A 144179-nucleotide genomic window follows, 5' to 3' on the forward strand; every position below is an offset into this window, starting at 1 on the left:
GAAGAAAAGGGAAGAGTAACCTCCGGCACAGAGATAGTGACATGCAGCAGTTGTCAGTCACCTAGCAACAAGTTTCCTATCCCTGCTGTGCTCTTTAATTCAGCAAATCTGCTCAGGATGTTGGGCTGTTCTCCTGACAAAACGCATTATGTAGTAGACTAAAGGATACAAAAATCCACTGTACACAACACTCTGCTCCCTATTGACCACTGATCCTTTCTCTCAACCCACAAAAGAGCCTTGCATAATGCTCTGAAAAGAGAAAAGTCTCAACAGAGAAAACATTTGCTTGTAATTGAGATTGACTACATAACGAAAATGATGTTCTTTTTTAAATTCAGCTTGTTGAGGCCATGCTTTTTGTCTCCTGGCTCTCAAAACCCATCCCTGCTGGGAAAAGGGGCAAACATTGTACAAACTCAAACCTGTGGGTTTTTTCCCTTCTTTTCACTGGAAGCACACACGCGCACGCATGCACGCACACGCATTTTGTGGCTAAATGGGCAAGACAGGCTCCTGAAGACTTAAACAAGTTTGAAAAAAAAAAAAGAGGAGACAAATAAGAAAACTGTGGAGTGTTTCTGTGTTGAAGGGAAGCTGCCATACTTCTGAAAGGAAGCTGAGGTGTGGAGGGCAGAATGTATTTTATAATTTTTCTGGCTAACTAAGGAGCAGCACTGTCAGAGAAAATGAGGTGTTTTATTTCCAAATCCACACAGTAGTTTATCAGCAAACTCAAGTATCACAGAATCACAGAATGGTCTGCATTTGAAGGGATCTTAAGGATAGTTTCTTTCCAAGCCCCCTGCCAAAGGTGGGGATATAACCCACTAGTTCAGATTGCTCCAAGCCCCATCCAAGCTGGTCTGGAACTATCCCAGGGATGTGGCACCCACAGCTTCTCTGGGCAACCTGTGCCAGTGTCTCATCACCCTCACAGTCAAGAACTTCTTCCTCATATCCAAGCTAAACCTGCTGTGGCTCCCTGACTGCATTCCCAGACACACACATCCCTACCTCTGCATCCAAGTCAGGACCGTGCTCTGAGATAATAATTATCTAAAAAGGAAGAATAAAAATGGGAATGACTTTAGCAGATCTGAATTTTGACACACTGAACTCTACTGTGGCCCATGGCAGGAGTTTGGGTGAGTGCTCCTCACAGAGTGGCTGCTCCAGCAGGAGAGCTGAGGGAGCTGGACCAGCAGTGCCTTCCTAAGACTAATTGTTAGGTCTCAAATGGAGTCCAGAAGGAAGCAGAGTGAGAGAAGGTAATGGCAGAGAAACTAAAGCTGCATGCAGCTCACACAGAAGCCCACAGCAAACTCAGCAGAAAAAAACAAGTCCCTGAAGAGGGGCCCGAGTCCCATCAGCACACTCAGATCTTTGGGGTGAAAATGAGTGCTACAGTTTGTAAAGCACCTTAACACAGCCAAGGATCAGCATCCTGGGAGCTCCACAAGTGCAGAAAATTGCAATAACTCATGTCGAGCTTTTCTGCTGACATCAACCAGCTGAGACTGCAACTGTGCAACTCCAGGTGAGCCAGTGGTAATGCCCAAAATCATCTGGAGTTCTTCCACCTTTCACCAGGCCAGGTTGCTCTGAGCCACATCCAACCTGGCCTTGAACACTTCCAGGGAGGGGTCAGCCACAGCTTCTCTGAGCAGCCTGTGCCAGTGTTTTGCCATCTTCATTGTAAAAACCTCTTCCTTACAGTCCATCTCACTTAACCCTCTTTTAGTTTAAAACCACCACCGCTAAAAATTTTGTCCCCATCCTATGGTTCATAGTATCAAAGAAAGGGAGGTGGTTGTGCACCAGGAAATGCAGCAGTGCAATTTCTCCTCTGAAAAGCTACACAAGACTGATAAAACACCTTGGTGCCCCAACTGAGAGAAAATGGAAAGGTGATTGTATGAGTTACGACACGAAGCTCACAGAGCAGCATCATTTGGAGGTTGTAGCAGGCCAGGGTAAGGCTGGTGGGAACGAACTTCGTCCCAGGAAAATAAACCCACTTGGATTTTGCTCAAGCTCAGCAGTTTCCACCCTCAGCTCTCTAGAAAGGGAAGGGACGAAGGGCAAAGATCATTTACCCAGTATGTATTTCCAGGGATGGTAAAACATATTTTCCACTTGTACCTACAAGCCCCCAAATATGACACAGAATATAACAAAGCCTGCTCAAATTAAAGGATTAGGAAGGGCTGACATGAATGTGTTATTCAGCCATAACCAAGAGAAAAATAGACTTTTATTTTTAAAGTTCTCTCTCTTAAAAGGTTTTGTTCCTTTGGAAACAATCAAATTGTTTTCAATTTTTCTCCTCTCTTTTTTAAACTACACAAAAAAATTACTTTCAATCAGAAAATATAAAATACATAAGAATTGATTTCAACTGATAAATATGAATTTAAGGGAGATTCTCAGGAGCTGGGAATGTTCAGAGGGTAAAATGCAGCAGTAGGAAAGGAAGTTTTGTGAATCCCCTCAAGAGATACTAAAAATAAAAACCTGAAATAGTAGAAGGTTTAGAGGAATGCAATTGGGGGGAAAAAAAAAGAAGTGAATAATTGTGGTGCAGAGAAAATACATCTTGTTTTCTCCGTAAACAATATAATGTTGGTTACTATGGAATTTAAGACACTCTGTCGTTCAGAGAGTGCTTCAGACAGATTTCATAGCCATGACAAAGAAAATTCCCTGTGAGGGAGCTGGATCAATCATAGAATATGCAAGAGTCTAAACTACTGAAAAAAGAAAAAAAAAAAAACAAAAAAAAACAAAAAGCCCCCATGAATAAACCCTAAGCAGAAACTCCTAGTAATAAATAATGAAAAGAACATGCAAAAAAGTATTTCCATCCAGTTTCTGTAGCTTTTTTAATATGTTCTGCATGGGTATTTGTTGAAATCCACCTCCAATAACCAGTGTAAATTTTGCTCTGGCTTAGCCCTGGGTAGCCTGAGTGTACAAGTTGCAAAGGGGATCTTGTCTCCTAAAAGCAGAATTTTGGCTAAGCAGGATATTAATTTTCAGGTATAGCTTTTAGAGAAGTTTTCTCTCAGAAAAGCTAAAATTAAAGTGGACACCGGGGTCAACCCGGAATAGTTGGATCACGTCCTACCAAAAATAGGAATCGCGAGGGATTCTCCTGTTGATATTTTAAACTTTTGTTCATGCAAGTTTTAATCAATTAAAATGCATTATCTACCCTCTTAACTTTCTCAGAGAGGATTATCTGACATTTACTATTCACCAGTTTTGCTGAAAAGGTTAATAGTTCACAGGCTGGAGTTAGGGGTAAACAGAATTGATCATTCCTAATGCCTTGGCTGGAACGGAGGGGCTTTGTGTTGACAGGCTGGGAGATGTAATGAGCCTCTAGTACATTCTTAAGGCTTGTTTCATTTGCTCTGTGAATGGGGAAAGTAAAATTATAGTCTATAGGTGTTTTCCATGGTTCTTTCATAAGCAGGCCTCCTGACACCAATTAAAGAGATTATGTCATCAACTGAAAAGAAAGCTATAACCTTGTATGTTAATGCCGTGATTACTTAAGACAGGGTCACTGGACCCAATAGAACAGGGAATGACCTTGGTGAAATTAACTTCGGAGCTCAATTCCTAATTAACTGTTTTCAATGAAAGAATGTGTGATTTCAGGCTATTGGTTAAAATAGTCACTTTTTTCTGTACAAGGACTTTGCCACCAGAAGTTAGTCTCCAGCAGCATTAAAAGAAACCCCAAAAACCTAAAAAATACAGGAATAAGATTAGGAGATGGCAAACAGCATGTTCAGAGCTTTATGAAAGCAGATATTGTCCCCTGGATATTTTGCCTGAAAAACCTTTTTCTTTTGAGGCTGCTTTGCCCACACTGCAAAATTTACAATCCCAGGGAGGAAATGACACATTTGAACACACATCCAGGGCAGGAGATATTGAAAAAAAAAAGTATTGAAAACCCAACACTACTAAAAAGTAGCTATGTATAAAACATAAGCCTGTATTTGTAAGTATTTTAAATTTAGTAATTTTTAAATGGAATTGCAGCATATATAAAAATTTGGCCAGGGGAGCTGTATTTTGTAGCATTGGAGGAACAAGAAAAGAAGGCAGGGAAGGATTTTATGCAGCTGTCTCTCAGGTAAGGGTGGCAGTGAGGTTCCAGAAGGATGGCACCAGGGCACCCCTGGACTTTGAGCTCTATTGGAGATGCTCACTCAGAGATGCACTCTCAGTCCTGGTGAAGGCACAGGCAGGGGCTGTGCAGTCCCCTTGAAACCTTTTTTTGGCACTGAACCTACCTTGGATCTCTGAGCAGCTATGCTAAAGTCATACCTGCATCTGCTTTACTTTCCCAGCAAGAAATACACACCTGAAAACATTTTCAACACTAATATCCAGCTGGTCTGGTGGTAAAAAAAATAAGTTTAACCTGTTAGCCTTTTCCTGCTTTCTTAAATAACATTTTTAGGTGTGGTCCAAGTCATACTCAGACTGGGAGTACAAATCCTGCACTGCAGCAAACAGCAAATTCCCTTTCAAAATAGTCAATAATTAATTGCTTCATTTGTTCAAATACTTCAGACCTGAGCTACCCCTCTGAACAGGTTCCACTCCCGTAAGGTTTGGTTTCACAGAATCTTTGAATAGTTTGGGTTGGAAGGGACCTTTAATGGTCCAATCCCTGTCCTCAGCTGTGGTTTACAGGGTTCAGTGTTATGTCTGAACAAGGCAGAGGTTCCTCCCTCTGCAGGCTGTGAGCAAGGCAGGCAGAGTGGATCTCCAGTGTCACACTGTCCCCAAGACAGGACAAGCCCTGGGACTCTGGATCTGCTTCTGCTGCAGAACTGGGAGATGGAGCTCACTCCCCTCTGGTGTCTGTGATGGGATGAACATGTGAGGAGATCATGAAGGGGACACAGGAACCTCTCCCATCTTATTCTAAAGAAGTGATTACACAGAATATCCCAAAGAGGGCCAGAGTACCTGACACTCAGAGACAGCAGAGGTACCTCTGTGCCATGGGCAAGACCACAAAGAGAGCCTGCAGCAAAGCCAAAGATGAACCAGCTTCCTGAAATTCCATCTCTGTTCACAATCCACATCTGTGCCAGTCACAGAGCATCACTGGTTGACCCCTGGACCAGACACTTCTCTCCTCATGCAGAGAGAAAATCCTCCTGGGCTTGGGCACAGACACTGAAATATCAGAGTGCAAAAAAGACTTTTCCCATGGTCCCCAGGTCATCCAGCAGCATGTTCCAGTGGGGATCCAGCTCTAGGGGACAGCTAAAGGGACTGGCACTGGGAATAACAGTGGGGTGATCACTGATACCTGCCTGGAGATACGGCCTGCAGATGGGAAAGCATCAATTAAACATAAAGGTCTGTGGTCCTGTGACCTTGTATTGTAGGCACAAAACACCCAATTCCCTTCAAACCCAACCAAAGGCAGGCAGCTGCTTTCTCTAAGAACCAAGAAAACAAAAACTCATGTGGCTTCCTGGCTTTATTTTCATTCCAGGGTTGAAACATCCCTCTTAGGGGATGGATGCAATCAAACAAACCACAGGGCTGGGTATCACCACCCTCCCAGAGCACACTTTGGATAACCACCTTTCACACCCCAGCCCCTGGCAAATAAATGGCAAAGGAGCAGTTGGTAAATTTGCTGAAAGGTGCAATTAAAAGCAAATAGGGACATTTTGCCTGCTGCAGGCAGTGTATTCTTTACTGCTTATTTGTGGAGGAGGGAAAAGAAAAAGAAAGGAAAAGATTCCTTCCTTCCCTGTGGACCACCCATGGAACTTTTTTGTCCCCTAATTCTGACACCAGAAGAAAAAGAGGTACCTTTTGCTCCCAGCTCCCATGCACACTCCTCCCTATACAGTAAAGCTTTGGGAAGTTAATTGCATTAATGTGTTCCCTGAGTAAAAACAGGTGTTGCAACACCTGCATTTTCTAAAGCTGGATTTTGCTAAGAATGTGATTTTTCAGAGGGTTGGAGCGTGTGGTTTATACAGAGGTGATATTTAAGGGACTTAGGACTGCACAGAACCTCTAAATTGGGAAGGTTCATAGCGTGTGCTATGAAATTCTGCAAATTATTGGTGACTAGAGCTAAGCCTGGACAATGTCGAGCTGTCTGCAGGAATTCAGCATGGATGTGATTTTCAGGGAGTGGCACTGGAGTTCCTGTTTGTGAGTCCCCTTTTGGCCTGTGCTTTAGCCCCTGCTTGGACCTGACAAAGATGTTCAGCACTTTCCAGGATGCAGCTCCTTTGACAAAGCCCCTGAGCCCACGGGACTGCAGCCTGCAGGCTCCGTGCCACCATCTCCATTGAAGAGCCAGGCCAGAGTGGATGGGATGAGGCAGCTTTTAGGGAATAAATATTATAGTTGTAAAGAACATGACAGCAACAACGCTACGGCTGGAAAGCCTCCTGGCACTGAGGATTTTCTAGGAACAGGGAGCAGCTTACAGGCTACAAGGGCTGAAGTGGAAGATCTGCTTACTCACATGAGTAAGGGCTACTAGCAGTAGGAAGGATTGCAAGATTAAGCTCTTAAGGAATGAGGTGCTAATGGGTCTGACGGTGAAGTGGCTCTGCAGTTGCTTACACAGCTGAGGAGATGGCCTGTGACATAACACGCTCAGCCATGCAAGCTTCGTGTGTACATGTCCATGTCAATACCAGCAACCTGCTAAGTGCACATCACCCCTCCCACCAGAGACACGGGGGCTGACTCCTTGTAAAAAGCATGTTAAAGTCCCTAGAATATCCACTGCCTTGTGCCAACACTCATCTCTACATTGAATCGTGTCAGGGGGATGCATCTGGGGTGAGAGGCCCTTCCCTCAGCCCTCCCCCCATTTCTCTGGGTTTTTCTGTGCACTAAAGGGTCAGAGCCACAGGAAGGGGTTTGAGAAGCTTTGTTAAGGGCAGGAAGATGATTCCTGCAGGGGAGACAGCAGGAAGAGGCAGAGCTTTCACCTTCCAGGGACAAGTTTTGGTGCTGAGGGTGTGCAGAATACAGACCATAAGGAGGCAAACCACTGAACAATGCTGAGTAATAATTAAGGCAACTTAGAGAGCTCATTCAAATACAAGTGGAATTGGGGCTTTCCTCATAGTTGAAAATACTCAGAAAGTATTTAAAATCTTTGTTGCATCAAATGCAACAGTGACCATGAACCCAACTCTGTGTCCTTCTAAGTACCATGGCCATGTTTCATGCAGTGCTTCAAATTAATAATTAATATCTAATTCTATTATTATTTTTATTATCATCCCTGCTCACATCCAACCTTATCATATTCTCAAGATCTGTAAATCAAGTGCTATATGATTTCATTCCAACTCGCTACAGTTTTTAGCCCAATCAAACTTTTGCAGGTAAGTCACTTATCAGCAAACACAGAGGGAAAGGCTGCTTTTTTTCCCCCACTGGGTGCACTGAGTTTCCTGGCTGGAATGCAGCACTTCCATGGGATGTTTGTTGACCTGGACACACAGGCTGGAAATACACCCAAAGGAAAATAGTTTAAATGCTGGTATCAGTCAAAACATTTAGTTCAAATGCTTTAGAGCACAGAAGAGCAGTGGAAGGCTCTAAATATCTTCTCCAAAAAGCAGATTTACCTTGTAATGAATGTGGAATAAAATTTTCCAAGGGGAAATGAGAGATGAGCAGCAGAAATGACTGACATCCGTTTCCTTCCTTCTGTTGTGGGCTATTTTCAGACATGGATGACAAGGTCTTTCCTTGCTTCCCCTGAAGTCCACTTTAGTAAATTCAGAATCACAGAACTGCAGAATTGTTTTGGTTGGTAAAGACCTCTGAGCCCACTGAGCCCAGCCATTAACCTGGCATTGCCAAGGCCACCACCAACCTGTGTCCCCAAGTGCCCTGCAGGGATGGTGACTCCACAACTGCCCTGGGCTTTACAAACCCTTCAGTGAAAAAATTACTCCCAATATCCAAAGTAAAACTATCCTGGCGCAACTTGAGGCTGTTTTCTCTCGTCCTGGTGTTTGTTCCCTGGGAGTACAGCCTGACCCCAGCCTGGCTGTCCGCTCCTGTCAGGGAACTGTGGAGAGTGAGAACCCCCTGAGCCTCCTTTACTCCAAGCCAAGCCCCCCTCACATCCCTCAGCTCCTTCTGGTGTTCCGTTCCCTTCTCTGGACACTCTCCAGCCCCTCAATGTCCTCCTGGCCCTGAGGAGCCCAGCAGTGGCCGCAGGATTTGAGGTGTGGCCTCCCCAGTGCGAGCACAGGGCCCTGCTCCCGCTGCCACCCCGCTCCTGCGGCCTCCTGGCCCAGCCGGGCCCAGCCGGGCCCACGTTCAGCCGCTGCTGAGCGGCACCCCCAGCTCGGCAGAGGGATTCTGTGTCTCCCTGAGCTGCAGCCTGGTCCCAGAGGGCTGTCCCGCCCGGGGACAGGGCTGCTGGCAGCACAGCCACGGCTGGGGCTGCTGTGAGGGGAGGACACGGAGCCGAGTCCGGCTGGAGCAGCCGGGGCCAGCTTCGCTTGACCCCTGCGCTGCTGCGGCACAAAACCCGGGGCTCCCACACGCTCGCATCCAGCCTGACAGATGCTTTTCACGCTGCTGTTGTTCCAGGTGTTCCTGCTCCCATCCCCTGTGAGCGGGGAGCCAGGCACACACACACACGGCATCCCCCGCCGGCTCCTCCTCACGGCGCCCCAGCGCTGCCCCGCCAGGGACTGCTCCTCTCGGCCTCGCCGCGCTCCTTTCAGCAGCCGGGATCGTGTTTTTCCTGACAAAAGGAGCTGGAGCCCTCTTGTGTTGAGTTCTGCGGCTTGCAACCATGCCTTCGGAAATCCCCGCGGATGGAGCCACCCCAGCTTCGCCGGGATGCTGCGGGCGAGCTGCTATTAATAGGAACCCATCTGCACTGCTTGTCTTTGCTTCTGCAGCAGCACTGCACGTAAGAGAGGGAGGAAATGGATTTCGGCCTCGAAAGCCACGTGTTTAATTATAAAAAGATACATAAAAATCTTATGATTTAAAGCCTTCCTATTCTAATCTCAGTTTCTGAAAATTGCGGCTTTTTCATAGACCCAGAGAATTACAGAATGGGTTGGAAGAAACATTAAAAATTATCCAGTTCCACCCCCTGCCATGGGCAGGGACACCTTCCACTATCCCAGGCTGCTCCAAGTCTCATCTAACCTGGCCTTGGACACTGCCAGGGATGGGACAGCCAAAGCTCCACTGGGCACCCTGTGCCAGGGCCTCAGCACCCTCACAGTGAAGAATTTCCTCCTAAAATCTAAACTAACGCTGCCCTCTTCCAGTTTGAAGCCATTCCCCCTTGTCCTGCCACTCCAAGCCCTTGTCCAAAATCCCTCCAGTTCTCCTGGAGCCCCTTTAGGCACTGGAAAGGGCTTTAAGGTCTCCCCAGAGCCTTCTCTTCCCCAGGCTGAACACCCCCAGTTCTCCCAGCCTGTCTGCAGGGCAGAGGAGCTCCAGCTCTCTGGGTATCTTCGTGGCGTCCTATGGATTTGCTCCAACAGGTCCACTTTTTTAATCATTGCTTTTTAATTAATAGGATACAGTATGTAGCAAACTAAGTAGGAAGCGCATGTTAGGAAGATGACTGTAGGATTTGCAATTTCACTCGGATTTCATAGATGCATGAGATAAATCAGTCTGCTCACACCTGCTACAGATCTGTGCAATACAACTGATTTCCACTGATTCCCACTCAGTTTGTCTAAACCTGATCTTCCAGTCTGTGGCTACAGTAGAACAGCACACACACCTGGGAAGGGGCAGCACCTTAATGGCTGAGAATTTCCAAGATTATTGGAAACTGATGAAAATTTGGTGTCACTTTTTATTATTTTATGCATAAATAATTCTTTTCTGCCTCATTTAGTAATATCAGCTTGACAGTGAAAGCTGATATTGAAACCACTTCAAATAAAGGATCAGGATTTTGTTTTGAGAAGCTATTACTTAAGCAACCACAATCATGTCATTTGTTCAAAGTTGGGGAAACCCTAGGATGATTTTTGTTTTAGGTTTGTATGTTAGGAGATACTTATATTTGTTGTAATACCCTTCTGATAAAAGATTACTCTGCAGCAATTGGAGCTTTCTGAGCTTATAGGACCACACAGGGATAACCACCTCTCCCAAAATTCAGGTCTTTTAAGATGCTTCCCATTGTTTATCCGTGAAAAAAAAAATAAATAAATAAAAAATTAAAAAATGCCCCCCAACATTAATCAATAAAACAAAATCTGTCTGCATTTGGTTGGAAACAGATAAATTCAGTACAGGTGAAGGTCATACTTGATCTTTCTCCATTTTTGCCTCCTGGTTCTCACCCCATGTCAAAGCCCTTGATTATAATCTGCCACAAAAGCGTCTTTGGCAGGTGATGCATTTCCTCTGCTTGTGGTTAAACACAGCACCTACAGGCAAAATGATCTTTTACAGTTGAGGACTGGGGTGGCAACAGCTGGAAGAGGTGACTGGTAGGTATTTCAGCTTTTATGGTCTGGGTTTCAGAGCCACCAGGGCCTGAACAGCAGTGAGCAGTGGCTGAGTCCCACCCCAACACAGCTGAAATGGAAATAATTGATGCTGATGGTACCTTTAACTGAGAGAGAGTCCTTAATACCTCCTGCCAACAGCAGCTGAGTGTCTGAGCCAAAGCAAGGAGGGAAGGCTCTGACAGAAGATATTATGGTAATGTACTATAATGGGACTTGCTGATTTGAATAAAGCAGCATGTTAAACACTCCACAGTCTCCTTGCTGTGTGCCATGACCCTATTTACAACTCTACATTTAAGATATTTGCACTCCATACAATTTGATACAAGCCAACACGCCCCCATTACAGTATTTTTCCATTTATTTTATCCTTAAAAATTTAAAAAGGGTGCATAGAAACTTTGTCCCTTGGTGAAAAGCTGAGAGCTCAGAACAAGCTTTGCAGCAGCATTCCCATCGTTTACCTCTTGGATGCATCTTTTGCAGTGAAATGCTTGTCCCAAGCCCAAGGTCAGCACAAAGTCACCTGTCACTTGGAGGCAGCACTACTGATCTCAGGCAAGAGCTAACACTTGGGTTTGTAGTTGTTAGAGCAATAAACACGCTTTATTACCCATTCATAATGGAAAAAAAAAAAAAAAAAGAGCTGATATTAATAACTGCACATACTAATGGCTGCAGAGCACCATAACCCGTGCTGCACACAGGCCCTGGAGAGCACTCAAGTTCCAGCTGAGTCAGAGCAGCAGCCTGAGATGGATGAGATGATAATGCACACATGAAATGAGCACATTCTGCTGCTCCCCTGACCTCGGCAGTGCTTCGCTCTTCAAACCTTTGTAATCCATCCTTCTTTCTGCTGCTGGACAACCCCTGTTCCAAATACCTCCCTCCACCACCTTCACTTTCCTAAATTGTGGTTGACTTCATCCCCAGTGGGCTGGAGGTGTCTGTCCTGTGGGAAGCTGATGGAGCTACTCCTGCTCAGCCCCTGCACTGCTGGTCTTGGACCAGAGAATTAGGGCCTGCTCCTCTTCCCATCCCTCCCAGCCACTTGGATTGCAGCCTGCATTTCTAGAAAGTCAGGGTTTCTTTAAGCTGCAAATGTCATTTGTAGTTTTAATTTAATCTTGTGTTTAACTTCAAATGGAAAGCCTTTGTTTTCTTCCAAGTTCCTTGATGCGAGTTTCCTTAAAATTAAGGATCTATGAAAAATTCTCATAGAAATCAAAATGTTCAAGATTACTAATGGCAAAATGGCTTTTATGAAAAGCTCAGTTGCATCAATATGCATCAAAAATATTCTGAAATATTTGAACCAGTGATTATTTGTGTACTCATTTTGATATTCATCTTGGCCAAGACATTTTGAAGCTAAATCTTTCTACCTCTTTTACTTGGGGATGGTGCTGAGCTCTCGTGCTCAGAGCTGTGTGTCACACAAAGACAGAATGGTTTGGGCTGGAAGGAACCTTAAAGATCTCCTCATTCCAATTCCTGTCAAGGGCAGGAACACCTTCCACCAGGCTGTCCACAGAAGTTGTGGCTGTTTCATTGCTGGGGGTATTCAAGGCCAAGTTGGATGGGTCTTGGAGCAACCTGGGATAGTGGAAGGTGTTCCTGCCCATGGGGACATCTGGAACAAGATGATCTTTGAAGTCCTTTCCAACCCAAACCCTTTGAGTCTGTGATTCTAATTTAATGGCTGAGGGTTCCCTGGTGACTGCAAATGGGTAACTCTTGTCTGGGGAAGATCAGTTTTGATGAACAGGCTGCTGAAACCTGTTGACCATGGCAAACTAAGAGGAGCTTTGTGTGCAGTTTTTCTGCCCCTTTTGAGAGGTGCAGATGGTTGTGAGCTGACACCAGCCATCACAGGATGCCCAGGGATGTGAAGCTGAACAGGACAACCACCCCCAGAGCCTGTGGTGGGGCAGTGCCCAGCTTCTCCCAGCCTTCTGCTGCTCCAGGAGCCTTCTGCACTGGGAATGGTGGGATGGGAAGGCAGGCAGGGGCTGGCATGGGGGCAAGGGTAGCTGTGACACTGTGCTGCAATGTCACAGGCTGCTGCTGCTGCTGCTGCTGCTGCTCATGGGGCCCTGGAGAATTCATGAGAATTGACAGTGAGGTCAGGGAGATAATCTGAAGGAGCTAAAGCAGCTGGAAACCTGGAGAGAAAAATGACAAGTTCTTTTGCACTTTTTGAAGCTGAACCTTATTTACTTCTGGGCACAGATCATCAGGACTGATACACACCAGTGGCTAAGGTAGAAATTCCAGGGGAGTAAGAGAACATCCCTTCAGAAACATGTGGGTAATGAATAGCAGAGGAAAAAGAGGCAAGGATAATTTTGGATCTGAGAGCAATGCTGCTGGAATTTTTCTTTTAAGAAAATTTGCAAAAGATTTTTTGAAAATTGTTTGAAAACCCCAGCAATACACCAGATGCATTCAAGCATGACTAGATCTGAAGTGTAATTCTCTCAGTGACAAGATGGTCACCCTCTGTTTTTTTAGCAATTATGGGGCAGGAAGGAGTCAGCAGTCAGGAAGAAGCTTCCCTGAAAAGGCAAATCTTTCATTTTGCATAAACCTAAGGTAATTCCTTTTTTGCCACTGAATTCCTGGTTCATAGCCCTCTGTGAGCAGGTGTTCTAGGGCACAGGTTAGTTCAGCACAGAGGAGACTTGCTGAGTGACCCTGGTTTAAGTGCATCACGTTTTAGGTTCTGTAAGTGCAGGAATACAAACTGGCTGACAAACTTTTGTGAATTGGACCATGAGTCATGATTAATTTATCAAGCTGTTCTAAATGCATCAACTAAAATAACAGAAATATAAACAGAAGTTATGTAATTCCTCCTTGCCTGTGCTTGAGCCTTGCTTGTGATGGTGGAAATACAAACTGAACTAGAGCGTATAAAAAGATTTCCAAGAAAAAGCCTTTGTTTAATGTTTCCTATGCATCAGATATTCCACTTGCCTCCCAGATGCATATATTCCAAATCATGCTTTTGCTGTCCACAGAAAATTCCTCCATCTATTTATACTTTCAAATCTATGATCTTATACACTAATAAATAGTAATGAAGTCCCAAAGTAAATACCAATGTGACGGTTTCACTGGAGATCTCGCTGACATTTATAAATATCTGCAGCTTTCATGGTTCAGGACACTGGCAGAGCTCACAGATTCTGTTAAACTTTATCATATAATTGTACATATGGTCCCTCTTTTGAAACTGTAGTGCACAGGGTTGATGGAATATTTCTGTTAGGCAGCACTGTTGTGTTTTCCTGCTTTATGAAAAGCCATGTTCCTGTGCAGATGTATTTTAGCTAAACCCACCGTTTTTCATCTCAGCTGACACCAAACAGCACACACAGTCTGGACTTCCCCAAAGCTATGGAAATATTGCTATGTTGTGCTTACTCACCACTCTGAGTCATCCATTTATGTGTCTGTGCATTTATACTCCAGGAGATAATCCGACGAGGCTAAAAGCCATTGCACTCCTTGTGTGTGCCTTTGTCTGTCGAAGGGATTGCAGGACTTGGGTCCCCATGGTGGAGAGTTTAGCTCAGTGACCCAAGAAATACTTTCCAATTGAATTCTGTCATTGCCCTGCTCCAAAAGGTAAGACAGGAATTTCATAGGACAGCCCAGAACTGAACCTTGCATGGGACAGTCCTGAGACAGGGATTTTGTTGCTGGGATAAGGCCAAGGTGAAGAACTGTAAAGCATCAGTAGCAATGAGTTTGAGTCCAGCTTTTCCAGGATATGTTTAAGTGACCAAGGACTTGACATGGAAATTCATTTCAGCCTCAGATTCAGGGGTGGCACAGGGATTTCTGAGCCAGTTTCTTGCTGGAAACATTCAATTAACTGTGCAAAAAGAGAAATTTCTCAATAGACCGAGCCCTACATACTCAGTATCTCCCAATTATTCCATAAGATGGGAAAGTGGGAGGGAATTCTCCACTCCAGAGAACTCTGTCAGAGTAGGACTTTGCTCCTCATACAACAGGGAAGGTCCTCCCTGGCTTTAGTCTCCCAAAGGTCCTGTCATCAGAGCAGGAATTAAATAGTTGCCATCCCTGATGTCTGCTACAACTGGCAGGAAATTGATAACTTCCAGATAAAACAATAGCTAAAAGCCCCTTTTTGCACAGTTAAACTTTCACACTCTGAGGGAGTTCTGTGCTCAGTCATCTCCTGTCTGACATTCGATGGAGGCCTTGGGACAGCAGAACAGGGGAACTGTTCAGGAAAACCTCTCAGTTTGTGTGCAGATGACACACAGATAGAGCTGCTCCCAGTAACCCTGCACTGGGATGGTGAAAGGAGCTTCCATCACCTCCTACATGGATTCTGCCAGCACTTCTGAAGCCCCAGCACTGCTCACATCTACAGTCAGTTAAAAGTGCTTTGTGCTATCTCTCTGGGAAACTTCTTAAAAATGAACTTCTGGGAACAGTTGCTTTAATCCTCTGGGACACGAGACCTGTGTTTGCCACTGCTGCTGCTGAGGATGGGGCTGGAAGAGAGCAGCCAAGGCAGATAGGGTGGGCTGCTGTTGAAGTAAACACTAAATCCCAGATCAGGTGGGACTTCTGCTGGCAGGCTGCAGGATGGCAGCTCTCAGCACACTACACAAACCCAGCTTTTTCCCAGATGCACAAAACCCCTTTAGACTCTCTCCAGATTTCCAGAGATGCATTTATACTGGCCTAAAATAAATGTTCCACGGAGGAAGGGAGAAGGGCTTGCTGCATATGCCACAATACAGATCAAGTCAAGCGAAAAAGCCAGTGTTGGTGGCACATGAAAAATTAGCTCCCTGGAGCAAAGTAGGCAACGACTTATTTATGCTGGCTGGAAAAATTGCTTCTTCTACACACTTGCTTTCCTCTTACAGCTCTCCTCCTTTCCTACAGCTCTCCCCAGGTAAGGATAACCAGCTTGGTAATTTTGCATATCAGCTCCTTTTGCTGGTAATGTTTGTAGGTGCTGGATGTGTGAGCTAACTAATGATTCACTGACAAGTGATTTAAGACGTGTGACCCATCCCCAGTTATCATTCTGAAAAAGGGAGGAAAAGCAGTGATGAAAGCGTGTGCCTAAAGAAAGGTTGTGAAGTCATGTTCTGATCCACATCTCACAGAACCAGAGTGTCCTGAACTGGAAGGGACCCACAAGGATCATCAAAGTCCAACTCCTGGCCTTGCCTCTGCTGTGGATCCTCTGTGGCTGAAGACTTTGTCCAGCTTGCAGACGTGTGTGTGACCCCAACAAATGCTTCTTGTCACCACTTGAGACCCAGGGGCTGTGCAGGGCAGGCACAAACCCTGCTGTGGAGACCAGCTGGTTGATTTAAAACCTGCAGAACTGAAGGGGTGAGGGCAGCTGGATGTGCCACCTCTGTGTCCTACTAAGGAAAAAGGTCAGGAGGAAAGGAAGAGGCCACAGCTTGCACCAGGGGAGGTTTGAAATACACATTAGGAAAATATTCATGATTGAAAAGGAAGCTGGGCATTGGAACAGGCTTCTCAGGAGGGTGGTAGAATCACCATCCCTGGAAGGGCTCAAAAAAAAGTGTGGATGTGGCACTTGGGGACATGGTTTTGTGGTGAACACAGTGGTGCTGTGCTAACAGTTCTCAACGATTTTAAAGGTCTTTTCCAACCTTTATTACTTCATGATTCTATGGATGTTGCTAAAAATGACCACTGGAAAAATGAAATTTAGACATGCTGAGGTGAACTCACCAAATTAATGCCCTGGGTGCCTCATTGGATGGATCATGCAATTTCTCAAGCTGTTCTCTTGCTAACATGGATAATTACTCCCAGCCCAGATAAGCCCAAAGGTACCAAAATAACATCCTTCCCGCAATTTATTTTTTTTTAAATTTTGATTCTCCGAAGACGAGGTCTTTTAAAGGTCATATCTTGACAGAATTCCCCTTCTTACCCCCCTGTTGTGCTAAAATAGATCAGTATTATTGACCTTGACAACAATGCCTGAAAGGTTTAGTGACAATCCATTCTGTATCAACGAGCACATAAAGCTGCTGTTTATGGGCTGGGGCGTTCTCGGTGCAGAGAGATCGGCTTCTCCTGACAAGGCACAGAGTAAAAAGATTTAATGTACCCATCTGAATGTGAATTGGATCGTACCCTCCTGACATGAGATCCCCAGCCGCAGGGAGAGCCCTGCCCGGCGCTGTGGTGCCGCATTAGCCGCTCGTAATGGCCACGAGAAGAAACAGAGCATGACAAGAGCTAAATAACATCAGAGCAGGGAAATGGTCAGGTTTCCCCCAGCCCTTCTGCTCTCCCAGACTTTTTAAAAATGTGGAAAGCAATGAAATGTTTTTAAAGGCGGCTTATTTTGCCTTTGAAACAGCTCTCTTTTTTCTTTTTTTTTTTTAAATAAGCATTTTTTAGAGGTGGATGTGTCACGATGGAAAAAAGCATCCACTCATGTTTAGCTGCTCTCCCACGTTTAACTCCAGTCCTCAGCCTGTGTATGCTCTTACACCTGCTCTGGGGCAAGAGGTCCCTGTTAATTGAATTCTTCTTTTCCTCTTTTCTTCCCTGAAGAAGAAAAGCCCTCTCCAAAATGATCAACAAAAATAAGAGTGGAAACTGTGGCCTCAACAAGGGCAAATTGAATGTGCCCGTGGTGTCAGTGGGGGCAGGATTTCACTCGTTCAGTCAGAAACAGGTTTTGCCAGAATCCTGACTCTTTCCCCTCGAGTTATGCTGATTACTGGGGGAGAGGGGAAGGGGGAAGGGAGGTGGAAGAACTGTAGAACAATAGATAAAGAGGTGGATTAAAAAAAAAAAATCACACACAGTGATTTGTGTGTGAAAATGTACGCTGACTATTGTTTTTCTGGTTGTTTATAATAAAATTTGGAAAACAAGGTATGTGAAGAAAAGAAGACAAGATAAAAATTAAGAGGTTTGTTTCAGAGTTTACCTTTCTCTGGTTTAAGGAGTTATAAATAATCCCCCCTAAAGAGCTGAGTTACCTCCCATCATTAGTCTTATCTCCACGATGCCTTTTCTGTCATGTTCATTTCAGGGTCAAAAAATTCACCTTGAAAAGCCAGCAGCACACAGCAGATTTCCCTGAGATCCAAGCAGGGAGACTTGTTTACCAGCCCCTGCACTATTCCAGCACTGGGAAGCCAACTGAGGCTTTGTGTATTTGGCCTCAGGGTGTCTTTCCCTGGATCATTGTGTCTGGAAGTAGCATGGAACAAACTAACAGCTCCTCATGGTCTCTTCTGGAGACACAGGATTGCTGTCCAAGGATCAGCTGCTTCTGTTTCAGCACAAGTATTATTGAATTGGTATCATTGAGAACAACACTTGGGAAGAAGAGGGGTCACTCACTGCAGCACAAGTCCCAGGACTGGAGAACAGCAAGCAGAGGGACATCATGGTCCAGGGAGGCCACAAGAGTGATCCAAGGGCTGGAGCCCCTCTGCTAAGGAGACAGGCTGAGAGAGCTGAGCCTGGAGAAGAAAAGGTTCCAGGGGGACCTTAAAGCCCCTTCCAGGGCCTAAAGGTGTTCCAAGTGAGCAGGAGAGGGACTGTTCACAAAGGCTTGGAGTGGCAGGACAAGGGGCAATGGCTTCAAACTGCCTGAGGGCAGGGCTAGATGGGATGTAGGAAAACATTCTTCCCTGTGAGGGTGGTGAGGCACAGGGTGCCCAGAGAAGATGTGGGTGATCCCATCATCTTGTTCCAACTCCTCTGTCATGGACAGGGACACCTTTCACTAGACCAGGCCCCACCCAACCTGGCTGGGAACACTCCCAGGGATGAGGCGGCCACAGCTTCCCTGGCAGCCCGTGGCAGTGCATGTTTAAGGTTCTTTCCAACCCAAACCATTCCCTGATTCCATGATTCTTCCCGCCTGTGTGGGGACAAGAGCCTAAACTTGGATGAACATTTGTCTGCACACGCATTTCCAAGCCCCAGTATTTATGCAGAGACCCCTAGAAATCCCAGCCTCCTTTCCTTCTCAAAAGCAAGAGCACGGCGTTACTCTCCTAGATAAAGATGTTTCTCTAGTTCATATTTCTCTCACATGAGCTCATGTGATTCCTGCAGTGGCAGGAATTGCCAAAAGAGAGCTTTGACCATGGTAAGTTCAGCAGCACTGCACATCTCTGGTAAGCAGAGAATCACCACCATCACTTACAGCATCACTTTAGTGCCACACAGCTGCTGCAGGTCCAAGAAACCCAGCTTGGGTGGCTGGTAAAGCAAATTCCTGCTTCAGTCATTCAGTCACTTTGCAGATCAAAGGGGTCTCAGTGAAAATTAAGGCACAGGTTACTTGAAATACAATCTCTGCTGGAATAACCCACCGCAGGGTTCCCTACCTGGGAATGCAAACAAAAGGGGGAGGTAGCAGGGGATGGCTAAAACCCCCCAAAAGTCAAGGAAAGAACGAGGAGGGAAAGAGAAAGGATTACTCATTCCATCGCCAGCAGAATCCTGAGCGGTCCATTTGTTCTTCCCGCAGGAAAAGTCCTTCCTTTGTTTGCCATCCACAACAATCACCTGGCCTCTCGCTTGCCTTCAGAGAGCCCTTTTCCCCCGTTTCGAGCCCGTAATTACCGGCAGCAGGTGCATGGCTCCAGCCCATCCCGGGCCCGTCATTCATAAGTGAAGGTTTGCAATTTGCCAGCCTCCCCTGAAGGGCTTTGTCGCAGCCTCCTGTCCTGGTGCGCTGCCAGCGGCCCGGACAAAGGGAGGGCAATGGCATTTCCCGAGGGAACAAAGGGCAGCCGAGCTCCCCGCCTGCAGCCCCGCTGACTGCAGAGCCCCCTGAGCAGTGACAGCAGGCTCGGAGCAGCCCCGAGCATGGCAGCAGGGCTGGCAGCTACAGCAACCACAGCCCCTGGTGCCACCGCTGTGGGCAAACACCGCCAGTCCCGCTCCGAGTTTTAATTACTGAATTATTTTAGCTGGTCGGATACTCGGTGCTGATGGAGGGCGCTCGGCTCGGGCAGCGTTCACCCCCTCCCTTCCCTCCCTCTCTAGCCCCTGGCAGCAGGGTTTCCCATCTCTGGACGCCTCCAAGGCTCTGCTGATGGCTCCATTTGGGGTCAGGTGCAGGAACTGAGATGCTGTGAAAACACGGGGCCCGTGGATTTAACTCCAGGAATTTGCCTGTTGCACCCGCACAGGGCAGGACCTTTCCCTTCATCTATGGCAGGAACTGTCCTCAGCCAGGGCTGATCCATGAGTGCTGCCCCTGCTGTAAAACAAAGTAACAGTGACAATGATAATGACAGGAAAGTGAGAACTGAGATGATTTAGGCTTGCAGCTCTGTCCTGTGCTTTGGTTTGACACAGCAAGTTCAGCCATGGATGTACCAGGGATGAAGGGGTGAATTGCTCCCCTCTTATCCCTGGCTTTGTGGCACAGAATCATAAGTGGTTTATGTTGGAAAGGACCTTAAAGATCATCTCCAACCCCCTGCCATGGGCAGGGACATCTCCCACTCAACCAGGTTTCCCAGGGCCCCATCCAGCCTGGCCATTCCACTGCATGTGAGATTTCTTGCAAGATTCTTACAATCTCTTTGCAGCTACCTGAATGAAAGGTGTGTCCTGTCTTTCACTCCCAGAAAAATCCCAACAAAAATCCCAATGCCCTTAAACTGAAAGAGAGTACGTTTAGATGTGACATTAGGAGGAAATTCTTTCCTGTGAGGGTGGGGAGGCCCTGGCACAAGGTGTCCAGAGAAGCTGTGGCTGCCCCATCCCTGGCAATGTTCCAGACCAGGTTGGATGGGGCTTTGAGCCACCTGGGATAGTGGAAGGTGTCCCTGCCCATGGCAGCAGGGTTAGAACGAGGTGATCTTTAAGGTCCCTCCCAAGCCAAACCACCTGATAATTCCATGGTTCTGTGTTCCAGGGGAGGGCAGTAGTACTGAAGTTGTTTTCTCTGAACATCCCTAAGGCAGCAGCTCACAGCAGATGAGGAGAGCAGCACGGCAGCAGCTCAGCTGAGCTCAGCACAGCCTCCTCCTAAAGCCCCTGCCTGGGTTGCCCCTGCCAGAGCTCTGCTCCCCCTGCCAGGAGCGTGCCCGCTGCTGGCTCTGGAACACTCAGCTCAGGCACCTTCTTGCTCTTCCTGCAGATGCTTCTGACTCATGCTGATCTCCCAAAGATTAGGGAATCCAGCTTTTGAAGTGCTCTGAAACATGTGTTAGAAAAGAAAATAAATTAATTGAAGCAACATTGGTCTGAGCCCTATCAAGGCTGAAATCAGACAGAGGCAGGAGGAATGTCCTTTTTTCCATGGCTCCCTCTGACCCATGGGCTGGAGGAGGAAGTGGGCAGATATTTTTAACAGAGACATTACATCACCATTTTTTTATATTCTCCATCTGTATGAACTGTAAGACAAAGTGGAGCCAAGTGTAATTATTCCTAAAGAAATTAAGGCAAGAGCACATGCACAGCATCAAGGTGGAGATCCCAATATGGGAATCTTCCCAATTTGGCTTCTCTCTGGGCCAAATGAAGATCTGTCCTTCTTTCCCACTACCTCCTCTCCTCCCTATAAACCTGCAGCTACCTGTAAAGCTCCCAGGACACCTGGCCATGCCAGGACCATCTGTGCACTCACTGAGACTGGTGTGACTTAAAATCAGGAGCACTGGGAATAAAGCTCTTGAGGGACACTCCTTTTCTTGGGTATTTGAAACAGCAGTCTCAGCCTTACCATTTGATGCAGAAAAGATTTCTCCCATGGACAAGTCATTCTAAATTGGGAAGGAACAGCATAAAAAAGTAGTAAAACCCACCGATCTCCAAACTGGACTTGATCCCAAGCACTGTAGGAAATGGGCTCACCAGTGGGATGAGAATCCTATTCCATATGAAGCCCTCACCAGATTTTTGCCTGATTTTCCATGGTTTGCCCAGGTCACCCCACAATTACCCTTAGAGGTTTTCCTCAGCTGCTGAAAAGAGGAGCACAGAAATGGGTAAGAGGCTGCACTGCAGCATTCTTGGAGTTTTCAGGTGGATCCCTGACATGACAACAGCCTGTCTGCTTGTCCCACCCCACTGCCTCACACTGCCTGGCTCTCCCAGAAGATTTTTCCAGCCTAGGAGCAGAATTGGAGACATCATTCCCAAGGAAAGGTTTTGACATCTCTACGTGAAGGAATTTGCTCAGTAAGAAGCATTGCAGTCCACAGGTGTGGGTTTACAATATTGCAACACCCCAATTTTTGGAGCACACTGAAAATGCAAAGGTGTTTTTTTATCAGACTACAGGTTTCACCTGTATAAAAATAGGAGGCCACCAGCTTTGGACTGTCTATTACTTTTATATTTTTTACATTAAATTTTCTATTAACTTTTTATTATTTCTATTTGTTTTTCTAAATCTTTCTGTTAGTTTTTCTATTTTGATTTTCTCTTTCATTTCCTCTGCTACTTTTTCATCATTCTGCTTTATAATCAGCTGAGATGAACAGACAGTTCTGGCCTCTTCCCATTGATTACACAGGACTGTTTTGGTTCTCATTACCTTGTTTCTCTCTTTTTGTTCTGGAAATCATACCCTGTCTGCAAAGAGAAGGCAAGTACAGCATTCTGACCCTCAGATTTCTCTCCAGTTTTCTATTGCTGAGATGCCTGGACCTTGTCTTCCCACTGACTGCTTTTTCAGCTCTGCAGCAGCCAGACTTTGTGGCAACACCCCAGATCCAGCATTCCCCACAAACCAGGAGAACGAGGCCATCCTATTCTAGGCCATCCCTCCAAGAACAGGCAGACAATTATTTGAAGCACAGGAGGGAAAGGGGTGAGGAAACTTCGGTAGTGAGGGAGAGGCTGCTCCACAAGCATTTACAAGTCTCGTTTATAAACAGGAGATTACTGCAGGAAAGTTCAGCATTCACAGCTGGCTGGAAAACCCCCTCAAATACAGTTTCCTTTGACTCTCCCTTCTGCAACAGTTGGGACTCAGTTTGAAATTCAAATTAAGTTTCATACCCGGCCTACAATTCCATTTTGTGCCCCAAAGCAAAATCTCCTGCATAATTGTGTGTATTTAGGTCACTTCTTCATTGTTCGCTTCTGCAAAGAAAATTGCTGATTTGCCAGTGGAGAAAATTCCTAATACAGTTTTCAAAAAGCACTTTTGCAATTAGAGATTGTGCTCCTAAACGAGACTGGAATGTAGGCATGGATTTGCTTGGGTAATGTCTTGAGACTTTTTATGTCTGTTTTTGACAGCAGTGACTTCATTTAAACACAGACTGTATTTGACATTTATACAGGGCTGAGCTTGTTTGCCAAACTTTATTAAAAGAAGTATTTATCCTACTTTCATACTTTAATCAAATATTATCCATAAATATGCAATATGTGCAAATATTAATCTAAATAATTAACATTTAATCTAGAGAAATAACATCTTTTGCTGTTCTAAGGTTCTTTTCACTGCAATTTTTCCCTACACTTAACGCTGAGTGAAGTTCTTTTGTTTCTAAATTTCTGCTGTGAGAAGTACTGGGTTGGTATCTCCTGTTTATGTCTGACTGTACAGCACCAACCACATGTATGGGCAGATCCATATAAACATTTTAACTCCTCCAGGTATCAAATTAAAATATTTTGAGCTGGCTGCAATGACGAAGAAAGCTCTCCTGGAGGCTCAGTTAATTGGCTGAGACCAAGGATCTATGCAAAGCAAAGCTGTATCTCTGAGTCTTGCAATGAACTAAGGAGCATGACTCAAAAGCTATATTTTTTTACATCTTAGAAACCCATGGCTTGTGGCTTCATAAATATTTTTTCTGAATGTGCTCCAGAACAGGTTCAAACACTGAGCAAAAAGCCCCACCAGGGCTGCACTTCAGGGCAATGACACCAAAGGTTGGGCGGTGGAAAGTCAAAAGCTGATGCTGCATGTTCATTTCCAGGCATTAATTAAAAAATCAAATCAAATCACTGCCACCCCATCCCCTCCAGACACGTGCTAGGGACAACAAAGCATGGCAGATCTACCTCAGGATGCTGGGAGAGAGGGGAAAAAGAATCAGGTCAAAGCACACAATATACAAATCCTTGCGATGCCGTAGGGCACAGTATGCAACGACCTCAGACTGTTCTGAAAATCGATTACAGAAGGCCTTCAGCTGAATGGAGTCAATGACCCTCTCCCTGCACGGCAACAGAAAACAGCCACATCTTCTCTGAGCTCATACAGACGAGGAGTCCCAGCCCAAGATCCTCATGGTGGCAAGGAAAAGGGGACAATGATGGCAACAGCCCCTCCCAGCTACTCTTCCTCAGACCAGGAGATGAAAATACAGGCTTTCTTTTCAAAAATATTTGGTTTCCATGAGATGAAAATGGATGAACCCCAGTTTTCCTCTTCCTCTTTGGAAAAACATCACCAGCTGTGCTGGGGGTCAGGATGCAATAGACAAAGAACGTGTGTAATTCAGGAACTACAACTGCCTAGTGAAATATATGTCAAAAGAGACAGCTGGCCTGAAGGCTTGGGCTGCCCTGTGTCTTTGTCTTAAGGATTTCTCTGGCTACAAGTACAGGAGAATTGGGAGTGGTGAAATGGGGTGAGTTTTAGCTGGTAAGTCCAATTGCCAGTGTCTCCTTTCTTGCACTTAGAGGATTTGTAATTCATGCCCAGTTACAGCTGCTCTGCTCAGACAGTGAAAGCTGTGACCAACACACAGAGTGATGAGGTTTGGTGCCAGGGAGCAGAACAGTCAGACACAGGGGAGAACCACAGAACCATTCTCTGGGGAGAACAGAATGGTGATTTGGGTAGCAAAGAAGTGGCAACTCTTAGGCTTTGGATGCTCCCAACAGACATAGAAAAATTAGTTTGGCTGTGTTACTGGTGGGCAGATACTCTGCTTCTGATAATTGTTTCCATGATCATCATTAGAGCAGAACTGGTGCAGTTTTTGGTTCTGTGACATGCACTGAGCCTGCTCTCTCGAGTGCTGCACTTCAAATTCTGGGGGTCCCTTTGGGTCCTTTTGGGCCCCTCAGGACAAGAAGGACATTGAGGGGCTGGACTTTGTCCAGGGAAGAGAACAGAGCTGGGGAAGTCTGATGAGGAGCAGCTGAGGGAGCTGGCAGGGCTCAGCCTGGAGAAAAGGAGCTCAAGGGGGAACCTCCTGGCTCTGCACAACTCCCAGACATGAGGGTGGGGCTCGTGCAGGTCAGGCTCTGCTCCCAGGAAACGAGGGACAGGAGGAAATGGCCTCAAGCTGTGGCAGGGGAGATGTAGATTGGCTTTTAGGGAACAATTTAATCAGAAGCATTGTCATGAACCGGCACAGGCTGCCCAGGCAAAGGGTAGAGTCACCAATACCAGGGAAGTTTTAAAGAATGTGGATGTGGCACTTGGGGACATGGGTGAGTGGTGGCCTTGGCAGTGCTGGGTTAACAGCTGCACTTGATGATCTTAGACATCTTTTCCAATGTAAATGATTCTATGATCCAGTGAATTGGGAATTAGGTCGGAGAGCATTACTTCCACAGAACTCGTAAATTGGAGCACAGGGATTACATCACTTAAAAACACACACTCTTCAAGCACTGAGAACATGATACAGCAGCATCAGTTCACCAGACTAAGTACATTTTCCAGGAAATGGTGCAAAAAACTTTTGAAGTCAAGCAGTACAGAAATAAAAAATTAAAAAAAAAAAACAAATCAAGAAAGGGTGAGAAGCAGCTCCATTAATTTTTACTTTTTTTTTTTTGTGTCAGCTAACAGACTGTGCAACTGTGTCTTCTGGTGTTTCTGTTTCTTCTCTCAGAAAATCCTGCATAGCCGCAGAAGCAGCAGAGGAAATGAATTGTGAGCTCTGTGCCACACAAACATCTGAAGGAGCTTACTCCTGAGCACGCAAGGAGCTGCTGGCCAGCTGGGAATGGATGTTCAGCACACGCTGCAGGGCTCTGCCAGCACGGGATCCACCCCCTGGGAATGGACACAGCCTGGCCACATGGGCTGGGGTGAGGTGTTCACACCATGGCATCAGTTATCTGCTTGCAGGAGTTTGGCTTCTTAGCAGTGCCTCAAACCCTGTGAGAGGGTCCAGCCTGCAGAAAAGCAGGAGAGAAGCTTATCACTCTCCACAGCTACCTGAGGGAGGGTGCAGCTTGGTGGGGACATGTAATGATACTATTCCTTGTAAGAGAAAACCTAGAAAACGCAGAGAAGATGCAAGAGGGAACACAGCTCCCAACACTGAGGGGATTTTCAGACTTTCACAGAATGGTCTGGCAGCTTTGGGCAAAAAAGACATGGACAAGGGAGAAAAACCCAAGGGATCAGGTGCACGGGAGAGGTGGCAGAAGGAATGTGCTTCACTGCACGCAGAGCAAGAGGCAGCCACAGGACAAGACCCAGCTGATCCCTGGGTAAAGGGAATATAAAAATCAGGCCAAAGGCTACAGTCTATCAAGAAAGCAGGTGATAAGGTGAGTACAGCCCCTTATCAAATGCTAGTATGAAAGCTCTGTGTTAGCTATTAGACAATAAAAGCTGGGCTGTGGCCTGGGGCAGGTTTATTCTGGCACTGAACTCATGCTCGTGCTGAGGTTTTTGGGTGCAGGCAAACTGAGACCCTCAACCTAATAACTGAAACAGGGCAAGCTTCAGCCCATCAGGCTGGCACCTATCAATATTTCCTTACAGAACAATAAAGTTTTCATTCTGAAATTCCCATGAGCTTTAAGAGTGTAAAAGCATCAAGTTAATATACTTCTGCAATTAAATATTTACATTATTTTAATTCATGCTGCACATTTAATTGATATTACTATCACTAAAGCCTTCTAAATTAGCCTTCTGCTTTGTTTTTTTTTCTCCCTGAAACTGATTCTTGACATCTGACCAGTCTCCAGCTCTTTACTGGGAGTTAACAAGAACCAGCTTGCGGGTGAGTTCACTTGCTCTCCTATTCCAGTTGTACATAGTCTGCTAAGACAGCTGTAGGTGAGCATTAAAATCCCCCAAATAAAAAAAAACAAAACACCTTTGTAACAACTGCAATTATGAAGATCCAGAAACCACTCTGAAGTGCACACTTCCAGATATTTACAACATGAACTAAAACATTCTCAGGAGTAAGACTGATTTAAGTTGACGGTGTCACTTCATGTTCTTCAGGTAACAGACTCCTACTGTACCCCTGACAGGGTTGATCACCAGAAAAATAAATACTTTTTCTAAAGTAATACTTCAAAAGGCTTCTGAAATTTTGGAAAAGGTAATTTGGATAAGGAGGAAATGTAGGAAAAAACCAAAAAAACACAGCTCAAAAGACTTGGAGGACAGGCTTGTCCAAATAATCCTGTTCCTCTTGGCCCAGAGACTCACACATTATTTTAAAAACAGACCAGAAAATGTTTTGTTTCCTTAAAAGCCTCTTTAAAAAATGTTTTACTGCATGCTTGTATATACCCTGAATTGTTTTATTACCTTCTTAGAGTATGGGACAGGACTCAAATTCCAGAGGAAGGTGAGTGTTCTCCCTGAGTTCCACTTGGTGTTCACGAGCCAGAACAAACTCTGATGTTCTGTTCAGAGTAAGAGGGAAGAGCCTTGATGCAGCTTCAGCAAGATGATGCTACTGAAGAGAATCAGCAGGACACTGGACACTGTCACTAACACTTCTATTGCTAAGGAGCAGAGGTAAAGACAAGAAAACACAGAGCTAATTGTATTTTCTTCATATCTGCTCTACTGTACCAATAAACTTCCTATTTCAAATGTCTGTTCAGCAAACCCTCAGTTCCAGACAAGTCTAAGTTGTAGGTCACCAAATTTTCAGTCCTATTTAATAGGATTAAAAACCTGTAGCAAGCATTTTCTTCAAGTAGAGCATGTACCCCAGAAAAAGCTGCTAATTGGGAAAAGAATAAATCTCTCCCACAGCTGTGGCAAAGTAGGACCTTCAAAAGGCTACAGATAATTTTAAGCTCTCCCACTTCCAGTAAAAACACTGGAAAGTTTGCATTAAAATTGGTATGCACAAATTAACTTCATCAATTAGGAATTCTCATTATATTGGTGAACTCCCAGCCCTGCAAGCTCACAAATGAGAGCCACACTCCTGGTTCACCCAAGTCCCAGAGCCTCTCCTGTGTATGTATTTGCAGGGATAATTCTTAGTTATTTCTATCACAAATATGAAGGTTGGAAAAGACCTCTGAGATCCAGTCAAACCTTCAGTAAATGTAAGATCTTCCTTCTATTTTTCAACAAATTCACCTCTCTCCCTTCAGAACTTGTTAGAATAATCTCTTATGTTCTTAAAAATTGCTGAAAACTAAAACTGAAATGAGTTAAATGACTTTATCAGGCTTCAGGGTTCTGCCTCTTTTAAATCAGCTCACATAAATGCATCTTCATGAAATTCAGCCACAATGAACTTCTGCAGTTGGTTTAATATTTCTATCTAAACAGCTTGGCTAGCATTCAAATTTATTATTACATGTCAGGATTGAAAAAAAACCATTTACACAAATCAACAATGCTATTCAGAGGTATAGTATTCTTTGGCTTTGAGGAAAAATACTTTAAAATGCATATTTTCAGTTAGATAGGATAAAACAATCTTTTTATACACTCTGAGCTGAAAAACAAAGGATGTATTTTGTCTCCAATGTCTGCTCCATTAATGTGAACCAAGGCTAACAGTCAATCTTATCATAGCAATTCCATTTCTTTAATCCACAAAAAATATTCTTTTATTTTGCTAGACAATTCAGTGTTTCTGAGTTTTAATTCTTAAAGGGATAGGGCTGAAAGTTATTTTAATAGACAAATTTGCTCCAGGTCACAGGTGACAGCAGAATCTCCTCCTGCCCCATTCCCAGGTTTAATTTATTTATTTCATGTCAAAATCCTTCCAGCTCTCCCTGTAAAGACTTCCATGGATGACAAATGTGAGCTGGTTACATACAGGCTCATTTTTGCTTCAAATCATAAAGGCTAAACCCATATTTATTTTAGCCTTTAGCATCCCTTAATTCTTAGAAATTACATTACAAAGGTCTAGCTTTTATTTTACAGTACTGAATCTGAATCAGGGCAAAAGATAAAATGTTATTTTGCCCCTGTGTGATGTAGTATTCCAGAAGCTGGGAATCCTAATCCATCCCTAGTTGTCTTGAAAGCCCCAGACCAGGCGGCCCCTGGGGAATGCTGGGGCTGGAGCCAAGCACATGCAGCTTTATCTTGGAATTTCAACATGAAAGGGAAAAAAAACAGCAAAAGGGAGGGAGTTTTATAATTGTAACTAAAAGTGATCACGATAAGCCCTTTCATTTTTTAAATTTAAATCTAACTCCCTTGAGCCAGGAAAGAGGAGGAGGCCTGGAAAATTTGTAAATCAGGGACAGTAAAAGAGATGTGAGGACGGTTTGTGTAGCATCACACTCAAATACACACACACGATGTAATTGCCTGTTTTATTTAGTGGCATCACTTTTTGTAGATTAGAAATATTTCCAATTCCCGTTTACTCCAATGCAAGCCTCCACCATCAACAGGCGTAACGCGGTTTGTTCAACTGATTCTAAACCAAAAAAAAAATAAAAATAAAAAAAAATAAGGAAAAAGAAAAGAAAAATAAGTACAATCTCAAAAGTTAAGTTAGAAACTAAGTTCACACATTTTCTTTGGGACCAGGAATCTGTACATAGTACAAAATATACATTTATTGAACTTTCTGTAAACACACAGTTTGAATTGTGTAAAACTGTAAATAGTGGGTGAACTAGGTGGAGAATAATTTATTATATATTGTTATACATTCTACTTAAGGAAAATAGTTATGCTCTTGTATATTACTCTGTTAAATTTATAAATTCCATAATGAAGCTGTGTAATCTGCAAACATGCTTTTCAAGCTTAAATCTCTCCATTCGTAACACACATTTATACAGGTCATCAATGAAAAAAGTTACACTTTCCACAAAATAGATATAAAGAGGTCATGAATTTTCTAAAAAGACAGGCACAGCATGTCACTACAAACAAGACTCTTATGGTACAGTGTGGAGTCAATTCTGTGAGAAGACAGGTGAAAACTCTCTAATTCAGCATGTTTGTACGTGGTCTTAGGAACAAGACAGATGCTAGAACCCAAAAATCTTCACTTATAAAGATTTATATAATAGCTGGTCCTGGAAGTCACTTTTCAGATATCCAGCACTCCCTGGCTGGGAGAAGCTCAGCTTTTGTCTCCTATCAACTCTTGGTCACGAGTAATTGAGTTTTCTGAGCAGTGAAATACCTGGTACCATTTGCCAAGAATATTTGCATAATCCAGCACTTACTCCAAAAACTGGATTCCTGGCACCAATGAGTTAGATCAGGTTAATAAATACAACTTTTGGTGCCCAAGGTCATCAGCAAGAACAGGCTGGGAAACCCCAGCTCCCAATTCCCACGGGCTGCAGGGCGTTAACCCGCGGAATGTGGGGTAACAGCAATCCCAGCGCTGAGGACTCCGGGGTGCAACACCCAGCTTCCAATTTCAGAGGCTGGAAACTCCAAACTGCAGCAGACTTCTCAGTCTGGCATCACTCAGCAAGAATAAAGAGTTCTCCTATAAACACTGTCAAAGATCCCTTCAGAGAATGGTCCATAGAACGGTCTGGGTTGGAAGAGCCTTAAAGATTATCTAGTTCTAACCTTTCAGGAGTCCATCACTGGACATGGATATAATCCTATGTAAATTCAGGACATTTATTCCTACATTTTCAGTGTTTCATTGTCTTTCCATCCTGGATATGTCGTTTTGGATTTCATATATTTGCAGATAAAAGCACTGCATCAAGGATCAAACCTTTTGAACTGTGCTCTTCTGAGGTTTTCAAAGCAAAAGAATTCTTAGACATTTAAAGAATTCAGAAATTATCTCAGATTAATCAAACATTTTGCTCTAACATTACCACTGTCTTCCCTTTGGCTTTGAAAAGCTTTTTCAAAACCTAAACTGAGTAAAGATTACATTTGTTTTTCATTCCAAGAGAAGTGGGACAGTTAAGGCTCCAACAACACATGCAAAATTTGTATGTTGTGAGCAAAAGCTCCATCAGTGTCAGCAGGATGTAAAGTTAAGTTTGTGCCTGATTTTCCCAAGCCTGACCCTAATTTTCCCCAACAGTGAAATGGAACTGGCTACCCAGTATTTGCACTACTCAGAGTGGCTGGAATTCAGTAACAGTGGAAATTAAACTCTGGACCTTAGTCTACAGGCACCAACAGAATAAAAGTATTGAATGTTTTAGGACCTGCCAGTCTGTTTTCTCATTTTTCTTAATACATTTCTTTTTCAAAATAAGTAACAGTGGCAGCTCCTTCAACTCCAGAGGCCTCCTCACAGGTGGGGAGTCCTGTCCACCTGTAAAAACCCCACACTCCCACCAAGCTCTTCAGAGCAAACACTTCAAGGAGGCAAAAAGGAATTTCAGCTTTGCCTCAACGTTACTGAGCAAGCTGAGCAGTGCAGATCTTGTGCTCCTAAAGGAAAATGGTGCAGCCTGAAACAGCACCCACCCTTCAGATAAATGGCTGGTTACATAGTAGTAAGGACCATTGGTTTTATTCTTCCCATTTTGGGGAAAAAAAAAAAGAAGAAAAAAAAGAAAAAAGTAAAAAGAAGAAAGCAGGTGCCTAGTGATATTTTAAAAAGCATTTGGGCAGGAATCAGTTCAAGTTATGAGTAAAAATCAGGCTATGCATAAACCATTCTAGAAATATGACCTGTCATTCCACTTCTACCCAAGTTTTGACACTTTCAGATTTTCTTGGTTCTATAAAAGGCATTTTTGAAGTTATAAGCCCATTTTCCTAACTTCTGTGGTGCAAAAGTTAGGGGGTTTTGTGGTCATTGCGTTTAAAGCAAGCCTCTCCCAAAACACTTTCCTAAGACATCATTATCACTCCTGTTCCCTTAGCCTGGAAGCAAAGACTTTAGAAGAATGTGTACAAGAGATGGTGAAATAAAGATCTGTTTTACTGCTACCCAAAAGGAACAACAAACAAAAACACAGAAAAAATGAGGAATATGCACAAAGCCTAACTACAGGTCAAGTCTGACACAATCAGGAGATTAAAGCTCCAGACATTTTTTTCACATATTAAGTAAATGGTAGAAATATTTGCCATTTTTCTAGAAACAAATTGTCAATGGGAGACAATGTAAACTCAACTTTTAACATGTCTATTTTTTTTTCTGCTTGAATGCATTTAGCAGTCCATGGTACTAAAGAGAAGCTTCAAGTTTTCCTAGAGCTTCCTGACCTCCTGTGAACACGTGCCACAGCCCAGGTGGCTGCTACCTCATTTACAAAGCAATGTGATCAGGCAAAATAAGGCCACAGTGCTTCATATGTGCACACCTGGGTCTGCAGAAAGCTGCAGACTGTGCAAGCACTCCACAGAAAAAGCTCACTAAAGACTGGATTCTCTGATCAGTATTTCAGACAGGTCAGTTAAAATTATTTAGCCACAGAGTGATACTTTTAAATTCTGCTCCTTTTTTACAGCTTATAGCAGGAATCACATTCATTTTTATTTATTTTTTTTGTGCTACAGCATCCTGGAAATTCACATCTGGAGCCTCTTTTCACCACTTAAAGAGCCAAAAAACCTCTCCAGCCAGATGGAGAGTTTACACCCTGACCTGGTCTATAAAGGCTCAGGTATGATCACCTCGGACACAGGTGGGTGTAGGAACAAGGAGCCACACTCATTGTCTAGGAGACATTATTTTCATATCTGGTGAAGCTTGGCACCAAGTAACAATTCATTTTCTACACAAGAATTCAGGTACAGCCCCTGTAGCTCTACAGTTTTGCTGTTCCTGAACCTATGCAAGGTACATCAGGTTTGTATCAAATACTGTATTTGCCAAAGGATGAGGAAAAGGGCACTGCTTTCCTAAAGGTTAGCCCCTTTCAGACATGGCCAAGTTTAAATACCAAGGAATTGAAATACACCTAGTCAATTTGTGCACAAAAGCAGCTCAAGAAGGTGCAGGTAGAGATGGAAGTGAACATCTTGGCATGATGAAATCCTGATGTACATTGAACTAAGGTAAGCTGTAACATATCATTAACCTAATTGTGGCTGTCTCTCCCACAGGACAGAACTCCAAACCTCTAGAGAACACGAACACAGAGGAGGGTTGTCAGCACAGAACTCAAACACAAGACATTGAGACTGAAGTTTGAGGATTCCAGTTTAAAGAAAAGAAACATTTATCAAAGCAAAATGTTTAAGTGGGGAAAGATCTGCAAAGGCTTCGATGCTCCCTGCACAGGCCATCATTTATCTGGGTGTGGTTTCCCAAACTGTGGCAGGAGGGGTGGGGCAGTCATTCCTTTGCTCTCAATCCTGTCTCCCCACTCTCCATTTTCCCCTAGCACCAGCACCCCACAGCTGGATTATCCATCTACCCAGCTCAAGAGGACAGTTTGTTTTCTTTCTCCTAACTGCACACCCATGTAAGCACAAGCACTGGCACAAAAAAAGGCAGTAAGGGAAAAGTAGGAGCAATGGTTCAGTCTTAGTGTAAGATCATGAAACCATATCCTTAGACCATAAACTATGAAAATGGAATATAAATAGGAAATGTCTCCTATCCCAGTATATAAAATTAAGGTAAGATTCTTATCAGAGAATCAACTGAAGTGAAAACTGATCCCTAATTCTGTTATATCATCTTAAGCTTACAGCTCTTGAACTGAGCAAAATGGCTCAAACATGAGCCTATATAGTGACAGCACCAGCTCTGCAATAAATAATGTAATGGAAACTGAAATCAGTTTGCTACAAGTAAATGTTGAAAAGATCAGCTTTGGCACCTGCAGGAACTCTCAAGGTAAGAGCTACCATGACTCATCTGCTGCTCGGTATTCACCAGGCACCTCGCTGACACAACCTACGAGTGCAGTTCAGAGCAGTTTAATGACAGGCTGATGAAATTCCTCTCTCCAATTCTGACTCCAGCTCCAAGTTTAACTGAATGATGGATGTGCCTCAAGGTCATGGTGGTGCAGCTCCTGGGCCAGCTGAGAGGCTCAGCCTGTTTCTGCCCCAGCGTGAGTACTGGGGACTCTACGGATACAAAGGATTTACAAAGCCTTGCAAACCTAGGATCCTACCTAATGCCACTGCATTTAGTTCATCCAACATTGGTTTACAGCACATTTTGGAAGCCTCTGTCTTGAACATATTTTCAATGCTGAATTAGTGAGAATTATTTGGAACAGTTGTCTATAAAGCAGTTACAGGTATTCTCCCAGAACGATCAGCGAAACATTTAATCTGACTATAACAAAACTCACAGAAACTGTAGCCAGTGAAGCTGTCAAATGTAGAAGGAAAACAAAGTTGCATGACATACGAAGCAAAGTAGCTTTACAAATGTCATTTCCTTTTAAAAACAAGCAAATCGGGACCATCCTATTTGAACATGTATTTAAAAATACATCTGTTAACATCACACAATTTTCATTTTTGTCACACAGGAATCTTTTTCCAAGAGGGAAATAAATAGCACACAATATTTCAAAGTAAAAATTGCTGCCTTGCCCCTGAGGTGCTAATGTTTTTAGCATTTGAAGGAAAAAAAAAAAAAAAAAGTTTCTGGTGCAAGAAGGAGATGCACAAAGGTGCAAAAGTGCCTTTTTCTTTTCAGAGCAGTGAAAAAAGTACAGCTTGCCTCTTTTCTAGGATGCTTTATATACTTAAGTCGTTTATTCTGTAATCAAAGTCTGTATCTAAAATGGCAGTGTTTATGCATACATCAGAATTCAGTGCTCTGAGCTCATCAAAACGCTGAATGTAGGCGGGAGAGAGAAAGGCCTGAAACGGGCTTTCTGCCACTACCCTCAAACCTACTCACATCACCTGTAGCAACAGCAGAATTATTTTCTTTCTAACCTTAAGGAGACCTCGTCAGAAGAGGCTTCAAAAATCTCCTTTGTCACTGAGACAGTTTAAGTGATTATGGTTTGAAGTATGGCTTTTCACACCACAGTTTTGCTTCCGATTTTTAAAGTTTAAAACTCAAAGGTTCCACAGTCCAGTTCAAGGTTTTGCGGTTTCCAAAACTAAACTTTAGTCTCTATGAAAAAAAGGACAGAACTTAATCTGCCTAGTCCTAAATTAAGTTTAGCTTTTTGCACTAATACGCCATGTATTATTAAATATGCTCGTTAATTAGGTGCCTGTGAAGCTATAACTTAACATCATTATAGTTTTGCACTCTACAACAAAATTAGACATTTTAAGCATTTATTCATAGGTAGGTAAGGAACTGGTTCTTTAAGCAAAAATTGCTATAAATTTATAAATACAAATAGTGCTTATGTTTTCTTCATTCATGCTTGAACAGATTACAAACTGAATACAATGAAGTTACGTTTAAGCACCCCACATAGACAAGAGGGATAAAAGAAAAGTTTGCTGGTATATACTATACTTAGTTCCAAGACACTATAAGTTACTTTTTCACTGTTCAGTGTTCCCTAACTCTGCATTAGTTTTAAGGCTATATATACAAATATGTATATGTCAAAGTTAGGGAAAGACAAATATAGCAAAATGCATTGTACTACATTTTCCTATCAAAAAGTAATTATACACCAAGTTCTGATTCTGTTTAACTGCAGTAAATGTTACAATCTACTTGTTTTACTGATTTTCCTTTTGAGGAATCTGCCTACTAAATGAGTAAACTACATATTAAATACAATATTCTCAACCAAAAAGACAATACAAGGTGCACAAAACAGCAGTTTTGCAAACACGACTGACTTGAAAACTTAATTTTCGTATGCTCAATGGGAGAAAGCTAAGCTTAAATCAAATTAGTTTATTATCTTATAAAATTTTAAATTAGAATTTTAAACAACAAACAGTTAAATATTGTCAACATGCTATACCTCAAATCACAAGTACTGTTTAACCACTAGTCTCTCATTCTAAGTGGGTCAATTAAAAACACACACCATAAAATGTTAAAGATTGTCAGGCTTTGACAAATGTATTTTTATCAAACAGTAGGCAAATTCAAACCAATGCACATCTTCAGTAGGGAGGGGAAAAAAAAACCAAAAAACCAACACCAAAAAGCCTGAAAAAACCCACATTTGTAAAAAATAGGGTAACGGATTAATCCCACATCATCCTCTAGCATATGGCTATGTCTTGGGCAATAATCAAAATCCTTCCCATTTTAAAAATGGGCTACCAATTAAGAAAAATATTTTTCCACAAGTAAAATATCATTTACAATGGCACTGACATTTTAAAAGGCAGGAAAAGAAGGAATTACACATTTATGGGTAAATGTCTTGTTTGTTAAATCAAGCTTTATTGATAAAATGGAATTCAGAGTATTTTTCTTGGAACAGCAGCAGACCCAGCCAATCAGGATTGTAAAAATGCTGCAGACTCCTACTTTATGTAGAAAGTTGTCTTCGTGCTCAGTGATTAGAAGTTTCAGGTAAGGGCTAATGAAAAAAGAGGTGCAAAGAACCAAGGTGTTCAAATCCCAGGATTGGTACATCTATGAACAGAATACTGTTAACAGGGCATGATTTAACTCCCACTGAACTCAAAATCACAAATCCCTTCGACTCAATGTCAGAGCAGGAGTGCATCCAAGAAAATGATAAATGTTTTGTTGAAGAATGTGCACTATTCCTATGTTATTTTTCCATTGCCAAGAGAATTCACACACTGTAATTTCTGGTAGGTTGCCCATGAGTTCAGCTTTCATATGAACCAAAAAGTTATCTTTAACAGTTTTGTGCACCTCTTGAGCACCTAGCTGGCTAGGCTGCTGCTCCTTGCAATCCAAAACCACAACATGATTTTTAAAAGGGATATATATTGTTGCATCACACAAGCCAAAACATTTCTTCTAACCTTTATAGTGATTTAAAGCGGTTCATAATTAAATATGAGCATTTTGTACAAAGACAATTGCACTTTACAAAAACAAAATCATACAACATAAATTGCTGGAGTCTGATTTACAACATGAATTTATGGTTTGAAATCACGTTTACAGAAGTCTGTTTTACAAAAAAAGATCAGTTCCTGGGCTAGATGTCGTACTGCTGTAGTCACTCCCACCAACACATCATATTCCCTTCTTTAATTAAGGTTGAGGATGGATGTTAAGAAGGGTCACTGAGGTTGGGCTGCACTTTCATTTGCAGGATGAAACGTGTATTCCACAGCTAGATGAGTAGTTTTACCACATATCATCAGTTGAGGCAGAATCCTTAAAGAAAAAAGAAGGAACCCTTTAAAGTCTGGAGTGCCCATCCTTGTGGCAATTTCTGGATAATCCAGACTGAAAAGGGTAAAGACTTAAATCATTTCAGGAGTCTCTTCTCTCCCATTTCAGAAACAGCTTTTAAAAAGTAACCAAACCCCACATATTCTTAATTAATGAAATATTAGAACCAAGAAATTCCAAAATATGACCAAGTGTTTCATCAATCCTGAAAATAAGATCCTAGGAATGTTACTCAAAAGCATTTCCAGAGCCTTTCTAGCTATTTCCTGAGTAGTCAGAAGTAACACAAAATGGATACACTCAGCTCACAGGTGTGAGAAAAGAGCAGGATGTGCTCATGCCATGTGTTATCACCATTATCATCTTTTGTGTTCTCAACCCTCCCTCGCTGCATGGGAAGATACAGACATCAACTGACACCCTGTTATAACTCAGAGCTATTTCAACACTTTTAATTTAAGGCTACAGAAGAGTAGTTTAGGCAACTGAAGGAAATTTTAATTTTGGATGGTAATAAAACTGCAAGGGGAAAAAAAATAAATGTATATAACAAAAAAAAAATAAATACTGAAAGCAGAGACATGCTGTGCTCCAAATCATAATGTATGGCCACATTACTTGGAATTTCAAACTATCCAATACCTGAATATCCCAAAAATTCATCCCATGTAGGCCCACAGCAGATTTTGTATAACTACCACAAGCCTAACAAATGTTTAATCAGTATTTAATTTTACCAAGTGTTTTTCAATCCACTGGCCTGTTTCCTTTTCCCTTGCTCTATATCCAGCTTTCTCTACCAGCATCATCAGGTGGGCTCACAGGTTAACCATGAGCAAGTGAGGCCACAGCTCTGCAGCTGAAATAACAGCTGGATCAGCAGCACAGGAATCAGGGCAAACTGCCCCTGTGCACCACCTTTGGTGGTTTCAGCATCACCTGCTCCTTTTCCCTAAGCAATTATGGGGCAGATGGGCTTTTACAACAGCACATCCTGGTGCTTCCACAGCTACACCTCCCCATCATTACTGAGGCTGCAGGAGGTAGAAATATTACTCCTCTTCAAAAGCACTGCCTTAGTGACTCCTTGGAGAGGAAAGAGGCTAATTAAGTCTCTAGCAATGCCACACATGATAATTTCTTAGCACTTAAGTTCTGCACCCTTCATTCAAGCTTGCACACAGAATCCATTACAAACCAGAAAGGAACAGTTGGCACGGAGGTGTAGTTAAAAAAACACAAACTGAAATTGCCCTTTGCAAAAGTACCACCTCCAGCTTTTCCTTCAAGACCAGAAGCAGCAAAGGAGAGCAATAATATGAAAGAACAAAATGGTTGTTTCAAGAATGAAGAATAAAAGCAGCATGAGTAAAAATGCAGGAGCTGCTTGCCAACTCTTCCATATGCAAATTTCTGTATCCCAGTTGCCAACACGATCACAAAGTTTGTGTACTGTATATTTGTAGAGCAGCAACATACTACAGAATATATTTTGAAGGTAAAGCATCCTCTTTCAGCCCCTATTTAGGAATTTTTATGCTAAAAATAGAACAAAGGCTGCCAAATAAAACTATTGCACAGTTGTAAAGCCAACACAAAATCTTTATGTCTGGCAGCATTTTGCTTGTGTCACATCCAAGCATGTAAGTAATTTCTGCTGGTAGTTAAAGGATCAGTTCAACAGCTCCGTGAGATATTGAACTTTCAGTGACAGAATGTTTTTTCTGGTGATCAAACTGCCACTGCAATCATGGTCATGTTCCCTGTCTGGTTTTTCTCTCCCCACATCTTGACAGTGGATTTATGTCCCTCTCAGCACTGACATGTAAGAACCCAAAATCTGGGTTTTGTTTGCTTGCTGTAAGATGCTCTATGCTTAACAATTTTAAGTGTTCACACAGTCCATTTGGTAAACTAATCTATTCTCAACACATCTGTTTAATCTTTAGATATAGCATTTTTCTTCTTGATATTTAGAGAAAAATGTCTTCTATAAAGAAAAGGTGGAAAAAGCCTCCCATGACCCTTTCCACCATTTGGCAGCACTTAGAAACCCAAGCAGGATTGAAATAATGAAATTCCAGAGGACAAATGAATCAACCCTACTGGAGTTTTGAGATGATGATGATGCACAGAAGGCAGCAGAAAACAATTACAAAACACAGTCCAAAGAGCACAGCAGTGTTATTCGTTTCTTGGGGGAAGGGGTCTTTAACAGGAATTTGCAATATCCTTCTTTACAAAACAGCTAAAATAATTGGGGTGGGGAAAAAGAGAATGTAAGAGAAAAGATACTCACAGCATCATCGTTCCTGTAGGGGTTCAGTCTGTTATACACAGCTTCAATTACACTCCGTCTAGAGCACAAAAAAAAAAAACAAAACAAACCCACAAGATTTTAAGGCTGTGTTCTTTTTTTTTTCCCCCAAGTCAAATTCCCAATTTTAATTTAAATGCAAACTATAGAAGATGCCAAATTCACAGAACCATGTTTATTGCAAGTTAGCACTAAGTGTCTTTAAACACTGCATATCTTTTTAAAACCTTTAGGCTCAAGACAAACAAGGCTGAATATCCCTCAGAGTTCAGCAGGAGAAGGGCACAACCTGTCAGGTTCCTCACTTTGAAAAAGGGTAGCAGAAACCTCAGTGGACATAGAATGTCCTGGTCATTTGTGTGCCCAAAACCCACTGCCTCATGTATTATGGCATATATAAAGTATTACTTCCATAGGGAACGGTTCCTGGACACACAAAAATTACATTCGGAAGTACATTTTTTGTTTGTGTTACGTCCTAAAATGTACTTTCCATGTGCAACCATGAAAAACGTAGTTCTAGAAGAGTACTCTTCTACAATGATATGCCCAATACTCTCCTGCAATATTTTCTCAAGAAATTAAAATGCAAATTGCAGTTTTGTGTATTGTATCTTCAGAATGAGATAAATTTTGTCTGGTAAAAAAATATCAAAAAAGTTATTCAAGCATTTTGACAGCTACCTCCTTTTAAAAAGGCCCATGTTTAGCATATTTAAGATGGCTTGAAATTAACCTTAATTTCTGAGATTCTTGACTTTTCTAACACTGATGAGAAATAAACTGATAAAATATGAATACAACATTTGCAATCAACATGCAAATGAGCACCATGATTTCTATTTATTTCTTTTAACACAGGGTGAAAAACTGAAAGTCAAAAAAACCACTTGGAAACTGGTAATAAAACCCCAAAACAACCAAAACAAAACACAGCCAAACGTGAGGCTGAAGGAAGAAGCTGCCTTTGATTTTCCCAGTATATAAGGAAAAAACTTTGGAGGGAGAACAGAAACAAAAGAGGGGAGAAAAAACCAGAAATGACAGATTGGACTTTAAATGCAACTTTCTTTTGGATCCCATTCTGCAGAACCAAATAAGATGAAGTAGCAGACTGCGATACAAAACAAACTTCAAACAACCTTTAAAGTGCTGATGAATGCATGCAGAGCAATCAGAAAGGTGCAAGAGAAGAAAAAAAGCAGATGACAAGCTTTGTAACCATCCTGCATCACAGAAGAGTCAGGAACTACCACATATAAAAATCACAGTGAATGATTATTGGGCAAGAAAGATGAAGCTGGATTTAAAGCAATAAAATCAAGCAATTACACACAAAATACATTGAATATATGGATTGGAAAGTTTCCCACATCTTTCAAGAAATAGGTATCTTTGATTCTAAGTACAGGCAGGTTTCTTGGAAAGCTTTTTTTTTCCTTCCAAATTAGCAATAGTGCTTTAAGTTACATCAACATCCAATTAAATCAGTATTTCTCCAAGCCCCTACTCAAACTAGCATCACTGAGCCACAAAATCCCACTGAAGTCACATCACTTCAGCATTTCTGCACAACCTTGATGCTGCTTCTAGCCAAAGGAGATTAAGAAAAATCAATTTGTATGCTGCATTTCATGAGTAACTGACTCACTCATACTTCAACACTACAGCAGCCCATCCTACATAAATGCTATTATACTTTAAATTGCCATCTCTTCTCCTAGTCAAACAGTTCCTACAGGAACAATATTGTTTTCTAGAAGCCATCTTTACAGTTTTCACTTTTATCATTTATTCAGTTTATTAATTTATAGTTTTTTCAATTATGTGCCTAAAGTCCTGATGTTTTGGTGTAACAATATAAAAATCATACTCTGAAGGGTCAAAAATACTCTCTATTATATATGCCAAATCCATTTTAACACAGCACAGGCTCATGAAGAACCTTTCAAACCAAAAAGCACTTGGTTTGGGATGCAAACAAACTGAGCACATTGCTTCCTTCAAGAATGAATATTTGAGAAACCACTGAGCATCACTACTGAGCCCTTCAAGGACAAAGTCAGCTATATAAAGCTACAAATTTAACTTCCCACTTTTCTTTTTTGATAGATTTCTATCTCGCTTTCAGATTTGTCACAAACAGAGAGGAACATAAGCAAATTTTCAAGCAATTACATCATGGCTACAGACAAGAAAAGAAAGCTGCCAAGCAAAACATTTTATGCATACCACTTCTTGTTGAAAGTATATTATACTTCAACCCAAGTAATTAAAGTCAGAGCATGATTTTCACATCTTCAAACGTAACAACCCCCCCAGAAATCCCAGTTAATTGCAAAAAACACACTCAGGCCACCCTTAAAAACCCCCTCATTCCTTCCCAAAACTACAGTTTGACATTTTTGCAATGATTCACAGTCAACTCCATTCTTAGGCTTGTCCTTTTCATCCAGAACAACCGAGTAATAAAAACTGGAGAACAGATCATCACCTTTTGTCCTGTGCCCTTCCTCCCTCCCTGCCCCCCAACTTTTAAGAGTGGCCTTGCAGTTAAAATGTGATTTAAATCAAACCCCACATGTACACTGATGTGAACTCACTTGCTTGCCAACTCCCCCCCCGGTGGGAGGTTTGGGATGCTCTCAGTTGCTAACGTACGCATCACGTGGACTAAGTCTGGCACTCCTTCACCCTGCTTCTTTATGATCTCTGGGAATCAGAAGTACTTTTTTTGTAAGTGCAGTCCAAATTTAACTTAAAAAGATTGAAACACTCAGTTTTATAAAAAGGCAGCTTAACATTAAAAAAAAAAATAAAATTAAAGCAACAGACCATACTCAACATGGTAATTGTTAACTTTGATTCCATAAAGAAAAACCTGTAACAGATTTGACAGATTTACTGCTGTTAACATGCTGAATTGGCTTCAGAAATACATAACTACCTAGTAATAGTGGGGAAAAAATCTTTAATGGCTTTCCTGCTATACATTAAATAGAAGATGTAATATCTTCCCTCAGTATGCCCAAGGCATAGGGCAGATATTAACATCAGCTTTATCGCTGCAACACAGGTAAAATATTATTGCCATCACAGAAAACACAGTATTTTCAAGAAATAAAAGGTTAGACATGTCAGAAGTAATTCCCATGGCTGTGTGTGTATTAACCACTACTTGTACCTCACTGCATTACAGCAACATGCAAATTTTAAGAAAATTATACATTAATTAAAAGCCAGGACATCATATCTAATTGACAGTTTCATCCTCAACTCAGGAGGTATTTAAATACAGGGAAGAAGCTTAAAGCTGATCCACTTCAGTTTCTGGGTAAAGAGAATCTGATCTGTATTTTAGCCACAGCCATGTTTGCCAAGACATTCATTCTTTATTCTTAGGCCTGGTTGGTTTTGGTTTTTTGCTTGTTTGTTGTTTTGTTTTTGGGGTTCTTTTTTTGTGTTTGCTTTTTTCACTTTTCTCCTCAAGTCAAAAGCACACAATTTTATTTGAATTCAAGACATTTTAGACCATACCACCCCTGAAGAGTACCTCTTTAAACAGTGATTTTATGAAGTTTAAAGAAGAAAAACATTTTAAAAAAATGCATCTCATTCATTTCTTTATAACCATGAGCTCTCAGAAATTGCAAACCACATGAATTATTAAGATCTGGTGCTGTACAACATCAAGTGAATACTGCAACATGCATACAATAATGTACATATGTGCACATCTATACATGCATGTATGTACATGCACACTACTCTTCATGTAAGAAAGCATTTACACAGTTTGAAAGTAGTTGGAATTCATCAGTACCACTTTTGAAAAATACTCAAGCATTCAAGATTTTGCCCTAAATTCCAGAAGAACATACCAAGTTTCCATTTTATAATTTGTGAGATAAAGCACATTGAAAGCTTTTAAAACCAACATGTATCCAGTCCTTTTTAGTTAAAACAAAACAAAACCTAATAAACCACAATTGTGAATTACTTTTTGTGAACATAATGTTTTTTCAGGGCTGTGTGTGTTTACAAAAACCATCAGCTCTGTTTTGAAGTCAGGCTGTGTAAATTATTTGCAAGGTATAGTGGAAACACTGCCTAGTCCTCAACCAGCATCAAACTCTGTAGCACAATGCTTTAAGCTGTTTACTTGAAAACCTAAATTTTAAATACAGGACACCACACACCAGAGACCTCAAGAACTTGCCATTTCCTCAAAATCTACAGCCAAAGTTCATTTTACCATCTAACATTTAGCAAAGGAATAATAATAATCTATGAATCTTAAATCTGAATAAGAAGCCAAGATCTCAGATTTGGTTTGCCAAGTTCCTTTATTGTGCAATTTTGAACATCTAGAATATGCTACATTGTGCTAGTGGCTAAAGTTCTGCTGTACAAAAATAAGGAATTTATCGTTGACCTATACTACACAGTTTCACAACCTGTAACTGTAGTACATTTAACATACAGTCTCCACTAAATGAATACATTTATATTTTGATAAAACTATAGATACAGACTGAATGAACACTGAAGACACAACAAATGGAGTCGGTCTGCTAGCTGTGTTTAATTTATTGGAATTATTCTTGTTTCAATACACCTTTAACCCTCCCCCCAGTCTTCAATTTACTTGTAAACCTTCTACACATTTTCATGGCATCAAGTACTGGAAAAAATGTACTTACAACCCTAAAATAAAGGATTCAAAAATGGGAATTCCATACAAAGTTTAAGAAAAAGCCAGAACTTTGTTTATGTGAAAATTAGGGAAGGAACATATAAAAGCTAACTTAAAATTATTTATCTCTACATAGGTATAAATATTGCAGGGATTATCTATTGGGGAATGGTTTTATGTAAAAAAAAATGAGAACAAAAAAAAAAAAAAGCTTAGACAAGTTTCTTTTTAGAGTCAACACATCAATAACACATATTAGTGCAAATAATAGCAACACATTTTGGAATGACTGATTACTTCTACCATGAAGTTCACATGATACTTTAGGAGTAACATTGATTTATTGCAAGTAATGGCACAAGAATTCTTCTCCACACTTGCTGCTTCTTCCATTATTTGTTGCAGCTACAAATCTGGACCACAAACACATCAGGAGAGTCTTGAGTGACATGGTAAGTAGAAAAGTTTCTACATTTTTTAAAATCTGAATCATCTCTCCTTATTCAAGATGACCATCATTATTAAATCCTATTCAGTCTTAAAATTTGCACTGTTTTTTAACAGTATAAAGGTATATTCTGGACTGAGGGGATAAAAATACAACCAGAAAAAAATGCACGTTAGAAAGGATCGACTCTCATTACTTGTTGGACTTCACTGAGTACTGAAGTGCATAAAAATACATAATATGCATTTTGACCAAGTTTCCATTGTAATGAATTATAAATTTAATTGGTATTAAATTGGTATTACAGATTAGTAAGGTCATTCTAAAAGTACTCTTTTTATTTTTTAGTTCCTTCAGCCAAAAATCAGACTTTTAAAATTAAGCACTGCCACTCTTATAGTATCCTAAGAGCAAGATTATTCACTGTAGTGTATAAAGTTTCAGATGCTGCAGCAGTCCTACCTTACTAGTCAATAAGGCATTTACTTCAGAATCAATGCAGTGGCACAGGAATTAGGTTAAATATAATAAAGTTATCAACTCCTGTTCTTGAAATTCTGCTTCAGTTCAGGCCTTTCACCTTCCTCATGCATAAGTCTTAAAAGGCCAAATTCTGCAAACAGCTGATACAAATCACTGCTGGGTTGAGTAGTGTTCACTAAACATTCATTAATTTAAATAATATTTTTGTGCAACAATAGACAAAAGATTGAGGATAACTAAAAATTAAGCAAAGACCCTTGAGGGGAAGTACAATATATTTCCTCAAGTTGTTCAGACATCATCCCATTAAATTAGTAATAAAGTGCTTTATAACTACATACAGAATCCTTTTGCCTCTATGCAATTATCACACTTTGCTCACTCCTGCAAATTTCCTATTTGTATAAATGCAAAGTACCAGCAGCCAAATTCCTTGTATGTACCATAATCACATGCAGGTCCAGTGTTTAGAATCTTCCTTTATAAAATGAAGCAGCTGTACAAAAATGCCAGCTTTCCTCACTGTAATGTTCCTGGGGTATGATGAGGCCAGCTGAAGAAGCAGCCTTGGCTTCACCATATTTTTATATTCTAGGTCACGGGTTTGTCTGAACTCAGACACAATATCTAAGATAAGAAAGCAGTACTTGCCCAGATAAGGAGAGTTACCACGCTGTGAATCAATGTGTGAATGTACAGCACACTTGTTCTTCACCCAATCTGTGGGTGGGCACACACAGCGAGCTCCTCACACGCCTGGTGCAAACCTGCTCTGCACGGGGGGAGCCATCTGACACTTCCCTCCGCGCTGTGACTGCACTGGGATACTCCTGCCACGCTGTCAGGGAGATTCACACCAGCACTGACTGTGCACCAACCTCTCCTCTCAGGCAAGTGTAGAGATTAAAACACAGAAATGTCTGCCTGGCCATTTGTTCAGGGGCAGAACAGATGCAGTTTGCAGAGAGCTGGCGAGCGAGGCCTCTGAAAAACGTGGTACTTTCTGCAGGAGCACCTACACAGGTTGTAAGTGCTTTAAAAACTGCACATGGATTTGTCTGAGCCCACAATTCCCATGCAGGCAAGTTCTCTGTGAAATATCTGGAGCTGCGCTGTGTTACCTTCATGCAAGTTAAGGAGGGAAAAAGTGCATCATGTACTCCTCTAACTTACTAATCTCTGCTACCATAGATGTGGAGAGCTCTGCCTATCGTGCCCTGTGTGCTGTTAAGGATTCTTGGGAGTACACACACACACATAACTAGACTTGTAACATATAGAGGAGTCCACTTCAAAAATAGACTTAACCTATGCAAATAATGCATACAGCATGTCTTAGATTTCAGAAACAAACTCCAAGCTGTAGTTGGTTTTAAATATCAAAAGGCACTATAAATGCAGTTTTAATCAGAAAATATTCGAATTGATTTCGAATATCCTTTTTATGTGTTGCAAAAAGCCCCAGAATCACAGTTTCAATTTAAAGTTTAAGAACTCCTAAAATACAAATTTAAAGAAAAATTTTTAAGTTACTATGAGAGTAAGATGAGTTCCCAGCTTTTGTTTGTCATGAATGCTTAAAGATTAGCTTTGACAAATTTCTGACGTACTTTCAAATAAGTAAGTATGTAAGCAGGTGCTTAAAGATTACAGTAATCAAGTTGTAAACCTACTATTACTGGATAATAAAATATTACAGCTAACTGATTTGTACTTAACTATATGGAAAAATGGCACTCAAATTACCATCTTCACAGACACTTAGTATGATATTCTGATTATTTCATTTAACTCCATGTAACAGGAACCAGGATTCACTGGTCTGAAGTTAGTATTGTCAACAGACTCAGGAAGAACACTGAGCATAAATGAATTCTCTGCCATCCTGAATAATTTTCAGGGCTACAGGCTGCTGCATTTTAATAGCACAACTTTTCCAGGAGATATAGGAGTGCTTTTTTCAGAGGTACACAGGATGGCCAATGGCACTTGAAGGTCTATTAAAAAGCCTGTATGTGTTAAGGGTTTAGTTGTTGGAAGGGGAAGGGGGCCAGGGGTCTGTTTAGAAACAAAGTTACTTATTTTTTTTTAAATGATCCACCTTCTACTCTGCTTTCCAGGTACTTGTCCAACTCTGCCTCTCTTTTCACCGCCTCTGGTGATACCTTTGGTGCATTCGGAAAACAGATCAATATCACACTCATGTTGTCTCGACTTCCCTGGTGGAAAAGAAAAAATTATTTGAGAAATGTATACACACCAGGCTAAACACACATCAAAGCATTTTAAACACAGAAATTCACACATCATATGGTATCAGAATCCAACTTTCACTATTGTAGATTAATGTCATCATCAGAATAAATCTCCCTGTACCTTTTACAGAATTCCAGGCCTATTCATTCAGTACAACTCTTAACTCATTGTTTTTTCCTCTTTTATGGTCTGAAGACTACATGGAGCTGGTTACAGACACCCCATTGTCAACTAAAAACTGACACTAGTAATGAGTGTATAATTACAAAGTTGTGTTCCATCTTGTTTTAAGTACCATCCAATCATTTTGGGAAAACAGGTGAATGAGTGAACAAAACCATTATTGCTCAAAAGCACTAATCAGAAAGGTGCTGAATTCAGACAGTGCTTCCACCAAAAATTACAGCTATTAGGTTTTTCTTCTTCTTTTCATTTAAAACAAGAAAAGTTGCAAGTCAGAGAATTTGTTTGAAAACCTGCTGTAAGGTACCGGTATTTGCAAAAGATGTTTACATTTAAAACTCCAAGTAAAGGAACCCCAATACTTGAACATTTAAAAATACAAACATGTTCTGCTAACACAAAGTAACTGTTTGGTTTACTTTCAATACTCCTATGCTTTGGCCTACAAACATGCATCCATAAGTTTAACTCTTAACACTAATTAACTCCACTGATGTCAGCAAAATCAAGAACAAGACAGTGTGCAGAAACAACAGTATATGGGTATGAGGAGGTTCCTACAGTTGGCTCCTGAAAAGCTTACAGCTTCCACAAGCCACTGTTCCTTTCCTGGTATTTGATTTTAGGATTAACAAACAAAAATATAACCATCATCAATCTGTCAAGGTGTTGGAAAGCAATTACAATTTTCCAGATGGGAAACAATGATCCTGTTAGCCATGTGGGATGTTGTCTTGCTTCTTAAAAAAAAGCTGGCTTTTTTAGTCTAGGACTTCCAATTTGCCTTTGCAAAATAAGTATCAAGCTATGAAACTCAGTAACTGCATCAGAGTGCAACTTATTAATACAAAGTAGATGTTAATGCAGACAAAGTTACATAGTTCAGTTAAACCAAATAGTCTCATCTTCTGCTTGAGCTGATTTCAGAGCTGTGTCACCCAACAGTGAATAAGAAATACAGTAATTAAACCAAAATAAAAACTAACTTAAGAAGCCAGGTCTTCAAAATATGAAGTCAAGGTTCATTGATTCTGCATTTATCTTGATGTAAATATGACAGTAATGTTATCACTACATGCCCAAGGAAGCAGGAGAAGATTATGAAGGGGAAAAAATACTCTCTAGCCTGAGTAAGTCTTAAGACTTAAGGTTTTGTAAAGTATGTAATGAAATAGAAAAGGGCAGTTATTGTCTTTAGCTGCTTGCCCATAAATTCCCATCAGCTTCTAGTTTTCCACTGATCACAGTGTATCTGTACGTGATTATAACCTCCTAATTAACCAAAATCACCCAGAAAAACATTGCTTGTGTTGTGTGTGCGTTCCCGCTCTATCACCGTTTTTGTAGGAAACAAGGTCATCACTGTCAAAGTCATGTTACCATAAACAATTGAATATTTATAGACTGGAAGCAAAGTTATTATTAACTTGTTCATAAACTTCTAATAGTGAAAACACAGTAAACTCCTTCTCTCAAGTCTGGCTACCTTGTACAAGCAGGTGTCAACTATCTCATTGCAAACTTTCTCAAGGTCATCAGTGACTTCAAGTCTGGATCTTACAAAGTCACACAGCTCTTCATTTCCCATAACATCCCAGATACCGTCGCAAGCCAGGATGATGAACTGATCATCTTCTTCTGATCTCTCAATCTCATAAACTTCAGGCTCGGGTGAGACCAGCTGTTCTGTAGGACCTTTCCCATGGACACATTTGTAATCAAAGTCCCCAAGTGCCCTTGAAACAGCAAGGGAGCCATTCACACGTTGAATCATTACGGAGCCGCCTGCATTCTGTATGCGCTCCTTCTCCAGCGGGTTACTTGGTTTGTGATCCTGTGTGAAGAAGTGAACCTTCCTGTTTCGACAGAGCAAACCTCTCGAGTCTCCACAGTTGATGAAGTATGTGTGTTGGGGAGAAATCATGACACCCACAGCTGTTGACCCACTTCTGTCTGCGCCGTGCTTCTTCTCGGAGATGACTCTCATGTGTTCATCAATTTGCAGAAAACCTGTTCTGATGCCGCTCTTTACACTTTCCACAGATGGTGGCCCATCTGGCCCTTTAAAATCCTGGTTGCTCGTGATGTGATCTAATAAATGCTCACAGCAGTACTTGGCAACCTGTGATCCAGCGTGCCCATCATAGACAGCAAAAAACGACCATCCATCAAGTCCATTTGGCAAACCAATCACAGCCGTGTGTGCATCCTCCATTTCCACGCGCCAGCCTTGCATACTGCTCAGACCGTAACGCAGCCCATTCCCCTGCCCCTGGGCATTATGCTTCTCCATCTTTGGCTTGTCTAAAAATGCTCCCATGGTGACCTTCCTTCAGTTCTACAAAAGAAGAAAAAAAAAAAAAGTATTATTAAGATATTTCCTAAATGTCTCATTTACAAATCCTGTTGGAAGATAAAAAATAATGGTACAAGTAACGTTAAGATGACCAAAATACACAGCTATAAAGCAGATTTTTCTCTGTCTCCAGTCAAATTTGCATTGCTTTCATCTCATTTAAACAGGGACACTACTAGAAACTGAACTGCACTTTTCATATTTTTGTATTTTCAGCTGTTTTACTTGAAAAATTTATATTCACTGTCATTCATGGTTCTGAAAAAAGCCTCTAATAGAACTATGTATGAAATCAGTTTCAAAGAGGACTTGTTAACTGGCACACATCTGAATGGCTGTTCCCTGCAACTACTGAGCCATGAAAGAGTTCAATGTTTCCAGGACACTGGAATTCCCTAGACCCCTACCTGCTGGCCACAAATTCCTGCTAACACTGCTTTTCTGGTTGTGATAGGGAAATGAAAGCAAACTGATTAGGGTTTTTTGCGTTTGGTTGTTATTTGTTTGGGTTTTTTAACAGATAAATCGTAAGAATGACCAAGAGGATGCCAGAGTCTGCATAAAGGAAAAAGCAACACTGGATAAACTAGCAGCAGGACTGGGAAGGAACAGAGCAGCTGTCCCTTTAGGCAGCAGCAAGCCATTAGTTTGGCTCAGCCATCTTGTGAAAGCTCATCCTTAGATTTTCAGTTAAATTACGCAGTAGCTTCTCAGATGTCTGTGCTGCAGATTTACTTAAAACCCTCATGTATTCATGCTTCACTGAAAGACAACTGCCCCTGACAAATCTGTTTGGAAATAAAATCACGTGTATTGTATACTCTTGTGTGAATCAAGATTCAAGCCAGACCCATATACTGCACGCCCTCTCCTCCTTCACTTCCTCCTTGGGATGTGATGCAGCAAATATTCATGATTAAGAGAATAAGAGTTATATTTGCAGGCAGTGTCAACTGACTGGTTTATCTTCATGGTTTTCACACCCTAACCATCCAACCCACCCTTCTAATCCACATTGCTTTATTTGTGCATTCATTATTAAAAAATTGTACAAAATAGGTCACATATTTTACATACTTGCAAATTATGCCTTGGGAAGCATCAAAGAGTCTGAAAATCACTATTATACAGTACAAGGTAATGGAACAAAACTATGAGCTTTTCTGTTTGAAGACTGTGGACAAAAATCAGCTGTGAGAAGAACCTCAGAAAGATTTTACCTGAGGCCCCAACTAACCACTTCACTAGCAGAAAAATCAGTGTACCAGAGGCTTTAGAAATGTTCACCTTAACCATGGAATGTATTTGACCAGTTTTCTAAGTGACAACATCACATTTTTCTAACATGCTTTTATAACAATACAGCATCTGCCATTAGTGACACCATATATCCAACAAAGCTCTTCACACTGTCTCTTCCAGCTCCTGTCAACCTTTCTGAAACATCTGCGTTACAATAAACAGTCAAGAAACGTTTATATTTTATCTCACCACAACAGTGATTCAAATGGGAGGCATGGGGACTGGTTATGCACTCTCTGGCTCATATGCTGTGTTAACAAAAACAAAACACATACTTCAGCTGTATGGGGATGGCAGCAGTGATTCACCTCTGCTTCCCCTCACCACAAACCCTGCTCTGGTGTTCTGTCTCTTCTCAAGGGAACACAAAATATTGATGCCCAAGCAAGCTGTAACTAACCAACAAAACAGTGTGCACGGTGTGTGTCTTGTGTCCCAAGTACATGCAGGAGGTTCACATTACTGCAGTTGCTAGGAAAAAAATATGACTTAAGATGTTTTTATCTTCACATACAACTCTAGTGAAGTCAGAGTGATCAAAATAATAACAGAATGCTGCTATAAATCACATGGGGAATTATTTTGCTGAATAATACTTTTTATTCATTCTATGATAGGAGTACAGTTTAACACTGAATGTTCTCTTTGTTGAGGAGATCATTAAACAGAATGCAGATATTCAACTTTTTCACCTTAATTTAGAGCTCAAAAAAGCAGAAACTGCCCTGGAAAATATAATTTGGTATGGTATTTGACATTATTGCTGTATTTATAATAAAACAGAAAAACATTAAGGACAGGGTACAGTGACATGGACCACAAACACTGTCAAAATCTGGACTAATAAGGGCCATTTTTCTTCTAATCTCTCACCTTAGTATGTATACAACATTCAGAGCTGTGCTTTGTAAACTGTTTGGCCTGCTCAGTAGTTTATCACATAAATTAGAAATATGTACAGACAGTCTGTGTGAAATTCTAACAACTACAGAACTGCTAGCACACCTTCTAAGTTAATAAATCACTCCCCATTTAAATACCAAATTGCCTTATCCCTTCCCAGGAGGCAACCTGAAAGCTGGTGATCTTTTAAGCCACGCTTTGTAGGTGAGATGTTGATCCAGGATTTCTCAGGGGTGAGAGTTGACCACCACAGATGAGAATACAGCCAGGCAAAAGAAAAACCACAATGTGGCCACTGAACAACTCCTTCAGAAATTGCCCACAGCATGAAGTGATCCCCCTCTGAAAACTGCAATAAAACACTGCAGCTGTCTTCCCTGCCACACTGCAGCTAACCAGACTTTCACCAGAACAGCAGTCTAAGCCTGCAGGAGAATAGGCCAGGTTCCCAAAATCCTCACTGTATCTGTAGAAAAAGCATTGTTTACTTAGGATAGGATGAATGTGCTAGACCTTTAGGTTTTTTCCAGAATTTCAATTCTCATTCACAAAAATTTCAGTTAAAACTGACGAATCTGAATTCTGATTAATTGGAGGATACCTGCTACTTCTCTCCCCATACCCTTAGTGTGTAGTTAAAACCTGAAGAACTTCCAGAGTCTTAGCTATGAACAAAAAGACACACAGAGAAATGCTGACATCAGAAAGCCATGCCTCCTTCCTACTAAAAAAACCTTTTAGACCTGTCTTTGACTCCATATCTATGGAAACATCTTTCACACACGGTGTCTACCTAAATGATGAGCACATCTGTCATTCTTTGGTAAGGTGCTTTGTGCACTACAGTGACTGAGTTGGAATGACATCTTTGGTTAAGCACATAACTCTGTATGCAAATCTGATTAACCTATAGCAGTTTGAGTGCCCAAGTTACAGCATGACTTTGTTATGTAAAAACACAGACCCAAAACAGACTGCATGCAATTCGTGCAATACATAAAACAGATCCTGAACATGGCTTAACTCAGCCTCTCTTTACGTCTTTAGTCATCTTTCTTAAGAGGAAATCTCATTTTATGACCTTCATTCTCCAAATAATTTTACTCTCTTAATCCAGTCACACATTTCTACAGTCATGTCAGAAAACTGCAGTCCCATGGCAGGAGACAAAACCAGTCCTCTACTCTGGAAGCCTCAACTTTGGGATGCTTGAAAGATGCACATATGTTCTGAAGGAGACATTCTTCCTCTTGCTATTAAAGGCAAAGTAAGAGAAAAGGCACTTTAATAATGAAGTTAAGTGGCAAATATACACCACCTTTTTTTTTTCCTTAAAGAAGGACAACTCTGAACAGTACTGTAAGGGTGGTGCCTTGTAAAAAGGTCAGAGGTGCAACATTTTCTTCATAAATAGTGACTTTCACAATTCATCTGGTGCTAGAACTGCATAGCCATCAGCCAAGCAAGTTTCAATTTTAATCTGATTCTTAGATCACCATTTCCATATCAGTGACTTCCATTTGTTTTAGGTACTAAAAGAAAGAGCTTTCTGCCGTCAAAGTTTCTGGATTTTGGCTCTGAAGAACAGAGAGACATCTGAACAAAACTAGATGTGAAAATGGACCCCTGTGAATAGAAATTAATGTGCAGGGGGTACATCTCTGCATCTACAAGTGCATTTGAACCATGATTTCGGAAGCACTGATTTTGTGGAGGTCAAACTGAAGGACAGCCTCTCCAGCAAATCCACAGAAAACTCAAGTTGTGGTTTGCAGACAGAAAAGTAAGAATACTGTACACAGCCTAGAAAAATCAACACAAATAACAAGATCTTGGATAAAACCTAAGAGTGCCAAAATTCAAAGGCCTGCAGCATTAGAAACAAAACTGAAATAATGAATGGAGCATGCCAAAGAGTCAGTAGCTAAACTCCTTGAAAGTAGATGCAACTGAGAGGAGAACAGAGTGGCAAAGAAAAGGGAGGGTAATTAGTATACCAGGCCATGGACAACCATGGACAACCACAGATACATCACTGGAATGCATGAAATCTCCTTGCCCCTTCATTTGTTCCTCAAATTGTGCTATCCAGGCAGCACAACTGTAATGCTTTTTGCTACACAGGAAAATAAATTTTACTGCTTTGCTATTTGCTTGTTCATTTGCCTGTAGGCTCAAATGAAGATAAGCCCTAAATTATTCACAAAGGACAGTAAATGCAAGTCCATATATCCCTACAGAAATATAAATTTTTCCGTATTTTTTCCAGAGATTTTGACAGAGATTTGATAGTTTTGTCCAAGAAAACTAACCACCCCCATTTGAAAGTTTCACTTGAACAGTATGTAAATTAATAATCCTTTTTAAACAATGTTCAAGTTGTATTCATTCCACCAGGATAAGCTGCTTACACGAACCACACTGAAGTCACAGGCACTTGCTCTAACTAAGCTGAGAAATACCCCCACACTCCAATTTCCTGGAACAATTCTCCCAGTGACATTACACCCTGTGTGTTGTAATGAGGACCACAGAGAAAGATTACAACCTTTACTTGAACTACAGGACACAGAGCAAGTCACCAAATTATACAGACTGCTACTGACTAGAAAAAGGGCATTTGTTCACTTCAGCTCCAGCCTGATCCACAGTACTTTTCCCTCTGCTTTAAGTAGGCTGAATGCAGTAGCAGACAGCATGTAATTCTGCAAACGTGGAAACATTTTCAGAAGTTACAGCCTCTTGAATGAAAAACTGACAGTACATACTGGATGCCCCAAATCAATTAATTTTAACAAACAACATGTCAGAGAACATCCCAGGGATCGGAAGAATGACTAAAATAAAACAGAACACGCAGATGAGGAGACATAATTACACCACAGTCATGGGCTGAATGAAGTCATGAAAAAGCCTCTTGCCAATGAAACTATTTAAAAACTATTGGAGGCTATATGACTGAGTTCTGGCACTCATGGTTTGAAACATCAATAAAACACCAAAAAATTACAGCTGATGTTTCTGAATGTGTACTTTCAGACACAGGGATACATGGCCAGCTAAGAGACGTGAACTGTTTATAAAAAAGAAGTAGATGAAAATACAAAAGTGGGGCTATTTCAATAAACACAGACTAACACACCATTTCCAGAACATTTGTTTCTTGGGGATGCAACTGTAGTCTGTGTTATATTTAAGTAAGACAGCTGCAAAAGGAAGAACATAAATTACCCATATGGGTAAGAAAATTTCTAATAACATTAAGAACCTTTTGGTTTAGGACAGATGTAGGAGGTATGGCTTGTGGCAGACAGAAAAAGAAAATAACAGAGGAAGCAAGTTAATAACTGTGTGTATGAAGGAAAGTATGAACTACTCCAAATTTCCTCGACTTACCTGCCCTCTCTCCCACTAATTAATATGCAACAGTGATGGCTATTAAAACTACACAGCACAGCAGAAAATACTAAATTACTGCACTTCTGATACCTATGAGCTCTGATTTCTTAATAGCTGGTCCACAGGCACTGCCATTTCACTAAGTTTTTCAGAGAGATGTTTTCTTTTTTAAGTATAATTCTTAAAATCCCTTCTCCTTGCTAGGAGCTGACAGCCTTTCCAAATGCCTCCTTGTACTAAGCAGCAAAATATTTTATCCCACGTGGTGTGTATGGCAGGGCAGGTAGGATTTAGGAGAGGATTATTAAAGCCTTCTGGAACACAGAAGGTAACCATTTCTAAGTTAACACCCTCCCTCCAACAACATGTTTCAGCTTCTTCTTAAAACATTATTTTCTGCTCCTGCCTACCTTTCCTGCAGACAACTAAACCTGTTCCAAGGTTAAATGAGAAGCTTCTTAATATGAGTGTATTTTGGCTGAGGTTCAAACTCTCTCCAGCAGAGACATGTGTAATCTGATTTTTGCAAAAGGAAGCCCTGGACATTGAAATAGATAATTCACCTCTAACAAATTGTTCCTTCAGAAGTTTGAAAGATAGTGATGTAGTTTCAAGAATTCTTTATGGAGTTAATTTTGCAATCTGGTCGGTTATGGAAGAAACTAAATTCTTTCCAGAATCACCAAGACCACTGCTGGGAATGAAAAATCCCCACATTGATTCTGAGATACAACTTGCAAGTTAGAGTACCAGTCACTCATCAGGATCCTGACATGACTGGCACCCTCAGAACACGATTCAATGAGTATTTCTTGGCCCAGACAGAGTTCTTGCTTCTTTCTAAATATCTGTACTACAAATTAGAAGTGGGAAGGCATACAAAAAAACACCCCAAAAACGAAACAACACAGCAGCATCAAAGTATGAGAAACCCAATCACCATGAAAAACTATGTAGACAACCAAAATGGCACTAACAAGAACTATGAAAATCAAAGAGGTAACTGCATAAATTCATGTGCTGCTGTCTGAGCAGCATGAGAATGAAAATGCCAAGCTCCTTGCTTGAAAGCATTAATAAGCAGAAAACATGTCCATGCTGGTGCTGAGTTCAGCACCTTTCTGATTATATTTAATTTTCCAAAGATTTCTTACTTAGAAGTGTTGGAAGATAAACAAAAGACACCAATTTGAGACAAAAAAGCTTAAACAACTGCTTTGTTAACAGTGTAGAAATTCCTGCAGGCTCCAGCCAAAATTCAGAACCCCATTGAAGCAACAGAAAAAAAAGAACCAGAAGATCCAAGGAAGCTGCAGTCTGTGTAGACAGAATTTGGGAAAAAGAAAGGCTTTGCTTCAGTTTATATATCAATGAGATGCAATAAGATTCAAATTTTTTGAAAGAGAAAGGCAAACAAGTGAATTTAAGGATTCCAACCAAGCTGCTCATGACAGAAGGAGTACACAGTGCTACACAGCCATTCCAACAGAACTGCACACAGCAACGGTTTCACCACAAAGAAAACATGGGTGAAAAGGAAACAGAAAGAGACAACTCAGAAGAATGGAGCTATAGTCAGTCATAAAAGTTGAGTTACAATTTTTTCCAGTATTTGCAATACCACGAGTGCTCTGCCACTGTCATTTCTCATCAGAGCAGATCATTTCCCCACCCCTAAATATTGGGGGCCTAACTGAAAATTCCTACTTGAGTACAAGCCACTTAGAGTGCAGGAATTTAACAAATCTGAACATATCAAATAATTCAAATAATAGTTAAAAGCCTCCTTTTCTCTAAGTTTCTTTTTTTTTTTACTCTTATTTACAGCTTGAAGCTTCAGTATCTTCATTCACTGTCAGTTTTACCAATCCAACAATACCTGCCACATAAAAAAGTTAAAGATTCACAGAGCAATGTTTTCTTTAGCAGAAGGCTCACATAATTCCACTGCCATTTCTGTGTCAAAGGAAAAAAAGAAAAACCTAACCAAACAAAAAGCATTTACTTTTTTTGTTGAGTTCAGCTAAACGTATTCAGAAAAACCAAGACAACTGGGGAGTCCTAGCCCATCCTGTCCCTACCCAAAAAAGTGAAGATATTGGGTAGAGCCTCTAGACCTCAGAATGGTTTTTGTCCACGACTGTTCTGGTTATTCAAATGCAACTGGAGTGAAGTCAAGCTACTGCCAATTTGTCTTTGTCAGTGTTTTAGCTAAGTGTTAAAATAAACCAGGAAAAAGATGTTCCATGAAAAAAGGACCCAATGGAATTATTCGCTGAGACTCCAAAAACAAAGTGAGGCTCAAATAACAATAATTTAAAAATCAACAAAACAGCAACTGCATTAAATGAACTATTCCTGAAATATGGGAAAAAATTTACACTCACACAGTCACTCTCAGTTGAGGAAATTGTCATCTTTTTTATAGTTGATATTGTTTGCTGCCTGTGGTAATGTGTACAAATTCTTACAGAACCCCACCATCCCTCTGTTGTATAGTTTCACTGATAACCTCACCACAAACATCTTAAAAATTTAGTTATACAGTCCTATATATTTCAAGAAAACAGAACACATGGAATCATCACCCTATCTGCTCTTTAATTTCTCCTCTGTGTTTCTAGTTGCTCACCAATGTCACTGCTCCTTTAAAAAAAATACTTCAAGCTTTCAGATCTTTCTAACTTCAACAAGAAGCACTGGCCAACTGTTTATGGTTTGTCTTAAGAGCAATTCATTTTAACAATATGGCAGAATGAAACCCAAGTGAAAATCAAGTTTATACAGATAAAGCTTGGGAGTAAAATAAAAATAAACTATTTTCAGAAAACACAACCAGTATGCGTGTGCCCAATAATTAGAAGATGATGTTTGCATGAAGGCCCCAAAACTTCCTGTTTAGTCAAGCACTCAATATTATGAAATAATACACAAGTGATTTCCCTTCACTTTACATAAAAACATTTGTGGAGTTCTAATCTCAGCAACGTTAACACTGTTCTGGTGAGGATATAGGAAAAGCAGCATACAGGAGAGACTTGAAACCTGATGACTACACATGGGAATAAAATGGCAATAAAATAGGAAATGTTCTGAAGTTACAGCTGTAACCTGGCTTTGCTTGCAAGGAAATGACATCAAAACTATGCCAGAAGCACATTAAGACCTGGAAGTCAAATCCTCAAAGCTTAGGAAAAGCTGGAGTTTGCTCATTTGTACACACACAGAGCTTTTATTTACAAAGCTATTATGCCCTCACGTCCCCAGCATTCCTATCTCATTAAAAGAACAAGGACAGAGGATGACTGCTGCAATAAAATAGATTTTTTCCCCCAAGACTACATAAAAATATAAAAAAGAAACCAATGAAAAAAACCCAACCCTATTGTTCTTAGTCTTTTATACAGACAGAAGCTTTCAGGACAGAAGGCTTTTCTCCAATGGGCACACTGATCACCAAGTTCACTTCTATCACTACTAGCAAAGGGGGGATTTCCCCATGATAAACAAGGCAGTAAAGGTGTTCCTCTCACTCCAAATTAGAGTTCATGACAGCTCTAAACATTCTGGTCACTTAATGAGGACTTTGTCGGATTCACCTGTTCTTCAAACACCAAAGCAATGCTAATGCCAGCATTTCCTAAGCTTACAGGCCCTTGCTTTGCAGACTCAGAATGTTTTTTTATAGAGAGCAGCAGCTGATTTTTAACAAGGGTCTGTCCAAATACTTACTGTAATTGACTGAGGGAAGTAGAAAATTATTTACTGACAGCAACTGATTCTTTCTTCATTAAATTTTCCTACAATTTAATGCTAGCTGTTTAACCGCCCACATTTTTCCACATTCTGCACTCCTTTCCAAAGACTGGGTTTTACTTAACAGCTGGAGAATTTCTTAAACTCATCTCCAAGCACAAAGAACTCAGGCACAGTTTACACACTTCTCGTGGCTACTGCATTTTGGGGCATTTCTAAGGAAAAAATACCACAGAACTTAATGGACAAATAGCTATGATATATGGTCAAGAAGAATCATTCGAATTTCAGATGACAAGGACATTTGGCAGTAAAAATGAATTGCACACATAGAGACACAAAATCCTTCAAGTTACAGCTGAGACCCAAACATGAGAACACATTTCATTCTCTAGGTTGCAATTCAGCAAGGCATTTAAGATGAGAGCAACATCACAAATCTGAGTAGTCCTACATAATTCAGCTGCACATGGTGTATCGCCATAAGCACACTGAAGTGCTTTGCTTTATTTAAACTGCAGCTATCAAAATACAAGTCATGTTACACTTGAGTTTGATGGGTTTGTAAATTCTTATCTTGGAAGACTTTAAAGACCTTTTTATCTACTACAATATTCTTACTTTTGAAAACTAAACTGTTAGCAATGAAGAGGCTAATGTACTTTTTTCTCTCTCTGTAAACTGCATTTCTCTACATTTCAATATTGAAACATGGTTAGCCAGTTTTGCTTTTTCCTTTGTAGCACTCTTAGATGCTCTTTTGATACATATACCTATATACTGCTATAAAGTTTACACTCTGAACATAGAAGTGTACTTCATTGGAACTATTTGTCAGTGAAAGAAGTTTTTATTCTGTTGTTTTAGTCACATATAAACACCTTTTGAGAAGAGCTGTTAAAAAAATCTGAGCAACTGTTTCATGTATTTATAAACACACTCTGTTCTGTAGACTCCAACAGGCAGCTGAAATATCCATTAGTGAATTGTACTGGTATTTGTGTTTAAACACAAACAAAATAAATAAGAAAAAAGATAGCAACTTGACAGAAATCTGCAACTCAGTATGTGGTTTAACACAGAGCAGAGTTCAGCAGACAAGTACAGAAAAGCAGACCTTGCAGCAGTGGTTTAACACCAGTAACACCCAGTGCTTACTGCCTCTACCCAGGAAAAAAAAAATCAGCCTATTCACTCCCATGGTATCACACTTACTTTCTCCTCCTGCCCTGATTACAATTCCCTTGGTCTAAACATTCTTCCCAGTCTTAAGAGTCAAGTGATTTACTCTAGAAATATTAAATCTTAATAAATGCTAAATTGTTCCTTCACAGACAGAGAGCAACATAAAGAAGCTGCAAGTACAAAACATTATCTCCACTGTGATCTGCACCACATCATGGCTCAAATATATGAATCCTCCTTTAAAAATATTTCTTAGCTCTGGTTAATGGAATGTACATAAAATACCATAAAATGTTCATTTATGCACATTCCCATGATCTTATAAATATCCTAAGAACACTGTAATTTTTTCAGGGATTACATACTGTATACACTGACTTGATACTTTGCATTTGCCATTCATTCAATGAAGAGGATTGTAGTTAAGCATGTGTAAATGTTACAGAAATTTATTTTTTATCCTAGTATACTAAACTGAAATTTGGATCATGTGATTAAAACTACAGAGGATCAGTAAGAGATCAGCAACCAAGTATTATCCAAAAAGTGATTAATTTCCAAAAGAACAAATGAGACAACAAGTTGCGTCATTTAGAAAGAAACAGATGATACATCAATTTTATTTAATAAAAAACTAAAAGTCAAGTATGATTTATGAGAAAAGAGGAGCAAAATTTACAAAGGTCCACATGCTATAATAAGAATAAATGCAGTTTGGCTAAGGTTAACTATGATAAACCACTGTTATCTTGACTTCAACCATTACTACTATTCAAGTCTTTAAAATGTCTCTGGTTTGCAGAGGCAAAATGAAAACGGTTATTTTTACAGTACTTCTCATTCTAAAACTTCTTTATTTATCAGCACAACCTGCATCATTCCCTTACTTAATTGCAATGTTGTTCTGCTTAGCCAATTACGTAAGTATTTTGTACATCAGAATAGACCTGAATACGTAAAAATTAAGCCAATAGAAATGTCAACATTTTAGTAAGAAATATGCTATTCTTAAATAATTTATATTTAGGTCATCTTGCAAAAGCAGCTGCTTTACATTCCCTAGTTCCAGTAAAAACAAAAAGTGCAATAAGATCTCTTATTGACAGCTGCATTCAAAAACATACCAGTTACATAAGTTTGCAAATTATACTGTGCCAGAGTTAAATATCTAAGCATTTTAACGACAGTTCTCAAAATGCTATCTCAGCAAGAATGACTCAACTCCACTGTATAAACTGCACTCCAGATAAGAAACAACCAGCTTGATTTTATAAGAAAAAAACCCCAAACTTTTTAGTATTCTGCTTTAATTCAAATTGCTCTGAGTTCTGCTTGTTTGGACGTGCAAGCTTCGCCAGTCATTTGGCATTTCCATCTCTCCTCACTTTCAACAAAAGTATCCAAAGCATACCTACAGACAGTTAAGGAAATACTTGGAAAACAGGTATAGTTTTCTACTGTACCTCCAGGGGAGAGATTTACCTGACAAGCACCAAGCAGAGGACTAAACTTGTAAATCAGAGCTAGGCCTTGTATATGAGATGAACATGGCTATGCCAGAAGAGAGTGAGAGGACAGACAAACTCTCTCCATGTTTATCCAAGTATTTTAACAGAGATCTCTGTGAGGAAAACATTAGTAAGTGGCACAATGCATCAGCAAGTCTTTTAGCCCAGTCTCATACACAAAAGGGAGACCCAGAAAGGCCTGGGAATGAAAATTTTCGGATCAACTAATGCTGGTGCACCAATACAAGCTACTGTCCTCTAACACCCTTCCCTTGAACACTACTGTGATTGGGTAGGTACAGTGCAAAACTTCCTTAGCCCACGTTTTCTCTGATGTTATTCATAGAAGAAACTATGAATAGCAACAGATGGGAAGCTATCAGAGAAGAAATGTGGCTAGAAATTGCACAATTCTTGATCATTTGGCAACTCACTCAGGATCCTGAGTAACAGTAGCCATCCAGCCTTAATTCCATTAGTACTTCACAAAACCTGCTTCAGCCACCTAAGCACTGAAACAGTTCAGGAAAATGCTACAAGGGCTCATATTTGAAAATTCATTCCCTGAAATCGTAAGAGCTAGAACTTCTATTTTATATACTGATTCTGCTTACTCTGATACTAAATGCCTCAAACTAAGGAAACGACCTTCTTTCCAGCTACTGCTATCATGATCTGTCTTCTGCTCACAAAAAAATTTAAAAAAAATAAATATTTCCTTTGGATTAAATACATTATGGACCTTAAACATTAACGTTATCACAGAGGCCACCCCAATGCACAGCACTTTCCCATCTGACAAAAGGTACAGCTCAAAAACATTAAGTTCTTCACAAGTGCTACTGTAAACTTAAACATTAGTTCTCTAGCCACAAAATTTTGCCATCCACATAGCAACACTAAGAAATATTTTAATCGCACCAAATAAATACAAACACATATCGAACAGATGTCAGCAAAATCAATTCTACTGAAACTGTCAACCTCCAGCCTGTCTTAACGTTGTACCACAGCTACCAGAACAAAACGATTAGACGTATGCTCAAAACCTCTGGCATTTCACACGCAAGCCCAATTACCCAGCACATCAGCGCACAACTTTCTCACCGAGGACAGCATTTTCTTCCACGGACTTTTACCACGCACGCTGTGACAGATCGCAGATCGTCAGCTCAACCTTTGCTCATGACATTGTTTTCAAAGGCACCGAAATCTCTCACAAACTTTAAACGCCCGAAAGGCGTTGGCGAGGGAAAGCCGCCCGCTGCATCAAAATGTCACTATTTGGGGAGCGCTTGATGCTCCGACCCTCGCCAGGGTGGGGTGCTTTATAAATAGATGCGTGTTTTGGTTTTTGTTTTTATTTTTTCCCTGTCCGTGCCTTGCCCCGAGCGTTTGGGCGGCGATGGGAGAAGAGGCTGTTTATAGCCTTTATTAAATGAACTCCGGGCGAGGAAAGGAGGGGGCAGGGAGAAAAGGAAAGCTGCTGCTCCTACCTGAGCCAGGCCCAGACCCCGCTGCTCACCCTCCTCCCGCCGTGCCCGGGGGGCTGCAGGGACACCCCCACCCTCAGCAGGCGCCTGCAATGCAGGGGCTGCGCAGGGGGCTCCCGGCAGCGGCATCCCAGCGGGATTGCTCCCCCCCTTCCCCTTCCCCATCCATCTCCCTCCCTCCGGCCGCCCGGCCCGCTCCCAGCTGTGCCGCCGGGGATGGCGCCGAGCTCCCGCGCTCTCCGCGCTCCGCCACCCCCGGTTGTTTACAGGCCCCGGGGCCCCGCAGCGCCCCGGCCCCGCCGCCCCCTCACCCCGCCCCGGCCCCGCACTGCGCAGCACCACTTACCCCCCCGGCCGCGGCGTTGGCGCCGGCTGTGCGGGCAGGGCCGCGCTCCCGGCGGTGCGCGGGGGAGAAGGGGAAGGAGGGGGGGACAAGGAGGAGGAGGAGAAGGAGGGGGGCACCCGGCTGGCGGCCTCGCCTCAGCTCATTCACAGGGCGGCTCTGTGCCCAGGGGGAGCCCAGCGCTCATCTCGCCCCGCCGCCGCCGCCGCCGCTGGCCCCCCCCCCGTCCCCGTTCCCCGCCCGAGCTGCTCCGCGCCCACCCGCGCAGCGCCGCGCGGAGCGCCGGCCGCGGACGGACGGACGGACGGGCGGACACACGGACACACTCGCACTGCGCTGCCGCCGCCGCCCCTCTGCGCAGGCGCGCACACCGCAGGGGAGGGGAGGCGGGAGCGCGCGCGCGCGTCCCCGCGCCCTTTCCCTCCCCAACGTCTCCCTCCCCCGTTAAAAAAAAAAAAAAAAAAAAAAAAGTCAAATAATTTAAACAGCCAAAAAAAAGAGACAAATTGAGCCTTTCAGGTGAAAAAAAAGAAAGAGGGAAAAAAAAAATAAAAGCGGAAAAAAAAAAAAAGCAGCACCCCGGCAGGGTACCCGGATGTCGGACGGAGCGGGGCCGTTACGGGTATTACATCACCCTCCGCCCCGGGTCCCGCGCCGCGCCGCGCGGGGCGGTGACGTCATCGGCCCCGCCCCTGCCCCTGAGGGGGAGAGGCTGGCGCGAGAGCTGGGGGCGGGTGCTCCCCATCCCGATCCAAATCCAAATCCCGATCCAAATCCCCATCCAAATCCCCATCCAAATCCCCATCCAAATCCTCATCTCGGTCCTGTTCCGATTCCGATCCGGATCCCGGTCCCGGTGCGGTGGCGGGAGCAGCTCAGCCCACCTGAGGACGATGGAGCGCACAGTGGGTCTCGAGGCGCTGGCGGGATCAGCCTCGTCTCCCTGGATCATTTAGGCTGGGATCATCCAGTCCAACCTACGACCCAGCACCACCGTGTCAGCCAGACCATGGCGCTGAGTGCCACATCCAGGCATTTCCTAAACACCTCAAGGGACGGTGATTCCATCACCCCCCTAGGCAGCCCGTTCCAATGTCTAATCACCTTTTATGTGAAGAAATTCCTCCTGATGTCCAACCCGAACGTCCCCTGGCACAGCTTGTGACTATGTCCTCTACTCCTAAGGGATTCCTACTTGTCTGAATCGGAGCCCTGCAGGATTTCCCGTTGGAAGCACAACCGCTGGCAAAATCAGCAGCGGATTACGAGTAATGAACGCATAATGGGTTTAATAATCCCACGGGTTTCAGCCCCCTTTGATGAAGGCTGGCCTGTGGACAATAGACATGGGACTGTGTTCATGAAGCGACTCCCCCACCAGTCTGCGGGGAACAAATTGAGAGGAGAAGCTTTTAGACAAACCTCTTTTATCTCAAGGAGGGGAGGATGATGCTCAAGGTGGCTGTGAAGGGAGAGGGGTGATTCTGGAAGGAATGGCTTCTTCCAGCAAGTTAAACCTCGTGGCTGGGGATTTCTGAGGTGGAGTAGGTGCCAGGAGGAGTGCTTCAGAGGAAGGATTAGGAACACACGGTTACTCTGAGGATGTGAAGAAGGAATTGAATACAGAGGGAGATGCCGAGGACTGCGAAAGATGAAGTGGGTGCTTGGCAGGGTTGTCTAGATAGTTTCCATCTTTAACAGTATTCACAGCAAACAGCCATATGTTAATGGCTTTAAACTGAGAGTAGTTTTAGATTGGAAATTATGAAGAAATTCTTTACTGCGAGGGTGGGGAGGCCCTGGCACAGGCTGCCCAGAGAAGCTGTGGATGCTTCTATCCCTGGAAGTGTCCCAGACCAAGTTGGATGGGGCTTGAAGCAACCTGGTGTAGTGGAAGGTGTCCCTGCTCATGGCAGGAGACTGGAACTGGATGGTCTTTAAGGTCCCTTCCAAACCAAAGCATTTCCTGAACTGAGTATTGGGAGAGGCCTCCAACTGCAGGTTATGTTCCCACTGTCGACAACCATTAGTTCATCAGTGACTGAGGGCAGTTTACAGCAAATCCCTACTCAGAGAGAGCTCAGAGAGCAGTGAAAAATACAAGAAAACCTCATCTCTGTACGGTTTTCCTGTGATAGATGAACTGACCATGTTTAGGTAGGATTGCAGAATCTCCATTTCCCTGTTGCTGCCTGTGGCTGGATGGAATGTTCAGAGATCTCCCCGTATTCACCCTAATCGTGATCCTTATCATGATACTGAGCACTGCTCAGTCATGCTCAATGTTCTGGTAACTATTAAGGGCCTTTTATTTAGAAATTTCGGGCTTTTGTAGTTAAATGCAGTAAAATTTGTTGGTGGAAACAGAACTTTAGAGAGATTTAAGTGCAAGCCCTAGCCCTTCCCTTCCCAAGATTACACAGAATTTTCCTACAGGCATGTGCCATGTTTCTTTACCCTCTCCATTTAAAAATAAATTTAATTTTTTATGCCCCTTTTCAACTTCAAGAAAGCTTTCCTAGGACTTTGACTTATATTCAATCATGGATTTTATTTAGATTCCACATTACCTACACCTGTGTTTTTGAGTAGGTTTATTAAAATAGAACTGAATGAAAACATGGCCCTGTATCTTTTTGGTGATGCCCTCATTTTAAGCTGCAAGGATGTAATGACAGCAGAGAGTTTGCTGCTCTCATTTGCTATTTATACACTTTTCAGGGGAAATTTGACTAATTCAAATTACTACAATATTTTCTTTAAGCATAACTTTATTTAGTTCCCTAGATTTGCTTGGCCTGTTGCACTGACAATGGTAATAAATATTTACAAGACATTCAAGCATCACTTTTAATTAGGATAAAACAGCTGTGTGTATTATATCACTCTACTAAATATATTTGTAGTTGATGAGACTACATCTCCCAGCATACAACTCTTTATTTTCTCTTTAGCTGTACATGAAGTTGTGATACAAATGATTGGGACCTGTAGTCACCACACTCATTAGCACCACAGTAACAAGAACCATTGTGAAACTCAACTCTGTATCATAAATCATTTATGAGTTATTGAGAAGGATCATATTTCACTGTTGGGAACAAGAAAATTCTTTTAGAATTATAGTCATATTTAAAATTATGTGCTGCTCCCCAGCCTATTTTTAGAAAATATTATTTTTGACAACTCTAATCTGTTTCCTGTTACAGCTTTTTAAAAGTCTTTAGATGGATGGTAATTGCCAAGATTATTTCTAAAAAAGAAAATATAAAAACCTGTGTATCTAAATAAACAGCTTTTTGTCACCAATGCACACTCAGTTACTGCAGGCAGGAGGATGACTTTGTCCAGTCTATTCATTAAAACTCAATTTAGAAAATTCCACACATAGCCTGATGAAGCTGTTCCAAATGACATCATTTCCCATAAAAAGAGAAAATGGGACCGCAGTTGCTACTGGGATCACATGGCAATTTAACTGCACTTCAGAGTCAGCTTCCATCGTTATGGCCATATTCTGTACAAACCTGCTGTAATTTCTGCATGCTGTATTGCCCAACACCCCTTTTAACTCTTTCTGGTTTCATACAAGTGATTAAACTTATTTTATCATATGGTATTTCACGAAGTATCAGAGTTTTGTCTGTGTTTTCCTCAAACAAGGGACATTTAGTACCAATATCACAGAATCACAGGATCACAGAATCGTGGAACAGCCAGGTTGGAAAGAACCTCTGAAGATTACCCAGTCCAACGTCCTGCCAAGGCAGGGTCACCTGGAGCAGTGACACAGGAATGCATCCCAAGGGGTTGGGAATGTCTCCAGAGAGAAGACTCCACAACCTTCCTGGGCCGCCTGTTCCAGTGCTCTGCCACTGTAAATGTAAGAAGTTCTTGCTCGTGTGGTGGTAAACCTTGTTGTGTTTTAGCTCATGCTCTTTTCTCCTCATCCTGTCTCCAGGCATCACCAAAAAGAATTGGGTACCATCCTCATGGCATCACCTTTGAGATATTTGTATGGATTGATGAGATCCCCTCTCAGCCTCCACTGGACTAAACAGGCCCAGCTCCCTCATCTGTCCTCATAGGAGGGATGCTCCATACTCCTGGTCAGCTTTGTGGCCTCTGCTGGACCCTCTCCAGTAGCTCTTTGTCTTGAGCTGAGGAGATCAGAATTGAACACAGGGCTCCACATGTGGCCTCACATGTGGAGTAGGCAGAGGAGGCAGAGTAGAGGTGGAGGATTACTCTTTTAACTGTGAACTGCTGTATTGCACCATTTAGATTTCTTGACTTCTCAGAGAAAAAAAACAACCCTGAACTTCTCTTATCTGAAGCCTTAGTTTCAGCTTCCCTTACTTACTGTCCCTGTTCCTCCTCTCTTTTATGGTCTGCCATGAATACCTGATGTAGGTGGGAAACAGTACATTTCAAGTCGTTCTGCAGCCTAAAAAATTGGTAAACTGCGGGTTTGGTTTGTTTGGAAAAGCATTTGTATCAGCTGGAATACTCATCTAAATATTAGATGTATAATCAAGCTGTTGTCCAGGCTGCCTTGGTTTGGTAGAAGGAGCCAGGTGATCATTACTGTCATGTTTTCACCAGTGTCTGGAGCAGGTTGGGTTGAAGGTGACTTTTTTCTCTTCTGTAGTTTCCGTGAGTTCACAAGAAGCTGAGATGACTACTTAGACTCGATCCTTAATTTTTTGATAGCTAAAATTAATTCATTACCTTAGACCTTAGAGATGCTTAGAGATTATCTACAGAAATCTCATATTAATGATATGTGTGACAGGTAATAGTGGGATGTTGCCATAACTTCATGTTTAGCTTGGGAAGTATTGATGCCCTTCCCCATCCCTTCTCCAGGGATTTTTTCCACCTATTTTTGGAATCCCAAAGCCAGATGGATGATTACCTGCAGGCTTTCCACCTTCCTGGTGCTATTCCTGCAGCATCCTGGTGTGATGACACCTGTAGGGATCTGCTTAGGCAGCTGTGCCATTGGGAACTCCATAAAATGATTAATAATCACATGATGTTTAAATCATCAAAAACACACACCTAGGGTATATCCTGCATCCAAACTGAATTTATCTGAAGGATGTCACAAACATTTTGGTCCTCACATGCAAATATGTTGCATTCTTGAAATTTGATTTAATTCCCTTTCTGCTGGACTCTTGAAAAGTACTTCCCAACCTGCCATAATTTGTTGCCTTTGAGATCAGATCCATTCTCTGCTGGTCACTTTAAAAAATAACAGTTATGACCTCATTTAAAAACCAAATGCTGGTAATTTTCAAACTACAAAATTAGGTACAAAATCATTAGGGCGTCACAATGTGGTTTTCTTATTTTAGCTGTAAGAGAAAGCGAGTCATGAGTTTTATTTTTCCAGAGAGAATTTGCTGATGGAAGTAACCTATAATTCAAGAAAATCAGCAAAAGCAAAGTACAGTAAAGACTAAAATATCAACAGAAGAAAAATCCTTTTATGGTGAAAATTAATATAAAACATATTCAGTATAGAAACATAATGAAAGTATAAAGCTTGTAAAAATGAGCACAATAAAAATACAAAGCATAATAAATATAAGCAAAATACAAAATAAAGCATATAAAATGCAAGCATATGAAATATATATTATGAATTAATAAAATATAAAAAGGAGAATAAAGGTAATATATTTACCATTAATGTAAATTACTATATAAAATATTATTAATATTCTAAAATATTGGAGAGGGGTTATGCCTCCATTTTTCTCCTTTTTGTATATGAAATATGGGAAAAGCATGGCATCTCCCATTTTCTTCCAAAGCCCAAAGATGTCAAAAATCCAGGCAGCTCAGGAAGGGAAATGCAGTTTATTGAGGTTTCAGAGCTCATCTGCAAAGCACCCGCATTTCACATGGTTCCTTCTGTCTGAAGCAAAATGTCACCAAAGACCCAGTGGCTGGGAAAATTTGCTTTTCCTATGACATGTGGAACTTAAAAAATGAATGTCAACTTAGTCAACAAAAATTTTAAAGAAAATAAAATTGAGGGGAAAGATGAAAAACATTTAAACGGTGATTTTTTTCCCCCCCTCCCTTTGGAATCTCTGCTGCCTTGGGAGTTGAAATGGAAAAGTCTTGCTAGAAAGCCTGAACTTGTTATGGAAAAAGGGACAAAATAACCACGTTTGATGTCTGAAGAAGAGCTGGCATGGCTTGCCTGGCTATGCCAGTTCATTTTGGCCCCTGTCCCTGAGCTCTCCACCAGTTTCTCGGCAGTACAATGCATATGGTCTCTTTGGGACCATCTGTGCTTCTCCGCAGCACACAAACCATCAATCAGCTTAAAGCCACATTCCGAGACAACATAAGTTGATTTGAAGTATTTAAAAGGCTGGGGTGGATTAATACACACCAGGACTCCAACAGGAATACCTTCTACACTTCTTTCCAGCACGGAGGAGCACACTTCATTTAATTGGCGTCACTGGACACCAAGAAATGCCTATACCTTGCTATTCAATTTCTCAAAGCCCGATTCTCTTGACTAGATCTTTTGCTACAAGACAATCTGTGAAGCAGAGAACACCCAGAATATTTTATCAGCCAGGCTCTCTCCTGTTCCGTTCATTAGACGCTCTTTATAAAATGTGAGGGCACATGGATGTGGGCACGTGGATGTTGCTGGTTTTGTTTGCTCTTGGTCCTCGCTGAGGACAAAGCTGCCACTGAGCTCAGCGTTGCAGGATCAATCCCCCAGTCATTAACGCGTTGTAAAAACCGCTCTCACCCAGCCAATTGTCATGGGCCTGCCCACAATTGCCGGTTGTTTAACCTAAGAATTAGCTTAGCAATCACAACTGAAATTACATGAAAGACTGACGATGCGTAAGAATACTTCATCCTGAGTCATCAAGAGTCTTATGATGCTCTTAAGGGGTTTATAATTATTAACATCCAGGCAAGAGACTCTGAAATTTGATAAAGACTGGAATTTCCAGATGTGAAGGGGATTAGTTTTGATGAGAGGATAAGATTTATATTTTGTAAACTCCCTCTTTTTCCCCTTTTGTTTTACCAGTCCTTTTCTTCTTTCAACAGTCGCACGTAATCACCTTCGTACAACCACACACAAATTATGCTTTGCTACATTCATTCACATAAGTGAGTTTAATCAGTTGTCTCTTTTAATGAACTGTTAGCTGGAACACAGCTGAGCAGATGAATTATTTTTGTGTCAATTAAACAGTTAAATTAAGCTAAAAGCAACACGTCAGAATCAAATAACAAAGGCATGGAGATATTTAAAATCTAAACACTACTCAGTATTTTGCAAAATAAGTTTTCCACACTACCAAGGATTCTGGAGAGTCCTGGATTTACAGGATAATCCTGGTCTGGAGCTGGACTTTTGCCACATGTGCCTTTTTTTATTTGACAGTATAACCAAAGTTTAAATTTAGTTTCATTACATAGGTGCTGATGTGGTGTGACTAAGAAGTAAAGACTTTGTTTCATGTTTGCTGGCATAAGGGACATGGTAAAAAAGGATATGAGATCACAAGTTCCATGTGTTGACTTTCTTAGGAAAGCGAAACAAGAAGCAATTTTGATTTTTAGCATTTTATAACAACCCTCACCCGTCAATGAGGGTGTTCTGTTTAGTTTGGGATGGTGCAGAACAAAATATTAGCATAACAACAGGGGCCATTATGAAAAGAAAGTGCTTGTTGTGCAGTTCAAGCCCAGAGTATGGTGAGAAGGAACATATCAGGAAAGGAAAATCTCATATTGCAGGTCACATATGCACTTTTGGAGAACATTTAAGTGTTGCAGCTTCATATCAGAGGATTACTCAAAATATGGATGCTCCTTGGAGATAATCCAAATCTCCACCCTAACCAGATAGGTATGCTTCCTTCTCAGGAAATTTCAGTTAATCCAAGGGATTAGGACAGCTACTTCTTGAGGGATTGTGAATGTGATTTCTTTTAAGGATTTGAAACATGTTTGTTTCCTTACATGTTTTCTTTCTTTGTATTATATGACTCCCATATTTATTAAGATAAATCTGTGTTTCCATTCTCTTTGTTTGTGTAAAGGCATTCACCGTTTTTACAAAAAGTCATGGGTTTTTTTTTCAGTTTTTAACCTTCACAGGAAAAATCAAAATAATTAACTAGTACTTGACATTTATTGTGTTGTAATTACTCCCTTGTGTTGTTTTACTCTGTTTCATGTTGAAGATAAATAACAGGATCTCTTCTAAGAGACAAGATAAGGAAGAGGAAAAAGCTTGTTTTACAGAGAAAAATGATGAGGTGAAAAAGGGAAGGCAGTGGCCGTGTTAATTCACAGCAGTCTGCTGAAAACAGGATTGGAACCGTTATCTCACTCTACAGAGGTCACAGGTTTACCATTCTGTGACATAAATTTCAATTATTATAGACAGTGTCTCAACGTGAAAGCAGCAGTTGACCTGAGCTGAACCCACGTTAGACAAGAGGCTCATTACCAATAACACTTGGCAAATGGGAATTTTCCTGGAAGTGCAAACTGAAAAGTGGAGTTACACCCCCTCAGAGCAAACTCCTGCTCTGCTGGTGACTCTCTGCACAGGATTTGTGACTACTCAGAAGAGAGCAGCTCTCATCTCACTGCAGAGACAACTTATTGAGAAACTCACAGTTTTAAAAAAAAGCAATTCCTAGTACCACCTACAAAACTAAAGTTTAGTATCTTTTCTGATCATGAATCCTAAAAGCATTGAAGTTGATCCAGTGCCTTTCAAGTTAAGCTCAAGATTTCTACTGACTTCAGCGAGTCTGGATTGGGTTTAAATTTCTTATTCGCTCAGGGAAGTATTAGAACTGTCCAAGTAACTTCCATCAGGTTAAGCTGGATTAATGATCCAGTAGTCACTTACCATAAAATCATGGAAGAATTTTGGTTGGAAGGGACTTCTGGAGGTCACCTAGTTCAATTCCTGGCTCAAAGCAGGTCCAATGAGAAGTTGCTTAGCTTTTTGTCCAGCTGAATTATAGAATCATGGAGTATCCTGAGTTGGAAGGATCATGGAATCCAGATCCTGGCCCCATAGAGGACAACTCAAGGAATCCCACCCTGTGCCTGAGAGTGTTGCCCAAACACTCCTTGAACTCTGTCAGGCTGGTGCTGTGACCACTGCCCTGGGGAGCCTGTTCCAGTGCCAACCACAACCTGGGTAAAGAACCTTTTCCTAACATCCAACCCAACTATCTTTGAGAATGGAAATCTCCCCTGACTGGTCACCTGTTTTTGTGTTTCCCATCAGAATTTCCTGTGTTATAATTGGTGTTTGTCTCTTATCATTATGTATCTCTGAAAAGAATCTGTGATTGAAGGCAGCAATAAAACCTCCCCTCATCCTTCTCCTCTTATAGCTGAGCAAAGACAGTTCTCTAAGTCTCTCTCCACCTTGGTTGGCCTCCACTGCACTTTCTCCAGTACCTTCAAGAATTTACTTACCCAGGGCAGGTAACAGAAGGCTGCTTACAGAGTTTTAATTTAAATACCTGTGGCCAGGATCTCACCTGTTGCTGTGACATGTGAAACACTTTTTAACATCATTAAACATCCCACCCACGCAAAATAAACCATTATTGTCTTTTGTGACTCTCCTAAACATCTTTGGGTTGACACCTCTGCTACCACCCTTTTCTGCCTGATCCTGGGCAATGCAGGAAACATTTTTAGGTGCTAGTATTAGTTAGAGCAGTCTTGGAGCTTCTTTTTCTTAGTTTTGGATAGCAGAAAGGAACTCCTGGAGTCCAGATGCACAAACTTCCCTTCTCCCAATGTCAGCATGTCCTGTCCTTCACCTGGTTAAGAAACCACTCTGCTTTAATTCACTTCTCTGACATCCAGGAATTTTCCCAGATAATTAGATCTCTGTTTTACAGTGTTGCTGGAATGGGTGCTAATATTTAGTCACTTCACCTCCTTACCTGTTTATCTCCTTCAAATATGTGCTCTCTGAGCAGGACTATTGCCTCTGGATTTCGTTAGCTGAGATACACAGAAAAACCCCATCCCCAGCAGCCTATGCTTCTCGAGCTCCTTACATAATATCTTCATTAAAATGCCAATCACAGGGTGCTGCTAGGAGCCAGATCAGGCTGGGATCAGCTTTTTAGGCCATGTTCACTTTTGGACTTTTTGTCTGAGAAATTCCACAGGTTCACATGCTTGATTATGCAATTATTTTCTTGAATTCATTTAAAAAACTGTCCCTATGCTGAGTTCACAGACCCAAAGCTGATCTTCCATGTGATTTATATTCTGGCAGAAAAAGGTTAAGAAAGAAAAATCTGGATTTTTCTCTTAAAAAGGTTTGTTGGTAATGAAAAATCCCTGGTATTTTGTGTTTTGCTTTGGGAAGACCAGCAGAGGGGGCCTAAGCCAGACAGCAAACCCCATCCCAGATTTGTGCTGGAGTTGTGAACAATATCAGTGTAAAAAAAATCCAAAAAAAACCCCCACTTTATTTTAGTTCTCTATTAAAACTGAAGAAGAATACACTTATGAAAAGGAAAGGAAAGTCACTGTCTTAGGAAAACAGCACTATTAAGAAGCTGTCCAAAAATTAGTACTAATTATGAAGGAAAAATAAAATTGGCAATTAGGAAAGAAATTTTAATTATTTTAAGAAATTAAATTGTTCTGTCATTAGCTAACAGCTACTAAAGGACCAATTCCTTCAGTATTTTTTCATGGGTTTTGGAAGACATTCCCTCCACAACTCCTTACTCCTTAAGTTACCTCTGCCTCAGGAGATGGAGGAAGAAAAATTCTTTCAGTGCAGGATTTAAAGCAGACTCCCAGCTTATGGGGCCACCCCCATGGTGGAGTTTGTTTCTGCTGACTATTGCAGGTGCCCAGTGAGGCAAAACCCTGCAGAATAAGCCTTTTGGAAATACTTCTTTTCCTCCTCCTGCCCCTCACTCACAATATTCAATGTTGCAAGAGAGAAAGTTTTCCCTGTTTCCTTTGAGTAATCCTTTCAGTTCTAGTGCACTGAGAGAGCCCACATGGAAAGAAACCCTTCTAGATTCATCATAGCAGATTTAAATGGAAAAAATATTGTATATACACACATATGTAGAGATATATAAGTGTATAAAATTCCAGATGTGGAAAGGATGTAATGCAAATCTTTCCATTGAATTTGGTGACCTTGGAAAAAACACCCCAAGTTGATAGACACAAAACAGGGGTCTAAGGATCAGAACATAAACAACAATGATATTGTCTGCCTCTTCACCATGAGAAGATGGCTTATTCTGCAGCAAGAAAGCAAAAAGGCTGTTCCTTTAAAGCAAAACAGAATCAACAACTTCTATCTTGACTTCTTCTAATGTTTTACTTGAATAATCATAAAAAATTTTGTAGAAGTAATGTCACAAAAACAAAATGCTATTATCATCAAATGGGATTTTCTTCGATTTACCTGAACATGTTCTCTATTTCTGTTATTTAAATAAACACAGGTGATTTAATCACACCCCTAATGTAAACTAAAAAAAGTATGTTATGAATAGGAAATGGATAATATGACTCAAGGACTCTGGGTTCCATCACTGTCCCATCATAATAAACAAATCTTATCTTCATATAGATGGCACATCTCCTGCAAAAATGTTGAAGTTTTTCTGGATTTCTCTTTTTATTATTTCTCTAAGTGCTTTCAATGTCAATAAACAGGAAGAGAAGTCAAAATAGAGTGGTCTGGAGGATTGTGCAGGTCTCAGGCAGACCTGACCAGAGTTCACCCTTATGTGAAGGACACATCTGGATCACTTCAGTCACAATAAAATATCCAGTTAGGTTGGGGTGGGGGGAGACTTGATGTGCAGGAGTTCTTTGTCTGGAGGCAAATGTGTTCCTTTAAAAGTAGTGTGCCTCTTTTAAACAAATCCAGTTAATGCAGGTGTCAGTGAATGCTCACAGTGCACTTTGCAAACAAAACCCAAAGCTGAGCAGTTTATAATAAAATTGAAAAGTCATGGATGTGAAACTGGGAAGAAGGGCAAGGCCAAGTGGGGCTGCAGGTGGCTGGGATCACTGCAGAGTTTCACTGCTTCAAACATAAGTGTCACACCAGGTACAAGGTGGAAAATTGCTCTTGCTTCTTAAACTGAGGAAATTCTGCCCAGGGTATGCCAGAAAAAGTCATTGACCAACAACCAGGAATCATCTTCTGTGCCAGAAGATGCTCCTATTTTTGTCCTGGCTGTCTGAATAAGCATTGTCTTACTCCTGTGTATTTTATATTGCTATTTTGTATTTTTCTGTGATGCTCTGTTGTTAAGACATTTTTCTATATATTTTAAATTTTCTTTTTCTGAGGGAGCTAATAGTGAAGGTGTAAGGAGGGGAGAGGAGGAGAGAATGATTTACACACAGTTACACTTTGCTTAACTAAACAGCTGCAAAGACTTGTGTAATCACCTTTGCTCCATCTTTGCTAGCAAGTAAAGCAATCTTTGAGCTTTCTAGTACTGATGTCAGCTAGACTGACCTGGCTTGTGTGTGTAGCTGATGTCCCTCAGACATGCCCCACATTCCTGGGGACAGTGTTTGTGTGCAAAACCATACCAGGAACCTCAATAACAGATTGAAAGTATGGATGACCAGATGCCAATGTACAACTCCACACCCTAGCCCTGTTTCAATGACTGGTACAGATGCAGCTTACTCTGGCAAAAAAAGTTTAATGTCTCCAGTTTACCATCTACTTCTTTGGGAACCCTCTGTATTAAACTATGAAACAGTGGCTCACAGCTATATTTACTGTTATACAAATGAATAGAATACACAGTGTTTCATCTTGTCTTAATTGTTCAGTCTTGAGAAGGGAAGGCTTCAGGGAGTCCTTAGAGGACCTTCCAGTGCCTAAAGAGGCTCCAAGAGAGATGGAGAGGAACTTTGGGCAAGGGCCCAGAGTGATGGATAAAGGAGAATGGCTTTAAACTAACTGAGGTTAGATTAGAATTTAGGAAATTCTTCCCTTTGAGGGTGCTGAGACCCTGACACAGGTTGCCCAGAGTAGCTGTGGGTGTTCCATCCCTGTAAATCTTCCAAACTAGATTGGATGATGCTTGGAGCAACCTGGGACAGTGGAAGGTGTCCCTGCCCATAGGAGAGGGTTTGGAAATAGATGGTCTTTTAGGTCCTTTCCAAGCCAAACCATTTTATGATTCTATGATAATTAGAATTAGACTTCAAGTTTTAAGTTGATGGGACCTCACACACAAAAGTTTAACTAAGCAAAGTGAAATGAAATGGATGCAAGTCATAAGCAAAGCTAGGGAATGATTTGAAGGAACAAAAGATGGGAGTCTCTAAATTGCCTGAGAAAGGCAGCAGGCAGAAGGGGCTATGTGTGAAAAAACATGAAGGTGGAACAACATGCTGCTAAAAGCTGAAATGAGAGGCAATTAGGGGAGATAGGAACACAGAGGCTTAAGTGCTGAAAACCTCTGAGACTTGAACTCAAGAAGGTAACTTGGATGCAGAAAGCAGAGGAACTTGTGCTGTTTGTAAGCAAGAGGAAAAATTTAATTGATGTAGTGTCAGCAGAATTGTACCTTGAATCAACATCAGATCACAATGATTGCTGCATTTAAAGGGCTCAAACAGCTGCTTCTTACCCTCTTCTAGGATACAGCTTTAGGTTTTCAGTAAATACTGTTACAAAAGAGATGACACTTTCTGAAATAGTAATTTGTGGTTAAACAAGGTATAAAATAAAATCAATAGAAGGAAGGTATACATCCATTGTCTGATCTGACAGATGTATGTAAGTATTTTTGGCACTCTGTTACATTTACATGGGACTGTCTTTGCCTGGATGTGTGTTTATTTGTCTCCTCTTTAGGCAACACTAAACCCTACAGCACAGATAACATTCTGAAGCAAATAGGATGGAGACACGGTCTCACTTTTATGACAGATTCTTCCTAAAGTTTTGTTTTCCTAAACAAAGCAAAGAGCTTTTCTCCTTATAAAGTATTCTGTTTTGCTCATGGTGAAAGAGAAAATAGAGGAAGAGGGTGCTCTACTTACTGCTGTTCATTTTAGTGTTATTGTACTCTCATAAATAATTGAGTGAAGTAAGAGCGTTTTTCAAATCTATGTTTTACATAGACACTGAAATAATCTCAGATAATTGCTCTGGAGCTTTATTCACTCTAATGCAGATCAAAGAAATTGCATCACAGCACTGTGGAAAATACTCACACCCATGCTGTCACAGTATTATTAGCAGGGCTGACAGCAAGTCATGTGAGGCCCACCTGGTGAACATTCCAAGAGGAAACGCTTCACCCATAAATCTGTGCAAATTTACTCATTTTATAGAAACACAGAATGGTTTAGGTTGGAATGGACCTGAATGACCATCTCATTTCAACCTTCTACCATAGGCTGGGACACCTTCCACCAGACCAAGCTGGTCCAACCTGGACTGGAGTACTTCGAAAGCAGGGGCAGCCACAGCTTCTCTGGGCAACCTCACCATCCTCACAAGGAAGAATTTCTTCTTAATATCTAATCTAACCCTGCCCTCTTTCAGTTTAAAACTGTTGCCCCTTGTCCTGTCACTTCATCTGTTGTAACCTTTGTATTTCATAGAAGTCCCTTTAAACAGCTGCAATAAGGTCTCTCAGCCCACTATGTTCATGGTCCTCCTCTGAACTCCTCCAACAGGTCCACACCTTTTTTGTCCCAGAAACCCATAGTAGGACAGATACCTTCAGCTGAGGTCTCACCAGTGCAGAGTAGAGACAGAAAATGTGGGCTGCAAGATCACATTGCTGGCTCATGTCCAATTTTTCACCCATCAGTATCCCCAAGTCTTTCTCTGCAGGACAACGCTCAGTCCTTCCATCCCCCAGTTCTACTTCTGCACTAAGTCTCCTCAATACTTCACAGCTGGAGAAAAAAAAATATAGAGAGAGCAATCCAATCAAATTTATATTTCTGCCATATTACTTTAGAGACAGAAGGCAGCTTATCTTGCTTCTGTTTGCACTAAGTGTGTCAATATAATTCATGTAACTCTTGAGAATAAGGCTTGTTATCATATTATGTGCTGAGTTTAATTGACCTGTTATCTGCTGCCCCCGACACAGCACGGGAACCTCAGCAAGGCTCACGGAGGGTCTGGAGCAAGACTGTGACCTCCCACATTAGCAACTGCTTGTGATTTTGTTTTCTCAGCCTTGCCTCCAGCTTTGCATTGGCTCTTGCACTTCCCAGCTGCAGTTAAACACGTTGTGCAGATATCAGAATGTGTTTGCTGAACTCCAAAGCCATCTGCATCAGCCACAGGGCAAAGTGCAGCAGAGCTGTCATTCATGCTGCTGATGTTCAGGTTGACTTTGGTTGACTTTTAAAAGCTGTTAGCAGTGATGGCCTCCTCAGAAAGTGAAAATTAACTTCTCATGTGGAAACTAAGTTAAGGAGAAATTTTTCTTGGTCTTCCTTGAAAACTAAGATGTTGGTCAAATCCAAGGGCTCATTTATGATGTGATACTTTCAAAAATCATAGAATAGGCTTGAATAGAAAATTCTACAAGTGGAATCTTACCTATCATTAAGACGATATCAACAAGATGAGTTGATGCAGTACCACAATGAGTGTATTTACTTTTTATAAGCTGTAAAACTTCAAGAAAGGACATTACCTTGTAAAGGACATTTTATGTTTTGCAAGTGATCTCCTTCCCAAGCTGACACCAAGCAGGAATTTCATGGCTGTCTCAGGGCAGGACATAAAATCTCCACTGATGGAGACTGTGCAGGTGTACAAATGCACAAAAACTCCATGACTTAACCTTTTTTTAACAAGGGAAATATATTTCATTCAGTTTTGTTGTAAAAGAAGGGTTGAAGCACAGAGTTAACACATTAAATTCTCACCACTAACCAATCACAAGATGCTGGAATTTCATCATAAGATGCTTGTGAATTTCTCCCACTCATCTTTTCTGTGCTCAGCTCCAGCTGCTGCATTCCTGTGTCTTTGGGGATAGCTGGGAAAACCCACACTGGGAATACACTGTGCAGCTGCAGTTTACATCCTTTTCCATCTTTACACTGCCTGTTTGGGTGTGTTGTGGCACAGAGCTCCACGATTGTGTGTGCACCCCCTGCATTTAACCCAAGGAGGAAATGAGACCCAGAAAACACTTTAATTGACTTGTTATTTATTTATATTATTTATATTTTCTGTGACATTAAGGTTCCACTACACTGTGTATTGCACTAACACAGGATAAACAGTTCTCAAGTCAGTAAAAGAGGAGAAAACAGAATATATATAAAGAATATATTTTAATAATATATATAATAATATATTTATATATTAATAATATAAAGAATAGCTGTTATCTATAACTGTGTAACTATGAACAGCCATAGTTCTGTGACTTCCTTTATAAGCTTCAGAGGATTGTTTCTATTCTGAAATACCACAACCATTTTATTTAAAATTATTAGTTTGGACATGGTTGATGAGTGGGGCTATTTACAGAAACAAAATATGTTGATGGTGGATTTTTATTTTTCATCACCTTTCTCTTGTCATATAGATTAGGTTTGAACTGATTTGCTGAAAAATCAGTAAAAGCCCAAAGGTTCAAAGGTAGACCATGGCTGTGTTTTGCCTCAAAAAGCTGTAATGCAAATTTTATGGTAATTCTGGAGGTGATTCATGAAATTTTTGCTCACTGGTGGAGCTGGAACAGACTGAGCAGCTGCGTGTGGTAAAAAGAGCCATCCTGTGTTGCATCTGCTGACAGATCAGGGTCCTGAGCCTGTGAGATTTTTGGGAACAGGATGTATGTCCTGTCCCACATAAGCTCTGCATGCATTTGTGTTGTGTCTGGTGAGGTGCCAGGAATTACTGGCTCCTTACCCTTTTCATAGAATCATAGAACAGTTTGGGTTGAAAGGGACCTCAAAGACCATCTAGTTCCAGCCTTGCTGCCATGGGCAGGGACACCTTCCACTATCCCAGGTTGCTCCAAGCCCCATCCAGCCTGGCCTGGAGCACTTCCAGGGATGGGGCAGCCACAGCTTCTCTGGGCAGCCTGTGCCAGGGCCTCACCACCTTCACAGGGAAGAATTTCTTCCAAACCTACCCTCCTTTAGCTTAAGGACATTCCAGCTTGTCCTATCACCTTTTACAAAGTGTCTCTCCATCCTCCTTTTTGCACCTATACCTCGTCTCATTAAATCCTTTGGTACATCTAAGCAGTAAGAACAGAGTTTTTCACCTTTGCACACAAGCACTAATCAATCTGTCGTTAAGAACTGTACCTGAGTGATGTGATGACCAGAAATGATGCAGTCCCTGGTGTTTTTAGCACTTGTGGGTACCCACCACCTGGAATTTTGGAGGTCTGAAGCGTTGGCCAGAGTGGGTACATGTGAGAATTGGGCTCTCATTCCCAGGTGGGGAAGCAGGAGGCACGTCCAAGAGCAGCATTCCTGCAGGAACCTGGCCGGGAAAGGACGTGACCTGTCACAGGGGCCAGGGGTGGCTGCAGCTGGGCTGGAAACCCTCGGGGAGCTCCAGAGGGGAAAGGAATCGCCGGTGTCTCGTAGCCACGAGGCTCTCCAAGAAAACGGGCGCTGCTTTTTGTTCTCTGAGCAGTGTTCGGTCCCTGCACACCGAAGCCAAGCCCTGGACGCGGTCCCGCTGCCCGGGACGTGCGGTGGGCAGCGCTCTCCGCAGCGGGGAAAGGCCGGCCGGCCCCGTCTGCCCTGGGGGCGCGGCGAGGAGGGGAAACAAAGCGCTCCGCTCCCAGACACCGACCTTCACCCCCGGCCGCACGCTCGGCCTCTTCCCCACCGACCCCGCGCTTATCGCCGCAGCCTTGGCCGCCGCGGGGCCGGGCGGGGAGCACCTCCCGCCGCGGGGGGAGCACGGCCGAACGGAGCGGGGCGGCCGGGGAAGGGAGGGGACGGGGCTGGAGGGGAAGGGAAGGGAAGGGAGGCGGGGAGGAGGCCGGCGCTGGCTGTGGCCGGCGGGGGCGGCTCCCGATAAAGGGGCGCCGTGCGGGTGGGTGGCAGCGCGGCGGCAATGGCGTGGGGGTGCGCGCTGTGGCTGGCGCTGGCGGGGGGGGCCCTCCTGGCGCTGCTGGTGCAGCTGCTGCGCTGGCTGAGGGCCGACGGGGACCTCACGCTGCTCTGGGCCGAGAGGTGGGGGAAGAAGCCAGGTAATGCCGCTCGCCGGCAGCCCCGGCAGGGGAGCGCGGTGGCGCCAAGGGGGGCGCGGGGAGCTCCGCAATGGGGGTGGCGGGGAGCACAGGGGTGCTGGTGGCATCAGCCGTCCCGCGGCGTTATCCATAAACACACCCCAAAAGTGTAATCGGCCTCCCCTTTACCTGGATACGGCTCCTGGTGCCCCTCGTGCCGGCCAAGCAGCTCCCAAAAAGCCGCTCCGCGACACCCGCGAGCTCCCGCGGGGCTGCGCCGGGGGCGGCTCCTTTGGCCCAAAACTGCTTGTTTTGCACAGCTTCTGGACAGGTTCCGCTCCTGGCAGGGCCCCGCGGAGCTGCTGAGGCAGCGGCGAGCGCTGGGCACAGGGACAGTGTGCGAGGGAGGCTCGGGAAGGGAGGAGGGTGCCGGGACCCAGCGGCTTTGTGCCTGTTTATCTGCTGCCCCAGCCTGTTCTGACATCTTCAAGCAGACGCTGCCTTCACGGGGATATCGAAAGTGTTTACGGTGAAATAAACATGAGTATTATTAATGTTGGGGCTGCCTGGGTTTCCTCGTGGATTGTGCCCTGAACCAGGAGCACACACGATGCTGTTAGGGACTGTTCACTGCATCTCTGTAAGGTGCTGCTGCCTCGATCACCTGGGGGACAAAAGTTCCATGAAATACTGTCAGACAGGCACTTCCAGTTGTTGCTCATGTTGAACTTTCTATTCTGACTGCAATTATCCCTATTTCTGGATAAAGATCTTTAGAAAACATAAGTTTTGTTTGCTTAATAGAGGCTTTTGGTCAGAAAAGGCACAAATTTGTGAATATCCCTCAGCTTAGCCTGCTGGGGTGATTTGTGGTGCTTTAGGTGGGAGACTGGGGACAGAAGGTGCGATGAGAGACAGAGCCTGTAGGATATCTCATGTGGGAATTGGAACCTGCTGTTGGGTTGGATAGGGAGAAGGGACCGATCGAATGAAGGTGGATCAGGAGTGGTGGAGTGAGGGTTTGAGCCTGACACCATGATTCCATGGGGGATGGTGGTGCAGGTGAAGTTTGGCGTTAGGAACAGCTCGAGAGGAGAGTAGGACAAACTTGAGACATGCTTGTGTCTTGCTCTCAGTAGCATCCTCCTGCTAATGTGCATTCTTTTCTGTTCTCCATTAGATGGACTAGCACAAGTAATGAAGCTCTAAAAATTACTACATTTAAATCAGTGTGAACAATCTCCTGTAGCTGTTTGGAAACTCAGCCCAAAGTTTTGTATGAACTCCATCAGAGCATTCCCTTGCTGTAAGAAAGCTGCAAAAAATCTTAGTGCATGGACTTTGTAAAGAACATGGAAAAAATCAGGGCAGAGAAGTGAGATAAATCTTGATTAATACAAACAGAATTGAAGTTTTGTCCTGAGGGATCCACGTGCAATACACAACAAGAGGTAGGAGCTCTCTTGGCTAGACAATGTGTTATTTGAATGCAGCCTTCAGAATTATTGAAGGCCTGGAAAACCTTTAAGTAGTCTCTAAAAATTCACATACAAAGACCAGAGTAGTCATTTTATGATGGAGTTGTTTTAATATGTAATACAAGAAGAGTCAGGCAAAAATTCATCAGCATAAGAGGCCAGCTGTGTTTTGGCCACCTCCCCTTTTCCCCCAGCCTCTGTGCTTGTAATTAAGTAAAATATGCAACTGAAATGGGACCATTTAGCAAACCAGGTAGGAAAACAGAAGGGACAATAGAGAAGATGTTTCATTAAATCACTTTTCCCTTTTCCTTCTCCCCATGTTATACATGTAATGTAGGGTGCCTAGGTAAATAATGTGTGAATCCATTAATTTTTAATTAAAGGTGTTATTAGAGCTATCACTCTTGCAGTCATTATATTGTTTTATCACTTCTACAACATTATTATGGGTGTTGAGGTTTCTGGAGATGAAGGTATTTAGCAGAAAGTGGACTGATCTCCTGTGTTTCATGTGCTATAAACTCTAATTAAAAAGAAAGGCCTTAATATAGGTAAGACTGGTTCCAACTCAGTGATTCAATTCTGTATGGAATTTGACTTTTGGATTTATTCATTGGCAGGTGCTGGATTGCTTCCCATCCTCTGAATATATCTGTGGTCAGGAGAGAAGGATTTTTGGGTGCTGGATGCCTTTCCTTCTGTGTTGTGTTTTGCTGGGTGCACAGAAGTCACCCTAAACCCTGAGTTTTCACAGGCATTATCAAGTTAAGAGGGAGCCCTCTATGTATGAAAACCCTGCTCTTAAATTTAGGAATAATGGTAATATTCTTTAGGGCTCTGGAGCAGATGTTCTGTTTGAAACTTCCCCACATCTGATTCTTTTCCTGAAAGAAAAGACATGGCAACCTTGTGCTATAGGAGTTATAAAACATTGGGAAAAAAACTTTAAGCAGAACCACAAAACAACTTTTTGGGTCACTTGCTGTGCTAGTCAGTTCAACCTCTCATTTGATATGCCTTGTAGCACGGCAGTTAATGGTTAGTAATGGCATAATCTACTTTTATTTTTTAGTTTGGCAAGGTTAATCTTTAACCTTATTTCCAACAACAACAGGACATGAATTCTGGAGCAAAGCTGATGCTTTGGTACTTGTTCTGCACCAGCATTTGGGGTTTCCCATTGTGTTAACTCTCAGTAGCTCAGTGCTTGGTAATGATCAGGTCTGGGGAATCGGTGGGAAAACTTTCCTTATCTCAGTTAATTATTCTGTTCACAGAACAAGATCCTGAATAACTGCTGTGAAGCTGCCCAAGACAGGTTGGGAACAGGGAAAGGTGGTAGGAGGAAGTGGATTTGTTTTCAGTAGCAAGAGGAATGAGTGTGGTAAGCAGGGTTGAAATTACGTCCATGTGTTGTTTTGTTCGTGTAGTGTTTGTCTGCTCTGGTTTTCTGCAGAAAAAAAAAATGTAATAGGAGAGGGAAACTCCCATCTTTATTGTGTTTAATTCAATATATTTGGAATATGTTGAAATAAAAATGTAGGAAAAGGGTGTAAATAAGCTTTACAGACAGCAGCCATTTGTTCTCATGATAAGCACAGTGGATATTCCTACAACTTCAGCAGCATCTCTTTCCACCTCCCTAGTTCATAACCTCAGAATCCACCTCTCCTTTGGGAACTGACTCCTGTTGCTGTCCTTAGTGTTTTTAGAAACAAACTCCAAACAACTCCAAGCCACAAAAGCCTGGGTTTAGGAGGGATTTTTTTTTTTTTTGACTGGAATGCAGTCAGCCTAAGAAAAGATAAATAATACTTAGTGACAGCCCCACAAAGTCAAGCTGAGCTCTGATAGTCAGTCTTGAGCGCTCACTGCTTTTGCCTGGAGGGTTAAGGGTTTTAGTGCTGTGGGATTTGTGTCATTAACTCCAAAAGCAGAAGTTGAAACACAGTGTGGTGTAGAGAGAACCAGGAAATGATTGCTGGAAAGAGCAGGAAGTAAAAGCAGTCCCAGCCACGGTGAAAAATGAGTATTTTTTCTAAATTAAATTAGTGGTTAAATTTCAGAGAGCTGAAAAATGCTACTCTGACCCTTTTCAGAACAGAGCTGGCTTTAAGTCTCAGGAACTGCATTTGGCTCTGATATTTGAATTATGCCATGAGATCTTTCTCAGTTGGCTCAATGTTGGAATGCACAAACCTGAGAAACAGAGAGAAGAGCTCCTGCCAGCAGTGCTCTGAGTCAGATTTTCCCCAAGACTGATAATCACTGTGGCTGATCTTGAGGAGCACAGACACGTGTCAGGCAACGATTCCTTCTGGAAAGTGCTCTGATACCTGTGATCTTTCATCCCTAAATCTGGAATTAATGGAGTGATTTTCCAGCCATCTGTGGTATTTGATGGTTTGGATGGTCTGGAAACCTTAAGGCTTTTCCCAGTGCCCAGGTGTACCACGGCGTGGGAATGACTGCATAGGTGGGAAGAGGCATTATCAGCAGAGGGCTAAATGGAGCAAGATGCTCTTAATTTTACTACAGGTTAAAAAAAGCATGTCAGAGCAGGTTCTGGGGAATCCATGTGTGCATTTACACCTTGGGAATTCTGTGTACTGTGCCCTGGCCAGTGCAGGAGCTAACCTGCACCGATAAAGAAGGGAGTGGATGAACACCCATTTGAGTTTTTGTGATTAGCTGTCTTTGTTCAGAGACTTTTGCTCAGTCAGCCATTACTCTGGAACAATTTTTGGGATGAAACATTATTTGGAAATATTTGCTTAGGCTTTTGTTTGTATTTGCAATACAGTAACTGTTTCCTGTCAATTCCAAGAATTCTCTTTTCTGTTTTCCTCTGAAGCTGCTTTTGATGAGGTTAGTGGAATTGTTATGTGTGGATGGCCTGCAGAAATGCAATCAGATTTCTTCCATCAGGTAAATAACCCATGTTTATTCAGATTAGCCTTGGAACAAAGTTCAAATGGCAACACAACAACTCTGAACAATTTCACAACTGCTTGTGACTAAAAAATAAAGAACTCAGGATTTTGTAATACCCCCCAAAATGAGCATATTTCTTAAAAAGGGTGCCAGATTATACCCCTGCAGTGAGTTAGATGCTTATCCTAGCACAGGCAATGTGTGAACTGCTGTCTTGATTCTTTTGCTAGAACATGAACTGCGTGGCAAGGTTGTCTGGGTGACAGGAGCCTCAAGTGGCATCGGAGAAGAATTGACTTACCAGCTGGCAAAGCTGGGAGCCTTGCTTGCCATCTCTGCCAGAAGGGAGGATGAGCTGCAGAGAGTGAAAAAGAAATGCCTTCGTAAGTACAACTTAGCACTTGCACCCTGCCTGGGCTGGAATTGCCACAGGAACACTAACCCACATATCACAAGAATAAATTTAATGGTGAAAGTCAACTTTATACAGAGCTGGTATCTTTTTTAGTGAGTGAGGAGCCTTAGTCTAGCCATGCATTTCAACTTCCTACATAAGCCACTGTTACCTAAAGGTCTCATTATCAGTTCCACGTGCTCTTGTAAGGTACTAGATTAAGAAATGGAATAAATATCATGGAGAATGGAGGAAACAGTTCAGGGGGTATTATCCTGTAAAGAAATAAACAGCATAGATGCTTGCTACTAAAAATATTATTTCTTTAAGTTTGTGCACATTACAGGCAGAGAGAAAACTGACTTTGCTCTTTGGGAAATGGACTAATAAAAATGTTCAGGAGAAGTTGTTCTGAGAATGTAGAACAAAGAGGATCTCCTCTAATCAAGAAGAAAACATGTGAAGTGAAATTTTTAACTATTCCAGTCATCTTCCATTTAGCTTTCAAATGCCTGATGACTCAGTAGTCTGGCTTCATTCCTCCTGTTTCTCTTTTCCCCTCCTGTTTTCTGGCTTGGCAGCAAGAGGAATAGGCAGATAATTCACACTGATAGATTGAGGGTTTGAACATGATTAACATTATGCATTTTTTCAGACTATTTCTCCTCTATAGCTCAGGATGGAGTATTTTATGTGGAATGTGTTATCACACCAAGAGTTCAGTCTTAGCAATGTTGACAGAATGTCCACAGTCTACTTGGAATGTGTGCTAGGGAATAATCAGATGTTTTTCTTGGATTGGCACCTAAACATGTCTAGAAAGCTGAAAGTTGCAGCAGCCTACTCAGAAAAGCTTTCAAGGAACTTTCAAAAATGCACAGCTCCTTAGTTTTATTTTCTGAGGGCTCCAAAAATCAGTCACTTAAAGAGTTTGATATTTAAAAAGAGGCATGGGATGTGTGATGAGTGTGGTCAAGTGGCAGTCATGACAAAATCCCAGTGCTGTGTGATGCAATGGTCAGTGGTCAGCAGAAGTCTGCAACACCATTTGCGTCCACAGCTGTTTGTTGTGATTGCAAAATTGATAACACGAGACAGGCTGGCAGCAGCTGCAGTCCTGGATAGGCATTTTCAGGAAATACTTGTGTGATATGCTAAGGAATAGTCAGATATATTATTTCAAGTAATGTGAACCAAGAGCATTGATTTATTTATTTGAGATGATTTCTGCCTCTGACAAATTTCAGTGTTCCTGTGAATGTCTGAGCTGTGCCATACACAACCTTGAAAATCTTATGTAGCCCTGTGCTTTGCAAATATTTGCTACTGAACTTTGCTTTAACTGAAGGTCTGATTAGTAGGAATATTGGAAACTCTTCAGTAACACAGAAACAGAACCAGGGCAGGAAGTGACAGGACAAGGGGGAATGGCTTTAAACTGACAGAAAGCAGGTTTGGATTAGATATTTGAAAGAAATTCCTGCTTTTGAGGCAGGTGAGGTCCTGGCACAGGTTACCCAGAGTAGCTGTGGCTGCTCCATCCCTGGAAGCATCCAAGGCCAGGATGGATGAGACTTTGAGCAACCTGGTCTAGTGGGAGGTGTCCCTGCCCAGGGCAGAGGTTTAGAATGAGGTGATAAATTTAAGTCTCCTCCAACCTAAGCCATTCTGTGATAGTTCATGTTTTCTACAGCCAGCTTCTAAGTAGTGGAAGATAGTAACTGGACCCACTTCCACTCTTATCCTTTGCTTCTCAAGGCTGTGTAAATCCTGTTTCCACCCCTTTCCTTGACTGCTGTGTGCCAGCCCCCCCCACCCAAACAACTTAGTGGTCCTATGCTCCACTATCTCCAGTAAATTAGTATTTGTTTTGAGCTAGGGGGTCCACAATTAGACACAGTGCTCTATGTGCAGTCTTAGAGTGCTGTGTAGGAGCTCTTAAAAATCACTTTCCCTCAGTGTGCTTTTATTAGTGCAGCCCATTAGCATTTGTCATTGCCAGAGGCAATGTTGTTGGCTTGCACTCAGCTTGCTGCTGCCCTTCCATCAGGACCCAGGTCTTGTTTGGAGATCTGTCCCTCTGGATGTTGGTCTGCAGTACTGCAGAGCAATATCCTGTCCCAGGTGTGAAAATCTGCACTTTTTTTTGATTGAGCTTAATGAGATTTGTCAGACTCTTCTTAGAGCTTGTTAAGGTGCCTCTGCATGGCAGTCCAGCCCTGCAGCAGCTCCTCTGAACTTGATGTTAAATCAAAATTTTATGAAAATCTGTGTTTTTTTCCATCATCTGGGTCCTTAATGAAGATATGCAAACATATTGATCGTGGAGAAATGCCACAGCTGATCACAAAAAACAATTGAGCTGGTCAGGCAGTATATGGCCATGCTAAATCCATGGTGGCTTTTTCCACACACCTTCTTGTCCTTCACTTACTTGGAAATTGCTTTCAGGAGAAATTGCAACGAAATTTTCCCAAGGATCGAGGTTAGGTTTTATATAATTTATTTTCTTGATGTCCCTGGGGAGCTATTCCTCTTAGAAGAAAATTCCAAAAAGGAGTGATGCTGGTCAGCTCTTGTAAATCATGCATGCATGTATTGCCCTGCTTGTATGTGCATTTTGTCCCTAATTTGTCTGACTCTGGTAGTGTTTCTTTCCCCAGAGCCTCAGGAGTGTTGGAGACCTGAGAGGAGATCTTGCCAGAGAAGACTGGGGCATTAAGTACCTCACATTTTTTCTGTGCATTTCATCATTTCTTCCTCACCATCCCTGTCCAGCAGTGAGCTCACTCTGTCTTTGGCCTCCCTTTTGTTGCTGCTGTACCTGTGAAGCCTTTGCTGCCTTTTACATTCCTCAGCTCTGGTGGAAACTCCAATTTCAGCTCCACCTGGGCATTGATCTTCCTGATTCCATCTCTGCATGCTTGTCCAGTGGGTCCATGTTCCTCTCCTGGGTGGGCTGTCCCTGCTTCCACCTGCACGTTTGCTCTTGGCAGCTGAGTTCAAGACTGCCCTGTAAGGTTTGAGTAGCACGGGGTGGATGAAGCCTGAGCAGCAGTGTGCAACATCAGTGTGAATTTGGCTGATTTATGGGGCATAATTGGAGCTCATGTGCTGCAACACGCCTGCTGTAGAGGCTGAACACAGCAGCAGCTGAACTGTGTCAGAAACAAGCACATATATCTTGTTCAAAGTTTAGTGACACCACCCTGTGCTACAGGTTTGTGCATTCTGCACTGCTTAAAAGCTGAGGGGGGCAGAGGGAGAGAGGGGGAAGGGTAATCCCTGTTGAGTCATGCATATGCCAACTCAACACTTGACTGCACTTGGGCAGGAGGGAGAGAAAACAGCTTGTATAACTCACTTGGCTCCTGCAAGAGGCTTCTCTATTTCCCCCACCACTCTTCCTCTTTCTGTTGTAGGAAATGCTGGAGGCTGTTTTCTCTCAAAAGCCCTGAAAATGAAAAAAAAAAGTAGGGGGGGGATGTTTCTTGGTTTGGCAAAGGTCAAATATGATTTAATTATGGATAGGCCAAATGAGTGACAGGCAATCTATAAGTTCAAGAATTATACAGTAATTGAGGTTGAAATGGACCCCAGGAGGTCACGTTGATCAGCCTCTGCTGAAAGCTCAACCTCTGCTGAAGGACATTTTTACAAGGGAGAAGTAAAAGACAGAAGGGGAAATGCAGAAGAGCTGGAAAATCTCTGAGCTATAGTGTTTATCATGTTATGAGAAACTGCTACCTGAGATCAACAAGTATTGAAGAGAGTTGTTGATCTGAAACCCAAGCAATGAACTTTAAGGTCTCCCACTTGGGACCAAGTGTTTTTTCTGGATATTAGAGTTGTTCCCTTAAAAACATCACTTTGGTAGCAGGCAAAAGGGGCAGTGGAATATTAGGGTTTGTTAGTAAAAGCAGTGAGAAACACCATTCTGGCAGTGTATAAACTGGAACATCAGACAGAAAAATAGGGATAGTGAGTGGGAGAAGGAGTTTAGGAAAGGGTAACAGGAAAGTTTGGTTTTTGTAAAAGCTGTCTATGAGGGGTGCCTGAAGAAAGGATCCCTGGCCCTAGAAAAGAACTAAGGCAGCTGCTGGAGATGTACAGTTTGAATGGTGTGGAGGGTGGAAATCCTGTACAAGGTTTCTGGTTTAAAATTTCCTGATGCCAGACATTTCTTACATCTTATAAAAGAACACTTCCTTCCTTCCCAGCAGTCAGTGTCTCTTCCTCTGCTCTTTCCTTTCTCCCCTGTGTAGCTTTCATGGCTGGGCTGACCCTGTGGTCTCCTAACCCATGGCAGAAACATCCACACCCCAACAGGTTTCAGCTGCTCAAATCTGCTTCAGGCAGCACCAGGTGGAGGTGTGTCCCTGAGAGGGCAGCTTAAACTACATTTTACTGCTGTATTTCTGGAAGAAATGGAGGAGAACATGCACATGGAGGGGTTGGAGGGAGCAATAAATGGAAATACTACTAGCATTAAACTAGACAGTTGGGTTTATTTTAACCAGTGGCTTAAATACTAATGGCCTTTGAACAGAGGCAACTGGTGGGTTTAAGTAACCTCTTTATTTCTATATCACTGTTAAGACAAAGTTCAACTTTCCCTGTATTTGCAAGAAGTAGTAATTAAAAAGTCAAAACCTGAGTCTCTCTGAAGAGGGCAGCTGCTTAAAGGGGAGCAACCACACTTAGATATGGCTAGGAATCAATTTAGGAAAAAAAAATAGCACTAACAAACTGATATAAATAATGTAAAAAAATCTTGTTAGATGTAGTTTAAAAAAAGGCTAGAAATGATGAAGATTTTGTTTATGTGAGTCATCTACCCCAAAACCCCAGGGTAACAAATCACTGCTCAAGAAATGCCTTCTATGGAAAAGGTCATTTGTTTCTGAAGAGACAGTGGGGGAAAAGCACGACAAAAAGGCTGGAGCTTGATGGCAGCTGACTTTTATTTCAGGGCATGGATATGTTAAAAGCTGTCAGTTAACCAAAAGCCTTTTACCCCCTCCCAAAAAGGCCCCAATAATTCAGCTTCTATAGACTTTGCCTCATGGCTACTCAGGTGTGTATGCTGTGTTTTGGGTGTGAATTGTATGAGTCCTGTTGTCAGGAATAAACATGCTTGAAATCCTAGCAAAGTGTCAGGGCTCCCAATGTGCTTCTGAATCTCTCCCTGAAAGGTTACAAGTTGGATTTTACTCCTAACTATTGCAATTTATTTGGAGAAGTGAAACTTCTGTATTCTGCTACAAAGCCTGCTTAATAAAGTCAGGCTTTTCACATCCAAAAACATAATGAGAAAAACACTTGGTAGGAACAGATTAAAAATAGATTCTCTTTGGGGGTCAAAATGGAAACAAAGCAAGTGTTTTATTTCCAACTTGATGTTATGATTTCTCGATGTCTTCTTTGTGAAAATGTGGTGTTTAAAAGCACATTATGTTTCCCACAGTTCTGATGCTGGGAATCTTATCAGCCCCCATTCCCTTTATGGTTGTTTTTTAGAGATTAGCAGCTTGAGTGAAAATGATATCCTTGTTCTGCGTCTCGACTTGACTGACAGATCCTCTCACGAAGCTGCAACCAACAGTGTGCTCAAGCATTTTGGCAAGGTAAGATGTGCTTCTGGGGTTAAACTCCTCTTTTTTCTTTGTCTCCTAGACCTGCATTTATGTTCATATTTCACTTCTATTTTACTGCATGGTAAATTCAGCAGTGTCTACATCTTCCTTCAGTTTCAGTATTAAACTTGCTCAAGAGTACTTGAATTTTTATCCCTTCTGTTGCTTGCTTCTGGTTTTCAGCAACCAACAAATTATTGCTGGACCTTCCCAAGGACTAAACACTCACTGAATTGCCTGAAGAAGCACAAATATTAAAGGAGATTGTTTTTATATTAATTTATCTTTGTATCTTTCCCGAGATTGATGTTTTGGTCAACAATGGTGGGCGCTCACAACGCTCCTTGTTCGTGGACACAAACCTGGATGTTTACAACGCCATCATCGAGCTCAACTACCTGGGCACCATCTCGCTGACAAAGTATGTCCTGAACCACATGATCCAGAGGAAGAAAGGGAAGATTGTCACTGTGAGCAGTGTGATGGGCATCATGGGAGCTCCTCTTGCCACCGGCTACTGTGCCAGCAAGCACGCTCTGCAGGTGAGCTACAGCCTGCCAGTTAAAGAAGTTAATTAAGTGGAGCAGTACCAGTGCTGTAGCTGAGGGCTTTGCTCTGTGCAGGAAACACGAGTCTCAGCTGAAATTTCACACAGCATATGCAACATCCTCAGGTATTGAAAGTCCTTCAGAATTAATTTGCTCTGAAATGTGAAATAGCTCCCACTCTAGAGTTTTTTTTTTCTGACTAGGATTCAAGTGCCAGCTTGGTTGGTTCTAATCACTACGTGGTTAAATTCCAGTGTGAACCACAAAACCTCAGCCTTTGGTCTTCAGATGAGGGAATACCTCAATGAGAAGATTATTCAGTTGCATATAGAGCCCTGATGTTCTCAATTCATTTAGGGAGAGTCACTGGTGAGAGTTTTAAGACTTGAGGAAATCTTTGGGACAGTGAAGTGAGAACAGTGAGTGGTAAGGCAGACTACTCAGAGAAATGAGAATTCCTCAATGATCCATCTGGGAACAGCTGAATGACTCTTCCCAAGAGTTGTGTCTTTCTGTGGTGTGAAGAACTGGCAGCTCACAGTGCCATAGGAAGTTATCTTCTGTCTAACACTTAGCACTCATCATTGCCTAGAAAAAGTTTTTGAAAGCAGTGTCACTTGAGTAGAAAAATGTAAAAGAGGAGCTCAGAAAAGTTTCTGCCTGTATCATTGAGGAATCACTTGTTTAACTAGTAAATTTGTTTGGACATATTTGTCTTTCACCACTGTTTGGCCTCCTGGTAATGTACATTTTGATCTCAGTAAAACAAACTTCAGCTGTGCTCAGTGATGGTTTAAAAACTGGCATCTTCTTACTCCCTGCTGCAGTTCAGCTCATGAGCAGAACAAACTGCTGAAGCCAAGGGGTCAATATCCTTTTGGAAATTTGACCAGCAACAGCAAAAATGTAACAAGTGGCTGTCACTGCAAAGCCTCTTGAAAAGATGAAGATGTAGAATATGGTGACAGATCTCTGCTAAAAAAATTCCATTTAGTGATGGGGAGAGATCTGCTGCTCTTCATTGGAGTGGCAATGCTGGAATTGCCCATTACAGGCCAGCATTTGGGTTAAGCCTGGTAGATTTAAATTAGAAGAATGCAATGAGCAGAAGCCTGAGTTCCCTTCATGCTCCTTTATTTATTAAATGTTCTTTCGGTTGAATTATCTTTGGGTGTGGTGCATTTGGACTAAGCACAGATAATTAATTGCAGAGCACAAGGAATTCACGTGTTGCTTTAAAAATACTCAGAATTCTGAACTGCATGTTAAGATGGAGAGCACAGACAAAGCTTTAAAGAGATAGTTTACTAAAATTAATTAAAATAAGCTGGGGGAACTGCTTCAATATTTATTAGCTTCTACCTCTGCTCAATAACCAGGCCAGATTCCAAACCTCCTTCCTTGTTTCTTTCACAGTATTTCTACAAGCACTAATTGCAGGTGTTGAAACATGTCTTGCAGTATTGATTTTGGAAATACTCTGCCTTGAGAGTCTTTGACTCTCAAGGTCTGGAGTTATGGCTAGATGTGAGCATGAAGCCTCCAAAAACTAGGAAAAGCTTTTTTGAAATAAAAAATTTCACCAGTGCAGTTTACATAAAGGAATTCCATAAGAATGGGATAAGAATAAGAATTCCATAAGAATGTCAGCCCTCCTTAGGTAACCCTGTAGTCCATTTCTGATGGTGACCAAGAAGAAACAGGAAGAGGAGAGAGGGAAAATAAGCCAAAGCAAAAAGAGGTGTTTTTCTTGTTCAGGTTTCCCAGCACGTATCCACCTGTATTCTAAAAGATCTTCTTGAAGGTTGTGTTTTGGCCACCAGTTATGAAATGTGTGAGCCCATCTGACATGGAATCACCTGTTGTGGGTTTTGGCTTGTTCTGCTTTTGTTCTGTTTTTTTTTTAATTCATGTCTTGGTGTCTATCACAACTGACACACTTAATGCTGCAAACTTAGTTACACCTTTTTTTGAGAAAGTCCTCCCTTTTGCTTGTGGGTTTTTTGTTGTTGGGGTTTTTTTTGTTGTTGTTGTTTGGTTGTTTTTTTCCTTTTTTGGTTTTCTTTTTTGTTTGTTTTTGTTTTTAATTCCTTTAAATGGCAGTTGTAGGAGGAAGGAAGGAATTCTGCCTGGAATTAGAATCTACTCTTGGAACAATCATGCTTTGATTCATGCCAACTGGAATTCTTCAGAACAATGTTCTACTGATGAAATTACCCTTTATTTCAGTGCTGGGAGTGCTGTAAGAGCATGAGTCAAGCCCATGGCAGTCTGCATCTGCCTGGTGCTGTTTCCCTCCTGGAGGGATGATGCTCATGGAGATCATGCACCATTCACCCACTCACAATTCATCTAATTGATGGCATGGGGAGTGGATCAGGAATGCTGGCCTTCAAAATGTTCCTTCATCAGGAACTTGTTTAAGAAGCACATGGATTGAGCAGCAACAGCTCCTTTCTTTGTTCAGTGTCTGGTCATTAATGGAATTTCTAAATATCTCTGTCAGGGTAGCATTTGTTACAGCCTTGCCTTGTTCAGCAGCTTCTAGGATTTGGTCACTAAGCTGGACAGAGCCAGAGGTGGCTAAAAGAAGTTCCTGTCCCACACACTCTGCCTGAATGTCAGAGCTGGCTTCAGTCTGGGCTTGGTGGAAACACTCCAGTTGTTCCTCTTGTGCTGGAGTTCCTTTACTGCTCCCAAATCTGGGTCTGTCCCTGCCTGAATTTCAATAAGTAAAAGCACTTCTTTTTCTTGCTGAGGAATTTAAAGCTTCACTTCTGGGAGGAAGTAGAGGAATTTCATACCAGCTACCTTTGAATATCAAGGTTAAGTGCTGGAATTAGAAAACATGTGCATGCTGCACACAGAGCCTCCAGAGAGGACTGAGCCTATGTAAGATTCTGTATTTCAAGAGGCCCTTGTCAGTGTGTATCAGCCAGGATTTAGGGTGGCTGAGTGTCCTGGCCCTCCTGAGTTGCTGGTGAAGGCCGTGCCTCTTCTCTGGTGTAAAACCTTGGAGATGCAGCACGAGGGAAGGATGTGGGACAGCAGAATGGCTGCAGAGCAGGAACAGGAGCTTGCTGGCATCTCTGGCTACTTGCATTTCATGTTTGCAGCCTTTAATGGAATCACCCTGGCTTTGACAGTGCCCACAGAGCTGCCTGCTGCTGTGGGCCTTTGTGTGGCTGCTCAAGTGCCCAGTTTTAGGTACAGCTTGGATCTCAGGAGCCTCCCAGCAGCTGAGCAGGTGTAGGAGCTTTAAACTGACTGAGCCTTAGTCTGGCTTCCCTCCAATCACAGTATTCCCAGACACATGCCCTTCTACCTCCTCAACTCCTGGAAGTGCATCTTGAGTGTGTTCCCTTCAGGCAAAATGGGAGCCAGTTCTGTTCCTCATCTCAAATGGACAGGGAGTGCTGGGCAAGTGGGACTCTGTGTCTTTTTATGTGTGATTTTATCCTCAGCTGGACTGAGGGCACCACCTTTGTGTCAGGGCTGCACATCCTGGGGGTTTGGGGGCTTTTCTGAAAGAATGGGCTCGGGGCCCCTCAGGGAAGGAAGGGGATGAGGAAAGGGCAGGTTGGGATGTAGCATTAGCCTGGAGTGGTGGCTAAACCACAGCCCTGTTTGTGCACACCAGGGTGGAGGGGCCAGGGGAGAGCCTGGCTTTTTAGACCAAAACAACTGGGTGTCCAGGAGCAGATTCCCATCTGTGCAGGAGCAGATTTCTGGGCACATGAGTGTCCAGTGTTAGAACTTAGTCCTCTCCAGGCTTTGCTCACATGCTGTGAAGATTCAGCCCCACATCTGGGGGCTGCAGTTACTGCTTTAAATTCATACTCAGTGTTTTTAGGGAACCAAGCTGCAAATTAGCCACCAGCAACTGGGAAATTGGAGCCCCTGTTCCTGGTCAGAGTGTGCTGCTCCTTGCTGAGCCTCGGTGGCTTGTCCCAGCTGCTGGTTCTGTGTCACCACAGCTCATATCTGACTGGTTTAATCTGTGTTGCAGCTCAGGGAAGAGCTCTGAGTCAGCCAGCCCTCCTCCCAAGCTGGATGGCAGTAAAGTGATAAAATTTTACTACAGTGGGAGAAGTTTATCAGCCTGTGCTCACTCTGTATCTCTGCTGTGACACAAAATTACGTGCTGGAATAAATACAGGGGACTGTTGGTAGCCAGGTCAAAGATAAGACACAATGGGGTTGGTTAAATCATCCTCCACAGAGCTTGGCCAGCAGCTTTGGTGGAATGCACCCTTCTGAATTGGCCACATTTCTCATTATGGTTGCCGTCTAAATGTGAATTGCTACAGAGATTCAGAAAACCTTGTATGCTCTTAGCTTAAAGAAAAGAAGTACTCACAATTTTTTAAATTTTGGTTTAACTTGGATACACTGGCAGCATATTCCTGAGCTGAAATAAGATTTGTATCTATGTGGATGCCAATTTCAAACTGTAGCAGATTCAGTGCTGCAAATGAACCCCCTGAAGTGTCAGGGTGAATTTTTGACTTTGCTATGCTGAAAATTTTCTTCCTTTTTTTACATAAACCTGTGCCACTTACTTCACAGAAACTGTGTAAACTCTATTGTCACCCCAAACAGCAATTGACCTGCAAAAGGTAATTTCCATGATATTGCACTTCTTAGGATTGGTGGCATTTCCACTGCCAAACAGCAAGACTTGTCCTCATTGCAGGGTCAGCAGAATCTGGCTGTAGTATAGAGAAATTATTGTGTGTTTGGTAAGATGAGGATAGATTCCTCCCTGGTTTATGTATCAATGTTTGTAACTGCAGATAAAATGCTAAATTAGCCATTGATCATGAAAAAATCAAAGAAAGTAGTAGGGATTGCTTGTAGTGGAATCTTGTTATCTTTAAAGTATAAATTTGTATGAAAATATGTCATCAGCTAAACCTTGCAAAAAACATGGGAGGGGAAGATTTCACTATATTTTTGTCTTCCAGGGATTCTTTAATTCTCTGCGGACTGAGCTGACTGACTACCCTGAGATAAGCGTTATCCAAATCTGCCCAGGGCCTGTGCAGTCCCAGATCATCCAGAATGTCTTCACTGAGAATCTTGCAAAGGTAAGGACTCAGTTCTGTCATGACAAACCCAACTTTTGCTGTGGGGCCAATGATCCTTTCATGGGGTACTTTTGTCTGGTTTTGTCCTCCTTGCAAGCACTGACCTCGCCTTCTTCCCAAGAAATGCTCTGAGCGGTGCAGAATTGTGTATACTTTTGTAATTCTTGTGGTATCAAATGAAAATTGAGTTTGATAATTGCTATTCCTTGTCTCTTCCAACACAAACAACCCAAATCTAGTAAAATGTACTGTCCAGCCACTGTGCTGCAGTTATTTTTGGGGGGAAGCCAGGATTTTCTGGACACAGCTGTGCCTGGGGAGTGCTGTCCTTGCTGCACAGGTAGGGTTTTGTTTGCCCTGGTCACGCTGTGCCCTGGTGGGTGACGCTGCTGCTGGCACAGCCCTGGCTCAGCTGACATGAGCTGTGCATTCCTTTCCTGTTAGGGATTGTTCCAGGAGGAGAAGCAAAACCTTCCAACTGAACAATGGCTTTTAGTAAAGGCTGTCTGACAAAGCAGCTGGCAAAAATTGCTACTGTGATGCATCAAACTGTAATCTGCCCCAAATTCAATCGATTTGAAGCTCAGGATGACCCACCAGTGAGGAGGAGGGGATCTCTCATTGTTGAATCGAACTCTGGAATGATTTTTGCGTTGCAAGACTTCTGACTTGCGTGAAAGAAAATATGTACTTTCTGAACAATGGTGAAAGTTGCAAAACACATTCCTCAGATTTTGGTGTGGCAGAAGACCAGGGAGGAGGAGCAAATCTAGACCAGAACTGCTTTTGCCTTGTGAAACAGGACAGATTGCTAGAGCGGCCTGTTACTGCTGGAGTGAAATATGCACAAGTTCACAGGGCTGTGGTTTATGTTGGTTTATGTTCACTAAAATGATACACAGGGACAAGACCTCAGGTTGATGCCCCTGCTCCAAAGCAGCTGGCTGCTTTTCTCTTGGTTGAGATGGAAAGAACTAGCAGGAATATTTAACTTAACAGGGAATGTGACCTGGCCTACTAACTTGGCTACTTGAGTAACTTATAGTGTGGAATGGGGCAGGCACAGCTGGGAGCTGGGGAGTTCTCGTTCCTCAGAGCTGCAGAGGGGGAGCTTGTTCAATAATCCCCATCAAGTGGAAGCCCTGCTCGGAGCTTGGAGATCCATTTTTTTTAACCTTTGATCCCTCAATAGAGGCATTAATTAAGAGGGTGCTTTATTTGAGCCAAAGGAAGGCGGAAAGTGTTCCCACACTGCAAACCAGAGGGATGGGTTCCTCTGCCCCAGTCTTTGGTGAGTTCTTCTTGTGGGGAAACTGGAGGAGTGTGTCTGGCACACGGATCAAGGCCCTTTCCCTGCCTCTGTCACTCCCAGGGATGCAGTTCTAACCCCTCCCTGCTCTGTGCTCCCCTCAGTCCATCGAGAACAGCGGGGACCAGTCCCACAAGATGCCCACAGACCGCTGTGCCCGGCTCACCCTGGTGAGCGTGGCCAACGACGTGAAGGAGGCCTGGATCAGCGACCACCCCTACCTGGCCGTGTGCTACCTGTGGCAGTACGCACCCACCTGGGCCTGGTGGCTCATGAACAGGATGGGCAAGAGGAGGATACAGAACTTCAAGAGCGGAATTGTGAGTGTGCAGCGTGCCCCTCTCTGTCCTGCTCGCTTGTTTCACTCTGCTGCCATTCTCTCCTGCTGTGGGAATGTTGGGGTTGCGTTGCTCCTCGCTCAGTGCCCTGATGTGCAGGGCAGTGCTCTGTTCCTGCAGCGTTCCCTGGGAGATGCTATTTATTCTTTTGGTACAAAAAACCCCTCTCATCTTGAAGTACTGCAAGAATAGGAAATACAAATGTAAGGGTGGCAGATGTAGCTTAAAACTCAGTGCTTTCACACTGTAACTGCCCATGGTGACAAGCTGTTTCAAAGCAGGTCTTTCACTCACAGTGTTGTTTTTAACACAGCAGAAAGCTGGGTGGGGAAATACTGATTTAATGTCCTCTCCCTCCAGGATGCTGATGCCTCTTACTCAAGGAAGAAGAAGTAAGGAGGAGCGTGCACAAAATCCTGCTGTACTTGTGCTAAGGCTGAGAAACTTTTCATATTGCGTGACTACAAACAGCTTTTTTTTGGTTTTGTTATGTCTTTGTCATCCTGTAACTTGACAGATCTATTGAGCTGATGACACACTTGACTAAATAAAAATCTCTTTCTAAACACACCTGTTTCATGCCAAACTCCCACAGGCTGAATTTTTAAGCTTACAAGAACTGAGACACGAGAGGCTGGGCTGCTGCTCTGACACAGGCAAATACCTGATCAGCAGCCTAAAATTATAGACCCCAGAATCCTGTTTCCTTCACTTTCATTCCTAATTCATGTTCATTAAAAAGACCCCCACAAGTAGGAGGGTGTGGTATAGAGGGCAAGGGTGTCTGGTCTGTGCTTGGGATGTGTTCCTTGAGCAAAATGTGTGTTCAAGGCTGAATCCCTTCATTTCTGACACAACAGGATTTACCCTCTGGCCCCTTTTGCAGCTCTGCTGTCCTTGCACTTCCCTGTGTGTGATCAAGGTCACAATCTAAAGCAAGGAGCTGTTGGGAAGAATTAAATAAAGCTCTGCACACACCTGGTGAGAAAACAGCAGTTCAGGGGTGACATGGGCTAACAGTGGCTCCCAAGCTCAGTCCCATTGCTGAGTGCAGTTCCAGGATGCCACCAGTAATCCCAATAGCAGTGGGTGAACACAGACAAGGCCAGGGTTGAAGGTGCTCCAATTCCTGAATTCCAGATAAATCAAAGAAATGTTCCAACCCAAACAGACTGTGGCTTAAGAGCACACAAAGAAACCAACAGCTGAACAGGGGCACCCAGCTGCACAGATTTGTGGGACAGAACAAGAAGCTTTAACTGCTGTTTCTGCCAAAAGCAGAATGCAGACAGGCTAAAGTGAGGTCACTGTGACTCAGGGTCTCAGGGCTGTGCCCACCCTGGGCTGTACCAAGGGGCTCTGTGAGCAGTGAGTGGGGTGTGTGACAGGCTGCCTGTGACAGCAGGGGACAGGATCTGGCAGGGCAGCAGAGCCCAGCTCCACATTCCTGTGCTCCAGCAGGAACTGTGCCCGGCACTAATTGTGCTGCTCCATCTGGTGCCAATCAGGATCTCTGCTGGAACACTGGGCCCAGTTATCAGCAACTCTCCTCAAGGCTGGGGACCAGATGGAGACAACCCAGAGAAAGGAAGGGAAAAGGATCACAGCTCTCTTCAATTTTTTCTCAACTGGTTTATTTAGTTTAAAAAAGACAAAGGATGAGGGCAGAAATTACAGCCATCTTTGAGTAAGGACTGCTACAAAAAAGATAATTAAATTTTCTGAGACCATACGGAAGACAAGAAGTAAAAGATTTACAATGAGGCAAGGGAGGGTTAATTAGATTTAGGAAATAACTTCAACTTTTCAGCTGCTGCAAGAGTAGAAAAGAAGTGGAGTGAACTACTTGAGGAGTTCATGACACTCCTCACCTTGGAAGTTTTAAATCAGAGTAAACATTTGCCAGGTCAGTTCCTCATGAGAGGGAGCTGAAATAGGTGCTCTCTGTAAGTCCCTTCCACATCTCTTCCTTGGCTCTGTATTTCCAGGTGCAGCATGGCACCAACCTGTCTGGAAATCCACTACACCACTTGCATAGTTTTTAAGAACAATTTCTGACCACTATCAAAAGGAACAGCCAGCAGCCAAGTATTTAGTTCTGTGGCAAATTTCATCTGAGACAAAAGGTCTTAAAGGTAAGAAGTAATAAACGTGCTTGGAATCAGACAAGGCTGGGTGTTCCAAACCAGTACTGCTTCAGTTAGGGAGCAGTTCTGATTTAAACTGGTTCTGTAGGATTAGGAAATACAATTACTTACTCCCTGCTTAGCATTTGTCTGCAGTGTAACCACTGACCTGCTGAGAAAATGCAGTTTTGTGCTAAGAGTGGTGGTAGTGAACAGGATAAATGAGCCACTGGAAACTGGACCTGTTTTTAAGGTGACATGTAACATTACAAACTGGCTGCCTGAGTCTGTTCCAGCCTGTATTGAGAATAAAAAAAACCAAATTACTACTGGCACAAACAGCTGGATTTTCACCACCCCTCCATCATCAAACTCTCACTGCATTTGTGGAAGACTGGTTAGGGAAGTGGACAGAGGTTGCAAGTAACAACATATAGATATACATAATATATATCATATATATGGATACTGGAAGAAGGAGATGAAATCATACCATTTGTTCTTAAAATTTTCTCTGTCCCCTAATTACATACATTTACTTCTTTCATCAGTAAAATCACCCTGGCTATCAATGTGTCAGAGTGCACACTGGTTTATATAAATTCTTTTTACCAAAACAGGTACTTCAGTAAAAATTGTCCCTTACAATTTACTTTAGTTAAAGCAAGGCTGATAACTTACACATAAAGAAGATCAGTGAAAGTCATATAACAAATGCTAGAACTGAACTCAGTCCAATATAATAAGGCCAGAATAAAAAAAAATTATATAAATAGTTCTATGTACACTTCAGCTGTCAACTCAGAGGCTGACAATATTACAAGGAGCTGTAACCTGACTGGCAGTGCAAGTCACCTGTCCAAGGAAAAAACAAAAAAATAAAAAAGTAAAAATAAATCAGAATGCACCAAAAATAGCTAATGATCAGAATTATGTTGATGATAATGATCAGAATTATGTTGCTCTTCTCTAAACTGGAGAATTTCAGCATGTGACTCATCAGCCACACAGGCAATGGTGTTTTGTGTTCTGGCAGCCAGAAACCAGCCCCCAACTTCCTTCCTGCTGAAGGTTCTGGCCAGCACCATCTCTGTGCTGAGGACGTGCGCTGGCCTGGCACCACCACCCTGAGAGCAACACCAGATCTGTAGCGCAGGAGGGAGCACAGACATTTGATTCCCAACATGGAGAGGGAAAATACAAACCAGTAACAGCCATAATTGAAAAAAGGGCAGCCTAGAAGAGAGGCAGCTGCAGGAGCTGCGAGGAGTACACGGGGTAGCCCAGGGGAGGGTCGGCTGCCTGCACGGTCAGGTTGCGCAGCAGGGCCGGGTGTGCCTGGATGCTGTAGCGCTCCTCGTCATCGTTGGTGGCATAGAGCAGCTCCCAGGACAGGTTGGCCCACTGACCTCGCACAGCTTCAGCGTTGAGCTTTCCCACCTGGACTAACAACTCCTGCAGAGTGAGGACTCGGCCCGTGTAAATTCCCTACAACAACAAACAGATGGAGTTGTCCAGTACATTCTGTGAGAATAGACAAGAGCATTTCGGTTCCAAAGCACTGAGTGAAGCTTTGGGCTACACTCTGTGAAAACTTGAAACACAGCAAAGTATAAACCAGTCCCCTCAGTTCAATGCTTCCACTGGAATATAAGCAGGAAATATTGCTGCATCTGAAGAAGAGTGCAGTGGAGTTTCAATAGTAGTGGTGCCAGTTCCACTTCAAAACAAGCTTGCAGAGCCTTCATGTTTAAGAACACAATTACAAGGAGTAAAAAAGGACAGTGAAAAAGAAAACCAAGCTTTGACCTAGTAATTTTTCTCCTTACCATGCTTGGGTCATGCCCCAGTGAGAACAGGTATGGCTTTTCCTGCAGAACTGCTTGCTGCCACTCCAGGTCTGACACCAGCCCAATGTACCAATCGCTTTCGTACTCCTCCAGGTAACTCACCAGCTCTTCGAAGTTCTCTACTGGGCCCAGGCTGGCTTTGTCCAGCATAAGTTTAAAAGTGTACCTGGAAGATGCAGAACATCACAGAGTCAATTGTGCAGCACAGACAGGAGGGAGAAAGGCTCTTCAGGCCACAGAGGGTGGAGAGGCTCACCAACTCTGTCAGCTGAGTCACTGCCAGTCAGTCTGGCTACGCTTTTAGCTCACCCACATGTAAACCACATCAGCTTAAACATCTCCTATTCACCTCCAACACTTCCCCACTGCCTGATAACCGATAGTGCCAAATATCTAAATCCAGCACAGCTGCTGAGATCTGGGGACAATGAAAATAGGTTGTTTTTCCCCACTTAACACAGCAGATTGGAGGCAGCTGCTGTGGAGAAGAGAAGAAAGAAGAAAACTCCCTACCACAGGCTTCACTGCCTGGACTCACAGGCAGTATCTTTGTAGGAAAAACCTACAAATAAATTTAAACTATATTAGTTTACCAAACATTACTGAAGTGACACGTCACTACATAATTTTTCTAATCTCAGGAATTATTTTCTTTTACCTGAATGCTTTTAATGCCAGCTGGAAGAGCTCTGGTTTGCCTGTTAGCCAGTCCAAGCCAGCAGACCAGGGAATGCCACCAGTGTACGCCCTGAACACGTGGCGAGGGGCAGGCACGGCGTTATCCAGGCCAAACAGACCAAAGCAACACGACAGCACCCCATGGATGTACAGGTCTTTCAAAGCTTTATCTTTCATAAGGTCTGTGAGTAAACTGGGAGGCTTCTCTTTCAGATGAAAAAAGTCCAGTTGGCTCAAAACAAAGTGGTACCATTCCTCTGGAAACCTCTGCCTCATTTCACTGACTTTGGAAGAAGGCACTGGTGCTGTTCTCCAGTCTTCAGGGATGCTCAGCAGCTCTGAGTAAGAGCAACTAAATTCTACACGAGGTAAAACTTCTGGCTGTTTCCCTCTGTCCACAGCAGGCAGCCCAAACACCACAGCCCTGTTTAATTTATCTTCTGGCGACATTTCTTGTAGGAAATCTTGGCTCTGTGTTTCTACAGACCCTGGAATAGACAGGTGCACTTTTGGTGTCAGTCCCAACTGCCCAAGGTCTTTTCTGTCTCTTGTTCTGCTACTGGGTTCAAAATCAAAAATGTCACTATCATCAGTCCAGTCCTCTGCTGTATCAATGCTAAAGCTGTCTTCTTCCCTCAGAGCTCTGGGTCCTTTCACTGCACTGCTATGCTGATTTTCTGGAAATGATCCTTGTTTGTTCTTGCTGGCACTGCCTGGGCTTTCCCATGTCTTTGATTTTTTATAACAATACTGGACAAGCATCCACACAAGCACTTTAACAAAATCATCTTTCAGGTGCTTTAGATTCTCATGGGAATCAATTATTCCAGATAACACATTCCTGGCATCAGAATACAGCCGCACAGGAACAACAGTACAGGGAGTCAGGATGTGTCCAAAATGGGGATTGGGAGACAGAATCCTTGTGTGCTCCTGATGTTCAAAGGCCATTTCAAAAATTTCATCCACTCTATGAGCTTCAGCAGCATGGCAGGATGTTTCCTGCAGCTCTAGTCCCTAAAGCACACATGAAAACAGCTTCCTGTTAGTCTTCACCAGGATGTAACTTTAAATGCTAGCAAGCTGTTTACTTGTAACAGAACTATTCTGAACAAGATGATTGTCAGTACTTCCACAACTGAATCTACAAATCTATCTAGAGATAACAGCAATAACAAAGCACTCACTCCAATATTAGGCACTGATCAATGTCTTAAATAAATCTTTCCCTGATGCAGATCTTATTACCAAAGATAGTGTGTCACAAGCTAAATGATAAAAAATTTCACATCTGCTACTCATGTAAATGAGTAGATTAATTAGTATAACACTCATCTTAGAAAATTAAATGTAAATCAGTTATACTGCTGAAATGTTACACAGCAAAACGTTTGCATGATTTCCAAACATCAACATCTCAATGCTCAGCATGCAATTACCTTAATGTTAACACCACAGTATGTGAAGCCTTTTTCCAGCACCAATATCCACATCAGCCTGTCCTGAAAGCGGCACAAGTAATGTGAGCCAGGCAGAGAGAGACCTAGGAACAAAAAACAAACAAACAAAAAAATACAAAAACTACATATTACCTTTTTTTTTTACATGCTGATGAAAGGATTCAACAGCAAACACAAAATATTTCTGCATCAACATCACAATCAGTTCACACTGGCTTACTAGCACCTTGGAATCTTGAAGAAACTGGCTGAAATTGCAGCTTTGAAAAAGCTGTGGGAAGTTGGGAAAACTCACACAACTGCAGGACTACATTATTCACACCAGACCAGGTGTGAACAACTCCACCTTCAATTCCCTTTGCAGAGAGGACTTTCATGATTAAAGATCATTTCTGGCTGCATTTCCAACCACACAGTTCCCACTGATGTTCTCTGGGGACCTAAAATACTTTTTACTGAGAATACATTCAAGAATCATGATACAGCACAGGAGTTTCCCAACGGCCCAATTTGCTGTGGGGTTTTTATTTGTTATCAGAGAAATAAAAATATAACTGAACTGTAATTTGAAAATCAGATCCTGAGCAACAGCAAATAAGTACTCAAAAAAAACACCAAAAAACCAACCCACTTTTTCTCTTTTTTACCTATGTCATAAAAAGAGCAATGCCAAATTTCCAAAGAACTGGTGGTTATACTGTATTTGAAATATAATCTAATGTCAATCCTCCTAACACAATGGTTCTATTCTTAAGCACAACATTTGCTGGCAGCTTATGACCTGCTTCTGCTGTCATTCATGTCTGGTGACCACTCACTTCCAGAGAATTTTAGTTTTAAAATGTTGTAAGATGAAATCAGTGAAACCAACCATTAAGCTGTAGTTAAAATTTAAGTAACCTTTTCTATCCCACTGAGCTAATGAAGTGCATTTTCTTGCTAACATTTTACAAAGATTTTAATTCCTTTCTTGCTAGCTGTTAAAGCTACTAAAACTCCTTTACACAGAAAAAACTATGGGTTTAAATTAGTGACACACAAACTGGTACCACTTCCTTTTGAAATCATCTGAGAACACCACAGTTTTTCTTGCTTCAAGACATTAGTTCACAGATTTTCCCATTAAAGAAGAGACTTTTGCCCCTCAAGACTAGTGTTTTAAATTATTTATTCTGAGGCATACATGCCACTGCAATCATGATGGGAATGGGGAAAAAACCCTATTGAAATATGTATATATATAAAATAGCATGTATATGACATATCTGTTCTAATAATAAATGTATCTATGGTATGTATAAAATAGAGGTGGACTAATGCAGTAGACAAACTGAAGTATTCCTCTTTAGAGAAAAAAGACTTCCTAGTTTTATTTAGTACCTCTCTAACCAGTGATGAAAGTGCAGCACATGTTTCCTAGTAAAGCACCTGGATATATTTTTCAGAAAAGCATGATTAAGGTTAACTTCCACTGCCTTCAAATATTAGGCCACTTTTTCCAGCCATAAGCCATTTTCTAAGAGGCTTATGTAAATATTTGCCTCTTGTCTGAGGGCTACAATCTTTTGATTATTTGGGTTACACAAAGGCTGTTTCTCAAGAAAATGACCTTGCAATTTTAAAACAGTTACTCTGTCTCCAGCTGGGAAAAAGACTGGGCATTTCTTCACCTCTGTCTCTGCAATTCTGTGATAACCCCATCATGATGCCTTTCACAGGCTGTCAACCCACAAGTGCTGCTACAATCCTACCCCAACTCCCTGCACAAGATATGACATTAAATCTTATCAATAGGTTTGTTCTCAGCTGTTTACTGCTACTCAGGCTACGTCATGTATTTCACAAACATCCAGTCAATATTCGCCATAACCAATTAACACAGCCTAATTAGCAAAGTCACCTTCTGGATGCTGAGTAATGGGATTGATGCAGAGACAGACCTACAGAGAGCAGTCTGACACATGTCCTTCTTTATGTCTGAAAGAACCCAATTTACTGCCTCCACTTAGGTGGGATCAATGCATTCCATTCTTTTTATTCAGTAAAGAAAGATTAGAATTGATATTGTTTCATCACCATTTAGTATCACCTTAAAGGTAATGAAACAGTTACTTTTTTACAGGTTTGTAACAAGTAGACATCCTAGAATCATCAGCTGGAAAAGATCTACTAGATCATCAAGCCCAGTCTTTGACAACATCACCATGCCCATGAAACCATATCACAAACTGCTACAATACTTGTTCCTTGAATGTTCCCAGGGATGATGACTCCACCACTTCCCTGGGGAGCCCATTCCAATGCTTAACCCTCCGTTCCATGAAAAAATATTTCCCAATATCCAACCTGAACCTACCCTGGTACAACTTGTGGCTGTTACCCTTTGTCCTATCATTGGTTGTACAAGAAGGACAAAAGCAACCCCTTTTTCCCAGATTTAACCCACACTGTGAAACGTGGTTTTCAAGCACAGATTCTTCTGTTCTCCAGCAAAACCACGTTTCCTGAAATATTTGGCAGCAATATTTTCGAGCGCTGTCCATACATACCCAGGCCGCCGGCCGCCAGCGCGGACTGCAGCGCTGCGGCCAGGCTGGGCACCAGCTGCCGGTAGTACACGGTGTCGGAGCACACGCAGGCGCTGCCGCCCACGGGGCCCGGCCAGCTCCGCAGCGGCCGGGGGAAGCCCACCAGGAACACGGGCAGGGTGAAGAGTGGCAGCAGGGGCGAGGAAAGCAGCGCCGAGACGGCCACCAGGGCCAGCAGGACGGGGAAGAAGGCGACGTTGAGCGCGATCAGGGCGGCGCTGGATCTGCGCCGCTGCTTCTTCTCCGTCCACGACGTCAGGAGGATGGCGATGGCGAAGTGCAGCTTGGAGAGGAACTGGAACAGCCGATCCCGCAGGAGACCGACCTGGCACAGGGGCAGGAAGCACGAGGTTTGTAGCCTGTAGCACAGCACAGCTGCAGTAATTTGAAGACAGTAACTATCATTGGTGGTAGAATATATTTTAGCATTTTAGCTTCTATCTGCCCGGCCCTGGGCTCTGTAATTCTCCAGTAGGAGAGGGCAAGGAAACAGACTTCAGGTGACAACTATCTGCTTAATTTTACATTATGACCATTACCAGCAAGAGTTTGATTCCTGTGTCAAGGCTCCTGTTCCACCAGAGGTCTGGATTAAATACCAACATTTGCGCTGCTGATACAACCACCATGTCTAGTAAGGCATTTTCTGTATTCTGCCAGACCTAAAATAGAGATATGTTAGAATACATTAAAAAATATAACGATTTATTTCTGCTTACATGACCTGGAATATTTCTTCCAGGTCACCTAGGTTCTCAAATCACATAGAAGAGCATTTCTAAGGCTAACATATTTAAATTCAAATTACCATCCTAAATATCCTTGTGAATCCAATGGAAACAGACACAGAGTGCAGGTTTTGTAGCGAATGGTCAAGCGACAGGAATGCTATCATAGCAAACGGAGACACTGCAATTGAAATAAAAGAATCATTGGTTTCCCTCTAAAAACATAACAAAAGTCAACAGAGGTAAGCAGTCTTACTGCAAGATGGAAATCCTAGCATAAAAAGAGAAACCTTCCCTTCATCATCACAAACTTCTTTCTATTACACTCCCACGATATTGAACAATTTATTTGCACTAATGGCCCAGGACAACAAACATTTACATAAATGCTTTGTTCTTACTTGCTATTAGTTCTTTTGTCCTTTATTTGTTTCTCCAAGAGAATACTCAAATAAGTAAAAATAAACATGGAATAGCAGTCATCAATCTACTTTCCCAAACAAATGCTTCTTTATGAAATGTAATAATTTAAATAAATAATTTAAATAATTGATTAATTTAAATAATTTATATTTTTATTTCCTCAAAATAGATGCATTTGTCTCTAACCTACCAGAAAGGAGGCTCTTCCCTTTACTAGCAAGCTCTAAGAACCAAATATTTAGTCAGCTTGAAGACTTTTGACTCATTTTGTTTCCAAGCACATCTTTTCAAAAGTGGGTACTGCAGTTGTAACTAAAATCTTTTAAAAGGCCCTGTTTTTTCAGCTGGGCTTTTAAAAGCCTCAATTTTTTAGGATCACCCCTATAAAAAAAATAAATAAAATCACTTTCAAATTTAATCACTTTCAAATATGCTGGACCAGTAACTTTGACCTTAAGGCACAATTTAATAAGACATCAAGTACTTCCAGCCACTTGGTTTCCCTTGGTTCATTCACAGAATCTTGCACATACAGCAATTCTAGAGTTTCAAACTCCCTACAAGCATCATCTAACAAACAACAGACAGTGGTGTATTCCTACCTAGTGTTAGTAAAATCCTCCTGACAACACCAACTTTCATTAGCCTTCTTTGCTTCTCCATGAACACAGCCACAGTCCTGACATCCTTTGGGTAAAAGGGGTTTCGGAAGACTCCAAACAAGTACACTCTCTGAATCTCTCTAAGAATCCACATAATTGCAAGTAATAGGATCAGAATGTAACTTGCTATGGCCTGGGGACTGGCTTGGGAAAGCGATGAGGAGCCTGCAAATTGATGCAGCAGGCTCGCTTCTGTGAGAGCAAATGTCAGCACAGTCACATAGAAAATAAATTCCCGCCACCCCAATTGTATTCTAAGACCTCTGTGAGTATTTTTGGATTTGTTGGAGGCTAAATGGCTGATCATGGTGTGTTTGAAGGCAAACCCAATCTCGCTTAGGTTAAGACTCAGTATGAACCCAAATCCAGTCATGAAGAGGATCACACCGAGGGGGCTGGGAATGAAATACGATGCTATTGCTGTTCCAGCAGAAATGAGAAACATTACTAACAACCTGTGAAGGAGAAAATAAAGAAGATTTGCTTGAAAAGAAAAAGGTTATAAACAATACTGATATATTTTACAGTTGTATAAACATTTACTTTGTGTTACTTGACATAGGTGAACCTCCTAGTCCAAACTCCAACAGTTGTTCCATTCCCCAGAGAAAAAGTGCATCAAGCGGGGGCAGAATTCCCATTGCCCATAAGAATGGCAGAAAAAGAAACAGGATGTGCAAAATCTGGTTTGTCTGTTCTAGAATGGGTGCGTTGACAGCAAACCTGGATAAAAGAAGAAATGGATTTGACTTCTGTGAAGGGAAAAATAAAACAGGAAGACTTCCTGTTTAATTACTACAGCAAATCCCAAAGTAAAAACATTACACGTTCAAGCTATAAAACCTAATGAGTATCTGTTAAAAGGAAAAATAAGCACATATATTTATGCTTGGGACAATAACACATTAATTTGAACACCAGAACACAGACAAAATTTTAATTTAAAAGATTTGAAGCTTTCAGATGAATACAGTGATGCAATTATCCTGATTATTTTTGTTACTGTTGTGATAATACACTGAAAAAACACTTGTGCAAAAAAGAAATGTCCACAGTCTCCAAGGCCTCAAGTGTTACACAAAAGTATTGTAAAGTATTTTTTTCAGAAACACAAAAGAAATATGCAATTTCAAGGCCCAAGCTCTAAGCTTTAACACTGGAAGAACTGGCATGTTGCCTGTACACCTACAGATAAGACTGTATATTCCTAGAGAGAGTTTATTTCTACATAAAAGTGTCATTATCTTCCTGCAGAAACACAAAGATCAGTATGAGAAATTTGCATAAATTCTAACCCATATGTAGTTCACCAGTTAAAGGTGGTAGACTGCCAAGATACTTGGTTTCCCTCTACTTTTTAATAAGTAAGCAAGTCTCAGAGGAATTTTATCAGGAATTTTGACAATGTCTTAACCTTCTCCTCAGGAAATAGAATAGTTCTGAATTTGGAGTGCAAGATCACATGCCTAATTCTTATACCTCACCTGAAGTGGCAATTAGGGTAAATCATTAACAAAGACATCTCCCAGTGCAAAATTCAGACATTGTTTTTTTCAGGTATCTGAAGGACCCCAACCATAAATATGTACATGTGACAAAGTGCTATAAATATCACCTGGTAGGGAGAAAGAATGCAGAGAGTAAATCTAAAAGCATCTTGTTTTAGGAGCCTGATACTACAAATATCCCAGCTAAGACACTTCTGAAAAACAAAAATGTGACTCTTCAAATTTGTAGACTGACACAGCTCTTTTGTATTGCAAAAGCATTTAAAAATCCAAGTTCAAAATCTGTATAACAGAGCCACAGCAATATTCCCATTTGCATATCTAGCCATTAAAACCGAATTCAGAGGTGGGGTTTGGTTGGTTGGTTTGTTTGTTCTTGCCTGTTGTATAAAAGTCTCTGCTATCACTTTACAGAGCTTAAATTAGAAAGTATTCCAGGATGAAATCTGGACACAAATCCAGTAATCCTGAAGCTTGCAGTGTTTAGATATATGATTCCACGTCAGGAACATGTGTTTTCAAAATACATCCTTTAAAGGATATAGATGCAAATGCTTCAAATACAAAAATATGAAAAATGACGTGGTAGAAGTTTTACCTATCTCTTACTTACAAACTGCTCTTCCTAGTTTACATGGAATGCTATAAAAATTTAAGAACCTTTTTATACACAGCATAGAACCTGTTTTTATCATATATGCATCAATCTTCTTTCTTTGAAGTTACTATAGTTGATTAGAATCTCAAGATAAATTTTCCTCAAATGAATAATTTAACCTTTCCCATCAAAAATACACAGAGTAACCATCATTTTAAGTGGCTAAATGCATTATTACGTTTACCTGTGTGCAAGATCCACTGCAATGAAGACAAAAATGTAGAAAGGTCTCATCAGAGCAGTGATTTCATAAGTATCCAGTGCTTGGAAAGTGGCTGTTTCGGTGGCTGTGTTTACGATTAATGAATACTCTCCTATGCATATGGTCACCCATCCAAGCACAAAGATCACAACAGTTCCTCCAATGTTGCTATATAACAAGGTTATTCTGTTAGGCAGCAAATACCAAGTTCCCAGCCCACACAACACCCCTGCCAGAAGGGAATGGAATACAGTGTTGATTATGTACTTCTTGCCAGGAATAATAAATTTTACTGTCTCTGAACCTACACAGCTGGAAAATTCAAACTCATCTTCATCTGTCAGGGTATTCTGGATTTGCATTCTTTCCACTGTCACTGTTTTCTGCTTTGCATAGAGGTTTGTCATCTGAAGAGCAAGTGCAGTAACAAACATGAGTCCTCCCGACAGCGCAGCGGTGCAGAAGTCCTTCATCACTCCCAACTGGTACAGGAGTGTTCCCACTCCTCCCCAAAGCCATGGTGTCAGGAAAAGGATGATCTGGTTCACATAGATGTAAGGAGGGGCACAGTAGCCTAATTTGAACCGGGGACCTCCCAGCACAGTCTGAGGGAAGCGCTTCAAGAAGAACTCCTGCTTGTAGTCATTGAGCAGGGGTACATCTGGCCCCATCCTCGTGGCTCAGGAATGCTGGCTGGGGATCATCTTTCCTGTGAGAGAGCAGAAAGGAATACATGGACACATTACTGATTCTGGAACTCAGAACCCAGGGAATCCCTGGGTCTTCTTTTTATTTACCAAGTACAGTGGAATTCTGACATGTTGCTCTTTAGAATTTCCCAGAATACAACTATTAAGCAAACATCTATTTTAAAATGTGAACACACTCTTTCATCTGAAGGCTGCAAATAAAAATATATAACCTATTCTTGGAGATGATAAAACCATCTCCCCATCAGAATATCTTCCTACAACTGACATTCTTCCCACCCAACCTGATTCCAATCACACCTTGCCTCAGACCTCCAGTACCAAATCCCATTAAGGATCTCTGTATCTTGTGTCTGTGATTTCAAGTGAACAGCCACACAAGTGCAGGGACACAAGCACACAGAGGGCCCTGTGAAAAATCAAAGCTTTATGGAATAAAGCTTTTTCTACATAAATATGATAAAGAATGTAAGTAGAAGTATTACAAATTGTTTTCTACATCAGCACTGTTACTGTCCTCCCTACACAGCCCAGCTGCAGGACAGGATCTCACTATAACATAAAATAAAGAGTTCACTTTCTGCTTCCCAAAACATAAAATAAAAAAAAAAAAAACCAAACAAACACAATACTTGTGAGTTGTAGCAGAATCACCATATATTCTTCTTTGTGCCAATGGAAAAAGCTGAAAGAAAGGAAAAAAAGATACCTGTAGACATTTACAATCACCCATCAAATAGAAATAGGTTTGAATACTCATTTAGAGAGGATCAGGCAGTGTACAAACAATGAATATGAGGTGGTAACTATGATTTTCAAATATAATTCTATGCTACTAATCATGAAAGCAAGAATCTATGAGTGACAGGCAGAAATACTCAAGCTAAGTAATAGGGTGAAAAAAACAGCACATAAAAGCAGTGCCAATGTCATTAATAATAATCCTAAAAAAGAGATGGTGTGCATTAGGAGACGTGGAAGGACTGAAATTCTGACTTTCTTCCACTGGACCCGTACAATGTGATGAATACCCATTGCCATCCCTGGTGAGACATTAAAAATTAAACATTTGGCTGTCACAGAGTCCTCAAACTACTGTGATCCCCTTTTTTCTACAATACCAAACATTTCTGAGCCCTTCTGAGAACAATTCACCCCATTTATTTAAACAGGTATCAGTCACTGGAGTGTTGATAGATGCTGGTCACTATGGAATGAAGTTGGAAACAGTGCAAATGAGATTTTATGCCTTATTGTGACTGAAAATTTGCATTCTGCAGTCACTAAGTCAATACACTCCCCCATGGAAAGGAGAACCCCACAGGCTCTGTAACTACTCTTTATGTAAGCTGTGGATGTTTTTTTCTTTTAATAAAATATTGAAAATACAGGTTTTTTGGTCATACTATTTCAAGCCACTAAATATTTCTTGAAAGTAAGGAGAAGTCAGCAGTCAGTTCCACTGGAACTAATGGAAAAGACACATGTTGACAATGGAGAGGGGAATTCATCCCAGACAGCTGAGGAATTTGAAAATGTAACTGTGACACACCCAACTAAAAACAAATTTCAAATGTAATTATAAAATATCACAATTCAGCCAATCTTTTTTAGAAAAATAAGCACTGTTTAGAGCATACATGGGCGTGGAGCTAAAGTTGCTGGGATAGTTACATGCGGTAGAAGATTTATAGGCATGGAAATGACAGAAGCTGAGTTTAAAAAGAAAACATAGAACCAATAGGTGCAGAGTTTTCCTTGAATAACAATTTTTGGGCAGCTGTGTTTTTCTGCTCTGAGAAGGGTTATTTTTGTTTCAAGTTCCAGTCTGCATTTGTGTTTGTCAGTTTATATTGCTAACCAAATGTTAACAAAACATTCCTCTTACAGTTTCTGTGTAAACAATAGGCATCTTTGTGTGAGACACAAGAATCTATGTACATAAACAATATAGTTCCACTTGGCTCTGCTCCAAAATGAGCCATAAAAAGAGGTGAATTTATTTGCTGAAGTTCACTAACTATAGAAACTCTTCCCTCTGCTGTTCTCCTGGCTTCCAACTAGTCAGGTAGCACATCAGGACTTCAAAGACGGACTCATCCATGTCTTATTGCAGTGCAAAGCCCTAGCAACAAGGCTCCACACATTTGTGAGTGTTTACAGGACCTGGCTTCAATACACATTCCTGACATACAGGTCTGGCCCCACTTTGACAACTTGCCTGGATACCCAAACAACCCCTAGCACAACAGTCTGTCATCATCAGGGGGATCTGTGCCACTTGGATACTATCGAAGCAAGGATGGAAAATGAGCTCTAACACCATAAAGTCACTTCACAAGTTTTCCCTGCAGTAACCTCGTTTGTTACAAAGGGAAACAAAGCAAACCTTGCCACAAATTCAGGCAGGAGAGCACTAATTTTCGTCTAAATGAACACCAACCTTCACGTGGGCTGATGTCGGATCAGCTGAGTTCGGTTTGCTTTTATTTTTAACAGATAACAAGAGTATGTGTACAGCTGTCTGCCACCTAAGCATCTGAAACATATAGGGCTTAAAAATCCTTACCTCGGTGGTCTTACAGGTGTTTTCATGAGAGGATAAGTAAGGGTTACAAACCACTTGCTAGCCAAGCTGGAGGAACAGGTGGGAGGTGAAGGGGAGGCTGTGGCATCCCCTGTCCCACCAAATCCAGATGCCCACACAGCTGGTTAAAGATTCCCTGGACAAACATCCATGGCTAAAGACCCCACGGTGCTGCAGGCCAGCTTCCAGCCAGGAACAGGCTGGGAGCCCCTGCTCAGCAGTGTTGACTTCATTCCCCAGCTAGACCAGGGTCACAGCGTTTTAGGACAACGCACCCCATCCAGTTATATGGGATGAGCATCCTGGCATCACTTTTGGGAAGGGTCGCCGGCCGCCTCCTCCGAAGCACCTCTGCCCCTGATCAGAGGGGCTCCCACCTGGGCCTGCACGCTTCTCACCCACCCACGAACCTCCCCTCACCTCTTCTAAATAAAAACACCCATCACCAAGCGACTACCAAAACCACCTCTGCAGTCTCCGGAGGGGAAGGGCCGGGGGGCAAACCCGCGGCAAGGAGCCTCGGCGGGGACTGCACCTACCTGTGGCCCGGGCTCGGAGCGGGGCAGGGGCCGGCAGGGCACGGGGCCGAGCCGGCGCTGGAGAAGGAGAAGGAGGAGGATGGCGGAGCGCTCCGTTCTCTGCCCGCCCCTTTTTCCCGCCCCTCAGCCGCCGCCGCCATTTTGGCCGCCTGAGGCGGGCGCTGGGGAGGCGCTGCCTGCGGGAAATGGCTCCGGCGGGCCCGCGGCTGCTCCGGCGCCTCCTCGGCGGGCTCGGTACCGGAGCGCTGAGGGATCGTGGTGTTCCCGCTCCCTCACGGCAGCCAGGGCCCCGCGGCATCCCAGAGTCGATCCGGATGGAAAAGACCGCTGGCATCATCGGGTCCAGCCCATGGCCGAACACACCGTGCCCGCCCGGCCATGGCGCTGAGTGCCCAGCCGGTCTTTAACACCTCCAGTGGCCAGGACTGCACGGCTTCCCTGGACAGCCCATTCCAATGGCTAATCATCCTTCCTGGAAGAAATCCCTCTAATGTCCGATTTACCTCCCCTGGTGCATCTTCAGACTCTCATCCTGAAGCTGATCTCGACCCCCACCTGTCAGGGAGTTTTAGAGAGCAAGAAGATCCCCAGCATTCTGACATCATAACAGAATACCCCCAAAAGCTCCCTTAATCTTGAATATTAAAGACCTTTATGTTTAACTAATTCAAGACACGAACACTGGTTAGCCTCAGGTAGAACCAAATGCAATCTGTTTACTTCTAGGTTAAGTCAAATTGAGCATTCAGTGGGAAACAGAAATTTAAATCCAAATACTGCAGTACTATTTACCACTTCAAATTACACCATTAAATATTGAGAATATTTAACAGAGTTAACACGCATAATATAATTTATATCTCATAATACTAAAATGTATAATTCAGTGTATTAACACTAATACCTGTTAGAACAAGTAAATAGTTGGCAATCACCATGTAAATAGAAACAGTTATATCCATTTTAAGCCAAATACCTAATTTAACACACAAGCATGTGCTTGGAATTTTAGACAGACAAAGGATTGATAGTAAGCAGTTCTTATCAGAAGCATCATAATCTTTTTGTAGGTCTGTTAATCTTTATTCTTCAGAGATTATAAAAAGGCAGTTGGATTGGGGAATTCAGTGTAAAGCTTTCGAAACACCACCAGAGGAAAATGACCCTTTGTCTTAATTTAATTTCTTTTCAATGTAGTTCAGTGGCACAGATGATTTCAGCCTCTTGGATAATAAATTTTTAAAAATTTTTTTTTTTCACTATCCTTGATCTAATATTTTTTCACCCTCTCTTTCAAATGTATCTGTTGCAATCCTGTTAAAATTATTTATGTCTCATAGGCATTCCAAGGTAAATAGCATCTCTTTGCAATTCTCTAAAGGCTGGTAGCAGGTATTTACTTTTTGGTTGTCCAATTTCATCCTGCCCCAGTTTCCCAGTTCTGTTACAACTTTGTAAAGATGGCAATTCTCTTCTGGAGTATTTAAATCCTAAATAACAACAGCGGAGTGAGGGTAGCAGACACTGGATTTATTTCTTTGTAAGCTCTGCCTCTTTTGTTTCAAAACTCGGAGAAAGCTCCTTCAAAACTCTGAGGAATCATTTCCTATATTTTCACTCTTGCTTAAAAGAATAAATCAGAATTTCAGCCAGTACAAACTGCAAGCTACTGGTGGGGGGAGCACAGTAATTTATTTCTCTTAAGAGTTCTAAAACTTTTCTTATTCAGAAAAGATAAAACCTGCTAACAGAATAAACTGTTCCAGGTAAATTCTGTTGACCTCCAGCTGTCTTTTCCTGATTATCACACAATATATTGCTGGAAACATGATCTGTCTCACTGAATTTAATAGGACTCCTGATCCTCTTAAAATTATGATACACATAAACTATTTCCAGATTTGGGACTTGGTTTTTGGCTTGCTTATTTTCAGTTTGTGAAAAATCTATTAGTCCTAACTCCCTGAGTAATAATATGAATATTTACATATTTTTAATGTTGACTATGTTTGGAGTAATGCAGGTACAAGTATTTTTTTTACTGACCTTTCTTCTCTTTAAAGGTAAACCAAAAAAATATTTTCTGTTCGGAAATGCATCTTTGTGTGCAGCTATAAGGTTAGAGGAAACAGATGCTTTCTTGCAGTTACTGATTATTAAGAAAGAAAGAGCTTGTAGGAAATTTCTTTTTTTAAAGAGATTTACTGCTAGAGATAAGAAAAAGTTTACTTTCAAATTAAATTTTTCCTGATGCCCAAAGTTAATTATTATTTTATTGCAATCTGCATGCTGGCATTCCTAAAGGGAGGATGTCAGAGTGAAATCTGACTCCTTGTTTTACTGAATTTGTCCTACATCCTACAGCAGACCCATCCTGTGTTTGTGTGTAGGTTTCTGAAAATGTGTGTGCTGCATGTGTGTTATCCATGACTATTTTCCTGTGGCTCCCTTGGAAGTAATGCCTTTCGACAACGTGGCCGTAGGCTGGCAGAAAAACACACGGAGGAGCTCACTTCTTTCTGGGTGACTTTATCCCTTTAAATTAAACTTTAGGAAAAGGTACTCCATTCCTACATGTGGAAGATACCCATGCTCTCTCAAAGGGAAAGGCTTTTGTTGACATTCCTGAGCAACCATTAAGAGTTCCAGGGTGACATCCACGTAATAAGTTTTAGCAACTGAAGTATCAGCTCCTTTTCAGGTGCCCTTCCTGCGTGGCAGATAAACATGCTTCAAGTAATTTCAGTATTCCTACCTAGCTGTTTTTTATATTAAAACATGAAAATATTTCTGACAAATTTAACTTTGTGTATAATGTGGTTTGGATTTTGTAAGAACGGTATTCTTCAGATGAAAGATAAAACACAGAATTTGTAGATTTCCATTTAATTTGTGTAGGATATTCTTAAATTGAATTGAGATGAATTCTTTTTGTTGTTTAACACGGTAACGTTTTCCTTTTTTTTTCTTCTCTTTGCATTTCATGCTGAAAACATCTTGATTATGGAAGCAATCTAGTTAAATATTTTATGTTTTGGGAAAGACTCACTTCTCTTGGAAGTCTTTTTCAATTGCTGTATTTTGAGAATTTGTCACTGATCTGAGGAGAAAGGGACAGAGAGAGAATTACAAATCACAAATTTTTGTACTACTAGAATTGTAAGTGACAACCCAGGATTGACTATGGGATATTCTGCATCTTTAGTTTGACAGGGTGCAACAGTCCTGTGGCCATGCAGCCTTCACAGTTGTCATTTATACCCCAGTCTGTGCCCACGTGGATGTGCTGGATATAAACAGAGACAGATTATGTGGGACACTCTCCACTTCAGCAACACACAAGCTCTTACAGCTGGAGGTCTGGGACACTTCATGGAGTAGGGATGTTTGAATCACCTACAAGGTAGCTTGTACCGTGTCCCTGACCACTTTACCCAATTAAAAATGGTCATATACACACTTGCTGCTTGTTAAAACTTGGCTCAGACCACCACTGTCCACCATCCAACTTCTCAAGGACTTAAAAAAATTTAAGAAAATTCAGAGATCTCAATGCAACATTTAGGCTTTGTGGGTTATTGGGAATGAAGGAGGTGTCTCCGAAGGGAGTTGGATGTTCATGAAGTGTAGAGGTGCTGCATTGGTCATTAGGACACATCCTTCCAGAAGCAGGTCTGACCTGCTGGTTTGTGAAGGTGCAAAAAGTTCCTTGATCCACTCAGAACTGGGGATGTCCCTGGCAGGGCTGGTACCTGCTTAAGGAGGAATAAAAAGCAGTGGTCTGGTGTCAGGAACTGCCTTGTTGAGGGGGGCTAGTGGCCCACCTCAAGAGGAAGGAGGCCAAGGACCTTCTTAGTGCACTGTGCCACTCTTAAAAGATGTCCTAACCATGAAGCTGTGGATAAGGCTATGGAAGGGCCACCACCAGCTGTTCTAGTGAAATCAGACTAGAGAAGGAGCCTGATCTCATCACTCAATCACATTTCCCTTGTGTGCCTGACTTAAAGTATTAATTAGTCCTTACCCACTGTTTCTAATTGTGTCTTTAAAACAGCAGCCCAGGGAGGGAAGGTTTCAGTGTGAAGACTCTCCTGTGAAATTCCCATGATTCCATTGAATTCAGCCATGATTCCTTGGAATACACCAGAATCATCTCTTTTCCCTACAGCACTATAGACTATTAGATTCCATATGGAGAAGGATTCCCAGCCAACCATCCAAATCCTCCTCAGGAGCAAAGCTGGTTGGACATTCACAGCCCTTTTGGGCGGCAATATTGACCTGTATCTTAGACAGTAGAGCAGCATTTTGAGTAAACTGGTTGCTATTGTGAAGAGCCATGGGCACACCTCTGAGTCTGTCCAGGTCTGTCCTAAGTCATAAAACAATACAGAAAAAGACAGAAATGGCAAAGTCCTGCGCTGTGCTGATGCACAGCACACTGCAATACTGTTAATTAATCTTTGTTAGTTTGAGGTCCAGTTTTTCTGACATGGGTTTTGATCTAATTTTGCAGAATTCTAAAACTCTCTCTTTTTTCTTTTTATGTGCAAGTACATTTAGAAGAGATTTTCATAATTTCTTTGTGTCCAGCTCCTCTAATAAGGTTGGACAGATTCTCACAGTTTCTGTTGCTAATATGATTCCTGGCAAATAGAGCAGAAGGTTCAGGAGAACAAAAGAAGTGATCTAATTTTAGTAATGGCGCAGACTGAGACTGTCATTTTTCTTTCTCTTTTATCCTGCTACCCTTTCTGAATGTCAGAACCTCTCCCAGCACTGCCTCTTTTCAGTTTGAATTGAATTCTTGTTCCTCGTCAAGGACTGGGCATGATGAGTTTTTAGATACTCCTCTGAACAGACACTGAGTATTTGAGAGGCTGATCAGGGAAATTCTGACTTGTCACAGGTAATTTGCTAAGAACAAACCACTTCCAGTGAAGCTTTTTTGCAGATTAGAAACTCTCATATCTGAAATTTCACTTAGTATGTATGTCATATTTCTATTCTCCATTTTAGATCTTAAATTGAGGTGTGAATGCATTGCAGTATAAAGTCAATAAAGGAATTTAGTTTTTGAAAGACAAAGAAGGTTGCATTTAGTGCAGTAGATCTGCCTAGTTTGTGAGGTGCTCAGATCTTCATCCAATGAAGGTCTTTAGCTTGTGCATAATTTAAGTGTGAGAATTTCTGTAGAAGCTTTAACATGAAACATATTCTTGCAAAGGCAATGGAAATGCAAGCATGTTTTAAATTAAATATATGCTTACAAACTTTTCTAGTTTTGGATCTCAGAGGATTGTTCTAGTGAACAGCAATTATACTTGTCTTAGCCTTTATTCTTGTGCTCCTGTTTTGGATGTGAGAAATAAACAGGCTGTGTATGCAATTTAGAGGATGGCAATTATAGACATCTGATGTGCAGAACTGGATAAGAAAGCAAAGAGTAAAGAATAACATAGTTTGAAGTGAAAATTGCTTGAGCAGTAACAAAATGCAGAGGATGTCCTTTGTTGGATGTTTATTGAGTGTGCTACAAAAACACCAGTGTTGGGAATAAATTATAGTTCAACATATAGAGACAGAGTATGTTACAAAATGAAAAATAAAGTCAGCCTTAAAGTTAATTTTGTTCCCGAGCAGGTCGACTTGATTAACTGTGGCAAACATGATTAAAAATGTGCAATCATTTTTCAAAATAAACAATTCTGTAGCATCTAGCTCCAGTTTGTTTCATTTCATGTGATCTCTATAGAAGGGAGCAGACTAGCATTGCAATTGAATCTATGAAACCTACAGCCATATGATGATTGATGTAACAGACCACACTATTAGATCTAAAATTGGGCTGTGGAATACACTTGATGTACTTTAAAATAATATTTTCATCTGTCTTTGCAGATGAAATAATTAGGTAGACCTTCTTCCCTAAATTACATGATGGACTTAAAAACTAGGCTGAATGATTTTGAGATGTGAGGAGTGTTGTTTCTCAGTTTGTGTCTTTTGGAATTATGTTTACATTGCTTTTTCTGAAATTGTTAGGTCTGAAAAAAAAAAAAAAGAAAGCTTAAATGTATTCCAGGAACTGGAGCTTAAAAGAGCCCTCTGCCAAACAGGCAAAGCTGGCAATGAAATCTCCCTTATCACAATCAAACAGCTCATCATTTAACCCGGAAATGGAAGGGAAGGACCATTCTTTCTCCATTCCTGTTTTCCATCCATGAAGAGGCTTGGTTACACCGAGAGACTCAGCTGCCAGACCACCCCTTCAGCAGTGTTCAGTCTTGCTTATCCTTTACCTTTGCCTGCTCTGGTGCCTTCCCATTACTCCCACTCTGCCCACAGCCATGGAAAAGCACAATATTTCTGCTGAAATGAATGTTCATGAAATACTTCTCTGCCAGGGGCTGGGTAACAGACTGAAAATGAACAGTGGGATCTGGGGTCTGCTGACCATTTTCCCCAGAGTGTGAGAAGGCCAGGTCTACCAGGCCTTTCTGTTGGCTGCTCTGGAACCATCTCCATAGTTGTTTCCTATATCTGGCACTTGTTTGCCATGGGCTGATTTTCTGGCTGGGCTAAGGCATCTGTACCCCTTTTGGTGCAGAAAATCCAGTGGCACAGGCTCAATCCCAGTTTCAGCCAGCCCTTCCTACTGCAGCTCTTATCAGGGTGCTACTACTGTGGCTAACAAAGTCGATGTTCTCGAGGCACATCGAGAAATCTGGCACCCAGCCCTCGGCTAGAGCTCAGATTCTGCAACAATAATGTTTACATTGGCAGCCCATTGAACAGAAACTCGCGTCCTCTCCAGCTGACTGGTGTGATTCTAGCAATTAATTCAGCTTTTCCAGTCACAAAAGTTTGTTGATACAGCTTGTGGCTCTTCCTGTTTCCAGACACATCAGTAACTTGGAAAAAAAACTGGCTCAGCAGTCACAGAATCACAGACGTGTTGAGGTTGGAAGAGACCTTTGGAGGTTGTCTAGCCCCTAGCCCTTCTGTTCAGAGCAGAGTCAATTTACAGCAGGTTTCTCAGGGCTGTGTCCTCTCAGATTTTCAGTATCTCCAATAATGGAGACTCCAAAACAACTCTCAGCAACCTTTTCCAGTGTTTGATTTCCTTCCCAGTATAAACTTCTCATATTTAAATGAAGTTTCCTCTACTGCACTGCATGTCCATTGCATTACCTCTTGTCTTCTCACTGGGTACCACAGGGAAGAGTTGATCTCTGTTTTCTTATTCCTTCACATCATGGCTTTATGTGCATTGATATAATTCTCTGACCTTCTCCAGTCCCAGCTCCTTCAGTCTCTCCTTATATAACAGATTCCCAGTCCCTTCATCATCATCATGGCCCTTTGTTGGACTCATTCCAGTATTTCCACATCTCTTTTGTATTGGAAATCCCAGGCCTGGACCCAGCATTGCAGATGTGATCACCACTGCTGCTGAAGAGAGAGGGATCACTTCCCTTGACCTGCTGGAGGTACTTACCCAAATGCAGCCCTGGAGGCTATTGGCCCTCTCTGCTGAGTGGTCACCTTGCTGGTTCATGGTCAGCTTGTTGTCTGCCAGGACCTCCAGAGCCTTTCTTGCAAAGCTCTTTTCCAAGATGTTGGGCTCATCCTGTACCAGTACTTGGGTGTTTTAATATCTGGGTGCAGGACAAGGAGTTACTGGAGAGGGTCCAGTGGAGGCCACAAAGATGATCAGGAGTCTGGAGCATCTCTCTTATGGGGAGAGGGGAGGGAGCTGGGCCTGTTTAGTCCAGGGAGGAGAAGAAGAGGGGATCTCATCAATGCCTACAAATATGTCAAAGGTGGATGCCAAGAGGATGGTACCAAATTCTTTTTGGTAGTGCCAGGGTATTTGCAACAGGATGAGGAGCAGTGGCTATAAACTAAAACAAAAAAATGTTCATCTCACTGTGAGAAAGAACTTTACATTGAGGGTGACAGAGTAGTGGAACAAGCTGCCCAGGAAGATCATGGATTCTCCCTCTCTGGAGACATTCCAAACCCACTTGGATGCATTCCTGTATCACCTGCTCCAGTTGGCCCTGCCTCAACAGAGGGGTTGGACTTTAATGATTTCCAGAGGCCCCATCCAACCTAAACTGTTCTTTGGTTCTGTGACTCTGCAATTCTTTGAGTTAACTTTGATGATATTGCTGTTTGCCACTTGGAAGTATTTATAAATAAATGCTTGGGACAGAGCTGGAGGGATGGAGATTGAAGTATCCGAGGTCCCAACAAAACCCACACATCAAGTTTTACTTCATGGCCCTCACATTTGTAAGACCTCATCATCCTGAGCTCTGGAAGATGTCAGTACTCTGAAAAGAGGACAAAACCAATCCATACAAGGATTACTTTTGTAAATCTATAGTGAAACAAGAAACTGCTAACTCTGTGTTGCAATTTGAGTCCTAAAATGTTGTATTTGTAGCATTTATGTTTAAATTATGGCAACGCTACCCCAAAATAAACAAGTGTAAATGAAATCCTCTTAGTTATGAATGAACCACTTATTTTCTGTATGTTTATGTGACTGAAATTCATAGTTTCCTTTGTATATTACTTTTTTCTGTATTATTGGTCTTTCCAACAGCAAGACCTCACTGTCTCTGCCTTCAGCTTACCAATGGTGAGGTGTAGAGTGTCCATCTGGTTTCTTGAGTACAGAGGATACAGCAAAATGCTGGTTGTGAAATGTCACTGACTGGAATTGCCAAATGTCCTGAGTATGCCCTATTTGTTCTTTGCCTTTATCATGTTGCATGTTATTTTGGGGTAGAAGGACCTGAAGCCTAATAGAACTGTCTGAGAATTCCTGTTTTTTAGCTTTGCTTTTGCCATTCACATGGGACAGCCATTGATTCATGACATGGATTTACACCCATCTGTGAAATTTGTTACTTTGTTCTTTACCTTGAATCCAGACTTTCCTGTCTATATTGGATGGCTCAGACAATGCACTAAGGAGATTGAGAGCACAATCCTGGTTTTATGGAAAGTCAGTAAGGGTGATGCTTTTGTGCTGCCTGTATTTTTAAGCATTTGGAGATCAGGAAAATCCAGGCCTGTTCTTTCATCCACACTGAGAAATTAAGCACATTCAGAATCCTCTCCCTACTTTTCTTTACCCAAACTCACTGAGTAATTTTTAACATTAACATAGTTTACTTTATTAATTTTAAATCTCTGGTTTGAAATGTTTGTTTTCTTTCAGGTTTTATACCGCAAATTTATAAATAGTACCAAAAATTAGACTTTTCAAAAAGGTGTGGGATTGAAATAACATTATAAAGGGCGTGCAGCAGGGAAAGGAAGTAGAAATGTTGCTAAAATTAATTTATGATATTTATAATTAATCTGCTCACATCTAACTTGGCTGTTGGAAAAGGTCATGGCATGGTCCTATGAATCTCTTTGGGTTCATGAAATCAAAGCAGCACATTTTAATCCCTCAGCTCCATGCCTTGCATGGCAGGACAGAGCCCAGTGCCTTGCCTGGGGCTGCCTTGCTCTCTGCATTCCCTGCAAGTGCAGTTCCCCATGCCTTCCCTTCAGAAGGCTTCAGTTTGAAGGGTGGAAGAGTGGCCTTGAGTTTAAGATAATGGACTGAGATGCATCCAGGCTAAAATAGAAAAAAAATGTTTTCTTTAAACAGATGTGATTTCTTTTGATCTTCTGTAAATCTGCCAAACTTCAGCTTTCCCTCTGAAAATCAGGTGCTGTCTGACTAAGTTGGTTAGATACCAGGTAGCAGGAGGGAAAACATAATTATTTATTAAAAATACCCAAATCCTGCTTCATGGACAGAGCTCATCTCTTATAAGTAGGTCAGAGTCGTTTCAGAAAGCGTAGCCACAGTCACACAGTGTTTAATAGGCCCTTTTAATGTTTCACACTTCCCCTCCCTTTTAAAACTTCCATTTCGGAGTCGGATGAGTCACTACAATATGTTTTTTTTTCCTTCTTCAGTTCACACATTGTCCCTGCATCTTGGCAGCAGCGCTGGGAAACCTCTCTGGTGAATCCAGGTCCCCCGGTCTCCGAAGGAAGCATCCCTGAACGGGTCCCTGGGATTAGGCAGGAAGCGGAGGTTTTAATGAAGCAGACTCCATTCTTCCAAGGGGTGAAGGGAGGTAAGGGAAGCTCCTGTTGCTTATGTGATTATTGCTAATTACTGTAATAGAACATCCTCATGACGGGAATATTTGGTGCCTGAGGTAAAGCTTGTTTGCTTCCATTCCCTTTTTTCAGCTGTCTCGTAGTGCCCTCTCGAGGCAGGAGTGCAGCCCCTTTTATTTCCCTTTTTTGCAGCTGAAGATGCAGCACGAACTGGAAACACAGATGCTGGTAAAGAAGCCGAGGAATTGCTGTTTGCTGTGAAAAAAACAAATTAAAGGTGTTATAAATCCATGCAAAATCACTGCAGTTTTTTATTCCCATTTATAAAAGCACACTAGTTTCTCTGTTTCCATCTTTTCCATGAGATCCAGCACTTGAAAGGGCACAAAAAGCACAGGGGATGCTTCTTTGTAGTGCCCTGAGGCCACAAAGGTGCATTTCCCTGGAGCATGAACCAGCAGATCATACAAGGTTAAAGACTATTTCCATGAAGGATGGGAATGCATTTCCCACAACATGCTCTTGGTGCCCTTGAGGCAAAGCACAAAATGCATCAGGAAATGCTGATGTGTTTGGATATTAAAGTGGATTAGGAAACCTGACGCATGAGGAAGGCTGACCTTAGGGCTCAAGTCAAACAGAGGGAATTGTGCTTGTGAGGGAGGTCTGTGAGTGAGGTGTGGTCTCTCTCCAGGCTGGAGGAAGCCAAATGCCTTGCATGTCATCACCACCTCACTGAGAAAGACTACGAATTGTTGGTTTCTCTTTAAATGTGACTATTAGATGCGTGGTCTTGAAATATCTCTTTCCAGGTGACAGCAGATTGCCCTTCCAAGAAAGCTTCATCTTAAATTCATCAAGGAGCAAGGACTGGCAACACACTCTTGAAAAGGCAGTGAATTAATAGGTTTTGGTTTGGGGTAGAGTTGATGCTGAGTGTTTGGGGCAAGGACATGCAGTTTGAAAGATGAGCACACTATGGTGCTGATTTATTAAAAATACTATTTTTCTAAACATCTCTGCCACTCGTAGGTAACTTTTGATGGGGATAAATGTAAACAGATGCTGAACAACATGCTGGATCTGAAGGCATAAATCCTCTCCACAGAGCTGCAAATTGAAGACTCAAGGCTGTGGTTTTGTTGAAAAGGGACTTTTGGGCCCAACAAGGGGTAAGATGTTAATAAAACCTTTGTTCACTGTTACAATAGGAAACAGCTAAATGTGGTTTGGGGTTTCTGCCAATTTAACCCTGACTTATTCCCATTGCCACAAATGCCACTAAGAAACCTCTTAACATCTTATTAACAAATGAAAAACAATTAATACTCTTTATTTTAAATACTGGAGTTAAATCAAAAGCTTTTATTTTTAAAACATCATTTATTTCCTTTCCCATTTGCTAGACTAGGGGTTTTGAAGAAAATTCACCTTTTATGTGACATTTACTTTCTTTTTGCAGGGAAAGAAAACCTTAGTTTAAATGGTCTAAAACTGGCACTGTCTTTAATATTAATGGAGTTTTATTTTCTCTAAGGTGAAAGTTCAGATGTTCTGAATCCCCACAAACACAGGCTAACCTGTCTTGTTTTATTATTTCTTTCTGTTTGGTCTGTTGTGCTCTGTCCATCTGTGGTTTCTCCCCCTGTTGTTGTCAGCAGGAACTGTGAGCAGCACAATCACATCGAGGACTGGACAGGACTGCTGTGGAAATTGAAATTGTAACAACAAAAAGCCATGGAAAAGTAAGACAGCATTAAATAATTATTTGCCCTTTTTATTTCTCCAGCAAGAAGGGCAAAAGGGAGCTGGCTTCTGTCTGCAGTCTTGCCTTTCACTGTGCTGTTAGGTGTGTGAGGTGGTAGGAGGTGTTGGTTTAGGGGCATCTCCACATGACATTGTTGTATTATCTTGAGAACAAGGAAGAAATGAAGGAGAGAGGTGTCAGGTGTGCCTGGGTGCTCTGCTCAGGACAGGATGTCTGGCGCATCAGGGTCACACAGGTCCCATGCTGTTTAAAATCAGGCTGGCAGAATATGTTGGGGTGACAATCACGTTTCCTCCTGCCCTCATACTCTCTGCTCTACTCTGTGCCACCCCCTCATCTAAGGAAAGGTGGCATCTTTGTTCTGGTAGAATTAACTAATCAAAATATGCTGTTGGTGATTTCAATTATGAATGCTCCCTCCCATTCTTAAAATGTTTTCACTTGTTTTCTTGGCAGGATCTTGAGGATCTCTCCTGAGAGCTCCTTTCACATAGATATGCACAGAATGAATAGTTTATCTCCACCTCCTGCTGACTTTCATGAATAATTTGATGTAAAAAGCTAAGTTGGACTTCTGCTGTGTTGGATAACTTGGGAGTACCAGCTTCAAATATTCTAGCCACAGACAGAAACATATTTTCTAGTTTTAGAGGACAAAGTGGCCTCTCTGGTTTCCACTTATTTAAAATACCTAACCTTTCCCTCCTTCCAAGTAAAACTAGGCTCCTTTGGGCTTCCCAAAAAATGAGCAAGGCTTTGGAGGCTTCCAGCTGACAATTGTGAGTGAAAGCTCTTTATGTAGACAGGGAAGATTTAGTGGGACATATGACCATGATTTTTACAGTTTCTTGTTTGCCTACCCAGGTATGTGCCAGAAAAATCCTGTGGTCACTCCTGAAGCTGACCAGCTCATTTTATGGACTTCTTTTTGCTGTCCACTCTCACTGAAGGCAAACACAATTGCTTATCTGAGTAATGTCACACGTGTGCCTAAATGATTGCAAAAGATTGAAAGGAGCTGGGAGTAGAAATAATAGCACTACTTCATCTCTCACAGAGCTGTGCCAACAAAATAATGAAGCTATGTGAATAAAGAACCAACATAATAATCAAGCTCTAACCATTTCTGGAAAATTAGCACTTCTTCCATAACAGTCATGGCTGCTAGGAAAATGGTACAAAATATTAACTGTCAGGTTAAGCACACCTTAATCAACATGTGCCAAGCCTCACTGATGTGTCCTCAAACCTGTTACTTAAGTACTTGTTAAGGCCCATTAAATAAACAAAATTTTAAAGCCTAATAGCATAAACCACATAAATAACATAAAAGAGCCATAATGGTTGAATGGGTGGGTGTTTAGCCCTTCTTGATTTAAAACAGTGAAGTGAAAAATGTTGGAGCCCTTGAAGGTGATTTTGAAGACGAGGAAGTGACTGTGCTACACAAACAGCAATCAGAGACAATTAAGAGAACTGGGACAAGTGCCTCATTCTCCCTGCAGACTGCATGGGAAATTGCACTTTACATTTCAGTCTCATTGCATTTTCAAATAAGGCCCCCAGCTATGTCATTTTTCAAGTCCAACTCAAATCAAAAGATATTGCTTAAAATCTTCCTATTACTCCAGAAGTAAAAGGAATGATTGTCTATGCTGATGAGCCTGGAAGATTGTCTTGGAAAGAATTTGATAGTTTTGTCTCTTGGTCCCATTATAATGTTATTACTGCCCTGAAGAAGGCTGACAGAGACTGAATGCCAGCGTGAGTACAAGGGTAGTTGAGGATGGCTCTGTGCTGCTGCAGATTTTGTATTGTTTCTCTGCAGAAACAGTAGAGAAAATGCTCTATGCTGTGCATGTGTTTTCTCTTTAAGTTTAGTCTGATGAAGAATCTCTGTGAGGCCCTATGTTAACAATACAACAGAAAACACAAACAAGCTCAAAAAACTCCCCTCATAAAAATGGAATGAATTAAAATAGGGAAATTTGAAAATAGTTATCCATGTCTAATTATAATTCTGTCCCTATATAGAATGTACAATCCACCATCAGTACTTTTTAAAAGAACTTTCTGTTGAGCATGGGAAGTGTTCCAGTACGATTCAGAAATTTCCTGGAGTGTTGGAGTGATCCCACTTTCACAGCCTTCTCCCCACAGATGGGAGTACAGTGAGCTTGCAGAACTGCTGCAGATGTTTAGGTTTGCCACAATAAGTGATGGTGCTTGGGAATGAGCCCTGCCCTTGTCCCTGGCTCCTCAGGGGGAGCCAGTGCTGGCCTAGCCACTGCTGCTGCTCCAGCACAGGTTGGAGAGGAGAGGGCAGCAGGGGGACCTTGCATCTGTCTGACTGCCTGTGTGGTGCCCAACAAACCTTCCCTTAAGCAGCCCTGATGCCTCTGCTCGCTGTCATGGAAGCTGTGAAATGGAGGAGCTGTGGTGCATCATAGAAGTGATGCAAGCTTTGCCTTAGAGCAATTTTCCCATGGAAGTATCTGTGTCGATCTCATCTTACTGTTTCCTTTGCACAGGGCACTTTTTTCTTTTAAAGATTTTAATTTAAGCTCCAAATAAGGTGCTCCCCTTCCCCTGTTTCCCTCTGGCAACAAAGAGACAAAGGCAGAAACTGGGTTGAGATAATTTACTGACAACCAATAGCAATGGGATTAGAAACAAACAGTAACAGCAGCAATATTTAAAAAATAGCGTACAAGAGTGATTTACACACAAAGGGTGCTCCATTACCTCAATGAAATTCCATGTAGCCACTGAGACAAAGGCAAAATGGTAGATATTTCCAAAGCCTGGAGTTGCTCCAGCACAGGGAGCTTTTTTCTGCCCTGTGTGGTGCAGACACGCCTGGCATCACAAACATCACAGTAACCCATCAGTCCTATTGCAGGAACACTAAACTGTCAAAGCTGTCAGATCTGTGCATGAAAATACACTCCCATGTGGTGGGGTGAACCAGATGAAAACAGCACTGCAACAAAGTTAGCAAAGTGTTTGATTTAACTGTTGTATTCAGCAGAACTCTTCGCTCTTTCACCCAGGGCTGAGCCAGCAGATTGAAGTCTTTGCTTTTGCTGGTTGCAGAAACAACTCAGTTTGACTTGGAGCTCCAGGCTGTGCCTCTTTCTCATCACCTGTGAGAAAAACTAGGACAGCTCTAAATGGAAATGTTCATTTATAATGCTAATTAATAGAAATTCTAAGATCCCACCACTCAGATACAAACAGCTCTGCATAAATGAGGTCATCATTGAAAACAAGAGTGTAAATCATTATTTCCAAATTAAAGATTCAAACTTTTATGTTTCACTCTATAAAAATTGTCTGAGAGGTAAATTACGTTTACAGTGGCAATCTGGCTCTTGCTGTCCTCAATCCAGAACATAAACTACTCATATCTCAGAAAAAAAATAAAGCAATGCTTTGTTGCCTAGTGATGGTTGTAGAGCAAATATGCACCCTGAAATGAAGAGGAATTTATGAAGGAAATAGCCTGCTTCTGAACCAGGGATTTTAGAAGTAATTATTAATTGTGATGACCCTGAGAGGAAGCCTTTTGCAGGGTGGGATCAGAAAGCATCTCCAGCAAAATCACTCACATATGGAGCTATGTAAAAGAAAGAAAAATACTGCAAACCCACATTCTCTGCACTCAGAACTTTATCCCAGTCCCCAGAACTGCAATGGATAATGTCACTAGCAGAAATTAATTTATTTTGGTGGGAGTTCCTTGGAGCACAGTACTACTCAAATGACATTTGCAAATTTGGGTCCTAACCTGCTTCTTTTAAACCAGGTTTAGCAAAATTACGTTTAGGGCAAGTCTTGTCACAATAAGACCAAGGGGAGTTTTGTGATTGAGTTTTCAAACTATACAACAATTACCTTTGTTACACATTCATGTACCTCAACTATGCAACTCCTAAATGGAAGAAACACATTTATGTACATAAAAATGATGTATATAAAAATTCAGTATTTATTGTTTTATGTTCACTAGTATCTCAATGGCTCTGCATCAACATCCCTCTGTCATTCTCTGAAACAGAACTGAAAGGCCAACGGGAGTGAGATACCAAACCTGAGATCACAGTCTAGCAAGGAAGGCAATGCTGTCACTGCAGAGGGACTTGGAGCAGAAGAAGTGACACTTGCAGTTACTGAGGCTGTCAGTCCAAATCCACGTTGCTTTGGTACCCTGGATAAAGATCGGGCCAACTTAAGAGCTGGCGACACGCCACGCAGACAGATGGACACAGAGTCCGTGCCAGAGCATCATCAAGTGGGGGTTCTGGAGGCAGCATTCCTAGCTGGGAGGCTCCAAACAGCTGGCCAGCCTGAATTTTTAAAAAACAATTCATGTTTTAGGAAATGCTGCAGTTTGTTTGGTTCTGGATGATGTTACACAGTGAACAAGCTTGAGATAGGGAGAGGTATTGTTATTTAATGTTGGTAAATATGGCCTGAGCTGCACAAAGAGAAGGAAGTGGAAAAGGGTATTCCCTCTGAGACCTGGAGAAAGTGAGAATGAGAAATGAGAATAGAATTTCCCAGTGCTTTTCTGTGACAGGACAACACAGATCCCACACACTTCCAGGCAGAGCAGTGGAGGCAGTGCACAAATTCAAAGCTGCACACTGGAAAGAGAGAGGAGAAATCTCACCCTCAGTTCAGAGGCTGGAATTCATCATAAACTCACACTTCAGCCTTACTCTCCCAAGAGGATCAGTGTTAAGGTAGAAGCCCAGTGGGACACCTCCTCTCCTGGGACAAAGGTAGACACAGGATAACTGAAATTTTTATTACAAACTGAAACCCAAAGCTGAAAATTGGATACCAGTGCATTGCTTTTTTTAAATAAAATAGTTTAGAGGACTTCATCTGTATATCTGGTTTTAAGAAGCTTATGTCCTTGGACAACAAACTTTAAACAGTTAAATTAAATAATTAAAGTGTAAATAAAATTTATGCTGCTCTATTGAAATTTGAATGCATGGTCCTCACATGCATCAGCATCCTTTTGTCTTAGAATATTTCAACCCTTCTGTTTGACAAAGGGGAAGAGTTTTCCCAGACAGATCATTTATGTGGACTGCACCATATTATGTTTTTGAATAACCAATCCAAACTGCATGTCAAACACCTCTTCTACTCCATTTTCTGTAGCTGAGTCCTTATTTACTTCAAATTCCTGGGTTGCCTCATGTTTCTTTGCCAGCATGATGCATATTGGGCAATCAGGTCATCCCAGGTTGCTCTTGTTTGTGTTATTCTTGTGAAGTCAGTTTATGTTTAATCCTGGGAATAACAGACATAAAAGGCCAACTAGAAAAAGAAGAAGAAGAAAAATAAAAATAAAAATAAAAATAAAAGGAAAAGGAAAAGGAAAAGGAAAATGAAAAGGAAAAGGAAAAGGAAAAGAAAAAGAAAAAGAAAAAGGAAAAGGAAAAGGAAAAGTTGATGCATCCAGTGCAGTCAATATCATGCACAGTCAGAGAGTTAAAAGGGGACAGAATGAGAGAAGAAATTGATGAAGGGTAAAGGCTCTTAGCTTTTGGAATTGCTTTAGGTTTGATAAATTAGAAACCTATTATGAGGTAAGATCACTGATTTACTGCTGGGTTCCTCTCTTTGGGACAGCCCTTCTAGTGCCATTTCAGGACATTCCTCCATATGCCCTGATCACTGCAGCTCCCCCAGAAAGGTAACACACGCAAAGGCTGGGCGGTGGTCGTGTTGTATTCGGGGTGTTTCGATGACCAGAGGCTCAAGACCACAGCTATCAGCAGAGACTTTATCTAATTGTTGCTCTTATCTTGGCTGCAAAGATCAAGCACAGACCATTGTGCACCACCAGCAGAGAGGACAAAGCTACCACCATGACCCCAGCTCTAAGTTGGTGTTACAAAGGAGTGAATCAGGATTTAAGTCCACCTCTATTTTTTTGAGGTCACTGATTCTCTTTAAAGAAACAAAACAACATGCAGACTTGTGTGCACACAAACACACACGCTTAATAATTAAAAGAATTAACACAGGAATTAGTTTGTGTTGCAAACCAAGAGACTGTTGTTAAGTGGACATTTGCCATATGCTCTCCAACACTAGACACAAAGAAGAACCATTTTACCACTTAAACCTCTGTTTTGCTGTAGAATTGGGATGCCCAATGCTGTTGACCGGCTCATTTAAAGACCATTAATGTTTATTGTGGAGTCTGTATATCATGGATATCAAGGTTACTTAGAAAAAGTTTTGAGAAACTCTTTCTCCCAGGCTGCTGAGCTTTTATTTTGAGGAGAAAGTAACACAAATAATAAAAGACAGAGCTGCCAGTGGGCTTAGTGTAAAGAAGACGCTTGGAGGTTTATATTTCTTTCCCTTTTTTCTTTTTTTTAAACAGTCCAATTATGTACCACATAGCAGCAACTGGGCTAACACCAGCCATATGATGGAATAGCTTGTAATCCGGTTGTGGGTCTAACTCCATGAGACAGACTCCAAGTAGATGAGTTTTAAATCTCCTTAGAATTAAGAAGGGTTTGGCAACCAAATTAATTGTTTTGGAAAAATCCTGCTTTATGGATCATGAAGAGGATAAAAAGGGAAAAAACATGTCATCTGTAGTGGTTAGTCAGATGTTCTTTTGGAGTTACAACGATTTCCTCTCTAATTCCTCTTCTTGTTGACATTCCCGTTAAAAGAATAATGAGCACGATGTTCGTTGCCTTAGCGCTGCTCATCCCTGTGTACATTACGAAATCTTTGCATTAAGCCACCCAAATGGATTGAATCATACCGTGAGGCAGACACTGAAAAAACAACTGCACTCAGCTGTGAGCACGCACAGGAGCCACGTATAAACTGAAACAAGCGGCGATAATCGCCGGCACCCCGTACAGGAGTTTGTTTGAAAGCAGTGCCGGGGCCCAGGCAGCCAGGAGAGTGCCTCACTCTGCTTTAGCAGGGCTGAATTATTTTAAGTCTTTGGGTTGTTAATATTGATGCAGTTACCCTTTTACCAGGGAGGTTGTGATGCTTTGGAAAAATGTGTTCTATGCATTATTAACGCCATGTTTAAATAATGAGAGACAATTAAACGATCGCTGGGTGATATTTTCCCAGGTGTATTCCTGTTTTATATATTTTGTAGATCTATCCTGTGTTCTTACAGAGGCTGCATTACTTAATTACCCCGTGCTTTTGCAGTATTTTGGTAAAAGTAGGTATGCAAATAAAGGTGTTATTATTTCACAGGTGGCATAAAAGCAGCTTCATTAAGGAGCTTGGTACTAATAGTCCTTTAATTCAGAAAGCAAAGAGATGATTCTTCACATGGTACATTAAACAGTGAAATATGCCAATTTTGCCTTGATTTCTCTGCTGCTAAACTACCCCACTTTCATTTGCTTCAGCTTTAAGCCCTTCCATTCTCGTATTCTCTAGCCCTGGTTACAGAATTGCAGCTTGCTTTTCACCTATCTCCTAACAGTTTAACATGGATGTCTGGGTCCAGCCCATTGTTCCAATTGTATATAGTTTAAAAAGCTCTGCAGTATTTTACTCTTTTCATTATATCTTGGCTTCCCTGAGCGCTCTGCTCGCTGCATTTTGCTTGTACTGGCTCTGTTTTCTAAACCCATTTATGGTTTTTTTTTTCTGTACACACTTGTTCATTGGGGAGCTTAAATTGACTTCTCTCCATTCTGTTTCCTTAACTAAAAACACACCATTAAGGTTGATTGAAGTCTTTTGAAAACACTTCATAAAAAATGAAAGGCCACAAGAAATTAGGCTACCAGTGTTTGCAAATACCTGTTTTCAGCCAAATTGGTGGGAAGGAATAAGAAGTGAAATTTAAAAATGCTACTGATATGTATTTGGTTGCTGGCTATTTTTATAAGAATTAAAAAGAGTGTGTGTAAAACATTTTGACAAATAAAATAACAAGACTTTAACAAAATGTGCCAGACAGTAGCTGGTTGTTGCAGAAAGCCTTTTCCCCCCAAAAAAACATCAAACACAGCTCTGAGAAGAGAAAAAGTCAGAATGAACAGAAGTACCTAGATCAGTAATTTTTATGATTTTCCCTTATAAAAAATATTTTTTACTCTCAAGTATGTCTCTTCAGAGAGTACTGAAAACTCTTTAAAAATAACATTTGAACCATGGAATAACAAATTTATCAAGAATAGGAGTTATTAATAAATTTCTTTACAAACAAAGAAAAAAGTTTAATTAAAGCAGTGGAACTTCGAGTGCCTTTCAGAAAAAAAACATCTGTGCAGAAGCTGAGGATATTAAGTATATTTTACAGTATGTACACGTATCCTTAATGAACAAAGCAGCCTCATTTCACAAATCTCTCACTAGGAATCAGGGAAGTCATTCTGAGCAGTGTGCTGAATTGTCAAGGAAACTTTTATGGACATATGGAAATGCATCTGCTTTAAAAAGAGAAATATCAAGAGGGATTTGCACAAAGTTAAAAGCAAAGCAAGTGCTTTAGAATCAAAAGTGATTACATTGAAAATGGCAGCTTGCTTGTCAGAGCAGCTGAGGCAGCTCCTCACCAAACAAAATACTAATCGTTCCAGCTGTTTCCAGGCTCTCCTAATACTGCTGCTTATCATTAAAAAATATGTACTTTATAGAAATGTGGCAAGCTCTGAAAGAAACATAATTTGATTTTGGTTTATTTTTAGTTATTTTTTTCAGACAGCTGCCAAACATATTTTATTTACAAGATGTATTGCTTCTATGGCTTTTTCTCTTTTTTAGAAATATAGATATTCATTCTGACAGTCATCTCACTAAGTGAAGACATCTAAAATGCAGAAGAATTTCGATGTAAGACTTACATTGCAGAATGGGAGCAAAAAATCTGCATAGGGTGAGTTTGACAGTTCTAATGGACTTTTTTAAAAAAAATTTTCTTAATATGGAAAAAACCCATACCTTTTGAGCCTCAAAAATCTAACTCAGGCTTGAATTCAGGATCAAACAACGTTGTTAATGGCAGCTGTTCCCAGACTTTGCCTTTAATAATATGATGAATTTAAGACTTTTGTTCCTTTTTATTTTATAAAGGCAATGGAATCAGCTCTCCAGGCCTCAGCTAGGGCTGTGTTTGGAGGTGTGTGTGAGCAGAAACTGTAGACTGTATCCTGTGCTTTATGAATTCTCCCCTTAATGGAGGAAGAGAGCAGTGAGATCAACAAGCAAAGTAGCTGAGTACAAGGAGGTCATGCAGCAGCTCTGAGTTGTGCTGCAGAGCTACAAGGAAACCCTGTCAGCTTCCATCCCATTAAACGAGCCAAGAGCTACGTGTTGGACTCGCTGGGATTACCAGCAAACCCCTCCCAAGCTGTCTGCTGGCTCTTGCTCACATCCTCTATCAATTATTCATTTCCTTTTATGCAAATACTGTTCCATGGCAGCGATAGAGGTTCATAATGGGGAGAAGAGTAACATCCATTTAGGAGAATTAAATGGTAGATGAAAAGTGTGACGCTTTGCAGGCAGAAGCTATTGAAATGGTGCAGTACCAGCACTCTTTAAATGCATGCACAGACAGGGAGAGTCAAAGTTTTGTTTGCTTTTTTCTTTGACAATCAGCTCTATACAAGATTAAACAAGGTGGGAATAGACACAGACTGCAGCATTCCTGGTTCTGCCCAGGGGACAGAGAAGCGAGGCCTCTGTAGCAGATCTGTCTGTGTTGTGCAGGCTCTGAGCTCTGTTTGTGCCTTACAGGGGATCTGTGCAGCCAGTCTGGATGCCAATGCCTGTGCTAAAGACAGGCTTCACTGCTCCTTTGAGTCAGGAGTCACAGAAACCAAGGGCCATTCTTGTGTTATATTATCAGGCAGAACATTGGTTTCAGTGCATATATTGGACCAAAACTCTGCTGTAGCCTCATTGTATTTCATAGGGCCCAACTCAGTCCTGCTCCCTTCTGAGATTCTTCCCACAGAACAGATTGGTGAGTAAATGCAGACAATCCTGGGTGCATCCAGCCAAAGAACTGATTATGCCTCTATCTTTAAGTCCTTTTCTGGGATTTTTGATGTAGGTTTATCCTTTGTCTTGTCAGTCAGCTCATGGTGGTTTTCCTGCTGAACTGTCTGTGTGTTGTTTGGCCATTTATGTGTGCACTGTCAAGTTTGGAAGTAGAGATACCCCACTAATGCCTCCACACTGCAAAGGCTGTGGTGGAGCTGCCTGTCCTGAACACAAACAAATCTGGTGGTGAGAGCACATCCATCATCCTGTGTGCTCCAACATCAATTACAGAATCTAAACATAATGTTGTATTTTATACCAGAAGACCAGTGTTGTTAAGGCAGAAACTCAGAATTAGGACCACCTTCTAAGGACTTCTGTCCGTGTCCTGTGCAGCCTCTTTGCAGCTACTCTTTGTGTGCAGGGAGTGTGAATCAAAGGCAAACAAAATGTTATTAAAACACAGAATCATAGAACCATTTGGGCTGAAAAGACCTTTAAGACCATTGAGTCCAGCCATTAACCCAGCTCTGTCAAGCCCACCATGTCCCTTCTTTCAATCTTTCAGCTTCCTTTGGGAGACAACAGCCCAAGTTAAGTTAGCCCAAGTGCTAAGTTCTCACATCTCCTGTATTCCCTGAAATGCACATACAAGATCCAGTGTTGTAACTGTGTCTTCTAGACATAAAGACATCTCTTTTAAAAGCTTTGTAATTCAAGTGCCCTGCATATTTATAGTGCTTCAGCATTTAACTATCTTTAATGACACTGTTTTTCATAAAGGAAATCTTTTGCTCAACCAAGAGAGCCAGAAAGTGTGTTTTAATGGAGTGCAGTTGGCCTCCAAAAGTGAAATAGGCTTCCATTATAAAATTCTGCACTTAAAGGAGCGCTGGACATAGGCAGAGATGGAAAATGGGCAGAGTGTTATGCACAATGGATAAGTTCAAGAGAATTAAAGCATAGAAAAATTCAGAGAATCAAAAAGAAGCCAAGCTCCAGGGGGTACAGGTATGTTTGTGATTTTGTATTTACCATATTGTGCTTTTGCAGCCCAAGGAGATGGAAGCTCTTCCCCTGCAGCAGGCAGTGCTCTCCCTCTCAGGAGGAGGCAGCAGGCCATTGAAACTCCAAGATCTTGGGAAACTTTGGCTGCTTTAGGATAATTCTACTCAGGATGATACAAGGGTCTTTCTGTAGGGTTCAGAATGACAGAGAGAGCAGCAATCTCTGCAGAGAACTGAGCCCTTTCCTCTCCCCTTATCCCACTTAAGGCCAATTGTTAAGTCTTGCCTTAAAATCCAGTTTTACCTCTAAGGGCTGGAGCTGCCCTTGTACACAAATCAGTAACACAGAGCCACAGACACCAAATGCTGTATGAGCAGCTCTACTCTTCTTTTTCCTCCACATAGTATTTTCACATGTAGTTCACTCATCAGGGGGTGTCTTCTGTTGTTCTGTGCTTTTCCTCTGCTTGCTTCAGCTGCATTCGTGTACCTCACTCCTTCAGGTTCCCTTCAGAGCTACAAACTCTGTTCCATCTTCTGGCTCAGAGCAACACCTGAAAGCTGCTGCCAGCTAAGCACTGACCAGCGAGATTCAAGTTTTCTGTACCCAAACCAGCCCAAAAATTAAAAAATGGGACCTAAATCTTCGATTTGTCCTGGTACAAATCTGCCAGAAGCCAGCTGAAGTGGGTCAGCTCTTGTTTGCCAGTGCCCTCCAAAGATGTGCTGGTGTCCCTGTGTGGAAATTCAGTGGTACAATAAAGACACCTCGTGGCTGCCCTGCAAACCACACACACAAAAAGAATTCAGCCAGGAGCATCAGCTCTGGTGGCAATCTTCACTCTTACTCCCTGACACCTACTTAAAAAGTGTAATTAATTCCAGCCCCTCTTTCAAATCACCTCGGAGAAACAAGAAATGATACTAATAAATTGAGCACGTTATGTTAATTGTGAAGAATAAATAATGCAGTCAATAGAAATGTGATGTTGGCTTCTGAATTAAGCTTAGGAACTTAAATTATTAGATTTAAAAAAAAAAAACCCTTAAAAATTCTATTCAATAATTTAATTTGATCTGATATGCGAAATGAATGCTGTGAAAGATTTATGAAGTCTAGAAGTAAGCTTTTGTAGTTCTTCAAAGTCTTCTAAGAACTTTAATTTCATAGTAACATGGTAAATTTTCCTTTTAAACTACTACCACATTTGCTTTTAAACTACTTACAATTTTATTAGAAATCAGCAGGTATGTGTTTGCAGTTTTGTTTACCAATATGTATTTTAAACCCTTATATAATATTACATGCTGTACCCCAAACACCATATTTTAAAATATATAATATGAAAAGTGAGATTTATTTTTTAAAAATAAATGGAATAATAAAGTCCATAATCACATTCAGCTGTAGTTTCATTGTTATCCTTGGAGTCACACACACATATATGTGAGGAAAGCTCTACAGACACAATAAGCCCATTTATTTTAACAAGGTGGCAGTTTTTTTTTTGATTAAACTATTTCTGAACAGCAAAACAAAGTCTTACACAGTGAATGTGCCAGCATAAAGCCTTGAGCTGATGTGTACTGATGTATTTTCTTCCTCACCTTTGCATGAAAGTTTATTGTATCATAACCAGGTCAGTAAAAAAAAAGAGTAATTAAGTCAGATCATGAAGTTATTGGAAAACCCACTATGTAGTAAAATTGGAGAGATCAGATTCTCCCCTCCAATTTTTTCCTGGTGCAAATCTGAAGAAATCATATTAAATCAGACTCATTGTAAACGAAATTCTTAGATTTTATTGCTGATTTCTACCAGAGTGACTGAAAACAGAACAAACCAAAGGCATCTCTGTGTCCCACAGGTATTCTGCATATGTGCAAATGGTTGTTTCACTGAATTAAATAATTTCTTTACATAATTGATATTTCATATTCATTATACATTCACGATCACTGTATTAAAATGAAAGTACAAATGCCCAAACTCTCCCTTTGGTGATGCCACTTAAGTCTGTGGAGCAATGCTCAGAATAATTTTATTTTTTCCCCAGAATTTCTCTCATTTTTGTGTTCTTTTGACCCTTAGGCTTGATTTAGGGGGGGAGGCTAGAAACAACTGCACATTATACCACAGAAACTTTGTTTTTTAAAAATATCTATTAATTTAGAGAAGTAATAATTCTAATAATTTATTGTTATATGTAATTATTTAATGGATTAGTAACATCACATTCAGTCCTATCATGTACCCCCATGACAATAACTTTTTTGTGTTACCTTCATGGATAAAAGCAGGAATTTGTTAATTAACTTGGAGTTCTATTAAGACAATGTGCTAATACAGACAAGTCAGGGTTTCACCATTTTCTTCAGTACATCCTTCTACAAGAATCTTTAGAACTTTATTTGTTTTAGAAAGATTATTTACAAACAAGATGAAATACTGAATTTGCTTCCCTGAAACAGGTGATTCAGGAATAAAGAGCAGAGGAATGCCATTAGTGGTTCCTGAGCATCCTGTTGCATCTTTTAGCTCCAACTTGTTGATTTTTCTGGTTAATAAGGGATCTTTTAGCCCTGTTCCAGTTGTGATGCCACGAAAGCAGCAGTGTACAAGGGCACATGTCCCAGAAAGGGACCTGAAGGAACCCCTCAGATTATCTCATTAAAATTATCTCATTATCCCTCTCATCTACAGGCAGCTGGTGGATGGAGTGACTCACTCCAAACCTACTGCTTGAAGCCATCAAAGGATAAAATCCCAACAGTCTCAAAACACAGGTGTTTCCATTTGAGTCCAAATTATCCTTTTAAAAATCCTCTCTTATTTTTTTATTTTTATTTTTTTTTGCTAGAATTTCCCCTCTACTAAAATATAACTTGCAACTAAAATAATTAAAACTGAACAAAATGAAGCCTGGAAGTTCTTAATATTTGGAAATGCAGACAAATGTGATGCTCCATCTCAAGTTGGGGACTGTAGAGGAGAATCCAGTTGTAAAAGAAAGTTATTTTAATTATTAAGCAAGTATCCAGACTCCTTCTTTTGTACATTAAGCAGTGTGTGCCTTTGCATATTAAAGAGCTCATTACCATCTCTCTGATAGAATTGGAAAATTCAAGCATTTGTTATTTTTTGAAGTACAGTAAGGTGAAATTCTCTCTTTTAAGAGCTTTGCCTTCCTGTGTGGGTTGTTTCTTTTGATCACAGCAAAGGAAAACATACACTTTAAACTTTCAAGAGAATTCTATATTATATACATAGAATTAACTTGCATTAATTATCTTGCAGTAAATTTAAGCTTCTAATTAAAAATCACGCACAAGTGTTATGATTAATTAGGTGACACACAAACTAAGGGCAAAAATTCAGTAAACTACACCAAAGAATAAGGGAGAAATGCATTGGTTCATATGTTTTTTGGGGGTGGAATACAACTATAAATTTAGCTCAAATGATTACTTTAGTCTTCCTGCTTTGAATCTTTCTTGAAATTTAAAAAAATAAGTGCTGATCAAAGACAGATCCAGTAAGCAGAAACAATGAACAGTGTTGACTAACAACATTCTTCTTTCTATTTTATTTAAAAATGTGTGCAGGATTTCTCACTTTCAATAAAATAAATTGTAAACAGAAATTAGTAAGTAAATATCAGTAACAACTGCAAAGTGCTAAAAGATCCTACAAATATCATGTCAGTTAATAAATTTAGGGAAGATAATACTTCAAAGAAATCTAATCACAGAAAGATTTAGACTGTAAAGACACCTGAATAGCTTTATCTCTGCTTGAAGAGATACCATGAGGGGAAAGATTAAAAAAAGAAGTCTCAATTGTCCTAAACTTTCACTTCATCTGGTCTGGGATGATGTGACTTGTGTTTCTTAATCAAACATTTTGTTGTTTCTTTTTTCCTACTGTCTAGGTGTCTTTGTGGTGTTCTTCTAATTTAATAAAAAAACTCTGTTAAATTGGAAACACCCAGACACTCAGCATGGAGTTGTAAAGGTACAACAGGCTGAGAGATACGAGAAAAGATCAAAGAGCAGATGTGGCATGTGAGGAAATGCAAACAAATCTGCTGATAGGGGATGCTTGCTGCAGCAGCTCATGTACATGACTTAAAAATACATGGTCTCCACGTGTTGGATTTTTTTTTTAAATGTGTGAGGATCAATTACATCACAGGGAAAAACTCATAGATGCTGCTTTAGACCAGAAAAGCCCATGTTTTAAATAGCCTAGAGAAGTACCTATAACAGGATCCTGTGCAGTGAAGGTCGAATCCAGCCCTGTGAACCCAGCTGAGGTCAAGGCTGGGGGGAATTTAGCTCTGTATAAATCAGTCATGCTGAGTAATGTCACTTCCTCTGACCACTGCTTTCTCATCTGCCACATCTGAGTCAGCACAGCCCTCTTTTGTTAAAATGGGGTTTATTTAAAGTGTTTCCTCTCCAGGGGTTTGGTGGAATCAGTCATGTTCTGTTGGGGTCAGAAGCACAGAAAATAAACTCTTAAATGTGGTGCCTGGCTCTGACACCCAAGAGAGCACCAAGTTTAGCATAACACCATGGAGACAGCTCTTAGAGTTAAGCAGAGAAACTGGGAATGTGAGTGTGTGAATTAGAGTTTTCTTAAGTGACTGGGTGAGAAAGTTAGAGTTTAGGGTTTAAGCTGTATTAGAGAATAAGAGACAATATGGAGGATTTAGGGGCGTTGTCCCTTTCTCCTTCTTCTTCCTTCTTCCTTCTTCTTCCTTCTTCTTCCTTCTTCTTCCTTCTTCTACCTTCTTCATCCTCTTCTAAGGGTTTTTGGGTAATAATGAGTGATTGGGCAAAGAAATCTGCAGTGCAGCACACGGGTGTTGGGTCGTTGGGTCACTAAGAAAAATAACTTACTTGGCAATTGATTATTGGACAAATAGACACATAAAAGACCTTGGAGAGATTCTTCACTCTCCATTTAGCACCTCTCTGTCTTAGTGATAGTGATAGATATC

The 144179-nt window shown here is 41.6% G+C and overlaps 3 protein-coding genes and 1 long non-coding RNA gene across 13 annotated transcripts; 1 reads left to right on the plus strand and 3 right to left on the minus strand.

Moving 5' to 3' along the window:
- Positions 1-29038: 29038 nt before the first annotated feature.
- On the minus strand, positions 29039-63777 carry PPM1A (protein phosphatase, Mg2+/Mn2+ dependent 1A). 6 transcript variants are annotated; one of them, XM_015631070.3, is made up of 6 exons: positions 63548-63777; positions 48786-49637; positions 46962-47079; positions 41837-41945; positions 39216-39273; positions 29039-29164 (listed from the first exon to the last, which is right to left on the minus strand). In XM_015631070.3, the coding sequence occupies exons 2-6, from the start codon at positions 49617-49619 to the stop codon at positions 29132-29134; spliced, it is 1152 nt and encodes a 383-aa protein (XP_015486556.1). In that variant the 5' UTR covers positions 49620-49637; positions 63548-63777; the 3' UTR covers positions 29039-29131. The 6 variants fall into 6 exon arrangements, with proteins under 6 accessions (XP_015486556.1, XP_015486557.1, XP_033370756.1 ...); XM_015631071.3 differs by having other exon boundaries at positions 29039-36898; positions 63548-63776; XM_015631069.3 differs by lacking the exon at positions 29039-29164 and adding an exon at positions 36881-36970.
- Positions 63778-69133: 5356 nt separating this feature from the next.
- LOC117244565 lies at positions 69134-82214 on the minus strand. Its single transcript, XR_004497919.1, has 3 exons — positions 81979-82214; positions 80909-81089; positions 69134-73404 (listed from the first exon to the last, which is right to left on the minus strand). It is a non-coding gene; the product is annotated as an uncharacterized LOC117244565 (long non-coding RNA).
- On the plus strand, positions 81661-100089 carry DHRS7 (dehydrogenase/reductase 7). Of its 2 annotated transcripts, none has more exons than XM_015631221.1 (7): positions 81661-81810; positions 86435-86587; positions 92119-92225; positions 92537-92776; positions 97750-97872; positions 99286-99501; positions 99880-100089. In XM_015631221.1, the coding sequence occupies exons 1-7, from the start codon at positions 81675-81677 to the stop codon at positions 99913-99915; spliced, it is 1011 nt and encodes a 336-aa protein (XP_015486707.1). In that variant the 5' UTR covers positions 81661-81674; the 3' UTR covers positions 99916-100089. The 2 variants fall into 2 exon arrangements, with proteins under 2 accessions (XP_015486707.1, XP_015486708.1); XM_015631222.3 differs by lacking the exon at positions 81661-81810 and adding an exon at positions 85106-86198.
- Positions 100090-101131: 1042 nt separating this feature from the next.
- PCNX4 (pecanex 4) lies at positions 101132-116363 on the minus strand. 4 transcript variants are annotated; one of them, XM_033515218.1, is made up of 12 exons: positions 116239-116363; positions 113767-113797; positions 112385-113111; positions 110578-110757; positions 109975-110489; positions 109030-109130; positions 108761-108883; positions 108183-108546; positions 105613-105716; positions 104154-105190; positions 103475-103661; positions 101132-103133 (listed from the first exon to the last, which is right to left on the minus strand). In XM_033515218.1, exons 3-12 carry the CDS (start codon positions 113071-113073, stop codon positions 102882-102884), a joined length of 3552 nt encoding a protein of 1183 aa, XP_033371109.1. In that variant the 5' UTR covers positions 113074-113111; positions 113767-113797; positions 116239-116363; the 3' UTR covers positions 101132-102881. The 4 variants fall into 4 exon arrangements, with proteins under 4 accessions (XP_033371109.1, XP_015487379.1, XP_033371110.1 ...); XM_015631893.3 differs by having other exon boundaries at positions 113745-113797; positions 116239-116362; XM_033515219.1 differs by lacking the exon at positions 110578-110757 and having other exon boundaries at positions 113745-113797.
- Between the last annotated feature and the right edge of the window lie 27816 nt (positions 116364-144179).

Source organism: Parus major, chromosome 5 (assembly GCF_001522545.3).
Source record: "Parus major isolate Abel chromosome 5, Parus_major1.1, whole genome shotgun sequence".
Lineage (NCBI taxonomy): Eukaryota > Metazoa > Chordata > Aves > Passeriformes > Paridae > Parus > Parus major.

Bases quoted from the DNA above. Each gene is read 5' to 3' on its own strand.
- PPM1A (XM_015631068.3), bottom strand. From the start codon at position 49,619: ATGGGAGCATTTTTAGACAAGCCAAAGATGGAGAAGCATAATGCCCAG. The intron at 47,080-48,785 runs GTAGCCAGACTT...CTTTTCCACCAG, and splicing joins TTGACACCTGCTTGTACAAG to GGAAGTCGAGACAACATGAG. The intron at 39,274-41,836 runs GTGAGTTCACAT...TTTGTGCTCTAG, and splicing joins GGGGGGGAGTTGGCAAGCAA to ACGGAGTGTAATTGAAGCTG.
- DHRS7 (XM_015631221.1), top strand. From the start codon at position 81,675: ATGGCGTGGGGGTGCGCGCTGTGGCTGGCGCTGGCGGGGGGGGCCCTC. The intron at 92,226-92,536 runs GTAAGATGTGCT...ATCTTTCCCGAG, and splicing joins TGCTCAAGCATTTTGGCAAG to ATTGATGTTTTGGTCAACAA. The intron at 92,777-97,749 runs GTGAGCTACAGC...TTTGTCTTCCAG, and splicing joins CCAGCAAGCACGCTCTGCAG to GGATTCTTTAATTCTCTGCG.
- PCNX4 (XM_033515218.1), bottom strand. From the start codon at position 113,073: ATGGGGCCAGATGTACCCCTGCTCAATGACTACAAGCAGGAGTTCTTC. The intron at 105,191-105,612 runs GTAATTGCATGC...TGTGTGCTTTAG, and splicing joins ACTGTGGTGTTAACATTAAG to GGACTAGAGCTGCAGGAAAC. The intron at 103,662-104,153 runs GTAAAAGAAAAT...TGCATCTTCCAG, and splicing joins CTGGCATTAAAAGCATTCAG to GTACACTTTTAAACTTATGC.